General features: G+C 39.6%; 1 protein-coding gene and 1 long non-coding RNA gene across 12 annotated transcripts; both read left to right on the top strand.

The window, feature by feature from the left end:
- The first annotated feature begins 9,938 nt into the window (after positions 1–9,938).
- Positions 9,939–119,096, top strand: KCNC2 (potassium voltage-gated channel subfamily C member 2). 11 transcript variants are annotated; one of them, XM_080606548.1, is made up of 6 exons: positions 9,939–10,303; positions 10,838–11,563; positions 108,531–109,461; positions 109,788–109,919; positions 111,887–112,054; positions 115,987–119,096. In XM_080606548.1, exons 2-6 carry the CDS (start codon positions 10,907–10,909, stop codon positions 116,121–116,123), a joined length of 2,025 nt encoding a protein of 674 aa, XP_080462674.1. In that variant the 5' UTR covers positions 9,939–10,303; positions 10,838–10,906; the 3' UTR covers positions 116,124–119,096. The 11 variants fall into 11 exon arrangements, 10 of the variants coding, with proteins under 10 accessions (XP_080462674.1, XP_080462675.1, XP_080462678.1 ...); XR_013955711.1 differs by lacking the exon at positions 109,788–109,919 and having other exon boundaries at positions 9,944–10,303; positions 115,987–116,931; positions 117,974–118,027; XM_080606551.1 differs by lacking the exon at positions 109,788–109,919 and having other exon boundaries at positions 9,946–10,303; positions 116,837–116,931; positions 117,974–119,096.
- Positions 48,615–50,790, top strand: LOC308200692. Its single transcript, XR_013955747.1, has 3 exons — positions 48,615–49,452; positions 50,019–50,170; positions 50,239–50,790. It is a non-coding gene; the product is annotated as an uncharacterized lncRNA (long non-coding RNA).
- Positions 119,097–124,467: the final 5,371 nt, after the last annotated feature.

Below are 124,467 nucleotides of genomic sequence, written 5' to 3'. Positions count from 1 at the left end.
TTGTTTTGTTGTGTGGCTCTTCTGTTACATACCTTTGTGACTGTGGAGAAGCAGAGGCTTAGAGAGGGATCTTAGAGGAAAAATACCCTTTGGGGGGCGGGAGGTGGGGCAGACAGGACACAAAAAAAGCCATCTTTTTATTACAGATTTCTTATTGTTACACTATCTGTTGTATTGGAATTTGCAGTATCTGGTACATGTTTTATGACCTCTTTTTCTCCTCACTCATGTTATAGTTGGATGGGATTAGCTGGATTCTCATGAAAGAGGTTTAGTATTTTTGAATCTTTTGTCGGCTCATGTCTTTTGACCTCTTGCTGTCATTCCCCTCCACCCCTGGTTTGGGGAGAAGAAAGGAACCTGGAAAAGAGTGTGTTTTATTTATTTATTTATTTATTTATGTCTAGGTTCTCCTCTTGGACAGCTGAGGCCAGCAGGCAGAGCCTCCCTAGGGCTGGGAGAAGGGCTGACCTGGTGGCTGGGAGATGTGCAGTGCAGGGCAGTTGTCTGCCTACCTTTCTGCTCGGTTCCTTTCGTAAGTCTTGTCAGATGGGGATGACTTCCAGACAGTTAAATACCTACCAGTTTGCCTTGGCCAGGCTGGAACAGAAGGAATGACCATCTCAAGGCAAGGCTGCTCTTTGCTGTAATCTTTCAAAATATCAGCCACTTACTATGGTCTGGCTGCAGTCAGGTATAATGGAAAGGGTAGAAACTGGACAGAGATGAACTAAAGAGAAGACAAAAAAAAAAAAAAAAGGTAAAGAACATATAATGGTAGCACTTTTAGGGACAATGGGGTAGATGAAACAGCAGGGAATTGCAAAGAGCTCCTTGCAGGAAGGCAGCAGGGATGTGTAGGGCTTCTTCCCTTCAGTTGTAAGCTGGGAGTGAAACTCAGCAGGAACGGATTAATTTAGGTTCCAAATGTCTCTGTTCCAAGGATACCTCTTGCTGTTCTGGTGTCTTTTTTTTTTTTTTTTAATCAATCCAATTTTGATAATTCTGCTTATGCTCTTATTTTGAGCTTTGGCTAAGGCCCTCACAGGATTTGCTTTGGAAGCAGAATGCTGTGAGTGATACCCGTTTTACCCTGAGTTACACTTCACGTGGGGAAATCCCAGGCCATTATCGGAATGTGCAAGTTAAAATCAGGGGAAGCTAAAATAGCAGGTTTGGTGATCTATCTTAAGCAATACTCCCTTTTCTTACAACCTGTGTTAAGTAAGTGAACGTTTAATGACTCCTATGACTAATTCTGAGATCCTATGATTTGTCTTGGCATGAATTAGATCCTGTACTCACGCTGGTAAAATTACTCCCCCGAAGTCATTTCCTTTGACAATAGTATTTGCCTTGCAGATGTTAGTGATTAACCACGAGTTTCATTTGTGAGTATTGCCGTTGTTTTCGTGTAATAGATGTTCTTGAATTCTTCTCCTTTTTCAGTATTTCAAGACCAAAAGGAACAGTAGCAGAGGTCAAACCAATGCTACAATTTCACTCTTTTTTTTAAATTTTTTTAAATCAGCATTTTGGAAGTGTCTTATACAGCAGCATGGTTCAAACCAAGTTATAATATTCTGCTTTTTGTGGGTGTAATGTGCTTTTAAGAAATATGCTTCTAGATATTGCTGTTGCATAGTTTCAGGTAACCATAGGGAAATTGGCTGTCTTAATTGCTAATTCTTAATATCCTGATACGAAATGTTGAGAAGCATCAAACAAAAATCATTATAAATTAACAAAAATGTAAGGGGAGGCTGGTGACATGCATCTGGAAGTGTGCCCTGTCAGTTCTGTACTGTGAAGCTGAATGTGCTTTTGGTGAATCAGGGCACAATGATGCTCTTCCTTTAAGAAAGCCTATGACTGTAGACTTTTTCGTGCGTCTGAGTTCTTGAACACATTTTGCATAGAGAAGGGGCTGGGTGGCTGTAGGATGGGAGCTGACACAGGAAGCATCCTAAGCAATTTTCAAAATTAACATTAAAATTAATTAACGTTAAAAGTCAAAGTCAAAGAGTATTAAAAAATGTAAATGAGCCTGATAACTGGTGGCATTTTATTTTTTTTTTTCCCCCCAGATCAGCATAATATTCACTTTTTCTGATTCTCCTAGCTTTTAAACTAGAGCTGCCCTTTCTGGAGCAGGGTTAGCAATCTTTCAGTCACAGCATTGGAGGAGCTTAAAGGTACACTCAGGATGTCAGCTCTGCTCTCAGAGCATCTCTTTGTATTTCGGCTTCCACCATACTTCTCCTTTTGATCAAGAAGCTTATTGACCTGGGTTGTATGTCAGTTACTATTTCATTAATTTTTTTTTTTTTGTAGCTTTGAAGCCCCTAAAACCAAACTGAGCCACAAGCTGAGCTGGGCACTATGCAAACAATTACTTTGGGATACAATCCTTGCCTCAGAAAGTGTAACATCTGTATTGGAAAATGGGAGAAGGGGAAAAGAGAGGGAGAAAGATAGGAGACAGGGAATATTATCTTAATGATGTAAGCAGCTGAAGTGTAATGTAAGCACAAACATCTCATCTTGCCTCTTGCTTAACAAATACCAATGATAATTTGTACAATGAAAAGATAATTTAAAAGTCAGAGCAAATCTTCTCTGTGTAGGTTAGCAGGAACTCTAAACTAAATAGCTAGGCAGCTAGGGTTTTAAAATACGATGATGATGATTTTCTTTGTTTAGGCAACTCCCAAAGAGATGATCTTTAGAATTTATATATATATATATATATATATATATTTAGTAGGGTACTTTTAATCTTCTTCCATGTGACATTTCTGACTTTTAAAAGGGGAATTATTACATGATATGGGAGCACTTCTTCCATTTTTGATAGTAAATATTTACTAATAAGTATAGTAGAGAAGATGCTGATTGTGTGTGTGTGTGTGTTTGTTTTTGTCAGCCTCCATCTTGAGGGAGAAGAAAGCAGATGAGAACATGAGCGGAACAAAGTGGCAGTAAGGGACTTCCTCATGCATGCCTTGCCATTAGCTGTCTTGCATACCTAAACAGCTTTCCTCGGTACTGCAATGGCAGACTGACTTCTGTCTCTTTGCCAGTGTTGCTGGCTGTCAAATTGCAAGCTAAGTCAAATGGTGCAGGTCGTAAACCTGACACCTTGGGTCTCAGCCGGAGACTGCCAGGGAGCCAGTGCCGATGCTGCAGTGGGCCTTGTGTCCTTGAAGGGAAATTATACTAACCAAGAGGGGTATAACACTCAGCTCAGTTTTGCTTGTATGTGTTAAAGGTTGGGGGTGGGGTGGGGGTGGGGTGGGGGGGAAGAAGGCACTGCAGCAAAGGTATTCCTACCTTTGAAAGCACTGCTACCTGTACTTTGGCAGGTCACATCAGTCCAGGGCCCAGCAACTGTCCCTGTTCTTGGTTTGTACTGCAAGAGGTACTCGGGGCTTCAGGCAAGGATGCTGATGCCCCTGCTGCTCCCTTTCCTCTGGTTTGGAGATGTCTCATCTGTGCTCCACTCACACCACGTGTGCACAGGACAGGTTCATGGCAAGGGGCTGGTGTCCTGTTGACTTCGTTGTGACAGTTTTGCCCTACTCAGGTGTGGAGAGCCACTTTATGCCAATGTCTGCAGCAGCCCCTGGCCATACAACTTCCTCCTGTGGCTCCAGGTCAATCCCTTTTTTCCTGTAAGGAAGGCATAGAGCAAAGAGAGCACTGCAGGTCAAAACAGATTGGGAAAAGCTGTCAAGGATATCAAATGTTGCTGTAACACTTGCAAGATTAGCACGGATGGGGCATGTTCTTTGGCAACCAGGTATAACAGTCAATGTACCAATCTGCTCTGCACTTAAGTATGTAAGGCAACTTCTTCAAAGACAGGCAGAGACCAAGAAAACCTGCAGCTTCACAACTTCCTCATACTGGGATGGGCTACTAACTGAGAGCTAGCTAGGCTCTTTCTGCCAGGACTTCTCTGCCCGAGCATGACCTCCTGCATGGCTCTTCAGGGCTCACTGGCACCTTGCCTCTGAGGAGGAAGCGCTGCTGATGCTGCCCATGATGGATGTGGCATTTCCCAACTGGTTCTCCCCTGCCAGGTAGGGTAATGGCCGAGCTTACAGGTTGCAGCAGAAATCTCTGTCGGCACCTCTAACTTTTGTGAGCATGGCTGAAGCACTAGAGGAGGAGATGCAGTGTTTATCTCTTGAGAATACTGTTCTGTTTCCATGGCAGTAGACGGCTCAGTCCAGATTTGGGCAATCCTGTCTGCAAAGTGGTATGGAGAAAAAAAATCAGAGACAAAAACTTGACTGCAACTGAATGAAGGCAGTCATAATTAATCAAGCTTGCATACACTGAGGTTGTGTCTGCTCTATGAGACTGCAGACACTATGAAGAAACCTCTTTTCTTCCTGCATAGCTAAGGTTTATTAAATTTATTTATTTATTTAAAATCAGTCCCAGTGAGATTCTGCATGAGACTCCTGCCACTTGCACTCTAGGGGGTTGTCTTCTGACAGATAAACTATAACTACCTGCAATGAGAAGAAAAAAAACACGTTGCAAAACATAATTATTAATTCTTGAATCAACAGTAGAGAATGAGCTAGCTATTGTTACAAAATCTCTACAGTGACAGAATGGTCAATGAAATGGCTATTTCTTCAGGGATGCCTCAAAGATCATCAGTGCACACACCTTTGGAAGATAACTCGTCAAAGTGGCTCACTTGCCTTGTTGGGGCAGATATACTATGATCTCTTACTACAAATTGATGAAAGTAATGGAGTTTGTTAGTCACAGAAAGGAGGAAAATGATATGAGGTAGGTTTCCAGTTGAGCTGTGATGGAACTCAAAAACCAGGTGAAGCAATACTGGCCTCATCTGAAAATGGTGGTAGTCCTTTAGTGTGTTTCCACTGATTTTGATGGCATCTGAAGGAGAGTTGTTTGACTTCCTCAGATAAATCATCATCATATGCAGTTTATATATCAGATTTGAACTAATTTTAGAAGATCCCTCAAAGCTAACTTCCAGTGAAACAAAACTGCTCCTAGAGAATTTTAGTAATTGTTTCTATTCTTTTAAAAATATAGAATAGCTGTTCTGTATTGGTAGATGGTAAGCAAGTGTGAGTGCTGGATGATAGATGTATGTTTATTTTTGTAAATTATGTTAAAGTGTTCAGGGTGTGTGTGTTCGAGTCAAATTATATTCAACTCAGACTTAAAAACGAAAGATTGCTCTAAGTTTCTTTATTAGGTTGCTTGATGGTCCTTCTGGATATCCCTGCAAATAGGCTATTTCTTCATACAGTCTTTGCCAATGAAACAAAAATGACAGATGTTTCACAGCAAACTATGTTATAGATTTTTTTTTCTTTTCCTTCCTGTGGAGGCTGTACTAAAATAGATAATAAGGTATCTCTTCTGTTTAGACAGATTTAGATCTTTCAGGCCATGCTTTTCTGTAGCTGAAGAAAGCTCTCTGGCCTGTATGTTCTAGGGGACTGTGATTTTATTATTTATATCATAGCACTGCTTAAAATGTGCAACAAGAGGAGTCCATCATTATGCTGAATACAAGCGTAATAACAAAGTTTTATTAGTGATCTGTTCTTCAAAAGCTTCAGTCAAGAAGAATGAGATGGGTAAAGAACAGAAAATTGCAGAAATGCTTGCATTTCCCAAAATTTTCATGATGCTTGCATTCATGCCAGAAAACAAAAGTGAGACGCAGTGGAGGTCAGCATATTTCTGTTGGCTCATATAGCAATACTGCAGAAGAAGATGCATGGCTTGGGCATTTCCCTGTCTCTCTGGGCTTTCTGGTTACAGATGGAAAGATCATCAACCCCCTTTGAATGATGGAAGCTTGTATCCAAGAGCTGAAACTAGTTTGGAGATGCTGTATTCATTTCCCTGTCCCTCTGGACTCTACATGTTTGACTAGATCATTCTAAGACCTTTTTTTTTCCTGTCTCTGTGAATACATAGAGCATGTGGCAGAAGCTCAGTATGTGTATTTACATTCTACATGAAGTAAAGAGTAAATGCCTGTTGAGGAGCAACACTTGTGAAAGCACTGCTGTCATTGTTTAACTGGTCTTTAGAAAACCACTATTTTGTTGGCAGGTGACAGTCCCTCAGAAGTAGCACTGTGTTCTGACAGGTTATGGTTGAGAGAAATCACTGACCGTTAGCTAGAACTGAAGCAAAATTTCAGGATAGATCAAAAATTTATTCTTGCTATTTTGGCTTTTGGTCAACGAAAGATGTAAATATGGAGAGAGCCTCAGGCAATGCCTCCTTCATGAGCAGAATGTAATATCCCATGTTGCCAGAGAAAAACGTGCATCCCACAAATATGAATCAGCACTGACAAAGCTACTTGAGTTACAGCAGAAACAGGTGACTAATATTTCTTTTCCACCATCTTGCATTACTAATACCTCTGACATTTGTAATCAAGGGGAGCCAAAGGGCATGAATGAAAAAGCCAGTGGGCTGAAGAGGATTCTGGCACGAGTGACATTTGGGCAAAGGGCATGTGGGATCCACTTCTGCTTTGGAGGAATGGTGCCCACTCTGTCATCAAAAGTGAAGGGTCACGGTTTCTAAGGGTCAAAGAAATGGTGCAGCTTGTGGTATCACTTGCTTACAAAGAGGGATGTTGCTTTGAAATCCTTGGAACACCTGTGGAAGGACTGGAGAAGAGGATGAGGATGTGCAAGTTGGGGTGCTCCAGGGTCTCAATCTGCAGCAGAAGGGAAGAGGAGCACTTTTGAGGGACAGCACGTGAGGCTATGACTAACGTGTGGCTGGAGCTGCACAAGGCAGAATGGGCCACATCGCTTCCCAACACCCCTTTCTTCTGACAGGAGAAATCTGAAGCCTACCTTAACGTATGGAAAACTGCAGACTTTACTCCCCCACCTCCAGGGAGCATAGGCTGTGCATTGCCAATTAGGTGATGCAATTAGTGCCCACCTGTTTTTCCAATGTGTCGTGTGGCTTCTCAGCAGACCCCAATCCGGATCCTCTAGGTTTTTCTTTCCTTAATAAACATAATGTAAAAATGATGACAACTTCCTGTTGGCTTTGTTTCCTTGTGGACTTTAATTACCCCATGGCTTTCTAATTGTCGTTTCACAGACATTTACTTAACCTAAGCTTGTCCCCCTTACTCCCCCCTAAATTCTGAGCAGTGATTCTGACTTATCAGCAGTATATTTGAGTATAACGTGGCTGTCACATTCTGCAAGATCTGGAATGAATTAGTATGTGTAATTGTAAATAATAGGGATGATTATAAATAATAAGAGAAAATAGAAAAATAAGTAAAAGAAGCAAGGAGAAGCTTAATAAAAAGTTAATGATGGTGAATATTTAAAATAATTAGTTCATTTACTTAATCATCAACTAAACTGATATAAATTGATTGTATTTTGGCTGTGTTGCACTGTCTTCATTATAATTCTCAATTATAAAATTGATTTCTTTGTTTCTCAATTACAACATCATATGAAAAATAGGAAGTGGTGGCTTCTGCCTCATGTCCTCCTCCAGCAGGTAGCTGGGCAGGCTGACCTTCCTGGGCACCTCCTAGTCAACAGAGCTCCTCCAGAAGGTGGTTCAGAGCATGGCTGTGACTGAGGTACGCTCCATTTGCCCTCAAATCTATTTTTCTTTTCCATGTGTCTTTTTTTTTTTTTTTTCCCCTGCCTTTGCCTTCCTTCCATTTACTCTTTTATTGTTAGACAGCTGGTAATTCAATGACTTTGCTTTGCAGCACTCAGGCTTGCATGAATGACGATCGCTACTAGTAACTAAAATGCTCATTTGGCTTGGGTTTCTGATAGCAGTCTTCACAGCTAATTTTATTGCTTTGTCAGTTAAAACAATAACATAGGACCTTTCCTTTCATAACACCTATCAAGCAGGGAAAATTGGTTGTATATTGCTCAGTGTCACTCTGTTCTTCAAATAAAGTTCCGAATTTGGAGCTACAGAAACGTTTCCACTAAACTTTTACGTAAAAATGTTTGAGAGTTTGCTAATACATGCGCTTATTGTCCCTCCATTTGTAGATATATTTCATGGTAAGCCTAACTGAGGAGGCACATTTCTTTCTTACATATGTTTCATACATTTCCACTTTTATTGGAAACTGAGGGGTGCCAAAATTCAGGTCAGTGTCTTGTGGGGTGTGAAATTAATTTGTAAATGTTACTGTTATTGCTGATGTAGAATATTATCTTCTTATTCCATTATATCACTCAAGAAAATTTTGGCTCTGAAAAGTCAATGTCTGACATAATTTCATCCTTCATTGAGAAATCTGCCACATGCTGAAAATACAAGGAAGAGCGACAAAGAGAAATTAATAGTGTTATGTTTAGAAACAGACATGTTGTAGAATATGGTGAACATTTTGACTTGACTGAAGGACTATTACATTACCAGAGAGACCACTCTTTTTCTTACCAATCAGAAAAATGATTTTTGTAGCTTTTCCTTCTCCATGGAATAACAATAATATAATAAAAACACTAAAACAAAAAATCAACAAACCCACCCTGTGTTTAAGAAGTCTGAAGCATAAACTACATACAGGGCTTTTCATGACATATGCATTATGGGGTATGACTGTAAAGTTTTGATTATGAGATGCCATCCTTGCTAGTCTTTGGTTTGTGGTGGTTGGTTGTTTTTTTGTGGAGGGGAGTGCGTGTCCTATAACGTGACCGTGGATGTGGGATTTGGGCAGACAGTGGCAGTTCAGGGGGAAGTCCTGGCACTGTGATGATACAGTTTGCCTGGTGTTTTGGCAGCTACTGCCACCCCATGGTTTTCCATAATGGATGAATGCTGCAGAGCTGTAGTTGGTTGCATTTCTCCAGAAACCTCTTGTAGGTCAGAGAGACAACGATGCATATTCATTTTGCTTTGCTCTCTCCTTCTGCACGTCCCCTTTTCTCCAGAATCCTCTCTGCAAAGAAAAGCAAGTATGGCATGAGCAGTGCTACTTTGGCTCAGGGCGGGTGAGTCCTTTCCACTGGATTTACAGCTATGTAATTGAATATTAATTTTGGCTCCCAGGAGTTTTCACTAACTGATTATATTTGCCTTGGCAGGAAATATTCCAGCTTTTTTTTTTTTTTTCCAAGGAACTTCAAAATGTACATCTGGAGCAAGCTTCTGAAACTCATCTCAGAAAGTTGCTGCTGCTTTGGGAGCCTGCATTTACATCATGGATGCCACAGACCGACAGATCTGGGTTAAAGGAAGCTGGTCGAAGCGTGGTGTTGTCCTCTGAGCATTGCTTCCAGCATGGCTCTGACATGGAAGGGGGTGTTTCCATACCATTATTCCCCTCGTTACCCTGCTTCATGCCAGGGAATACCCTTGGTATGGAGGAAAAATGTTGGTTTTGTTGCTGTTTTTTGAGGAAGGAGCAAGAGGAATCATGTCTCCTCTTGCATATCTTCTGGGGCTGGACACTTCTTTCCCCTTCTAACTCAGCTGAACCCAGACATCAATAAAATAGGCTGTAGAAAATAACTAAGATGGCTTAGAGTCAGAGATTTCTGCATGGGTGTTTACAGTACCTTGTACAGTATTGGGATCTCTCACCTTTAATCCAGTCTACGGTGGCCGGAGCCTACTGAGGGTGGAGAGCACCCGCTGTCTGTGCTTTCAGGCTGCCCTGCAAGCTGGATCCCCCCTCCTGGAGCCCCCTGCCCACCATCTGCCCATGGTGCCTGAGGACCCTGGTGGCTGCGAGGTGCCAGGACCCTCTGCGGGCATCTCCTCCCTGCCCTCACCTGTGGCTGGGCGCCGCTTTTCCTCACGAAAATAAAATAAAATCAATAAAACAAAATACCGCTCGCAGCCCCCATCCCTTCCCGGCTGATCCCCTCAAGCGAACCACAGTGTGCGGGAGGAGGGGGGGGGGGGGGGGGGCTGCCTATTTTTTGGGGCGGCCGAGATTTGTTTGCGCTGCCGCCTCCCCCCGCCCCGGGGAGGAGCCTGGGCCCCGCGTGGGGGCTGCGGGAGGGTTGCGGGGGGGGCTCCCGGGGCTCGCAGCTCCCGGGGAGGCGCCGCTCGCTGCCCGTGTCCCCGCCGGCCGCCCGCGATGCTCTGCCGGCCGTGCCGGGGCGGCGGCGCCCCGGGGAAGGGACGGAGGCGGGGGCTCGGGGGGGGCCGCTGGTATTCCTCTCGGAGTTGAGCCCGGAGGGAAGGCAGGAGGAAAACAACAAGTAGTTGGCGCCGCGGGAGGAGGAGGGGAGCCGCTTTCTGCCCCCTGGCTCAGGTACCGGGGGCGGCAGGGGCTGGGGGGGGTGGGGGGTCGGGAAGGATGCCCTGCGTTCCCCGGCTCGTCCCCGAGATGCGTGGTTTCCCTGGGAAAGTGGCAGCCCCGGCTCCACACGAACGGCTTTTCCAAGGGTGTGCCTGCTGCCCGAGCTGCTTCATCCCACAAAGCAATCCCTCATTCCCTCCCAAAATAGATGGGGAGGGGGGAACAAGCCTCCCACCCCTCTTTATCTCCGTAGGAAGCTGCTCGGCTACCGCAAGGCAGGTGCCCGCTCTCTGTTCCCCCAGCCCCGCGTGGAGCCGGGGGTGGTGGTGGTGGTGGTGGTGGTGGGCTGGGCGGCTGATCCTGCTGGGGGGGCGCGCTGCCAGCTCGCAGCCCGCTTTAGGGGGGACCGGGGGGACCGCCCGGAGCCGTGCCTGGGGCGGCGGGAGCCGGGCTGGGCGGGGAGCGGCGCGGTGCTGCCGGGGGGGCTTCTCCCTCATCGTCTCCCTCACCTCTCTCCCTCATCTCTCTCCTCCGTCCGCGTTGAAGGCGCAGAAGCTCGCCCCCCCCCGGACCCGCCCGCTCTGCCCCCTCCCCAGTCATGTCCCACCCGGAGCGATGGGGAAGCTCGAGGACAACGAGAGGGTGATCCTCAACGTGGGGGGCACGCGGCACGAGACCTACCGCAGCACCCTGAAGACCCTGCCGGGGACCCGCCTGGCCCTGCTCGCCTGCGAGTCCCGCGGCGAGTCCCCCGGCGCCGAGGAGCCGTCGCCGCCGCCCCCGCCGCCCCCCAACCCGCCGCCCCTGGCCGGGGGCTGCCCGGAGCCCGGCAGCGGCTGCGGCCCCCGGGTCGGGGGCGGCGGCGGGGCCAGCGAGTTCTTCTTCGACCGCCACCCGGGGGTCTTCGCCTATGTGCTCAACTACTACCGCACCGGCAAGCTGCACTGCCCCGCCGACGTCTGCGGGCCGCTCTTCGAGGAGGAGCTGGCCTTCTGGGGCATCGACGAGACCGACGTGGAGCCCTGCTGCTGGATGACCTACCGCCAGCACCGCGACGCCGAGGAGGCGCTCGACATCTTCGAGGCGCCCGACCTGCTGACGGGCGAGCCGCCCCCCGACGGCGACGACGACGACCTGGCGGCCAAGAGGCTGGGCATCGAGGACGTGGGGGCTGCCGCCGGGGCCGCCGACGGCAAGGGGGGCCGCTGGAAGCGGCTGCAGCCCCGCGTCTGGGCGCTCTTCGAGGACCCCTACTCCTCGCGGGCCGCCAGGGTAAGCGCCCTCGGACGGCGCTGCCGACCCCGAGGGACCCAGGGGAGACTCTGCCCCTGCCTCTGTCCATGCCTCGGGGTGCTGGGGTGGATGGTGGGGGCACAGGGTGTCACGGGGAAACGTGGCCGGCTTGGGGTGGGCGTGTGGAGGTGAGGCTCGGGTGGGCCACCACCATGGGGTGATGCTGGTGGTCCCCAGCCACCACCATGGGGTGATGCTGGTGGCCCCCTTTGCGTCTGCCGACAACAAGGTGCTCCTTTCCGAGGGACCCCAGGGTGGTGTGTGGGGTGTGTGAGAGCCATCAGCCCACCCCAGTGCTCAGGGTGGCCTTGGGTTTGGGGTGAGGTGCTGGCAGCTGTGCAAGGCCACCTTGGCCCTTCAGCATCCCTCTGTCAGCGCTGGGGGAGGGTCCGAGTTACATGGAGCGTGTGTGACGGAGGGTCACCCTGACTGCCTGTGCTGATTTCTCAGGGTCACCCTCACCGATCTGAGGCTGGCGGGTTGGGGAACAGAGGATCTTAGTAAGTTTTCATCATTTAGATAGGGATTTTAGCTTTTGACGCTACTTTCTGCTCTGGAGCACAATCTGGATTTTAGTTCTGCCTGGTAGCTGCTGCTATCAGTGGTGACGCGGGCTTGCTTTCTTAACCGTGGCTTCGGAGCAAACAAATAGTTGTAACTCCTTTGGGAGAAATACACAGCCGTGCCTTGAACGTAGCTGTGACAAAAGCAACCAGCAACAAATCCTCCCTGCGACACGTGAAGAGAACTTGTGATGGGAAACACGCTCAAATTAAGAATAGCAGTAAGTGTTTTGCAGGGTATTCACTGGGATTGCCTGTGAAGCCTTCAGACCTGAGCCTCATCCTGCAAAAAGTGCAGTCACAGCCGGTGCCATCCCCCGGTCATCCATACCGATTTCATGGCAAGCCCACAGATGCGAGCGTAAGCGTGTGGCTCACCGACTTCTTGAGTTGCACCTCATGGCCTGATGAAGGCTCTGTGAAACTTGGCAGCCCCTGTGAACTTAGTGGGATAAGCAAAACAGAAAGCAATGTCCTCGTAGTTATTACCGTCGTTTGCAGAGTGCCAGCACTGTTAATGTTTTCAAAGTGTCCTACAATTTGTTTTCCTTCGGCAGCTGGCTCCAGCTGATAGTTGAAGTACGTTTTTAATACGGGATTAGTTCTGTAGATGCTTCTGGGAGTTTTTTCTGGTTTTGCTCGTTAACACACGCACGCGTTGCTCACATCCTCGCTGCCGGAACTCCACAGCTCCTTTTGCTGTCAGTTACCTGACAAAACAGCAGCGTGCAGCGATCCTGCTGCAGCCTGTCTGTCACCACTGCTTCTGTCAAAGCTGCTGACGGCAGCGAGCCCGCAGCTGTTACGCTATGGAGCCTTCCCCGTGGACTTTGCTGGGGCACTGATGAGCCTGAAGTAAAAGTTATGTGGAAGGTAGCAGGAGAAATATGAGGGTAGGGTGCTGGTTGCCATTACACCCCAAAATCAGAGCTGTCACTTGTGTTTGCAGCACGCTTCGGTCCACTCTGACAGAACCTGTAGGCAAGGTTTGCCCAATTTCCCCATCTGTGCTAGACCGTCAGTGGGTCGGGTAAAGACATCTCAAATTTGGAAAATGAGCACTAATTAAGTTAATGTCATAGTGTAAGACTAGCAATACTGATCTCCTAAAAATTGTTTTTAAACATTGTATTCTGGTTTCTACCATAGGCAGCGTCAGAGCTGTAGCAACAGCGTCTAAATTGGTGTTTTAATTTTCTTCTTCAGTGCTGCTACTCTGTACAGTGATCTTTCCAGTAGGAAGACAACTTGCAGAATCCTGGCAAGTTTTAAAGCATAATGCACCTTTGCACTTAAAGGACTGGCATACACCTGGTGCTCACACCCGAACACGTAGCAGTTGAGGTGATGGGAAGCTCAGCGTGGAACTGAGATGTTATTGTCAGTTCAACATTTTCCCACACCTGAGAGAGAGAGAAAGAGAGAGAGAGAGAGAGACGTTATTTTCTGAGCATTCTGGCAAATGCCAGCATATTGTTGTGTGTCAGCTGAAATGATGACTAACTCTAAAAATATTTGGGTGAAATCCTGGCCTTACTGAAAGCAAGAAAAACTCCGTGCACATCAATCTTGTCTCATAGTGTTAGCTACTGACTCATGCACTGCTGGGATTATGGTGAGACTGCTTAGTGGTAAACTTTCTTAGTAACTGTGGTAATTATTTATTTATTTTTTTAAAAGCGTTGCTGCCTGATTTAACTTCCACGATATCCATTCTGGGAAATATTATGTTGATTAAAAACTGGGTATTTGTTATTAATGAAATGGAACTTAATTCTTCTGATTTTCTTTATCCTAAACTGTGATCTCTAAAAATAGAAATTTATAGAAATTCAAATATAAGTTGCCATGGTAACCTATTGGGGGATAGTGCACACACAAGATTATTCTAGCAAGACCATCCAATGGTGTTATATAAATAGAGAAACTAGTTTGTTGACAAAAAGGTTTGCTTTATTGGAGATTAAAAAAAAAATCAACTTTAATGTGTGCAGTTTGTTAATCAGTTAGTGACATCTACTAGCCATCTTTTTTGTAAATATAAAATGTATTACACATATATACAATTGCTGTGAAACCTGCAACTCTTTACTTTGTATCTCAAGTTCAGGAGTTATTTTTGAATATTATTTCTGTTTTCATTTTAGCGTTTTGGGTTTCATAGTCTGTGAAGTGTAATTAAAGGGTATAGTGGCACTCCTTTCACTCCAGGCTTAATAGAGCTATCATTCACAAACTTTTGTTTGACAGAACGCTGTTATGTAGGTGCAGAGGTGCTGGTGTAAGATACTGTCACGGAAGAAAATGAATTGGGCAAAGAAATCTTCCGGTGTGTTGGTTTAAGCAGATCTGAAGCAGATCCTTATCCGATTCTTACCTCAGTCGTGTGAACTGAGTGTGACTAGTTAACGCCTGTAAACTGTTTTGGTATCCTTTAGCATCTCCTGCTACATAAGTACAAAGTATTCATTATGCTTTAGTGCAAAGGAATGTCTAAATAGTTTGTAAGAAAGTACAAGAGGCATAATTAAGCACCGAGTTTGAAAGAGCGTCTGCAGATGCCCAGAGGGACCTAGAATGTCACTGCCAGTCTCAGATATCATATTTCAAATTAATTAAGCTTTTAAGGCCTTTTACTGTTGAATAATAGTTGAAATATGGCGCTGCTTAAAGAAATAATTATCATTTGTCATTGATTTTTCCTAAAGATTATGGATTATTCATGTACTTAGCGCAGGAACTCTCAGATGCTCGGGGGAATCTCAGTGCTCACAGCTGTCTGTCCGTCCCTCTGAGAAGCCTGTCTGTCTGTGTGTGGAGTTGGGACAGGGAAGCCAGGGTGGGTAGGGTGGTGGTGGCCTCTGGCACACGGGCAGGTGCTTCCTGCTTGTCCTATGTCATGTTTGGTGGCTGAAGGGACCTGACATAACCCCTGCGCTGCACCTTTCTTATCTGTCAGAAAGATCATCATTATTTGTTTTACAAGGGAAGGATAAATGCTAATTAGCATTCATATTTGTAAAGTTATCTTGAGTATTCACAGAAATGCAAATAAAACCACGGAGAGCCTTGCAGTTTGGGAGTTATGCTCACACCTTGCAGGTGTTCTTAAAAACACCGATCCTACAGCACTTCGTCGTGGTACGGGGAGCGGGATGCGAGCAGTAAGCAGCATTGCTGACTGGAAATGCAAAGTTCCTGTACGCTGCTCTACGTGGTGGAGTCACATCAGCAGAGGCTTATTGTAATATCTCTGCTAGCCTCGAGCATTTGGTGATGAGGTTAGCTGTAGGAAGGGCCAGCTGAGATAAGGCAGGTGGGAGAGTGGGGAGAATATGATTTTATGGATCCCCTCAACAGCCTAAAGCCCCAGAAATCATATTGGAGAGCATTCTTAGTAAAGGTAACATATATTTATTTGGTGGCTTGTGCACATTTTTTTCCAGGAAACCAGATACCTGTCACGTACCAGGGTGGCCGAATTGTGTGGGTTATATTTAGGACTTTGGCTATTCATAATGCAAAACAGCTTTTATTTCTGGTGGAAGCAATGCTGCTGGGACAGTCTGATGGAGACACTGTAAATGGAGTGGGGAGAATATGCTTAGCTCAGAATGTACATTTGTAGGTTAATAGTGAAGAGCGGAGTTCATTTGCTTTCTTAAAAATAGAAAAGCCATTTAATTTGTAAGTGCAAGCCTTTACTCTCTATCTTTTATGCAAGAAGGAAAGCAAGTATGCTTTAGATCTTACTCTAGTAATTCTTTAATTATGAAGACTTTTTATATCTGAAAATGATTATAGAAGTGTACAAAGAAAATAGTGAAGAACGGCAAAGAAACTGAAAGAGGGATTTCCTCTTGCCGTCTTGATAATCAAAGTGTTGAATTTATTTCTAAGGGGGAAAGGAGAGTCCATTATCTTAAATTGGCTAAAACCAGTGGTTCTGCTTAAAGCATTCAGCCTATGGGAGCTGTAGTTGCTTTTAAAGCCACAGCGAGATTTGTACCTAGTGACAAACATCGTGAGGCATCACTGTTATGGGTATTTGTATGCTCCACAGTGTGCACAGGATGACTAAATCGCATTATAAGTCATTTTTATTAATTTATTTCTGGAATGCTGGCTGTTGAAAGACTTAATTGTAAATTGTTGCTTAATGAGTTACCTGTTCAACATGGCCAAGTTTGATCTACATTAAATTTAGTTGGTGTCTGATGGCACTGATGTATCGGTGAGGTAAAATCAGAAAGATTTCTGCCTCCCTAACTTCTGCCTTTTTCCTCTACAGCTGTTCTGCCTGCTGCTGCTACTGTTTCCATGGAAACAAGCCAGCTCTTGGCTTCCTTTTTCCATTGAAAACAGCCTTCTCTCTGTCACTTATTAATCTCGGGGAAGCATTTTGTCATGGCTCTGACATGAACGCCACAGAGATGATCTGCCCTATCATTTCAGAAATAGATGCTGTCACAAATGTGCCCATGCACATAGCCAGATTCGTTTTCTGACTGAAATAATTTGGTTAATGGACTTATTCAGAATCTGCTTTGGTGTAACTGGAAGTGGAAATTAGCCTAACACACATAGCCCAAGATAATAACAGTGTGAGAATTATTCTTGGTTGAGAAATCTAGCAGACAGCATTCTTTTATGCAGTTCAGACATAATGCTCTGCTCTCTGTCATGTTTTGTTTACAGCAGTGAAATGCTAAAATGATTTACTTTGGGGGTGAGAATGTGTTTTCAAACCTACTAAGATGGTGGAGGAGGAGTAGCTCAACTTCTGGTGAATATAAAGTATCACACGGAATAATGCCATCATGTGATGCAGTCAGGGTAAGAAAAAAGTGGATTAAAAATGATATCTTCAGGGACCCTATATTCATAAAGTGTCTGGTACTTAGCCCATGATAGATGTATCAATGCTCTTTGAAGAAGCCAGCATTTTTTTCCTGTTTCTGTGAATTTGTGTTAAATAATAGTGAAAGAAATTCAGAACTCGGACTAATCTCAAATCCTTGATTAGTTTCCCCCATTGCAGAAACTTAAAGATGTTTTAAAGAAACCGTGTAGAACTTACTTTCCCTTTTTGTCTTCGTCAGTCATTGGCAGAAAGTGTCTGTTCTCTTCCTATGAAGTTACCTTGCAGTCAGGGAAGAAGCATCAGAGAAGAGGAAAGGCATCTCTATACAATTTTAAAATATTTTTATATTCTAATTGCAAGTGGTGTTTCGGCGTTGTTCAACTCCACAGAGACTCCTGCTCTTGGCTGATCTTGGGGAAACATGGTTTCCTTCAGCCAGAACAGGAAAGAAAGGGTTTATACTCTCCGTATTTAGCACCTGATGGGATGGGATGTTCCCTTTTATTTCTCTTTGCTGAATTCTTCTTCAGAAATTTCTGCTGGCAGTGTGATTTACATAAGCTTACTGATCCCATGTAGGAGCTTGTGGAGATTTCTGCTGTTTACTTTTAACCATGAGTAAAGTATGTAGGCCAATAAAAATACAGATAGGGTAATATATGGAATATCAAGCTGTTGGTTATAATTCTGCTAAGGATATTTCTTATAGTAATACTTTCTTATGTTTGCAGTTGCTTCTAAAGAGCCTTCCTCCTGATGCAAGGGCTGAAGCATGAGGATATTTCTTGCACCAGAAATACTTTGAAGCGGTGAACACAATATACAACTATGGAAATGTGTACAGACATACTAATATAAACTTAGCATTGGCAATTATCAAATTTAGCATTATCAACATGCTAAAAGGGATTTAAGTTGTTAGTGCTGACCTGGTATATTTACGTATACGTGTATATGTTTCTATAACTGAATGGTAATCTTGTCAAAAAGAGATCCAGAAACAGTTGTAGAGAAAGAACATGAAATCACTTTTTTTTTTAGTTCTACAAATGTGTTTAATTAAGATCATTGTTAGTACTTTATGATGACTAAAGCACTTTTGAAAGAAAAACTCCACTGCCATCTGTTAATCAGTAGTGTTAAAAATAGAATGCCATCTAATCACATAAAACACATTTTCTTGTGATTTGTGATTTGCTTTACAGAATTTTTGAAGTAGTGACATGAAGCTTAAAAACTGAATTATCCAATTATATATTAGAACTGCGTTTTTTTTCCCTGTCTGAAGATTTTGAGATGTTTCTTATACCAGTAGGTTAATTATTGCAGGGGTGTAATATTTTGTGTCTTATTACAGACAGCCTTTTACAGTTTCTTAGCATTTCTAGGTGAACCTTAGGTAGCAGGTCTTTGATATGCTCCTGAAAAAGCATTGTTAATAGAGGAGAACAGTCTTTTATCGTGGTGCTGAATAATATGGTAAAGTTTACTAATATGTGTTGAATAAAGAACATGCTATCATTTAGTCTTATTTCTGAGATAAGTATAGTTTCTTAAATATTTACATTGTCATTAGTATATAGCATACAAATCTGTTTTTTCTTTTTTTTTTTTTTCTTTCAGTTTCTCTACACTCTGAACAAGGTGGAATATCTTGAAGGTTGTGTTTTTGGTTTTGATAATTTGTAGAGTATACTGCTGTATAGCAATAATCTTCTTAAATGTTTAATCCATATCCTAAGAGAAATAATTCTTCTTTAGGAATGACTTTCACCACACTAAAATGCTTTCTTTCATAAAAGCTTAGGGCTACTCTAATGCTAGGGGTCTAGCAGTATGTGGGATTTTGAAGTAACAGAAATCATACACTGAGACTCAGTTTTAATGGCTGAGAAAATTCTCTTTCAGGAAATTGCTTTAGAGAACATGAAGTTCAGTATAGTGACACAAATTGTGACACAGAATGGTGCTGTGAAATGCTGCTTACATGTGGTTGCAAAAATAAGGAGCACGAGATGAGATCTTGATGGTTTTGCCTGGGGGGCACCATTGCTGCCTGTCACGGTGCTGGTTTGGAGTGGTCAGCCTCCCAACAGGCACCCTGCTGCTCAGTGGGTCTTAACCAGGGGGAAGAGTAATGTCTCTAATCATATTTCTGTTGGCTTGCTTAATTTCTCAGAACATAAATGCTCACAAAATATATTACGCTTTTATATGCTGTCTACTGTGAGATCAAGGGTAATCAAGTATGTAGTAATTAGTATTTAATATAAAGACTGTGCAACCACAGAAAGATATATTTTTTAAAGTAGTGGTAAAAATTCTTAAGGAATAATGCAAAGGTTGTTTTTAAAGTACACAAACACATGGTTATAAAATTTCTTTAGTTCTTAGGCAATACCATAGGAGACATCTTCGTTAGTCCTTATTCTTGAACATGTATTCAAAAATTCTAGGTAATTTTAAAGTGAGGTGTCTGTTTTTATGTTATTCATTGGCACCTAGTAATCCTTTACCCATGTGAATGGCAATTATTCATAATAATTGGATTCAGGATTATATTAATTTTTACAGCATTACGTTGGTTAAGAGGTGGAAAAAGCTATATTAGATTTCTTTTTTTTTTCAATATCATCCCAAGAATTCTGCATTTTTTTTTTCAACAGGAACTTTGCAGCATTCTAAATTTAATCCAGTTATGGTTTGGAGAAGAACCTCAATTCTCTTTTTGGTTTTTGAGATTCTAGGTCTAGTATCTACCTTCACTTTTCCATTTTAATTTTAGGAAATGATTCATCTCCAAGCACATATGGGTTTCATCTTGAACATCCTTGCATTGGTCTGGGAAAACATTTAAACACATTAGATGCTCATTTGATTTCTTGTGTGCTTAAGTTTAATCTTGTGTCAAAATATTCTGTTGGACTGGAAACTGAGTTTGGGCCTCTTGCAGAGTTAAGTTCCGATATGCCAAGCCTCTTTTCCCTTACACTGAAAAATGAAGTCCATTTATGTAATAATTATTTTGTGATTCATATTTTCATAGTATAAAAAATAAAGTGTATATACAGTGACTGTTATAAATGACATCAAAAGGTTTTTTTTTTTTTTGGTAGAAGTCAAGTGGGGTAGGATTTCAGCCCAAGTATTGAACATAAGCTCTAAAGTATATAACACATTGCCTGCTTGTTATCTGGTAATACCTGATGTTAAATTTATTTTAAAACCTTAGATGTCTCCATCCCTTGGTCAGTAAATCTCATTACTGGATATATGCTAGGCTAGGATAAACTTTTGACGGTAGGCTGGAGTTCTTTTCCAGCTTGCCCAGGATGTATTAATACCTGTGTAGCTTGGAGAAAGAAATGGTCGTGTTTGTCAATTGTCTCCAAAAAAGGCACATAAAGCTGATGTTTCAGTGACCCTTGAATGGTCAACAAAATTGGTTTGATGCATTGCAGCTACAGGGTCTCCTTGGTTAGTCATTGCATGTTCTAAATTGGTGTCTCAATAGCAGGACAAATGAACTGGGGAAATTAAAAAGCAGAGAATATTTGATAAAAAGAAGAAATTACATCTTGGTTGAAAATGAACCATTATAGACTGAAGCAAGGAATGTAGTTTCATTATTTTATTTCATCACAATACAGCCAGCCAAACCTTAAAACTGGGAAAGGCATTTTGTATTATGTCTATTTTTTATGAATGGCGTTCATTGTTTTAAGGATGGAAGATGTCAGTTGCCTTTAAACTGCAGGTTTATCTACCAGATTGATGCTGTTTATTGCAGTTGCCTCTTCCCTAATCTTAAAATGAGAAAGGAGCTTTGATCTTTTCAGAATGACTTCTCTAATGACTAGGTTTATTCAATTTTGGAAACATCCGTTGTAGTAGGTACACTTTTGATGCAGGTCTTCACCTTAATCCAGCTTCTGAGACAACTGCAAGTGTCTCCCCAAACCATCTTTGAAGGCCGTTGGTTCTTACTTATCTGCTTCCTCAATCTTGAGCCTCACCTTGCTGCATTCAATACCTTGCACTACCACCGAGCCAATGACTGACTATTCTAATACTTTTTAATCCGTGCTTTTCCAGTGTTTTTGTAATACAATTAACCATTCTGTTTGAGCTTGAGTTGCAATGATAGTTATATATGCTTCTCTACTCTCAATGCTACCTTTAGTAGCTGTGCTAGCAGCATTTGTTTGAGAGAGTGATGGCATTCATCATGTATTGAAATGAAAAGCCAGCAAGATTTCAGTGATTTTGTATTCTCAACAATTTAAAGACATTTAAATTCAGTATTTGGTAGAAGAAATGTACCCATTAGTCTTTAGAGAAGTGTAGATTTAGTTCATGTTGGGTTTGTATTTCATTACAGGAACCTATCTTGCACTGGAGTTATGACAGATTCATGAGATGAAGGCAATCCTCTTTGAAACAGTGTCTGGTTTTGTTAAAATATCACTACCTAACTTTCTAAAACAGAGTGAGGAAAATTATTGAACTCCTGTCTTTTAGTGCTACTGTTTGTGTACTCCTTGAAATTATAGATCAGGAGGTATGTATTAGTAATTATAATGAACAAACATTGCAAATCTTGTTTGTTTACTGGCAAAGCTTTTTTAAAAATGATGAGGTAATTGTTATGGTTTGTAATTATATGGTGACCATAACCCTTTCTTCATAAACCTAAACCTTGTTTCTGGGTGGGAATGTCTTGGCAATAGCGGGGCCTAAGGGAATATGCTATATGCTGTAAAAATTTGTGCTATAATTTCTTTCTTGCAATTCTGCTGCTCAGACAAGCACCGTGCCAGTGTGACAACCACATGCCCTGCAAGACCAGGTGTGAAGAGTAAGTCTGACACAGAACAATGTTTATGGTTCTCGTGCTTTCAAATTTCAGGTGGAGTTTTTATTCATATATACATAAATAGGGATGCAAATCATAGAATTACAGAAAGATTTGGGTTGGAAGGGACCTTAAAGATCATCTAAGTCCAACCCCCCTGCCATGGGCAAGGACACCTCCCACCAGACCAGGCTGCCGAAAGCCCCATCCAGCCTGGCCTTGAACACCTCCAGGGACGGGGCATCCACAGTTGCTCTGGGCAGCCTGTGCCAGGGCTTCACCACCCTCTAAGTGAAGAATTTCCTCCTAACATCTAATCTAAGTCTACACTCCTTGATTTTAAACCCATTACTCCTTGTCTTATTACTACACCCCCTGACAAAGAGTCCCTCCCCAGCTTTCCTGTAGGACCCCGCTGGGTACTGGAAAGCTGCTACAAGGTCTCCCCAGAGCCTCCTCTTCTCCAGGCTGGACAACCTTAACTCCTTCAGCCAGTCTTTGTAGGAGAGGTGCTCCAGCCCTTTGATAATGTTTGTAGCTCTCCTCTGGACTTGCTACAACAGGTCCACACCCTTCTTAAATAGGGTGCCCTAGAGCTGAAATCAGGGCTCCGGGTGGGGTCTGACAAGCAGAGCAGAGGGGGACAATCCCCTCCCTCGCCCTGCTGGCCACGCTGCTTTTGGTGCAGCCCAGGACACGGTTGGCTTTCTGGGCTGCAAGCTTATCTTGCCAGCTCATGTTGAGCTTCTCATCAACCAACACCCCCAGGTCCTTCTCCTCAGGGCTGCTCTCAATCCATTCTCCATCCAGCCTGTATCTGTGCTTGGGAGTGCCCCAGCCCAAGTGCAGAACCTTGCACTTGGCCTTGTTGAACCCCATGAGGTTTGTACAGCCCCACCTCTCAGCCTGCCCAGGTCCCTCTGGATGCCATCCCTTCCTTCTTGCGTGTCGACTGCACCACACAGCTGGGTGGCATTGGCAGTTTTGGTATATATTTACACACACGTGCATTTCTAAACATGTACATAACAGTGTTCCTAACTTGATTATGATAGACAAGAAGATTTTCTCTGTGAATATATATTTTTCCCCATCTATTTGTCCTTGAGGACTTTAATGAAGAAGGACGTATCCCAGCTCTCACGACTTAATTCTTTTAATTGTTTAATGCAGATTCCACCTATTAGTTCAAATACTAATTGCAGCATGTCTGAACACCTTGCAGAAGACATCTTTTCTTAAGAAAGCATTTACATTTCCACTTGTTGCAGCATCAGGAAGTGTAACTCTGCCGCAGTACCTGGAGTGGGCTTGGCTGATGTAGGAAAACCCTTCTGAATTTGAGAGCTCTGCCTTTTGTTCAATAAATCATAAATCAAGTTGGAAATTGTTTTAGTGTTTCATACAGTCACTCCTGCATTATTGAATGTGTGACATTAAAAAAATCTTAATTATTCTGAAGCAAACCAATATTCTGTGGTGTTCATTGTTATGTAAAACATCTACAAACTATAAACAAGAAGACTATTCTTTCCACAGATTTGTTTCCAACATCCTTCAACAGTTAAGAGAATTATATTACTTTTATAGAGTTAAACTGAGTGGCTCAAAAGCCTATAGCAAGTTCTGGTAAATTATACAGTCTTGCATTAGAAATCTACTGATTTTTATATTGTAAAATTCTGTATATTCTTTATTATTAAAAGACATTTTAGGAAAATAATGTCTCCCAGGGATGTAGCTTTCCCTTTTGCAGCTGTTGGTAAAAGGGAAATGCTAAATAACGTCAGATTTGGCAATCACATTCATGGGATGAGATTGATAAACACATACCATGATATTTCATCTTTGAAATAATCCAACCTGTTTTATTATTCATTTATCTTTACTTTTTTTTTTTTTTAGTTTAGTTATTTTTTGTAGAAAGAAGTTCAGCTCCAATCAGATTCACGCATCTCTGCTTCTTGTAAGGCAGAATGGGAATGCCAAATAAAGAGAAGCACAAAAATGCAAACGTAATATTTATGTGGAAGATGCAAAAAATCTTAGTAGAATGCATACTGTGAGTGTTGCAAGGATTGTGTTATGACAAACTTGTTTGGTCAGACTCGGTGGGAGATGGGGAGTAAAGAGGGCTTGGGGACTAATGCACTGGCAGGGAATTCTGGAGATCCAGTTTATGTCTGCTAGGCTGTAACATCTTCCATGGTTCACCACACCACCGTGATTCACCCAGTCTGCTAATTGGGAAGATGCAGCTGTCCTCATGCCCTAGAAGATCACAAGATAACTTTTAAAAAAATGCAGTACTAAAATAATACAGTAACATAAAGTATTTTAGTTGGTGACTGTCAAATGTAGTTCAAAGGAGAGCTTAGGAACTTTTTAAAGAAAGTTGGGGATAGTTTGCTGTTTTCTGTCCCCAAAGGTTTAAGCATATATAATCATCTCATGATCTTCTTCTATTTTTATTTTTTATTTTTGTGACCTCTGTCTCATTCATTTTACAACATGGGTATATTCTGGGAATAAACTGGGACTGTGTCATTGGGATATATGCAGTAATTAGTAGGAGAGGAAATCCCCTAAATATATTGATAATTTGGTTCGCACAACAGAGACAGAAGAGCATATTCAAATAAGAAGGCACATATCCCACACCTGAACAATCTAGAAAGAAGAAAAATTGGAATTCAGTAATAAACTTTATCCATTTTTTGAGCTGACTGAGGCAGGGTCTACATGGGAAGAAACTCTTCAGTCATGTTAATGAAGATTTCTTTGTAGCATATGAATGCAAGGATATCAAATTAAGGTGGGGTTTGGCTCAGATACACAGATTGTCAAAGTTTTTTCCTGGAACTGATGTTAGAACTTATGAAATAAAAGGTTCCTGGAATTTAATACACCTGAAAACAATGTAATTTTTCAATCTTTCTCACCAATTTCTGAATGTTTACAAAGACATTTGGCATTCAGCCTGTGCAGTTGAATTCAGGCACAACCGAGTTGGGAGTCTTAAAATGAGAAATATTGGCCAATCTATACAGTTGGCTCTGCTACCAATTCGATCTGCAGTATATTAGAACAACTGTTCAATATTTTCAATGATCTCGTGTTGATTCTTGGTTGTGTTCTGCTTTTGAAGCGTAGCTACCAGATATGGGGAGGAATGGTTGAGATTGCAGGCTGTGCTCCTAGGCAATATGTTTTATTAGACTCTTCCTAATTAAAAAAAAAAGAAAGAAAAAAAAAGCCAGATCCCATAAGAGTGCCCAGTGTGAGCAATACTGATGGTACCATTTAATTTTGTACTTCAGGGGTGTTTGCATTGTTTAGTGAAAGCTAGTTCCTATCTTTAATGCTTTTAATATGTTAATTAGTTGTGTTCAACTGTTCGGATGTTCAGTATTGGCTAAGCACACTGTGCTGTTGTGACTGAATTACTATAAATATTGGTAAATGATTTTCCCAAAGGAGTAGGTCATACCTGCTCCTTAATTTAGAAGTAACACCCATCTTTCTGTCCTGTTTCACGTACAAGACTGATTTATACAAGAACTCTAGCTGTGAGTTCTTCTTATGAGGGAATTCTTCCTGTATAGGTAAATGTATTTTCATGAAGAAGATGTCATTTAATAGTTTATTGAGAATCAAATTCAAGCATTTTGTTAACTCGATAGATCTGAATTGTTGTGTAAAAAGTGGAAGCCAAGGACAGCAAAAAAGTTGCCACAGAAAGGGTTGAAGTGTTTTGAAGATCTATCTTTGCCTGTGGTCACTGATGTTGTTGGTTTGATTTCTCCCTTATCCCCAGAAAAAACCTTTTCCATGTCAACAGAGGTATTTATATTACTTTTACATATTATGAAAGCCATACCAAATTACTACAGGAAATTCATTAATAGATTAGCTGCTGTGTTTCTGTGCTGGAAATGACATCTAACTTTATTTGGGCAAGATCTGGGGATATGTTTGAAGCACATGGCATCGTTGGCTGAATTCAGTCCAGAAGACGGCAGCGTGCAAGTATATTAAGTGTGCTCCCACTGCGGAAAGGCAAGCAATTTCTTCACCCTGTTAATAGCTGTGGGACAAGATGCAGGATAAATGAGTGAGCACTGTTCCTTTTTCTACCTGAAATGGTCACTGCCTATAGTCTTGACAGGAGAAAGCGGCATTTTTGGACTTTCTTCTGAGGCCTTTGAAGTTTGAAAAATTCCCCTCTGGAGTGTTGTTAATAGCTGCATAAAACAGGTCTGGATTTCAGCATGGTTCCTTATGCAGAATAGTATCTGATCTTAAAACAATATCCAAGATTTTATATAGAATTGAATGCACATTTCCAAGCAATAAATCAACCGTAAAGTATTTAGCAACAGAAAATATATAGAGTTATAGCTTTATGAGTCTGCCACATATGCTTTCTCCTCTGTGCATGCGTTGTGCTGATTTTGTGCAAGGTTCTGAATTTGCCTAAGTGAATCAGGAGTACAGCACAGATTTGGTTTTGTATTCACAGTATAAGTTTGAAAAACAAATCTTTCATTACAGGAGTTTAACATGAAAACATGGTTCTATGTATTCCTAGTGGCAATGGCAAATTGTTGGCATGGGTCACTAGTTTGGCTCTAAAAAAGCTATGAGCTTGTAGCCATGCTAACAAGCTGCAGTGCTTTTCAAAACAAATTTGGCACTAGACGTTAAGGAGGTCTTCCCTCACTGCCACGATATTAATTAGAGTAAAAACCCGTTTTTTTTTTTTTTTTTTTTTAAGATTGGAGTACACTGGACTGTTCTTTCAATTCCAGGATATTTGTATTTAAAAGAATGACACTGGGCTTCTCACATTAGCCTGGCAATCTCTAAATCAGGAAAGGATCTCCTAGAATATGCAGGGAATCTTGGATAAACTGCGCATTGGCAAACTGATAAGCTAAGTATGCTAGAGGATTTGAGTGCTCCTATAAATACCTATAAATAGGAAACCAATCAAAAAAAAAAAGCACATTAAGATTTTGAGGAGACAGAATCTTAAAGGAAAAATCAAGAGGGAAATCAGGAGGTGCTGAAGAAAAACGATATGTTTGAAATGGCAATTAACAAAAAAAGGCTAGGAGAGAGAAAAAAAAAAAGACCTGATGATGGGGGTGGGGAGATTTTTTTTTTTTTTTTTTTTTTGAGGACCACAAAGTGAGCTAGGCTCAGAAAATTAGGGACTGGCATTGCCTTGAAATGGAGGTTGTGTTGGTTGTAGTTGCTTCCAGATTTGTTTTATTCTGCAGCCTAGGGAAGGAAAAATACATGTTAACAGTTTTGTAGGGTGAAAATATTTGCATTTATTACAGTCCTTGGGAATTCTTCAGCTGATTAGAATAAAGTATTGGTGGAGGGGAAGGGAAAAAAGAAGGCCAGGGAGAAGCCTCTATGCCTATCTATGCTAAGCTGTGCATCACATCTTAGGTGTAATAATACACTTGGTTCTTGAACTTCTGAAAACAATATTTAAAACTTTCAGTTTACTATGAATCTGTTTGAGTTGTATCTGAATGGCAAAAATTCAGTGTACCTCTGTAAGATTTGGAAAATGGTTCTGCCTGTGCACTTATGCTTTTTTTTTCTAGTGAGAATCAGTAGCTCACAGTCTTGACACTGCTCATGCATAAACTCTATCAAAACTGGTGCTCATTCTGTAGTATTCGTAGTGGTTTAGATAAGAGATAATAAATAACTGGAAATATGTAACATATGGCATTGAGATGTAACTGTGTTAAACAAAACGCTTTCAGTTGTTAAACATATTTATGTACTAATATTATAAGTATTACTATGTGTACTAATATTGTAAATATTATTATATGGTGATTTTTCAAGAAAACAGCACTTTTTTAAGTTCATAGAAAAAAGAAAAATACGTCATGATAAAGAGACAGAAGAGGCTAATAAGATAAATTTTTAATATTTGAAATTCACTAAGTAGCAGAAAGGTTTTTTTTTCCTTCATAGAAACTAATGGGCTAGAAATAATAGGCTTGAATAAAATTATCCTAAGTCAGGCTATACTACATCATTCTGAATTGGCCTATTCAAATCAAGGCTTTTTTTACATCTCAAAACCTTTTTTTTCGGGCTGTTGAAAGAACACTAGTACTGCAATTGTAAGAAAGAATACTAGCAAGGCTTTGAGGAACCTCAAATTCCAGGTGATTCTTCTACTTTTTTAAACAAAGAACATTTCTGAAGTTATTGGACAGTAAGAAAGATATGTTATCTGTAGTCCATCATGGGGTACTCTTCTGTAAATGTTGCATTTATATGGTATGAGCTAGCAGCGGCTTTTATTCTTTTGGGAGAGAATCACCAAAGATAGTGTCAAGAATGGGTACTGTCTTGCTCTGAAGAGAAAATGTGAAACCAACTTTAAATGATAGGACAGAACTGTAAATGAGGATGGCAATTTTTTTTTCCTGCATTTTCCAGTACAGGGATCTCCCCCTCTTATTAATAAGGAAAATTATGAGTGAATTAGAAGCTTAATAAGCATGTTTCCTAAACCCCTAATTATTCTTTGATCTTGTCTCATGCTTTTCATTGATCAAAGGTGAAGTTTAGAAGAAACTGTTCAGCAAACATCTCTTTTTATTATTTATTTATTTATTTAATATTTTTACTTTTCTCTATGGAATGAAAAAGTACTGAATTTTCTCTCAGTCATTGTCTTGAACACAGAAATGTGATGGCCCTTGGAGTTCCAGGCTTAAGCTAATACAAAGTTTTTTTTTTTTTTTTTTTTTTTTGTGTGTGTCTGTGTGTGTTTAGTGCCTTAAAAGCTATCTGAAGTTTGATGGAGAGTATTTTTCCTTAGATTTTTTTTTCATGGTAAATTTATATTATGGCAATATATTTTTGTAGGTGGTGGTGATAGGTGGTGTTTTTGATTCGTAATGTACTTTTATGCTCACAGCAATGAAGAATGGGTGATTTGCTTCGTCATTGATCAAAGGTTGGATCTAAGATTGATTGTTGGACCAGATGATCTTGGAGGTCTTTTCCAACCCTAATGATTCAATGATTCTAAGGTGCCTCTCTGTATCTGATACTGGTTAGACAAGTCATGCATGTGTGTAATCCAGAACTGGAAATCTTTTGTTTGGCTGTAGAGTCTTACCTTATTTTCAAGGGGAGTTTCATCATGTGCTGTTTCTTCTATGGGTTAATACCATAAAAAAATAGAATCATTGTCCTTGACTGTGTCATCAATTTTCTGTCTTTAAAGATAACACTGTTAATGCTATTAGCTAATGGTGGATTGATACGAGGAGAGACGACAATGAGCAGAAGACTGAATGACTTGCAATAACATAAAATGCTATGCTGTTTGACCTGTAGGATACATTTTTATTACTGGGTCTAGGAGACTTATTATGCACCTATTCAATTAAGATGAAGGCTCAGAAAAGGATAGAAAGAGCAGTAAAAATTGAAAATGAAGCCTGAATATTTGCAATACTGCTTTTCATGAATTATAAATGATGTAAATTAAAGTGTCAGACAGTATTGAAAAACTGCTTTGTCTGTGACTGTAATCAGACCATTTTATGAAAATTGGAATTATTTTGGAACAAACATGAAGAAATGGACCAAACCAACATATGAAAATCAGTATGCATGAATGATGATTTTGTAACACCTTTTTTATCAGAGGTTTGATTTGGAATGCCTTATTGATAATGGTGTGGAAAGAATAACTCTTCCTAGATATGCACAACCAGAGATAATTCTAGTTCTGCATTAAACTTAGGTTTTTCTTCACCTTCTTTTATTCAAGTATGCAAATGTTACATCATCCTCATTTCACAAATTAGTTAATGTTTGGAACAAATTAATTTTCTTTTGGCCATGCCCTATTTTTTTCTAATTCACTTATTAGATATCTGATCCTGCTAACAAAATATGTGGGGTGAGTCCAAATGTTTATTTTCCCCTCTTAAAGGAGAAAAAATAAAATAAAATGTATAAAAAAAACAAACTCTATAGGCTCACAGTTCAGTGCTGTGAAATATAATGAATAATGTTCTCTTTTCAAAAATAGTTAGACTTGCAATCTTAAAACAACAAGGAAAACTACCTCTTTTTTTTTTTTTTTAATCTTATCTGCAGACCCATTTTATTTCTATTACAGAATCTTGTACATAATTTTTGTCTGAAAAGTTCTCAAATATTGTGGTATGTATTTTTTCAGCTGGGTGTTTAGAAGGTGCAATTCAGAACACCTAAAATTAGGTGTCTAAGTTCTCTGGCTTCTTTATAGTTAGAGATACAGGCCTAGATGATCAAAAATAGCCAAGAGAGATGCATATATTCAGAGAACATAAAAACCCTTTTGAGTGTTTTCAATACAATTCTGCTATATATTTAACCAAACCAGGCATTTATGCTCAGTGTATTTTATTGGGATATGCTCGTTTGCACACAAGTTGTACTGTTGAGAAATAGGCATGTGAAAAGTGGAAAAATAGCAAAATTGTTGTCTTTGTGCTCTAAATATAGAATTGGCACTGGCATAACTAAGTTGCTTGCTAAAGCTGATTTACCTAAATCAATATAGTAAGCTTGTATGGCCATGGTTCAATCAAGTTAAGAGTGTCTTGTACTCATTTAGCTTAGTTTGGGTCCAAACCAATTTTCCCACACTTTCTGTAACGCACCAGAGGGTTGCTCTGATGTAAATAAGACAACTTCCAAAGCAGTTTAACTAAATTAGTGCAATTTCTGTGTATACTACTTCATTTATTACGATATTTATACCCTCATCAGGTATTTTAGGAAATCACTAGATTTCAATATGTCATACCTATCCTGAAATTAAAGTATTTGAGTAAAATCAGATTGAACTGACTCAGCTATTCAAAGACTTACTTCAGAGCCACTCACTGCCTGCCCTTATGTAGTACTTTTCTGTTCCTGTTCTTTGCCTTGGTTTCTCTCAGCTCTAAATTCCATGTAAGCACAGGCTTATTTCTATAAGTGCATACATATTTGATTTGTGCACATTTTGGATTGTGCATCAGGAGCCCTGGTATCATCTAGGAGCTACCCTGGTGAATGGAGAGAGTGTGATGGGTTCTCAATGCAATTTGCTGTGAAGTTTGTGGTCTCAGAGACAAGTGTAGTTTTAGAGAGCTTGGATTTATATATATATATATGTATATATATATATGTTTAGGAAGCCAGTAAAATCATCTTGATTCCATTCTAGCATGTCTTATTGGTGTTAATGGGAAGGGACTGTGACAGCTGCTAACATAGCTTATTGCAATTTATGACACCACATAACCACCAAAATGTGTGGTCTTTACATTTGTGCTGAATTTTCTCCTTGTTTGTAATGCCTCCCAAGTGTACAACAGGGCTGTTGCCTGCTCTTTCGACATGCTGTGACTTCACGAGCCCTGCTGGGGCACGAGGTCCACCTCTAAAACTGTTATTTCTATGGTAGTGATTTCTATTGTGTCTCTCTCCTCTTCCCTCCTGAAAAAAGAATAATAAAAGAAAAATCTGCCCTTCCAAGCAAGGTAGCAGATGCTCAGATGGCTGCACCACACAGGAGGACTGACGTGCATCTGGGCTGTGTTCAGAATCAGCAGAGAAATTCTCGTGGTAAATTGTGCCTTGTGTTTTTGTGGTGGGTCACGTGCAGGAGGATCGATCAAAGGATGAGAACTGTTTGTCCTCTGCCATGCGAGGCAATGAGAACAATACTGAAGTGGAGAGCTGCCTGGATGGACCCTTGGAGGTCCATGCAGGTGCAGCCTTGTTTTTCTTCCAGGCATTTTTGGGGAATAGGATAAGAGATGCATCAGAGCATCATTAACTTTCAAAGCTGTTTTTCTACAGAAAACAATAGAGAGCAATCAAAATCAAAACAGAAGCCAACCCTAACCCAGGCACGTTTTCATTTTAAAAGGTATGTAAATAGTAAATACTCCATGTTCAAAGGGAAAGCAAAGCAAGGGCTCAGCAGGAAACCTCATGCTAGACTGCAGTAGGCACACACCTGCTCAGCAGTGGTGTTCAAGTGGAAGGCACTGTGTGCCTGTGCAGCAGCATGGTAGCACTGTTTGGTTTCTTTTTACCTTATGAAGCAGTGCAAACTCCTATTTTGCTATTTTAATTTCTGATAGAAGAAGATATTTGTATTGAATTCTTGTAACTTCGAAAGTTGTTGGGAAGGGTATTATTTTTCATAGTGTGTGTTTTAGAGAAACAGATTCAGAGGTTAAACAAGGTATAATGTGGCAATGCTGTAAAGACCTTCCTGTTTTCATCACTGCATACTAAGCTACCTTCTCAACACTGCTGTAGGCATCACTGGGATTTGCATCTATCCAAGCTGAATTTTGGTTGTGGATGACATACGTGCACTGGTTTGAATGGAAAGTTTACTGCAGTGTGGTGTTCAGTGATGGCAAAGAGGCCAGAAAACAAATACAGACTTTCTGTCAAAGACCATGAACTCTCCTCCAAATATTACCAGAAATAAAGCATTAGGAAAAGCTGTTCTGAAGGGTGGCTGACCATTGCTATTTTGTTTTTTCCAGAAGATTTTCTTTGGAGCTGGAATCTGACTCCATTTGCTTGTCTGAAATTAATGGCTTTACCCATTTCAGAGGAAACTGTCTAGTCATGATCAGAGGGGGATTGATTGTTTGACTGAGTGTCACTAGAAATGTCATAAACATGAAAACAACTTGCTTTAAATTTCAAGCAACAGGTCTTGCCAGTGGGAATCCAACCCAGTCATGCAGTAGGTGGCTGCTGGATATCACTCCAACGTGTTGTGTTTCGTACTTGTAGTTTCCAGCAAATGGGAAAGGTTGTGAGAAACAAGTTTCTCTGCTGTAGTGGCTGGTGGATACTCGTATAGGGTGTGTTGCCTTGTGCTGATAGATTTCTTTAATTAAGTCTGTTCCGGAATGTAGTAGGATTTATAACATTTTCAAATATTCATAACCACTGTAGGATCTGACTTAGCAGAGAAATTAATGTTTCATGGTTTTGACCTCAGAGGATGTACAGACTTCACAGGTTGGCTATTGCAGAGCTTAAGTTTGATTCTGGATCCAAAATAAAATTTTGGCTAGTCTGCAGCCAAGCACGGAAAACAATTTGAGCTCCATTAACTTGGAAAACCCATGGCTTAAAGAACAAAACTAAAACTAAATCTTCAAAGACACATATTACAGATGCTGTTTTCATTAATTAGAACTGTGAGATGTTTGGCAACGTTATGAATACAACATTTCTGAGCTTACTTGATTTCTTTGTTGTGGTTTTTAGGGTTTTGTGGATTTTCTGTGAAACATGGTTTTATTCTTGGGCACAAAAGCTGTATGCCCAACTGCAGTTGAACAGCTGTGTAAATATTTCTAAATGACTCCCTTTCCACCATATCTGGCACATACACAGGAAACACTACGAATGAAAAATACCTGTTCATAACAGTCTGGGTCCTAAACACATCACAGCATCCCTCCCTCCTCAGCTTGCCCAAGCTTCTGCCCCTTCAGCTTTACCTGTGCAGGCTGCCCTCCTCCTCCTCCTCCTGGTGTATCCCTCTGCAGAGGCTCTTCCTCCGGGGCCATCACCCTCAGGAGGAGCTGGTGGCTGTAATCCAGGAATAGTAATAGGGGATGCTGCTTTTCTTCCCAGCGTGACTGTGGGAAAGGGTGGGCCAGGCTCATTGCATCTTCCATTTGCTGCATAAATTCCTACTGAGTGCTATCTCTTCATTGGCTGTATGTGGGTCAAATCCTCGAGTGCTGCTAAACTGCTCTGAACTGATGACTGATAACTATGTGTCTGGGAGATGAGTAAAAACAGGAGGAAAGGTAGGGCTAGGATTTACCGAGATAGAATCTACTGGCTTCAAAGGTGTACCTTTTTTTGTCATAAACCCTTTTCCTGTAAGTGGAAGTTTCTGTTTTCGTTTATTAAAATGCTTATGGAACAACGATAGAAAGATGTGTACTAATGGGAGACAGCCCAGACCACCAAAGTAATCAAAGATTTAGAAATCGTGGCGCACAGGAAAGGATAAGGGACCTAATGTTTGTGCTACGGATTAGGATGCTGTAGAAAGACACAGGGGAGTTCCAAAAGGCTGCTGCAAAGAAAAAAAGTGAGCTTTTCCAGTGTCTGTACCAAAGAGACCAAAATGTAATAGGATTAAATTGGAGATGGAGAGATTTAGTATAGATTTACACTTCAGTTCAGTGCTTTGGTATGACTAGAATAGATTCTGATGAGGCTGAGTTGAAGCCATAAACAAGAAACATCGAGCCTTAATTTGCTCGTCTCCTTACATTTTTCCAAATTCTGTCATATCGCAAACAGTCTTTAGGATTTAAGTTCAAATTGTACTTGTGTAGCTGAAGAGTTATAAATTAACAAACAATTGCCTTGGATGAAATCATCCATACTTTATTCTCATTCATGCTTATTTTATGTTTTGTTCTTAATTGCGGTGCTACTTTTAAAGTTTTTATAAGTGGAGAAATGGTTAATATTTAGGAGATAATATAGTCACAGAAATTTAGAGAATGTGTATTTACCCATAGATTGTGATCATAGCCTTGTAGAACAAGAGATTGGCCTCAGATTATAGTTTAAAATTTGGTGTACTCCTTATATTTATTATTTATTTATTTTCAGACATTTTTACTTTCTTACTCCACATTGTCATTGTGTGTAGCTGTTAAAAGCACCAAGTAACAAAACGAGTCCCCTATGACAGAAGCGTTGGGAGCTAAGAGAAATGTGCAGTGAGGCAATGTAGATTGAAGCTATTTTGCATTTGTATTACAATTGCTTTGTAGCAATAGTGGGATGGGCACAATTCAGATGATAAAGAGAGCAGTGGTCCACCAAGAAGAGCTGACTGGGTAGCTGGAACATTTTTAGTGTGCAGCCTTGATTTACAGTCATGAATTTCTGCTCCGCAGTCTCTAGTCGGAGTCATGAAGCAAGCTTTACTTTTCTTACAAGTAGACTCTGAAAGGTGATCAAGGGGATGCCAGATCCTACTGTCCAAATTCAGGGTCATCACTTACAATTTCTGTGACACAAATCAAGATTTACAAGCCTCTCCTACATAACAGAAGATGCCAGCCAATTTCTACCTCAATATCTACACTCCAAATAAATTTACACTTGTTTATAAATAATCCAGTGATAACCCAATGACGTATTTAAAGAAGTGCAGGGAAAATTTATAGTGTGTGCTTGAGCCAGAAATACTTCATTGTTATTAAGGGGCCTATCTTTTTCTGACGGGAAATGGTAGCAAAATTTTTACCTGAAACAAGATCTGAAAGCAGGTTTAGAAAGACTTGAAAATAATAACAAAAAACATCTGGAATACCATCCAAAACATTGAATTCGACCAGATTTTATTTTCCATATATTTTTATTCATTCAACAGTTTCTTCTTCCAGCTTTGTCAAGCCTTTGATGTTTTGCCTCTTCATGTTTGTGCTTATGCAGATAAGTGCCTGTTTAATGTGCTTACATGCGTTCCTGAATCAGAGCTGTAATTGTATTTCCTGTCGTGTGTGTTTCATACGTGGAAGTGCATTCAAATCTATGAAAAGTAGCTGAAATGCTTGGCAGTATTTATTTCTGACCAAGTCCTTGGTCAATAACGAATTTGTCCAAACTGAAGCTTAAAGGAGACAAACTATTTTTATTTATTTATTTATTTATTTTGATAACGTAGGTATGGAGAAAGAGTAATAGTAGGAAGGGGCAGTATTTTTAAAATGATGAACTATTTTTATCAGTTTTTAATTCTGGAACATCATTTTCAGTAGCAATCTCATTATAAGTTAGAAGGAAGGATAAAAAGGATTTAAATATTTCAATGTTGAACAGAAAATAATATATATTTTTTTTCCCCTGAAAAACAGAAATATGTCTATTATGGACTCATCCATGTTAACTTCTAGTATTTCTTTGTGTTCCTCAAACTGAGAAGTCCATTATTTTTATTGCTCAAGTGACTGCCCATGGTTAGGCAGCATTAAATGGCAAACGGTGGCAGAGCACCCTGAGCATCAAACACCTGAAGCAAAACTGACAGATAGCTCCAGTCTGAATTGTGTGCCGGTATGTCAAGGCCATGTGCACTTTGCCAGCAGTTTTCTGGTGAAAGTTCACTAATTTTGGAGAAATTGTTGTCCTGTCAGAGGGAAAATGGAGTCTGCAGCTTAGCGTTTCAGCAGAAGTAAGAGGCATGCAAGGGGTTAAAAACAAACACACAAAAAGTTACCTTGGTACATTTGATGGTCACGATAAGTTTACTAAATCTCAGACTCAAGTATAGATAAGTTAAAAAAATGTTTTTAGAGATTTGATATGTAAACTTGAATATCTTTCAGCAAAAGCATGTGTAATTGGAGGTGGTGAGTCTTTATGAACTGTTATTGGCTTTTTAGCAAAGTTCATTATGCAGAAATATGTCTGTTCTGCTCATTTTAAAGTTTGGTCATTAGGCTTACTGATTCATAAGAAGGTGACGTGGGTAATAGGCTGTTATTAATGTGCATAACTACTGAGGTGAGCTTTGTTCTGCTGCATTAAGTGAATTGTAACAGAGATGACCCAATTACCAGCAGAAATGGAATAGAATTTCTTTATAGACAAGGTAAAAATAAATATCATTTTTGATTACTTTTACATTTTATTAAAACAAAAAAAAGCAAGTGGAGAAGAGTAATTGAAGTTTCAATGTGGGAAATCACCATGGTTAACTTCTCCATAACAGCAATAGTGCTGAGCTAATGGAGTATGACTGCATGCTGGCTAGGGAAGGGCTTCTCTCTGAAAGGGTGAAAAAAGTAGCATCCTTTGACACACCCCTGGAAAAAAAAGCAAAAAGCGTTTTAAAAGGTATTTCTGGAAGGGAAATGAGTTGCTTTTACTCACGTATTTAGAATGCCTTCTTAAAATCTCTTCTTATACACTTCTGTAATTTGTGTATGCATGGAAATATTGTTGTCCAGGTGTTTCTGAGCTGTTGTACAAGTGCTTAGGCTTGTCACCGGCACTGTGAATGGAGGCCATGTATCTGCATTGGAACAGGTTGCCCAGGGAGGTGGTGGCGTCACCGTCCCTGGGGGTGTTCAAGGAAAGGTTGGACGTGGTGCTTAGGGACTTGGTTTAATGGGTGACATTGGTGGCAGGGGGATGGTTGGACGAGATGATCTTGAAGGTCTCTTCCAACCTTAATGATTCTACGGTTCTATGATTCTATGTTGAGTCGCACCTTTCTGCAGCATCAGCTTGTGGACTTGCAGGAATATTTCTCCTCTTGTATAGAATATAGCAGAGCTGCTTACCTGCAGAGAGGGGCTTTACTTTCCAGTGCAAGGGAGAGTTGGGCACTGTCTTACATGCTCTCTCTCTGCATGTAATACAAAGCCTTTTACGCAGCACCTGGTTTTGACTTAGTTCAGTTGATGAAGCTAATGAGTTCCATGCCTGTTTTCAAGATTTAAATGACTTTGAAAACTCAAAGCAGTTGAAATGCTATTTCAATGAAATGGAAATTTCTCATCAAGATTGAAAAGTTAGAAACTTGTCAGAAAGTTGGACCGGAACTGTTCTTTGCAAGATTAGTTACTGATCACTGGTTGCAGAAATATACACACACACACATATATATATATATACTTTTTTTTTTTTTGAGTGAGGGGAAAAAGTTTTGTAAATCTTGTTTTCTTGTTGGTTGCCTTATATATAGTATTGGATTGTTACTGCTGCTGTATGAGTTCCCTGCAGACGTATGAGATTTTGTGTAATTAGGACACAAAGGGTGTGTTGTGTGAAGGAATACCCACCAAACAATCCTTAATTGTCTTGAAATTTTATTCTAGTATTAACAGAAAAAGAATTTGCAGTCTTGTGAGCACTATGCTCAGTGCTGTTTCCCATTCAGTCACCATTGCATAAGTTGAAATATGAGTTAACTCGGTTCAGCAATCTGTTTGATGTTGTAATGAAGACGGAAAGAGTCTGAGGTGAAGGCCTTTTAGACAGGAGCGCCAGCAGACACATATGCCCACAGCACAGGCTGGTTTTGTTAATATTTCTGCTCACAGGACTGTCAAGGTTAACCATGTCTAGCAGATGTTTTACCAGGAGTGCTATGTTCCTGATGCTGCTGGAAGATTTTCATCTGAGAGATGCAGCAGTGTGTTTTTCCGGCACTCACAATGTGAGAGAACAATTTCCTTTTACAGCGATGTTGCTGAAGGGAGAAATACGTGCTAAGTTAATGAAAACACGTATCTTGAATATTTGAGGTTAAAAAGTTCTTTGAATGATTGAAGCAGCAACTAAAACAGTCACAACAGAGAAAAAAAACACACAACAAAAACAAAACCAAACCCAACCCACACCTGGGAACTCCAGACACTGCCTAGTAACTGGATGTTCTCATTTCTCAAATTGTTCCAGAGCTTGAATAGTGGTCTGCACAGGGACTTAGGGTGCTCCTGAACTGCATTTCCAGAATATGCAGTGTGAGGGGCTTCTCATGGCAACACAAACCTTATGGTTGTGCTCTCTATGTCAAGAAGACCTTTTTTTCAGTGAAATATGGTGAAGAAAGAGGCATGAAAGGTAATTAGAAAATGCATGTATGTGTCTGGAAGGGCAAGAAGGAGCACCTCTACTGTCTCTTCTGTCCCTTGGGAGAAAGAAGCAGTAGTGAACAGGTTTGTTAGGACTGATATACCAACTCTAATTCACAACACTTCTAGTACAGTGAACTAGCTCTGTTTTTGGAAGAGTCTGATTTTGCATCATTGAATAACTGCTGTGGGTACAACCAGTAGCTTTTAGACAATAGACTTTCTGCAGCAGAGCTGGTGTCTTGCTTTCTGTGTAATTTCAACATTTAGCCAACAAGGCCATTATTGTTTGTAACCTTATGGCATTACAACGTTTTTAAAAATACTAAGTAGTAGTCTAATGGGCAAAGGGGAGAAGTGCCCGGGATAACCATGGGAAATGATGGGAAGTGATTTGGAGAAGCCTGCGAAGGTAAAGGTGCCTCCAGCTTCTCTAACTATTTGTGATAGAAAACAGAACTTTAAACTGTATTTTTATGTCCATCTCTCCTACATATAAAATTTGCTCATCATAAAAAACTGGAGACTGAAACAACCTTTTCGTTTTTCTTAATTTACTATCATATCTGGGACAGGTAGAGCAAGGTGACAAAAAAATGAGAGACTTAAAATGTATTTTTTGAATTCACAATGTGTTTATATATATTTGGCTTTCTATCAATAAAATGTGTCTATTGATAACAGTTTTCTTACCCAGCTTTTCAACGACTTCAAAACAAATTGGCTACTAATAATGGGAACAGAATTTGGCAAATGACTACCCCAGCTAGGCAGTAACATTTGTTAAATCTGTCTTTTTTATTTTTGCTGTAATATAATAAAGCTAGTAATCTGAATATATTTGCTATTCAATGGAGAGTGATAACTACTATAATTATTAATGCAATGCCAGTCATTTAAACATGTGGTATTCAGTATGAATAATAGTCTTTCTTTTAAAACAATTTTCACTCCTACGGTAATAATTTCATTACTTACTTCATGTCTTGTTATTATTACATGGAGTATACCTAAATGCACTTCAAAAAAGATATTGCTGACACTTTCAATTTGGTTTTAGGTCTAATTAAACTTCTACCATAACAGATCAGGCATTCCGGGCTTTCCATTTTTTTATTTTTATTTTTTAATAGCAGGTGAAATGCCACTGGAACAGATAGAAATAGGAAAGCAAGTTGTTGTGGCATGATTTGATCGGTAATGCTGAGCTTTCCCTCCTTGTGGAAATGCTGAAGGCAGAGGTCCAAGGGTCTCAGGGCACAACTGGACGTCAGAGCTGTGACATTGGAACATGTTGCTGCTCAGATGGGATGCCGCAGATCTTCATGAGGTGAAGTAGGAACATCTGGCATGTTGAAGCCTATGGGAATATTGGAATCTGCAAAAGAGTAGGAGAAACTCTAACTTGTAATATTAATCACCGTCTTCAAGCCTGTTAAGTTTCCATTAGCAAGCAAGTAGCGAGATTAGATCCAAACACAGGAGTACCAAATGCATCCTGCTGATGGAAAGGCGGATGGTCTGATCCTCCTGATAAGCATTTTAAAAATAGTCTCAAGCCCAAGAAACATGCCAAAGGGGATACCATCCCAGGGAAATTGCAGGAGGGGTCACTTTGATTTGTGTTTTGTTTGCTTGTGTTCTGAATGCAGCATGACTTCCTGATTTGTGGTAGTCGTATTTTTTAGCTCTGGATCAGAACTATATACTGGAGAGAAATTTGCTTTTTTTAACACTAAAATGTTTGTGGAGAACATTTGAGGAGCGAAATTATGCATCTGGCTGCATCACAGCTTTGGAGTTAACAGAAGTATCAACTGATTTTCTTTATCGTACAAGCAATGAATAAAACTGATATCGCGTGAGACTTCCTTTATTCCAAATGAAGAACTAAATGGTACTTTGGCTCCCTGTTGCTGAAGTTCTCCATGGCTCATAGCTGCCATTTTCAAAGGAGAAAATCTATGTGCCAATTTGAATTGCATACCAATGTTTCAATGCCTAACTCATTAAAACTGCTTTGCAAATCCCTGCTGACAGATGTCAATAGTCAGATATATGACCCATTGTGCAAACTGCTGTAAAACTGGATTTAAAGCATGCTGGTATAGTTCAGGCAAACAACCCTGGTTTATATCACAATAGAAGCTAACTTTTTTTCTTTAATGGATGCACGAGAAAACTATTACTGATATTTCTTGGTTTATTTCAGGATATATATATATATTTTAATCAATAACACTGTCCTTTATTAAGTAGGAAAAAAGTCTCAGTTTTGTATGTAAAATTTCCATGGCTTTGCTTTTGGTAGGTATTCACTTCCTTAGCTTTCTGCTGTCAGATCAGAAGCTACATTAAAAAAGTAGTTGATTCCTTCAGCTATTCAATGAAAAATTAACCTGGGAGAACAGCTTAATTCTGTGAGGGAAAAGGAAAATATGATTTTATACTAAAATAGGGTGCATAAGAGGCAACTTCTTGACAGTTTGGCATGAGGTACTGATGGGCATATCTGCAAAGCTTTGGAAATTAATTTAATATGGGATGGAAGCCAAAATGCAATATTGTTTTTGGGCCTGTGAACAATTCTAGGTTTACTATCAGCTTACTGCTAAAAATCATTGTCACAGCTGATGGAAGTATTTCCTAGACCTTATTAAGATACTGATTTCATGCTCTTTAGCTTGATATTTCATTGTATAATCTGGTGATACAATATAACTTTTGTTGCCGTACTATTAATTTATTTTTCTCCTAATTTTTACTTAGAAGTGCAAGCCACATATCTCCCATGTGACACAGCCCTATTTACAATTCTGGCCCAGTTGAAAACATGAAGGTACTTCTAAGTTAGAGTCAAGCCAAAAGGCTTGCCTCTTTATTAGCTCCATTATTTAGGCTAGAAAAGAACTGAGCTGATGATACACATACAGAAGATAATAACATGGTATATTAGATCATTAGTGCTCCCAAGAAGTTGTGGAAGATTCAGAGAATAACTGAGGTAGGAAAGGGCCCCTGGAGATCATCTAGTCCAACTGCCTGCTCAGAGTAGGTCACCCAGAGCAGGTTGCTCAGGGTTTTGAATATCTCCAAGGATGGAAGGTCATCAGCCTCTCTGGGCAGACTGTGCCAACATTTGACCATCCTCACAGTAAATTATGTTTTTCTTATGTTTAAAGTTCATTTCTTGCGTCTGTTCCTCTTGCTTGTCTCTGGGCTCATCTGAGAAGAGTCTGGCTCTGCCTTCTCTGAGAAGAGTCATGTTAGGAGGTTCTTTCATTTCCACTGATGCACAGCTGAGCTGGGTCAGGCCTAAACTTGAATCACCATGATGTACCCGCACCACGTTTTTTGCATGGAGAGACTCAAAGCCTCTCCATACAGATCTTATAGATTTTTCTAAGGCCATATGAGAAAACAGTATTCTTAGTATTCTATGTCATTTATTAGTGTTACATTTTGATGTGGTTTTGGTGTTTAAAATAAATGATCACTCATTTGATTAAAAGGAAGCTTTGATTTTACTGGAAGAGTAATTCTGCTTAAAATTTTGTTTGTTTCTGAGAAAACAGCACCTTCTTATTGCACATTCTTTTCTGCTGCCTATTAGAAGTCTTCAAAGCAGTGAATAAAATGAATATTAATTTTTAAAACAATGTACTTTTACAGTGTCACTTCTGCTGGCAGAAAAATTGATAAAAGAGAATGACCCCTTAGTAATGAGGGTCTAAATGGTTGTACTGTCATTCATATGAAAATTTACTGGAAATTTAAAATTTTCAAGGCAAGCATCTGTTTTTAATTTTCAGGCAGTGGGGAAGCTTTTGTTTGGGAGAATGGAGTATCTTGCTTTTCAGTAAGGCAGAAATACAGCATGGAAAACATCCAGATACTTGCTTCACAACATGAGGAAGAATCCTATTAACTTAGCCTTCCATGCCAAAGGGCAAGATAGTTTTTCTCAGTTAAAAGTTGTGTAGTCTTCCTGGGTTTATAATTGCGTAGTCTCTGAGAAGCGCATGTGAAATCTCTTGTTTAACAGCAGCAAACATTTCAGTAAACTTCCATGAACAATGGACACAGCACACTAGCAATAGAAACCTGACTTGGATTAACGAGAAGTATCTGTATTTCTTCAGTGTTGAGACATTTCTTTAGTATATAGAAAATTTAAGCAAAGTTCTGGCGGGTAGTATACTCAGAGACTGCACGTGGTTGTTGCCAAAGCTCATGTCAAGGAATCAAAGAATGGTTTGGTTTGGAAGGGACATTAAAGACCATTGTTTGGTCTAACTAAGTCTAATTAAAGACTCTTGTTTGGTGTAGTCTGTCACCTTCAGAAAATAGTGTTGTCTGGCTAGCTCTTTCTGTATATCATTATTAGCTCATAATCACCACTCTTCATGATCATTCCTAAACTACTAAAATGTGCTTGCAAGCATGCTTCTTAAGTATCACAGTATTGTCCCTCAATTTAGAACGCACTTCTGTTCTAAGTCATGTTTTTCAGAATTTAACTACACTATTTTTTTTTTTGCTCTGAAATATGATAGAAAAGGGGTGTTAGCAACAACATTTGACTGTAATTAATTAATTTTAGTGGAAAGCTCTTGAGAGTCAGGGAAATTGTCTTTGGCTTGGGTACCAAACATGCGTGCTTCCCATGGGCTGCTGCGTTGCCTTGCCCCAGCCTTCCCAGCATGGTCTCTTGTGGAAGGCTCTGTATTGTGGTGGAAGGATAAAAGGTTGCCATCAGGCCTTTTCTCCTCTGGATGCTATGGGTAAGAGCAACAGCTTTAGTCTCATCCTTGCTAAATGTCAAATTTGAATCCAGTTTTGTGGAAAATAAACAGATCTGTCATTAAGACAGGTAAACACAAGGTTTGCTGATTTGGCTAATTTATGTTCTCTGTTAAAATAAAAATATTTACTCAGGAAATGGCTCTTCTATACCTCCAACAGCATTATGAATAAAATTCTTGTATTTATGTTTTTATTTTTAAATAAGTAAAAAGCATGGCCTGATTTTTATTTAAAGAGGAAAAAGGAAGACTAGATAGATCAGTTTCCAGTATCATTATTTGCTCATTTGAAGCCTACAGGTTTGTGTAGGGGCATCAGGCTTCGTATAAATAATTTTTTCTGCTGTAATGAGACATACATGCCTTGAAATGATTACTGCTTGAGATGAATACATATACTCAGACTGTCTAAGACTGACTTTGGCAGTTGTTGGCCTACAAGAAGTCTGCAGACTTTGCCTATGGAGGATAATTACAGTTCTCTTGGGAAGTAAAAATCCCCTCTTTTCAGCAGCCACAGAATATGTGCTTAGACATCATGGAGCATTGCCTTGGATTATAAGCAGCCTGATTGCTGAGCCTGAAAATCTGCCTGCCATTTGATTATACATCTCTATCAGGACTTCATATTCCAGCAAATAAAGGCAGAAGGACCAGAAAGAAATTGAAAGGTACCCTGGGACTTCAAAATATACTTGCCTGTGGCTGGTCAGGACTGTATTTGCATGTCGGTATGCGTATGAAGGGAGAACAAAAATCTTCTCTTTACAAAGAAATGTGAAAAAACTACGCACTCCTTGAGCATCTACACATCTGGGAGTAGTTGGGGATATTCCGTGAAGAGGACAACCATGGGCATGAGTGCTCAGGAAGTGTGGGTGCAAGGCAAAAATGTATCTCACAGCCTTCTTTCATTTGACCAGTGTTTTTATGCACTTCAGCTTTTTTTGTGGGCTCTACTGGCAAATCAAAAGTTGATGTAGAACAATTTAGGCTTTCCTGGAACTAGGAAAACTCATGCCATATAACAACAAAGAGGAAAAACTCATTTCATGTAGAGCTTGGTAAATTCATGGATGAAACTGGGTGACAAGGGTTTTAGAAATTGAAACAACAGTCCATGGTGTGTCCAGCTTGCTAGTATCCTCAAGGTATGACTGGTGTTGACAGCATCCATTTGTACCATTTTTTGTATTAATCCCAGCCGTCAGGTCTTCTGCTGTTTGCTTACTGGGATTATTCCTGACCTTCCATTGTACATCCTCTCTTCTCAGGAGTTTCTCATTTTTATTTGTAGCAATACAAGAGAGGCTGCAAGTAGGTAGCCAGGAGAAACCGGTGGGATCTGCTGATGCTATGAGAAGTACCAGAGTGTCTTCAGTCCCTGGGGTGGTTTGTCATGCTGACATGCTTAGATCTGTTACCAGGTTTGTGGCTGCAGCAGGATTTCCCGCCCAGGTTTGAAAAGCAGGGTCTGGTTGGGTCATTGGTTATCATTTTAATTCCATTGCAGAATGGGGTCTGGTCCACTTTCTCCGAGATTTAGGTCTTTTGTATGACAGAAATGTAAGATGTATTGTGGTTTTGTTTGTTTGTTTGTTTAATGGGTTTGTTTAATGGGTGTAGTAAAGTGCTTGTTGCTTGCAATGTGGGGGCACTTCTTTAAAAAAAAAGAAAAAGCTATTCCCTAGTTGCCTTCAGTTACTAGAGATTAGGGTTCATGATGCTGGCAACATGTTCTGTTCCTGTGAATGAGGGCCGAATGAGTGAGCCTGGCATTTCCAGCTTCTGAGTGTTTGAATTTTATGACCTAATTAACATTTTTAATGTAATTCCTTATGAGTGGAGTGTGTAGTACAGAATATTGCTTTACGCAAATTGGTTTCTGAAAAATACTGAAGAGAAAATGAAAATATTCTTTTCAGAACGACAAAAAAACAAAACAAAACAAAAAAAAAAACAAAAAACAAACCAAAAAACACAACAACCTTCTCATGTAGGAAATATCTACAAACATGATATAAAAGGTACTTTTTCCTATCACCGGGAAAGATTTGTATTTTTCCTCTTGCAGTTTTACTTTTTTATTCAACAGGCAGTAATAATTTTGAAAGACAAAGCATTTACAGGTCCTACATTTAAATACAACAAAACAGAAAAGCAACAGGTGCCTGCTTTCGGTAGTTGTTCCATTAGAGTTCCAGTGAGTTGTGAAATTTACCCTTCCCGCAAATATTTTTAGTTTTGAGGTGGATGAATCTCTCTCAAAAAAACTAAATCTCTATAAACTAAATCAATTTAATGTTCAGTCCTTTTTAAACATTTGCAAATTTGCTTTGTGCCAAGATAGTGCACAAATATTTCACCTTATCACGCAATAGGTCTCCTTCAAACAACAGATTTCTGTGTTTATTAAGAAATTTTGAACTTCTGTTTTCACTGAATAGCCTGCAGCTGTTATGAAACATTGACTAATGATTGCGCTTTCATGTACATCAGCGAAAGAATTGCTGACCTGAATGGTATTATCAATTATTTGTGAGCTATGGGAGTGTTTAGCATTAAAAACTGCTTCAAAATCTTCTGAATGGAGCATCGGTCCAGGCTTTGTCATAAGAAATAAAACTGCTGTGTTTGCTTGGACTATTATCTAATTGTTCGGAATGTTATCTAATTATCTAGCACACTCTCTAATTTTTAGCTATAAAACTCCTGGATACCAACATTTTTGAAACTGTCAGATATATAGGAGGCAGCATCGCGTAGCTCTGGGGCTGAAAAAGAAGCGCGCTGTGATCTGACCTGAATTCACATGGGCTGTAGATGTGAATACCTTGAGAATGGTCTAGAGGCTGGTCCTTCCCTGGGGCAGAGATTGGTCTGGACAGTGCTAGGATGACCAGTTTATTAAAAATACGTACCATGGTATTTTTATATGGGTAGATACAGATGGTAAAGTGAGAATTACAGTTTTCTCCTATATATTACTTGTACAATTTAAATTCTCATCAGAGGTGAAATGAAGATATTTAATTCTGCAAGTTTTGCAATCTAAAGAGTTGCTAAACTACTTCTCAGCTAAAATTTCTAAATGACTTTTTTTTTTCTTTAAAATATTTATTCTCTTTTAAAGAGATGCTTTCTTTAGTTGCATTTTTCTCTGCAGTCTGACACAATTTCTACCTTTTTAGTACTGTTCCTGGCTGAATGGAAAAAAAAAATCTCCAACCTTCTTTGCCAGTTTTCCATGTGATATAATGCCTTTTGTGAGAGGCACTAGCAAGGAACTTAGGTGCATAAAGCTGTGAAATACATGAAAATCCTAAAAGCATCATATAAAAAATTGAATGTCTAAATGTATAAAGCTCACACAGCATATCATCCTACTACATATTTAACAGTTTTTCCTGAGCAGTAGGCAGCTAGTGTTGGAAAGTTCATGAATATTTTATTCTGTGAGATGAAAAATAACCATGTAGCAAACGTGCAAGACCTGCATTTTTTATTTTGTTTATTCCTTTTGGGGAGCTTTGTTTTCAAATGTGTGAATCAGCCTTTCATCTCCCACAAACCTAAAATTATTCCCATTGATTTTGTAGTTCTCATTGCTGAGGGCAGACCTCATCTGCTGGAGGTTCCCTTAGTGAAAAACTGAGCTAAGCAGCAGATCATGAGAGTTTCTTTAGTCTTGGGGCAGTTTATGGAAAAAAAAAAAAAAAGGAAAGAAAAAAAAGAAAAAAAAAAGAAAAAAAAGAAGAAAAAAAGGAAGTTCTGAAATGATAATGCTGGATATCAGAATTAAGATACAGTTTGAGCCCTTTTTGGTGCTGTGAACAATAATGTTCTGTAGCCTTCTAAATTGAGGGTACAAGCAGAAACCTGGGATGTTGACAAATGGTTGTGTTTTGTTGTTGTTGTTGTTTATTTTTTATTTTTATTTATTTATTTTTTGACAGAGCAACTAGCTGAAGAGAAACTGGCCATCCTCTGTGGAGATGCTCAGCCTAGTTCTCAAAGTCATGTTGTTGTAGTTCTGCTATACTAAAGATGGAAGGTAAATATGAGTTACAGGTAGAAATAATACCTTTTCTTGGATTAAAAGGCATAAATGGAGGAAATAAACAAGGCTTTGGCTGCGTAAGCCTTTGTTCACCGAAGAAACAAAGAAAGTAGAGCTTATAGATTTAGAAGACAGTCCCTTTGAATTTAAATTAATTATGTAGATCATCTAGGCAATTGAGAGAAAAGGGTTCCTGCCTGTGGAGCAGAGAGAGCTGTTGTGATGGATCATATTTTTTGATCAGGAGGTGGCCAGCCTTAGGCTGGTGAGATTTGCTGGCATCCAGATTTTCCTTCAAGGCTACAGGTATGTTAGGGGAACGCATGATCTTTTTTGTCTGGGCAATTATTTTGTTACCACACTGGAATTTCTTTTACTACCTGTTGACAGGCGTCTGTTCAAATTATCCTAATGCAATTTTAAAATACTGTTTTATGACTTTCATTTTTTTTTTTTCCTGGGGACTCTTGAGAGCTTCTTTTACCCTCTGCCCTAGTTCTTGTTCTTTTTCTAAAGAATGTTTTCTTTCTTTCCTATTATAAATCTGCTTAGTTTACATGTTACTGTTATTTTTTATGTTAATCAGAGAGTTCTCTTTTCTGTGGCAAGATGTCAGGAGAGTTAACTGAACATGCCAGCACAAGTTCCCCAGATGTCATGTCACATGCATGGTATCTAGAACAGAAGTAAAGGAGTGATGTGTATGTATTGTAGTTGGAGGCAGTGGACAGGAAAGCCTTCAGCAGCTGCCAACATTTATTTATTACAGATGCTGAAACCAGGCAATCACTCTGCAGCTGTAGTTCAGAGGTGGCCAGGAGATCTTCTGAAGAAGAGCCAGCAGCTGAATAATTGTCTTTTTTTTTTTTTTTTTAATGGAAATATCAGTAATTGGTAATCAAATTCCAAAATGGACCCTCGAAGCAGAGCATAGATGCACTCAGACAGCAAGAGCACCTGAGCAGCTCATGGGTAGGGGAAGGGGGCAGAAATCCATGGAAAATAGACAGTTCAGATCTTCAGATGAAAATCTGCCATAAATCTTTGTTTTATATCTATAAATCCTAAAATGGACGATAATATTCTAAGTATGTTTACCCTGTAAATCAGAAGAAGGGATAAGCCAAAATCCATACAAAACATGTATGGCATGTTTTTTTTTTGTTTTGTTTTGGTTTTTTTTGCATACCTTTCTTGAAAGGGTGGACAGGTGGATGTGAGGATTAACTGCTGGGGTGTTGGAATTCCCTGAATCCTTCAGGTTTTCAAGTCCTGATCACTTTTCTTTTTGCATGTGAGATTGAAAATACTGCAAGTCTTTGAAGTCTTTAGGCTTTCTCTTTCCATTTATTTATACCAGTAGAGTACCGCTCCTTCAATACATTCATGCCCCCTAATCAGCACTGACTCTGAAGGTAAAACAGATGGAATTTGTTTGCTTATGAATTATGCAAAATTATAGTTTATTAAGTTTCTGCATTTTAATGGGCAAATGAGCTAATGGCTATGTGGGTGGGCTGGGTACTCTACAGTGTGTATTTGCGTAGATGGACTCCAATTGCTTCAATTCACTAACTGTGCTTTCAAGTACACCTGTTCTCCATTGTGATTTTCAGCTGGAAAATCTGCCATCTGGATTCAGATAACTCTTTGAACAAAGAAAGAAAGGCTATAAATTTAGGTCAAAATGTTTGTTTTTTTTTCCAGCTAAAAAGAATGCACTTTTTCATTGAATTTGATAACAGAAACAACTATTTGTTGAGAAATATAAAGATAATTAGTAAAGATTTTCATATTGCATGCTAATGAGTGATGAAAGCTGAAAATGAGGGGAACATGTGAAGTGTATTGGCACCACTTTCAATTTTGCAGATTGCATTTAATCAGAAACTGATTTGGCTTGAAATGAACGTTTGTTGAAATTCCATTTTTTTTCTGTGTTCTGAGAGATGGGATATAAAGCTCCACTGACTCCCTTTTGATTTAAAGGGAATGAACTGGAAAATATAAGCAGCAGTAGATGACGGGTATGTTATTTGGCCATTGCCTAACTTTATTCACGTTATTCACAGACAGGAGATGGGATGCTCATCTTACTTCATTTTATAGCTGGACAAAGTTTGATGGAACATTTAAAAAAAATCAAGTTCCCATTTTGGTTTTGAAAGACACTATGGCAACCCAATTTCATAATAGTAGCCCCAAAACACACAAAAAATATATTACAAGATATCTGGTAGTATAAAAAAATGAAATAATTAAGGTAGGAAAATTAATATTTTATATTACTTTGAGTATTCTTGTAAGCATGGAGAGTTCATGGCTATATAGTTGACATTAAAATGAATCGATATCTAAAGAAAAATAGGAATTGTAAATGTTAGCAAATTAATGTTTAGTGGTTAATTAAGTTTATAACTTCTCTTTTTATTGGCATGGGAGAGTCAGAATCTAAAAAGATGAACTGTAGGATGCCTTTACGTACCCTGGTGCCAGTGCATTGACCTATGCATGGTTGCACAGCTGTAACCAATGCTGAAATGTGGCCATTAAATGGAAGCCTGAATGACAAACAATTTCCTCCTCTGCTAAGGGCAAAGACAGATTCCCCTTTACTGCAGGCGTCAAAGATGTTGCTACAGCTACGTGTGGGTTATCACCAGGATGGAGGTTATGATGACCAAAAGATGAAGAAAGAATTATTTTTCCATTTGTCATTTGGGTCTTTCAAAATGCTTTAGGAAGGTATGTTTTCACTGAGATGAAAAGCTTTACTTTGAAATGAAGTGTGCTTACACATTTATTTTCCTCAGGGACTGGTAAACTGTAGGAGAGGACAACGAACAAGCAGCTTGGGAAAGACTGGTACCACCAAGTCACTCTAGTATCTTCCAAAATAGTCAAGGATATCTTTTTGCTACCTCTCCAGTCAGTACTTTGTGGTGATTATTGCTTCCCCTTGCTATTTTTATGCCACGGAGAGTGATTTTAGGTGTTGATATCGGTGGTTTGAAAACACTCTTTCCCCTCCAGAAGGGAAGCACCAGGCTGCCAATACCGCACGATGCACCCACGACGAGCGCTGCTGACAGCTGCTCACTCACATTTGTCATCGTTATGTAAATCGTCATCTGTCAGAGACGGGCACTGTCTGACCAAGAAGCAAGGGGGTTCGCTGAGCACACGGACCACTGGGACAAACTCTGGGGTTGGGGCTGAAGGGAGGATCTGCTGCTGGACTCAGCGCCTTCCTGCTGAGTTGTTAGGGTGATTGGCTTTGGACTGGTCACTGTGCCTTCACTGGGTGATGTGCAGTCCCTGTTTCTGGTAACTGCAATCCTAAATAAATATTCAGCAGTAAAGAACTAAGCTAATGATGTAAATTTATTTCAGTATTGCCACTGACTGGGGTAGCTTTTGTATCACGCACACAGTGAACTGCAGTGCTGTGTCTGGGAGAAAGGTCAGGCTACCTAGCTATTGCCTTCCTGAGAAAACAGCTCTAAAACTAAAACAGCTGACAGGCTTGGAAAGAAGTAGTGGAAGACTACTGTAGGCAGAATAAAGGGAAAGAATAATTACTAATCTGAAATGGGATAATAGAACAGTTTTCATCTTTACAATATAGAATACTTTGGAAAAGCCTTTCCGAAGACTGTATTTTGGTCCAATTAGTTTGAGATGATGTTTGAGACAGTTCTAGCTGAATATATTTAAAAACTAGTGTTAATAGCAAATTGCCCTACAACCTCCTTGCTGTTCAGGTACTTCTTTTGCAAGTTTATCTCCTTGTTTTTATGTTATAGGTAAGACAGCACTAGTTTTAGTCCAGCAGAGTAATATTCCACGTTGGCCAGTATACACCAGTATTTTAGTGATCTCTAGCTGTGACAGCTCCTACATCACAAGGGACTTCTTGTTCACAGGCCTTATGTTGTTGTAATGCTCAAAATTTTCAGTCAGAGTTCTTGATAGACTGATTAAAAATAATTAAAAATCCTACTTTTTTAATCAAAAGAGATGAGAGCACTTCTGTGATTCTGTTAGAGGTAATATATATACTTGTATAAATATTTACTTTTAGGTGAAGATAATACGACAAGCAACCACAAAACATGCAACAAAAACTGAAAACTTTTTGAAGGTAGTTAAGCTGGCCTTTAAGGTGGACCTTCCTCCTCAGTACTGTGTTTCTCGGCTGCTGTGAGGTTGTGGATCCTATGGCTGGGATCTCCTGCACGGGTGGGCAGGATGGCAAGGGGCAGTGGCACAGAGAAAAAAGAAAAATCAGGAGGCAGGAAGAGGTGGGCGACTGAGCTGCGTGGTGACTTCTGAAACATGACGCAGGGGGTGCTTGTTTGTTGGTCCGTGGAGGCTGCAGCTCCACCAGTCCTTGCGTGCTGCACATCAGAGCCATGCAGCACGATGGTGCCTGCCTGACCCTGCTGCAGTGCCCTGCACGAACAGGGCAGGAGACGAGCGGGGACTGAGCCCCGTGTGCTCCGGAGGTTCACTTCTCCATGATGGCAGCGACGCAATAGGATGCAGACTGCTCTTGGTCACGGGCCATTTACAATGTAATGAGTGCATTTAGCCAAAGTTTAAATAGAAAATAACCATCCATACAAAAGTATTCGTTGTGTATGAATTTTTCCCCTGGAGTAATAAATTAGCTAGTAAGAGATTTCATGTGATTTTCTGATGTTTATTAGCTATTGTGCCACACCATACTTTAGGAAAAAGAATAACTCTGCAATTTTATGTAGCTGTAGAAAAACTTTAAATGAACAGTTCGTAGCCAGATATCCCAAGTGACAGGTCCAGGAAACAGTAATCTTAGTTTTTGAAGTGTTTTTTAGCTTTACTTCATCAACCACTCAACTCACTGGAACAATTTTTTTTTTCTTTTTTTTTAATTGCAGCTTACCTTTGGTCTCAGTTACCATGTTCTGCATTAAGGAGTTTGGAAGTTAGAGGACAGGAGTGCGCTGAGCACGCTTGTCCTTATGGTGCCCCCACTCAAGCCATTCCCTCTTCTGCATATTTCCATTTTGCATATTTCCAGTGGCTGTAGTCCTCTTATATTGGCTGTAGTCCTCTTATATTGGCAGAAAAAGGGGGGGGAGGGGGTAAAAAAAAAAAACTCCTGTTTTTTTTTTTTTTCTTGGCTGGCACTTTGCTTCATGGAAAACCATCTACAAGCACGATGATTCAGACTGTATAAGATCTTCATAAAGTATCCATAGACTTTCTGTCCTATTCTATCCCCTTATCACTTGCTTTTTGCAAGGGATTTAGGACAAAAAGGTGGAAGAAACAGCTGAAATAGACGTGTGAACAACTTGTGAACTGCTCATGCAGTTATCTGTCCTTTTGTGCCAAATATGCAAGTACCTTCACTCCAAGTGATTTTGTCACATTCATAGTTAGAAAGAAATGATATTTCTGGTACTCTTCCAGTATTTAAAATAGGGTAAGAATATATATATATTTACAACACTCACAGCAGAACAGCTTCTTCTTTTCTGACGATTTCACGTGTTCTGTATTTATTCTTTTCCCCCTTAATTTTCACCTGCAAACTGATTCATAGGATTTGTTAAATCTTTCTGTAATGTCACGTTTGGTCTGGTTCTAAGAAATGTTTAATCTTGCACTCATGGCTGAGATAAAATAAGTAAGGGGAAAAATAAAAAACTGCTTTGAGGAAATGAACCTTATTGCAACTTTGAGAAAATGGCAATTTAATAAAAGCTGAGACATTTTATTCAAATCCCTTCTTTTCAGCTCTTCATAGCATATTGAAAATAATGTGATGATTTATCATATTTTACTTAATGGACAGTTTGTGGAGATAATTTGTACTTAATTCTGAGAGAGAAAAGGGAGTATTATTTTTAGATAGGAAAAGTAACAAATACTATTTTGAGTGTCCTTTAAGGTCAGGGTTCCCACCCGTGGAAAGCACATAGCTAGTGGTATGAAAACATTTTTAAATAAGATTGTAAAAGCTACCTGAGCAGCCAAATGATACTTGACATTATGTTTGAAAACCTGTGATAAAAGCCATGTAGGCTGAACTCAAATCCAGTCAAGAGAGAAAGGTCTTTCCACCCTGACTTCTGAATCCATACAGTCTAACTAAGCTTTTGACTGTGAATTTTTCTGGTATTTGTGGCAAATAGTATAGGTAAAATAAGGAAATTATGTTTTCTCTCGTGGCAAACTTTTATTTATTTATTTATTTATTTATTTATTTATTTTGTCGACAGCAGCAGGAAAAAAGGCTAAACAATTACTACAAAATACCATATAACTAAAATATCAACTAGGGGGAACGGTTTCCTAATAAATCTGCCCTCTGCTTCAGCTTTATGCTCCTCTTGCAAAAATATTTTCATAGATGTTTTTCAAAGAGAACTTTCGCAGTCTGGGTGCTAAGCTGGAAAGCATGTCTGACAGCAAACCTGCCTGTCAGCTCTTGATATTCCTTATTATTATCACTCACGTTAGTGAAAGGGTGAACTCCTATTATCGTCTTGATTGGTATAATTAAATTCACTGGAACTCAACAAGTAGTTCTAAAAAAGTCTGTGCGTAGCAGTAGATAACTTATTTTTAATTCTCTGTGCTGGAGATGCGCTGAGATTTCTGAGATTGTTCTGAGATAACTATTAATAGCACCATGCACAAAGAAGGTCTGTAATGCTTCAAAGGGCCACGCAAAGCCTCTGGGGATGCTCAGGCTTACTGCTGTGTGAGACTGCAGAAAAAAGTCATGAGACTTGCACACTTCAGAAGTCAGGACATGGAAAAGTTCAAACACTGCATGCAACTTCACCTCCCCTCTTCTGCTTGTGCAGTACAGTGTATGCAACTGCTCAATCATATTTTCAGAGTATTTTCATTCATCAATTAAGAGATTTGATGATAAAAGTATGAATGAAGTTCTTAAATAGTGTTTATTGCTATTGAGCTTTTGAGCTAAATAGAAATCAAGCATTTTGCTCTATTGCTGCTTCTTTGCCTTAACAATCCATTTCTTTTTTGACCATGACCTTGTCTATTAAATATCTCTTTCCTGTCTAAACAAGACTGTTCTCGAATGCCTATATGGTATATAATTCACCAGTGTTTTGGTCTGTGGTTAGCATCTTTATGTGCTGCTGGAGTTGAAAGAAAGATTACACGTGAACAGTACTGTCTGCCAATATTTGAATATAATATATTAAATGTATTAGATTTCCATACAGAAAAAAAAATACGTAATTCTTTATACATATAGGGCTGTACTGTGTGTGTTGAATCTTAGCTCCATGTGTCATGGAGCTCCAGTGCAACAAAATGACTCTGGGGTGTTGCAGAGACACATGGATTTAAACCCTCCTAGGAGAATAGGAGATGGTAAAAACAAACAAACAAACAAAAAAAACTATTAATGTAAAGGTAAAAAAAAGTATTAATATAAAGGATTTTTATGATCAGATTAAATAGTCTAAACAAATTTATGGTGTCTGAGTAGCTTTTAGGCATAAGTGGTAGGTGATATCTGATAGATTGGATGTGTACTAACTGCCTCCAGCATTAGCATTGCTGACTAGTTAGTAAAGACATACAGTAATGTCAAATCTGTGAATAGAAGCTATACTAAAATACTTGTATTTATGTTTGTGAACTGTTCTTTTCCCCTGCATACTGAGCCAATTTACTTCCAATTCCTTTACTGCTGAATTGTCACGTTTTGAAGAAACTACTGCACTTTAAGGCTGATTTTTTTTGATTGCATAGTTCAGTCTTTTTTCTTCCCTGTCTCCCAAAACAGAGGAGTTCTAAAGCTAGTGGCAAACTGGAATGTTAGCAGGGAATGACAGTTAAGGCAGGACTTCTGTAGATAATATTTATGAAAAAGTATTTTAGAGGAAAAAGGAAATGGCTCATAATTACAGCAAAGAAATACGTCAGACATGGTCTTTATTTCCAGCCCTGGCAGAAACTTTAGGAAGCTGTTTAATCTTTTTGCATATCTTTGTTTTCGTGTCTGTAAAATGACACAGTAAAGGTATATGGGAAGCCTAAGCTAATGCAGCGCTGCAAATTATGTGGAGTCCTGTGGATGTGTTAGACGGGAATAGCTGCAACTTATTTCAGTATGAAAATTTACCTTATTTAAATTAACTTGATTACCACACTAATTATTTTTTAATCTAGAGCATAAAGCACACTATTGAATAGCTCACGTATCAGAGTAATAACTTACGGAAAATTGTGGAAGAGCTAGAAATAAATTTCATTTTTGGGTCACACAAGAAAGTCCAAATTGATAGTTGGTTTATTCCAATTGAGATAATTTTCAATTTCTACTATGTATACGCAGCAAGAAAACCCCTTGAACAAACAAGAAAATGGGAAAAACCCTGAGTTAACTAACTTGCACAGGATTTTGGATGGTCTGCTCTGTTGCTTTATGCCCATCCTGATTATTTGATTTTGGAATTGCTGGTAGAGTTCCCCAGAGGTCCTGTCATCTGGGGGAGCACAGAACAAAAATTCTTTGGAGGCATCCTGATTGAACAAAGTGTTTGTTTTTGACATTTGAATTGGTTTTAATTTCACATCAGTGTGTGAAGTGTTTTTCTACTGCCAAACAGCTTCATGTTTTAAAATATCCCTCCCATTAAGACTGAGCATACTACTGTTTTTGATTTACTCTGAATTAGAGCGTTTATTGTCCTGTGGTGAAATACTTAAGAGCCAGTCTGTGCAAATGAAACAAACAGCTAAAAATAAGTGAATAATAAATTAATGAGATGCATATTACTTGCTAAAGTGTCTCTAAGGGTTTATTGCCTTAGTGAAAAGAAAATGAAATATTCTGTGTATATTCCTGATGATGATGTGGAAAGTCAGCCAGTCGGAAGGTACTGTCTTCGCCATGACTAACCTCACAGGGAGCAAATACAAAAGGAGAAAAATCTGAAGCCAGAACTGTTCATCTAGAAAAAAACACTGAAAGTACTATAATAAACTTTATTCTAAATGATAAGATTTTATTGAGCTAGGCAAGTATTATCTAATATTAGGCAAAAATATTTGAATGTTTTATCCCTAACGTGGTTTATCATAGCAAGTGAAAAATAGGAAGCAGGTAAAAGGAAGAAGTCATTCAGGATCCAGAAGGAAGCTCTTTTAATATATATATATATATATATTTTTCATGTCTGCAAGCATCCAAAGTACAAAGTACTTGATTGCAAGGTAGTAAATAAAAAAGGGAAATTGGCAACCTTTTGAAAATGCAGGCCTTCTGAATGCGAAATCCAGGTGTTGAATTCAAAAAGAGGTAGTAACCTGTATAAGTGGTTATACCTTTTGATAATCTGCCTTTGTATGAAAATGGAAGCCTCCTGGCATGAATTTTAAATGAGTCTTAGGTTATATGATCCTATTCTGTACATTGTGAGGAATCTGTACAGTGAATTATCCCAGCCCCTAATCTGCTGATAAGCGGGACGAAGTGTGCCAACCTTTTTCTTTTTATATTAGATGTGGTTTTGAATGTCACATACAGGATTTTGAGCCAGTAATATCAGTTCTTCACAGGGCATTCCTACACGTGTATGGTTTACTGTGTTGTCAGTACAGTGTAAGTGGTAGACTAAAAATGATGGTTTGTGTACTCTCTAGCTCAAGAAGTGTACAACATTTCATCACCTCTGTTTCTCCAGCTCAGTGTAGACATTTGTTTTGGTTATGTAAAGAAGTTACTACTAACTGGGCTAGATGTTTTACTCTGTTCTTTTTCTTACATCTTTAAAGTAACTGTGCACAAAAGAGAAATGAGTTAAAAAATTGCACTTGAATTTTAACTGTGTAAACCCTAGCTTTAAAAATATTTCTGTCCTGTTTAGCACTGAATTGAAAATCATGGGTATTTAATTTGGAGCAGAATCCAAACAAATGAATTTCAAGTGGGCTTTTCAAAATGAATTTGAAAAGCTGTAGTTCCTTAAAGAAAAATAGTATTATTTGCAGATGAACGTCTTTATCTGACTATGACAGTTTCTATCAGCTAGGAATATATGGTTTCTTATACTGACCTTCTTTTGAAAGCAATGACTTAAGGGGAAAAATATGAAAGTTGAAAGGCTTTGCAAAAGCCCTGTCTTTAAAAATCTGAACTGTAGGTGAAACCACAGTGATTTTATACTGTGCAGCATCAAACTGCAGAAGGCTCTCCAGACAGGAAGATTTTAAACATCACGTGCGCCGTCTGCTATGAATATGCACTGAAAGTTTGCTGAATAGATAATCTGAACTCATAGGCAGTTGCCTATAGCCACATTTTTGGGTGGATCTCTAGAGAAATTCAGAAGAAATCCATCAAGAGAAGATTATCAGCCTTCTTAGAAAGTGTTCCCATCCTCCCCATTTAAACATAAAAGTTAAAAGAGGCAGATATCTGTGTAACAGCTGTTGGACCTGGATTTATTTTATTTTATTTATTTTTTTTCCTAATGAATAGGGGTAGAATTATTCTTAGCAATTTATGTCAGGCTTGTAAAACATCTTTTGGCTACTTATCCAGACTATAATAATAGATTCACACTGAGCCTGAAAGACAGCTGGACTTTAAATTATCTTTCTTCCTTTTTGTTCCTAATGGATTGAACAACACCTTCTCCCTAACTCAATAAACAAGGTAATTGCCTGTGTAGTAGAACCCAGTGATTTGGCCATATTCCTATTAACTTCATGGGAAAAACATGATTTGTTCTAGTTTTTAAAGTTCCAGCAACCTGGCCTCTAGCAGGAATTACAATCTGCCCTGGCTTCTCTGGGGTGAAGAGAGATTCATCTTGGCAAATAAAGTGAAATACATACTCAGTTTTTTATGGTAACAATGCATCTGTCAATGATTGGAGCTTGCAAACAGGACTTCATGAAACCTTTCAGTGTGAACTTGCCTGAGAAAGCCTTCTGCTTACATTGAATAAGGGGGTCCCAGTGAGGTCCCATAAAGGACCTGATTTTGTTCTGCCTAACCAATAGGCCAAGAAAGAACAGGCTTGGTATTAGGGTCTATTTCTGTTATTTTTCACTGCCAGAGCAGGTATGTCTTGATTTGTTGTTGTTGTTTTTTTTGTTTAATTATTATTATTATTCATTTATTTTAGTTTTTTAATTGAAAATAAGCTTTTCACCAGTTCCCCCTGCAAAACAACAACAGAAACCTATTGATTTCAGTTTCAGCTAGCTCTTTATGTATATGCCAACACAGAGTATTAAGCATAGGAAGTCTTTTCAGGAATTCATAATCAGGTAGATGAAAGTCTGAAGTACTTTACTGATTTTAATCTACTTGCCCCAAAACATGTAAGCTGACTTTTGTCCTTAAGACCTGTTAGTAGTTCACATTTACCCTCATCACAGCTTCCAACAACAATCCCTGAAATTTTAAATGTTTATTTGGCAGAGCTAGGTATGTTCATTGGAATATTATATACATAAACCTCTTGTAAATCTCTTTGGGATAGTAGTAGTTTGTTCTAATTGTGATGATTGGATGCCAGAATGTTTTCTGCAAAGCTCTGGTGTTCCTTTGTTACCTGCAATTCATCAATCTAGATATTCACAAAACCTCTGATAGGACTTTCTAGCTCCACTTTATACTTAGTGAAGAAAATGTAAGGGTAACAATCATCTCTTCCCCAGAAGATGATTTAACTGTATTGATAAACAGCTCTCTAAGAAGCCCTGTGACTCAACACAGTATTTCTGGCCGTGAAGCAATTGTTTTTTATCCCTTCTCCTACTGGAGACATACCTTTCCATTGTCCCATTGAGAACAGGCCCAGCCAGAGGATGTGAGTGTAGTCAAATGTTTCTATAGTATAAACAGAAAGACCCACTCCTTGTTTCTTTGAGATGCGTTTTTTTTTTTAGTAAGTTGTGTTTGTCCCAGTCACCCATGTTACAACTTTTCTAGAGGAAAGAACTCAATGTTTTCCTAAAGCCTGTCCCTGAGTGACTGCATGATGCACAAAATATGTATGGACAGTGAGCAGTTTCTAACCCTAGTTAGCCACAGGTTATTATGCTTTTATAATTCCCAAGCAATATATGCATAGATTAGAATCATAATTAAGAAAAGACAAAATTTTTGTGGTAGACTTTCAACTTCTAATTTCTTGCTTTATATGGCTTGTGGTTGGGGACCATGTTTCCTATAGTGCTGTAAATTGTCTGACATTCTGCATTCAGGTCACTGCTATATATAACTGCATGTAACAACATTTGTACTTAGCCTGGCGAAATGCTGATCCCAGCCAACAATGTGTGGGAAAGAGGGGACAGTACAGATTTAGAATAACTAGAGGTAGAAACAGTCAATTAGTATATGATTCTTTTTGTCTAATCTATTTAAATATATGTCTACATCTAGCTAGTGTCTGCACTCTCACTGTAATCAGTGAGGAGTTACCACAGGGTAAGATGGATCGCTCTCCTGAGATATCCATCTCTCTCCATAGAAGAGTAATTCTGTTCTTGGTTCCTCATCTAGCATATTGCTTTCCTGAAGGCACCTGTGGTTAAGAATGATGCTTGGCAAAAGTATTTTTGTTTGTCTCAACTTACAGATTTCTTTTTGCTATACTGTGTGCAACTTTTTGCTGTATTGTGTGCAACCAGATCTATATTCAAACAGCCAAGGGGATATATTATCCCTACCTGGATTTACACCATGAAAAAATATAAAACCTAGTATATTTCCTTTCCTACTTTTGTTGCGAATTGATCTTGGTTGTTACGGCACTTCAGGCTCTTCTGCCTAAATCCATCCCGTCCCCCAGCATGCCCCTACCTGCGGGCACAGGTTAGAAGGTCAGTCACTGGCTTTGCTCAGCTTACTATCTTTGCTTTGATTTCCATCTTCTCCAGACTTCTCAGAAGGATTTTGCAGATCTCCCAGAGTCTCCAGGAGCCTGTAAACCACAAGCTCAAAACTAATACCTCTGGGTTGGTGGGAGATGCAAACGCTTCTGGGGAGGTTCTTCCACCATAGGCAGGCCGGACCAGCGTTACCTCTCCTTTTCCATTGCCTGTACAGAAAATTGAGAAACCTTTGTTCCTTAACTAAGTACTTAAATAAAGATGTTCAGTGGCACTGAAGTGAAGCTAAGCTGCCTGCAGCTACCTGCCTCTGTGGTATACAGACACTTCCATTGTCATCTGCACTATTATTCCCCATTGATATGTTTTTCCAGTTGCTTCTCAGCTGCCTGTTCTCCACACTAGGCAATGCTTAGTTGTCTGCTAGTCAGCTCAGCCTCTGCTAACCTCCTCTTCAGACATTTCTGTTTATGTAACTGTCTCTTCTCCTCTTAGTAACCCCTTTGTTCACATAACATATGATATTACAAACATTTGACGGCTCATGTATACTCCTAAGGTAACTACTGCTATTGCATTTCTGCTGTTTGGTATTGCAAAAATTTACCACAATCCTCAATTTTCTTCCCGTTTGCTTTTAGTGTCCTTTCTTATTGCAAGCCTTTCAGCAGGTTTACTTTTTTTTTTTTCTTGTTAGTTATGAGAGCAAAAAACTCTTTTAAAATATATGTACATTAGGAACGAGGAAGAGCTGAAATTACTGCTCCAGAGGAAAAAGTTTCAGCATGCTGGGAGTGTGATAATTACAGCTATGGGCAATATTTAAATCATTCTTCCTGGGGAGCTGGGTGGCTGCCTCAGGTTGTATGAAGGCTGAACATTTTTATGCCTGAATTGATCTGGGATCTGCCAGATCCTCCCAGGACTCCCAGCTTTGCATGCCTCACTTTTCTTGCTGGGGAAAACTTCTGGAGGAGGGGAGAGAGGGAACTGTTCCAGAGGGACCTGGGTCTTGACCACAGCACAGTGTCAGGGTGAGTCAAAACAAATTTCTGGACCCATGAGCTCAGAAAAACTCCCATGTCCAAGTTCAGCCACAGCTTGGATATACAGAAGACTTGTAATCAGATGGAAAATTCTTCTTTAATACACCATTGTTATCAAACAATTATTTTTTAATTCTGATAAAGTTTTAATTAGGATTTACTTTTATGAAACTTCTCTTACAGCTGATATTTAGCTGAACTGCAGTTGGCTGAGAAAGGGGACAACTGAATGCTCTCTCGAAGTCCATTAAGCAAATGTTAATTGTCTGCTGTTGATAAGGACAATAAGTGCTGGAGGGGAGATGCTGCCTGCAACCCTTGTGGCTACAAACCTAAGACTGACTAGAACATAAGGAAAGTAACCCTTGGCTAAAGTTAGACTCAGTGAGATGTTGCCTGTGAAAATCTGAGCTTAAAGCAAAAACACATGATGGCTGGGGATTTCTGCTAGCTAGAAAATATTCCTAATAAGAAAACAAGGACTGGCAGGATAGTGCTACATTTAGCAGGGATTCTGCTCCAAGGCTCATGCTTGGGCTAAACGTGGAAGCTGTGACTTTCACTGTCTTCTGTAGGTTTTATTTAATTTAACTACAGATGTTATGTGTGAATAACCAGTTTAATGCTTCTGAGGCTGTCTGCCATTCCAGTGTTTAGTTCACCCTCAGATAATCCTACAGAATGTGTAAGTTCCAGGACACAGATCTCTTGCATCTCAATATCTAAACATTGCCACTGAATTGAGAGTACCTGTTAAAAATGTATGAATCCAGGCTTTATAATTTGCAATTCAGCTGCTTTTGTTCCTAAGAAAGCACTTTAAAGTTGGAGATATTTTTTCTAGGAATTATATTGCTGAGGATTTATTAGAATCTGTGCTCTTCTCTTCAGGCTCATCCAGTCTCAGGCCTTTTGACTAATAGGTGTTTTGGAGTGAAGTGCCAATGCAAAACCAAATACTAGTCAGCCTGAAGAAAATGTAGAAGTTGATGCAATAAATATATACAAGCAATTTGGGAAAATACTTTAACGATAGTTTGACTCCCGGGCCATGCTCACCTGCTTAGGTTGTGTTGATGTTCCTAGTCAGAAGAGCATTAAAAAGATGAGATTTCCACAGGTCCAACTATTCTTTGGCCAGGGAGAAAAAGCGTGAAGAAAATGCACAGGATGTGACTGGTTGATTTAGTGAGACTTTTCCCACCCCCTAGACAAAATCCTGCAGGAATTGGCAAAGAATTTCCTCCCTTTGCCCCAGGCTAGAACATACAGTCAGGAAAAGACAGGGCCACGAGCGCTTCCATGTGTTAACAAATATTTTCTGTTTCTTTTGAAACAGACATGCAGTATACCCACTGAGAAAGTAACTGGGTCTTTGAGCTCCCATGTGTACTTCCCTTCTTCAGCAAGACATGAGAAAAAAATAAATAGTCTTCAGTTACTTATTTGTAAACTAAATGAATAAATGCATGTGGAAACCATACCATGATTACTTCCTGATTTTGAGTATTTCACTCTGAATTGTAATGTGCAATATCTGCACATAATCTTCTCTGCATGGGTCACATTAAATGAACAAAGAAGCTTCGGTAAATTAATTCTTAAAACTGCTGTAGTTATGAAATTCATATATGTTATATATATATATATTTTTTTTTTTCTTTTAAGTTGCATGAAACAGAAAAGCTTCCAGACAAAGGCTGGTAACATCATGGGCTTTGGAGAAGTTCAGGGTCAGCACTGAACTTTCTGATATGGGCCCCAAGACAAGTAAGAACTTGAAGAAAATTCATATGATGGAAGAAAAGGTGATAACCTTAGAGTAAAAGTTGCACATAGACATCTCTTAGCAACATGGTCCATGAAAGTAAGGAAGCTGATGTTAATATCAACACCACAAATGCCTATCACTCAGATGTCACGACTATATAGAGTGGTCTCAAGGGTGAACTAAAAGACAAAATAGTTCCTGTCTTTATTACTTGGTGGCAGGAGAGTTGTGGAATTACCTCCTTGTTGTGCTTGTCTGATCCTGTCTGGAACACAGCAAGCCCCAGAAGGTCCATCTGCTAGAAAATGAAAGGAAATGCTAATGTGTTCATTTTCTTTATCATTTGTATAATCCTTGGTTGCTTCTAGCTGTTGTCTGGTGGTTGTGAGTATTTGTATCGCATTTTCCTTTGAGAAGACAGAGAACAGCCTCTGCCACTGATAAAGTCAAACCACCCTGGACCTTGATCGTGCTTTGCCCTTTCCAGCGTTTCTGTGCGTATGAGTCTATCTGTGAGCTTTTACACTGGGGCCACTTTGGTTTCTTCCCTCATGTCTGCTTCTTTTTGTTCTTGTCTTTGTGTACCTTTCACTCCCAGAGGAGGATGTCTCCAGCAAAACTTCCCACTTCTCCCAGCTTTTTCTCCATAGAGCTGATTATGTCAAACTGTTTACTTGTCCCATGACCATTGTCTCATCATCCATCTGGGCTCCAATGGCAGGAGAAAATCTTCATCTTGGGCTATGGCGCAATACCTATTAAAACTGCCTATTTCTCTGCACTGTCTGTGATGGAAACCTGGATTTAGGTATGTATGGCACAGGCATCTACATTTGGTTATTAGTGCCTGCATAATGTTACATGTGATGTCTGTTTTTTTTTGTTTTGTTTTTTGATTTCCATATAAAATAACCCAGAGATCTGGAGAAACTGGGGAATCAGCCACAAGGAGAGCGTAGTTTATCCAGATTCACTATTGTAACACTATGTGGTGAGGTCTAAGGATGAAGAGGAAGTAAGTGGTTGACAGGACCTGTTGCTGAACTGTTGTGCTCGAGCACTGTGCCAAGTCTTGCTTTATCTGACCACAGAGAAAGCTGTCTTTAAGGAGCTGGGAGGAAGGCAGATGTCTGTAGTGCCAGCTACAGTGCAGACAGACTGTAGGCATGTGCTTTCAGAATAAGCATGGAGAACCCAAATTCTTATTTTGAGAATCAGCGTGTTAACTGATTGAAACTGAGGCACATTGTCCTTATGCTTGTGTATGCGTATATGTACGCTCTATATAATTCTTATATTCATATTTAAAACACATGAATTATAATGTATATACACTTATATATATTAAAATTATATATACATATATATGTATCTTAGAGAAAGAGTGAGCTCCTGTGTAAATGTTTTATTTTTACATAATCCATGCACTGTACTTCAATTCCGCATGAGTAATAAATATTATGTACCTTTTAAGCATACAGCTACGGGGCTTAACAGATTAGCTGCTGTAATGTAAAATGACTCCATAGTCCCTGAAGATCATACTCTGTCAAAATTGCAACTAATTAAGGCTCATTGGCTATCCAAGTTGATACAATTGGAAATAACTATACACACTGCTATATTTTATGATGAAGTAATCAAATAGAATTTGCAATAATCTTACTCAAAAGTTTCATTCTTGCTTTCATCAAACAGATAGTTATATTCATCCTCAAAAAAATGTGAAGCAATTAAGCCGTTACTGATTTCATAAATTCAAATTATGCTCAAAACTCTCTGGGGCAGAGGGTTGTCACTTAGTGTTTGCAAAGTTCTGCTCTAATTGCAATTGAAGGTTCTGGTTCTACCACAGTTGAATTAATAGCAGAAGATAGGAATCTTGTAATGTCATATATTTGGGAGGTACGTACATTAAATAATTTATTCAGGGCTCTACTTTGCTTCTTCTGAATCTGACAAACGTTATCAGCACTTTCTTAAAAATTGGACATGTTTTTCTTTTTTATTTCCATATGCGCTTCACTAACTTGCCTTGTTAATGTGCATTTTCCTTTATGATAGAAGGGATTGTAAAAATGTAAAATTCATAAACTGGCTCATTTCTGAATGCATGCCACTTTCACGTAGGCTTACTGCTTTTCCCTATATTATATACTTCATAATTCTCTAGGAAATAAAAAACAACAAAAACAAATGAAAAAACTTTTAAATGCAAGGGCAATGTTAAAAAAAAAAAAAAAAAAGAAAAGTTAAAGACTAGAAATCATTTAGGTTACAATCTAGCTTTACACATCTTTATATTTGAATTAGTCCTGGTAATTATGGAGAGAAAGAACTTGATGTTTAGGTGGTTGAATAGTCAGTTCTGAACTTTTTCAAATTTACTTGATGGCAATTCATAGCTGTATTTAAAGGAACTGACAACTGCAGTATTTACGAGTATCTACAAGCTCTTATTGTCTGCTTAGCAGCAGTCAAATAACAAAATGAACAGATGTCTCTCCTAAGCTTTTTAAAAAGAGCTCAAGAAGAGGGGGAAATGACTTATTAAGCATAACTAATGCTGCAGAAACTACTTTTCTCTTTGACATAGATTCGTATTTGCATGGTGAGGTGATGTGGTTCCTGTTATGAACAAAGCAAACCTGTTCCTGATTACATCCTGACTGCGGTACATTTATAGCGCTAGTCTTTGCTCTAATCTGTGGTGTATGCACTTTGAGAGCTGCATGTATCTCTTTCATTTTCAAGCTTCCAGGTAACCTTTTCAGGTTGTTTGGGGATACAAAGAAGGGTGGTAAACCAGCTCCAGGCCAATTGTTGTGGGGCTGCAGAACATCAGGAAACCTGCAGAAATTAATTGCTGCTGGCCTCAGCAAAAAGCACGTTTTTAAGGGTCTCAGTCTCAGGGAAGTTTTTCCCACTCTCAGCCTCTGCGGTCCAGGAGGCAAGGTGACTTTGGGGGACCAAGTCTCCTGACACATACCCCCGTCATTTTCATCATCTGAGTGACTTTCCTACTTGCTGATGCAGGTCTGTGATTAAAAGGCATTAGCTCAGGACGTATAGTTTGTTCTAGAGGTTTGTCTAATGCAATTTGTGTAATGCATAATCATCCCTGCTTCGCTTATCTAATAGGGGTGGAAAATAACTCAGGTTATGAAATTTGCAAGAGAGACTTGTGGTCACAACATTTTAGAAGTAAAAAAAATCTTGATGATTGTTTATGTTTTTGTTCTCCTTTATGCAAATTGGCTGATGATAAATGAATGCAGTGTTTTTTTTTCTGTAAGCAAACTGAAAACATATAAGACACAAAATCCTCTACCCTGCATAACTCTAGCTGATCAGGAAACCTGACTGAATGTTTGTCTTTGGTTTCTTTTCTGCAGATTAGCATGGAGAATAGCAGTAATTGTTACTGCTGAAATAAATCTGTCACTACTTAATCATACTGTGTCAAATATACTGTTGAAGTGATTTTAGAAGTTCTTTGGATGTGGGTGCTTATGTAGAAATTCCCACCTCTATTTTTCAGCACGTTTCACATCCAAAGGGCTCTGTCTCTGTGCTCCCTCTCTGAATAATGCTGTGACAGTGTCTTCCTTTGTTTGTCGAGTTTCTTCTGCATTTATTTATTTATTTATTTATCTGGTGCATCATACCCTCCTCCCTAGCTGAACAAATCTTTAAATTTTGTACAGGGAATTGGGAAATTCTCTAGCTTACACGTGATCAAGTTCACAGAATCACAGAATCGTCTAGGTTGGAAGAGACCTCCAAGATCACCGAGTCCAACCTCTGACCTAACACTAACAAGTCCTCCACTAAACCATATCACTAAGCTCTACATCTAAACGTCTCTTAAAGACCTCCAGGGATGGTGACTCAACCACTTCCCTGGACAGCCCATTCCAATGCCTAACAACCCTTTTTGTAAATAAGTTTTTCCTAATATCCAACCTAAACCTCCCCTGGCGCAACTTTAGCCCATTCCCCCTCGTCCTGTCAGCAGTCATGTGGGAGAATAGACCAACCCCCACCTCGCTACAGCCTCCTTTAAGGTACCTATAGAGAGCGATGAGGTTGCCCCTCAGCCTCCTCTTCTCCAGGCTGAACAAGCCCAGCTCCCTCAGCCGCTCCTCATAAGACTTGTTCTCCAGACCCCTCACCAGCTTCCTTGCCCTTCTCTGGACTCTCTCGAGCACGTCCATGTCCTTCTTGTAGTGAGGGGCCCAAAACTGAACACAGTACTCGAGGTGCGGCCTCACCAGAGCCAAGTACAGGGGGACAATCACTTCCCTAGACCTGCTGGCCACACTGTTACTTATACAAGCCAGGATGCTGTTGGCCTTCTTGGCTACCTGAGCACACTGCTGGCTCATATTCAGCCGACTATCAACCAATACTCCCAGGTCCTTCTCTGCCAGGCAGCTTTCCAACCACTCATCTCCCAGCCTGTAGCGCTGCTTGGGGTTGTTGCGCCCCAGGTGCGGGACCCGGCACTTGGCCTTGTTGAACTTCATACAGTTGGCCTCAGCCCATCGCTCCAGCCTACCCAGATCCTCCTGCAGAGCCTTCCTACCCTTGAGCAGATCGACACACGCACCTAACTTGGTGTCATCTGCAGACTTACTGAGGGTGCACTGGACGCCCTCATCCAGATCATTGATAAAGATACTAAAGAGAAGTTACACTCTGTGCTGCGGCACTTACCTTCGGCACTCTGTGAGCGGCACCTGGACTATAGCTTCTCATCTGTCTACCTACCTCACTTCATAAAGAGGCACTACTGCTCCTTTCCTTTGATTCAGACACACACTTAACACATGCAGCTTCTTTCACCAGATTTGCTGTTATGTGTTGATTAGGGACTCCTTTTATGACAGTTTTTGATGCTGCCAAGTAAACAACAGCAACAGTTTGCTGGTGTATCTGGCACAATGCAGGGAGATCATCAATAGGAATCCTAAATGCATCCTGTTTAAAAATGCTGTGTGGTATCAAGTATTGAACATTTCTATTCATCTAGATTAATGCCTAGGTCAAAATGTAGTCAATGCCGTGTCATTTTCTGTGTCTGTATATAATCTATCATCCTTTCCCTTGACAGTAATAAGAAGATCAGTAAAAACAAAGCTGTTTAATACATTCATCATCTATGCCATTCAGTGATACTTATAGATGTGTTTCATACAGACCTACCTTATCTGAGTGTGGTAAGATCTAATATATCTTCTGAACTATTCTCTGCATCTGGTTGCCATAATGACATCCCTTCCCTTTTCAACTCATATTCTTTCGGTGGATAGGTAGACTTGCTTCATAGTGTTTTTGTTAATTTTTCTGAAAGCTTACCAGGCCATAGTTGAAGCTTATTGAAGCTCTTCTGTTCGCTCATTGAAGCACTTCCAAAGTCATCTGGGAACCTTGTAAGAAGTTATGCTTTTTCAAATTTTCAGTAAGTACAGAAATATCATGAGAGACGAGATTGTGTCATTACGGGTTCTGGAGGGGAGGTGAAAGAAGATACTAAGTAGTAAGAAGAGAGTAGTCTTGTGAGAAGAAGAGGACAGTATCTTTGTGATTTACATAAATGGGTAGATTACTCATCTAACTATTTTGAAATAATATCTTGGTTATACAGAAGTAAAACAATCACGCTGCAAACTTGGACACTACTGAGACAGAAGGTTGTATCAGAAAACATCTACAGAAAGTGACAAGAAAAGATATCAATTATTTTTTGAGTTTGCAATGTGTTTTTGAAATCAAAATACTGATATTTGCAGTAAATTTTAAACATTTTATCTGCTTGTGTGTGTTAATGTAAATTAGAAGCAAAGTATTTGTAAACAGCTTCCTCCAATTTTTCAACCACTGAGAAAAATCCCGCATTTCTTTTAAGAGGACTACCTAATTTGTTTTCAAATGACATGAGATAAGGTGAGCGAAAGAAGCTATGGATGTTTTTTCCACCAACATTTTGGTGATTCCATTGAAGAAATCAGGCAGTGACACATGGAAAGAGAGCACTGTATACAAATAAATCATTCTTGACATATCCCTTGGGCAGTTGGCTTTCTCATGCTATGCACTGCACTGGGATGTACTATTATTATTTCCCATGTGATTATATGTGTGCATATGCTGTCACTTTCCATTGCTGGAATAAGCTACTTGAGCTGGATTGTTCCTGTGTTTAAATATTGCCTCTTTATTCATCAATGAAAAGTTGTTTTGATGCAAATTAAGGGCTCGCTGAATTTGATCAGCAAGAAAAAATATAGTCCTTTCCTCTGTCCAGCTAAGGGATAACAACAGTGGTTGATACCTTAGATGCTTGAAGTGGCGTGAAGGGAACAAGGTGCAACTTTATCTGTCTACTTCCAATTTGAAAGCCTCCAATTTGAATGTGTTGAGTGTTGGCAGCTAGCACAGAAGCCCAAAGGAGCTATGTGAGTGTTCATTATCTCCCCACATCTAGACCTAAAGAAAGACATATGAAGCAGTGGGAAAGATAATTGTCTTTTATAAATCACCATGTGATGCCCTGTGTGGCTTTCAAAGCAATTTTGTTGTGACTTTCTGTCCCTTCCATCTCTCCTGCTTAGAACCTGACAAGATGATGATGCTTTCACTGTATTAAATCAGGACTAAGACCTCTCTGACTCCTGATCACAATCACATTTGGTTTGTCCTGGAGGGAAGAAGAGTCTTGTTATGTTTGTTTGTTCATGTGCCCTCCTCCCTCCTATTACTTTTGACAGTTATTATTTCTCACTGTCTGTAGCTGCTAGTTGGAGGGGTAAACACTGTGTTTAGCATTTCTGTCAGTATAAGGAATGTAACGTGCTCAGTATTTTGCACAAGAAGTACTAATCATTTTGTGGCAGATTGATTATTCCAGTAAATATCACTGAAATATGACTGTTCAGTTTTTTGTTGTTTGCTGGGTGTGCACGTGTGTCTCTGTGGAAAGTCACAGGGTTTGTATGGGGTAGGTTCCTAATACAGCAATTCCTGTTTGACCTTACACTTTCTGTGTTTGCCACCCTTTAGCACTGAAGGGTGGCGTGAGAGAAGACAGGAGATTTCATTACCCAAATTCAGGCATTTCCTTAGCTAACTGCAGTCAAGGTTCTGTAAGATAAAGACGATATTGTAGGGGCAACATTGGCCTGTGGTATTCCTGCTTTGTCACCAGCGAGTATTTCCCTTCCTGCTTCACCATGCATTGCTCCCTTTGCTGTTTTGCCACAAAGCTTTGTGCAGCTGTGCTGTGAATTGGATTCAGAAGTGGATGACATAAAAAGCATATGAGCTGGGAAAATTTAAGTCAGAACAGTGATGCTTCTTGTGAAACCACAGCCAAATTCAGCGGACAGTCTACTGAGGAGCCTTATGTAGTAAGTGAAGAGAGCGTGATTCCTAGACAGTGCTGCCTTCACTACGGAGGGAACTGGCTGGAAGTTGGCTAGTGTGAATTTTTTTTATTGTACTATTATTACTCTTTGTAAAGCCTTCTTATGCTCACAGAATATGTAGTGTCATGTATTTTGTACAAACCAAGTTGCTATCAGGAGCTTCCCAGGCCTGAAACTTCCGAGAATTTGCTCTTTCCCTGTTTTTTTCCAGCCACGAGTACCAGTCACCGTGCTTTGGCTGCAGCTCCTTCAGCACCCGCTTGCAGCTGGTGGTTTGGGCAGGGGAGCAGTGAGAAGCCACAGCCCGAGGGGGCTGCCTTCAAAGCGCACCTGGCGCTTGGCTCTCGTACTTCAATCATGTTCACTTCAGAGCATCTCTGACTGGTAGGAGCTGCACAGGCAGAGTTAGCTCTCAGGCTGTCAGATGTGCACACTGGATCCATCTCACATAAAGCTCAGGAGGTTATTTCAGCCTTCTATTATTAAAGCATTTAAAAATAAACTGTGGCTTTGAGCTGCTTTCCAAGGTTAGGGGATTGTGAATATGCCCTTCCTGGCTGGGAGCACAGCGGAGAGTCCACAGATTCAGCTCCTCCAAGGTTGTCAGAGGCAGGTGAAGAAAACTGCTGTTTCATATCTTTCTTCCCCATAATCGATTTTCAGACTTCTTTGATGTGTTTTGACATCAGTTGCTAGGAAGGAAAACAGCTTCCAACTCTATGCATTGCAGAGGGTGTGCAGGATCTCTCTCGTTTGTGAAATTATGGGTCCATCCTATTCAGTGTTCTTCAATGACTTCAGATCAGCCAGCAACATTTCTTTTGCTTTGCTTTGCTTTCCCTCCTTTCAAACATGGTATCTGTTCTAATACAGTAGAGTCAGAGAGACAAGATTGTTTCATGTAGGAAGGGAAACTTGTTTAGGATTTCAAATATTGTTATACCAGAAAGCATATAACAACTTTTCTTAGAACTGTGAAATAATGCAAGTATATGTGCCTATATACATATAGTAATATGAAACCATTTATTATATTATGGTATACATGCTGTCACTTAAAATACATGTAGAATTTTCTGCAGAGAGGATATGGGGAAAGAACAGAGACATACCAGTACTTCTAAATGTTTACAGTGGTATGCCTTATTCCCATTTTAACCCTTGTGGTTCTGTGTGTATCAGTGCACTAACAAACAATGCATTCATATTTTTAGAAGAAATTATTCAACTTGAAATATAATTCTGCCAAAATCTTCTAAACAGAAAGATGCTTTTTATTTTATTTTTAGCCCCAAGCATGTGTCTTAAGAAAGGTTGCAGAAATGTATGTTTTGTATAACTCGTTACTTCACAGTTTTATAATTTGATTATTTTATATTTCAGAATGAGTTTCATAATGAGTCAACCAATGCATGAAATTATAAAAAAAAACAACCATTTCAATACCAAACAGAGAATGCTCAGTCAAAGCAAGTATCTAAACTTCTTCCTTTATTCTTTGTATATATGGCAAATGGAGCAATAGATAAGCAATATATCCATAAAAGAGTCAAGTAGGATTGAAATCATGTAAACACCATCTGTTGTCATTTGAAGCTCTCTCTAAATGGTATCTTGTATGTAACCTTCATAGTCAATGGCAGAAACGTTTCCCTGTCTCCTCTTAAAACATGATTTTGTGTAGTCTGCTCCTGGCCAGCTCTGGCAGTGATCAGCTCAAAAGGATTTCATAGAGTCATAGAATGGTTTGGGTTGGAAAGGACCTTAAAGAGCATCTAATTGTCCTTGGATTATGTATGCAAAGCATTTGATTAATACTATTTACTGAAAAAACTTTCTTCAACTGTGAGACACCAAATGGAAATGTATTTGATCATTGCGGTTCTTGAATCATGTGACGATATGTTTTTCACCTATGTCACTTAGGAGATAAAATGGTTATAAAATAGTTCAGCTAATCAGAAACAAAGTACACACACATTTGAAATGGGGGCAGTGCAACAAAACAGCAGGATCTTTTTGCTGTTCATTATAATTTTTCTTTCATTTATGTTGTACTTCCAAATTCTGCAGTTTCAGCCTCTTACTGAAGTTTAAGTTTCCAGAAAGGTGGCCTCCCTGCTTGCACGGTCTCCTCTGCAAGGGATTACAGTTGTTGTCATGATATCACACCTGTGTCATGTCTATTCTGTGAAGCACCTACTGTGGAGTATAAACCTTCCTGCAGAATTATTTTATTTACCTGTAGTAATGTACTTTGAATGCCATACGGTAGCATGTCATGGGCATTCATGCAGGCATTTCACGGGCTGAAGCGTGCCCCATACCCTGCGTACTTGCTTCGTGAGACGTGCTTTTCACTCTCTTTGCCTCCAGACTGCTCATCACTAGCACTTTCTACATAAGAGTCATTCATGAATGGCTTGTACTGTCTTCTAAACCCTGCTGCTCCATGACTGTGCCCCCTTTCGTTACAGTTTTCCTGGCTCCTCTGGCCATTGCAGCACCCTGACTTACCAATCTTGACTGCTTCACTGAGAAGATCTGCAGTAAGAGTGTGGTTCTGGAGAGAATTGCATAGAAAGCATAGAGTTGCTGAATGTCAGGGAAACAGTTGCTTAGCTGCTTTTTCCTTCCCCCACCCCCCATATTTTAAGAAGAAGGTGCCTTAAGGTGAGGAGAAGTAAATGGTCTGACGACAAATGAATTTGCTGTCTGCCTTGTGGAGGACTGAGAATGTTTAGATAAGACTTTCTCTTGATCATCTTCTTAACTTTGAACAATACAGAGACTCTTCAGCCATCTTATTGAGTGGTGGCAGATGAAACAAGGGGAGGAATGCTGTTTTACCATTATGTGATGAGTGGAAGAGCCTTCATGGAATCTTTCCTTTCCATTGGCTATTTACTAGTTTCATTGGTCAGTCAAAAATGCCACCTTCAACCCCACAAGCCCCTGAGAAGGGTGAGAGTACAATAATAAAGTGAGTTGCAAATGCAATAGCTCTTCATGGGGAATTTTAGAGTTGAACGTGCCCGACTTTCTTAGTTCATTTAGCATGATCAAAAAGCCTTCTTGGAGTATAGTGTCTCAAAGGGCAAGAACATGTTTTGCATACTTTCTGTTCTGCAGATAGAAAGGCAGTCAGTTTCTACTGTCTGTTGATTACTGTTACATATTTGTAAGCACATGAGGACACTATGCGAGAGAGGTAAAGAAAAACCTGCCTGGAAAGAGAAAGAAAATTCACAGAATTGTGATGTGATTATTGGAATATTGCTTCACAGGTAAAATGAAAATGAGTACCACTGAATGTAAGATATTTTCAATATTTGAAAGCAAATTAAAAAATTAAACCAAACTGTTGCACCACTGCAAAAATCTGTTCCCAAAATAAAGTCCCTTCTAGGTCACTACAGCAAGCATTTTTATGTGCAAAAGAAAAAACACGGAATAGCAGAATTCTAGCTGTTATCTTCTGTCTGATTTTTTCAGATATCATTTTTAAGAACAACATTAAAGGCATGGAGAATTAATATTAATTTGCCATGAGAAAAGCAATAAATGAAAGTCATAGCAGTTTAACTCACACATAAACCTGCCTGTCAAGACTCAGGTTGTTTTTTAACATTATTATGTGAAGCTCAGGGATGAAGGATAAGGAGAGTAAAGCAACTAAATACTTCAGGAATTTTGAGAGCTCCTGAGGTGGTAGTTTGTAAGTCAGGCATTGTTTTCCCTTGGGAGGCTTACTGACTGAATTAAATCAGAAAACAAAGTGCTTTCTTCATGGTGTACTCTTACTTTTGAAACAATAGAGAGGGGATTTCATCAGGAACTGAATTTTGCTTTGATTTTCCTCTTTCAAGGCAAGCAGTATTTATTGTGTTTTTCATTTTGCTTTGCTTTGCTTTGGCTTGTATTGATAAGTCCATGGGAAGATGCAGTCTGTGCATGTGTAGAGCAAGGATGTAAAACTGAATGGGAAAGTGTCTCATGTCCCTTTAAATTGTATGAATAATACATTTAAATCTTAGAGAAGGAAATTGTATAATGTCTTCAAAGACCGTCAAAAATATATGATTTCTACATGTATTTTATTATTTAAATCATACTGTGTTGATTTCTAATTGCTAATAATTTCTTAGCCTTGAAGATTTAAGAGCTATCTGGAATGCCATCTTTTCTTCTCTTGAACTTTCTTTATTATTATTGTCTTTTATTTATTCCAGGAAAAAAAACAAAACCACAAAACAATAAGAGAATATAGAGTCTGAAGTTGTATGTGAAAGGCAGCAAGTCAAAATACTCTTTGATATGCTGCAAACCTAGAGGTATAAATAGGTGTAGTTACCAACAAATCTGTAGGTCAGCAATTTGAAAAAATTTTTTACTCCATAGGGACAGTATTTCACATAATGCCTACACTCAGTGGTTATAAATCTGTTCATGTTAGTTTATACTGGTCTGCTATTTCTTTCACAGGAAGAGTTTACCAAGCAACACAGTAAGCATCCATCTGTTGTGTGTGTATTAAAAAGGTTACAATCTTCCACCCATGATTTTTTTTTCTGCTATTATTTGATCCATTTAAAGACCTACCTAACTGAAAGAAGAAATGCAAAATACATCACAGTAAAATATATGTAGCTTAAAAAAAAGTAGCAGTGGTAGCACATCAAAGAAATATGATGTTGATTGTGAATATTATTGACTTGTTTATCAAATATTATGAAATGGAGTAGTAATGTACTGCTTTAGTTGCCCTCTGTTTATCACAGTTATATGTATGTAGTTTGTGAAACTCGTTCATAAAAACATTCAAGAGTGTTCTTGTGTTTTTTATATGACTAGAGTATTGTGCTTTAGTTTTGTTTTTTTTTTTTCCTCCTGAATGAGTATTTCTATGAAAACCCAGGTAACACTTTTGTTTAGATACAGTACTTGTAATAGCAACTATTTAGCACTGTATATTTCCAAGGCATTGATATGATAGAGAATGATTGATATGATTTTTTTTTTCTTTCACATAAAATAAATTGCAGGGTCTATAGTTCTTTTCCTTATATTGGAATGCAGTTGTTTTTTACCTGCAAGCACACAGGAAGATTAGACTTTCATGGAATCATAGAATGGCTTGGGTTGGAAGGGACCTTAAAGACCACCCAGTCCCAACACCCTGCCATGGGCAGGAATGCCACCCACTGGATCAGTTTGCACAGGACCTCATCCAGCCTGGCCTTGAACACCTCCAGGGAGGGGGCATCCACAACTTCTCTGGGCAACCTGTTCCAGTGCCTCACCACCCTCTGAGTGAAGAATTTCCTCCTAACCTCTAATCTAAATCTCCCTGCTTTCAGTTTAAAACTATTCCCCCTTGTCCTGTCATTGTCTGCCCGAGCAAAAAGTTGCTCTCCATCTTTTTTATAAGCCCCCTTTAAGTACTGATAAGCTGCAATGACATCACTCTTGAGCCTTCTCTTCTTCAGGTTGAGCATCCACCGCTCTCTCAGCCTTTCTTCATAGGAGAGGTGCTCCAGCCTTTGGATAATCTTCATGGCCCTTCTTGGGACCTGCTCTAACAGGTTTACATTCTTCTTGTGCTGGGGACCCCAGTCCTAGACGCTATTGGTAGCTCAAATAGTCAGCCAAAGTGGAAAGTAGCAAGATTAAACTCGTTTGGGGTAAATTAGAAAATGTGACAGCAATATCAGCAATTTAGTGACATTCTTTGTATAAATGATGTTAACAGCTAGTGAGGATACTACACCTAGTTGTGGAGCTACAGCATAGGAAGGGGCTAAAAATACTACTCTGACTCATTGAGTCTCAGTTTCTTGATTCTTAAAACATGTAAAAATGAAGAGGTGTTAATATTTGTCAAAAATGCATTGCGCTCCAGGAAGAAAGTTTGTTATGGTGCTGTCGTGTTCGCACTCAGCAGCTCTTGTCCCTGTGAAAAACCTAGTCTGAGGCCTGAAGTCTTCTGAAAGGATCCACAAATGAATGTGTACATTAGGACACCTTCCAAGTTGGAGGAAGGGATTATTCCCTGGAAAAACAGTCTTGTTGTAAGTCTTTGGGGAGACCTTCAAAACTCACGTTCTCTGAATCACGATGTCTAGCTTGAACAGCAGCAAGCAAATCCAGTTTTGCTTCCATTAAATAAAAATGTGCCAGTGTAAAAGGAAATATCACTTGTCCCTGTGGTAATAAGTGCTCTTTAAATCAAACTATGGAAAAGATGTTTTTCCTCTCAAACTTTTCTGTGCACTGTTTCTTTAGAACATAATATTTCTTAGTTTGTATTCAAAATAAGAAGCTTTGTTTATTAACAATACTTTGTCACTCACATAGAAGTTCATTTATAGGCTTTTTTTTTTTTTCCCTCTGGTTGTTTTTTTTTTCTACCCCAGGTTGTATATACGTGTTTTAAATAGAAAGGAGTAAATGGCCAGTCATTCAACCAATAGAATGTATTTGAAGGTCAAATTAAGACTGCACATTTGTTTCATGGCCTGATAAAATTGCAGTGTTATTCTTTTGATAGAAATATATTCTGATCTGGCTTTTAAAATACACTGGAAAAAAATCTTTTAAAACCTGCCCTTATATTACAGTTCCTTTTACTGCCTCACTTAGCAGAAATCTGTCTTTGGGCATAATTTTACAGATACAAATAGCCTGTGATGCAACAAGCAGAAATTCTGTTCTATTGTGTTTTGGGGTCTAAGACAGACATTTTGATTTGAAAGTAAAAAAAAACAACAAACCAACAACAACAAAAAAACATTAAAGGATATTCAGGAGTATCTAAAGAATTTAATGCAGTCTAGCCCTAATGAAATGTTTTTCTGGGGGGGAAATAATTCTGTCAATTTGATATTTTAAGGTGAAATTTTTAGAATTCCATAAACATTGAAGAATTTTGAATTTTCTCTGCAAAGTAGAATCTCATATTCAATATATCAGACTTTCCTGATATGGTCTGAGTTTTACATATGCACCTCTTTCTCTCTCCTCAAAGTTAGTGTAACTCAAGTCTAACAGCTCTAATGAGACTTGCTGTCATTATCAAACTCATTGTCATAAGACTCTACTCTCTCTGTGTAGGAAGTTTCTACAAGTCATCCCATGGTATTAGTATTCCAAGTGCATTAGCTATGAAGGTAAGAGTCATCTGCTGAAAGTTGGTCTCCGCATGGTAGTTCAGACACACTGGGCTCCTTTCATGATCAGCGGAGGCAAGTGCACACTTTTGTGTCCTGTGGTTCAGTTCTACAGGAGGTATCTTTACGGTTCAGATAAGTTGTACCTTAAAATTGCCCGATTCTCTCCACTGACTGTAAAAAGAGGCTAGAAGGCCGGAATTTTGTGAGGAGGTGCTATAAATGTGAGAGAACATCTACTGTCTGGAGTCTCAATCAGCTTAAACTTAACAGAGCCCTTGAAATCTACAGTGAAATCCTCCAAATGGTGATGTTGTGGGTAAGGAGGATATGCAGATCTCCTGACGCTCAGAAAATTATAAGGACACAACAGGGAGCTGGTAATTCAGGGCACCTCCATACGAGGAGGCTTCTTTAGACACTAGTGTTGGTGTTTGGGGGGACTGTAAGTCATATGCAGTGTCTAAGACTTCTGGATCTGACCTCATGAACCTGGGGACCCAAGAACATTTTCCTTTATTAGCTAAGGAGAAATAGAAAATGTAGGTATCAATTCAGGAAAAGGAGAGCAAGTGCTAGACTTTCAGCCTAGGCTTATTTTCCGCTAACTTGAATGAGATTTATTAGTCCTACAATAACACGAACTTTCAAGATGTAAGAAAACATCCTTTAGTAAGACCTCTTTGAGATAACTTCCAGCCTGGTCAAGGATTCTCTAACACTTTCCATTCAAATAAATTGTGTGCATGACATTTACATTAAAGGGTACATTTTCATAGTATTATATGTGGTTTCAACTGCCGTATCTCAGCACTTAAGAAACATACATCAAAGAGCTTTAAATCCTACCAATCTTACCAGCTCTGTTTCTCCCTTCCAACATAATTAACTTAATATTTCAAGGCAAGTTGACACAAATATCCAATTGGTTACAGGGATTTTAAAAATCATATTTAAAATTCTTCCAACAGGCTAGTAACTGAGGTGAAATCTAACTTGGGATATTTTCTACCTGTGCTGACAGTTCTTTATTACTAAATTCAACGTGCATATATGCTGGTTGATTTCTGATCAAATCCTTTTCTTCTGGAATGCTCCCACTGAATTATCTAGATAGTTTCTTTTGCAGTGAAGTATTATGAGGGAATAATTCCCTGTGTTATGTGCAATTATTTGCAATAATATTGATTTGATCACTAATATTTCCAGGATTCCAGATACTGGCAACATAAATTGCAATAAAAAGCTATTATAGTTCAGTTTGTTGTAATTTTCCTCACATTTCGCTGCTCTCAGTGCATTATTAGTTGAACTGTGAAATTTAAAGTCAGCTTGAGAAACTAACAGCTACCTAGTATGGAGCGTGAAGCCTGCTCGTAGTGACTGCTGTCATCTTGACCAATATGCTATTATGCTAAAGAAGGGGTATATAAACTGTTTACTGATGAAGAGAGAATCTTTAATTGGGACTTCCATCAAGGCCAACTAGATATTAAGAAGAAGGTCATTGTGCAGAAAATTGGTTCGCTGATAAATGGCATGATCATCTGCAGAATGAAATCATGTCTTTGCATGACTAATTGTCACAAGGGTGACTGCAGTAGGGTCTACAAGATCGTGATTTATACCAGCGCGGTGAGATGGTGGTGTGTCAGGTGCTGCTCTTGACATGCTGCTTTGAATCTGGACAAACTTCTGAAATTGCTGAACCAGCTTGGGTTTCTGTTTCCTCTGTTTTCCCTGTTGCAGAGCTATTTCTGCATGCTGTCTGGAGAGCATAGAGCTATCTGTGTGTTTAATGACACTTGTTCCTGCATCCCTGTAGGAGAAGCATCCAAGGGAAATGTGCCAGAGGAGGTGGGAGGGATTGTGACTAGGATTGTTTGCTGACCCTTGGCTCACAGAACCACCACAAACGAGCCTTTCCAGCTGGCACCAAGGGGACATCTAGGATGAAGGACAGATGTAGAACTGTTATGTTTGGTGGAATTAGTCCAGGCTCAGAGTAACTCAAGTGGCCCACTGTTGACGATGGCACGGCTGTTGTTGCTATGAGAAACCAACCACATATGAGCAAGAGGGAATTAGTGCAGATTAAATATTTATGTCATGTTTGTTTACCTTTTCATTTGGAAAGCAAACAAGTTAATTGCTTATGGCATGGTCAGGTTAAAGATAAGATTTTATTTTTTGATTTTTTTTTTTTGTTTCCTAGTTAAAATATGTCTCTCTTCAGGTGTACTCTAAAACCATCCTAAGCAGAGGAACTAGCACACTGTAGAAGTTGCAGAGGAACCAGCAGCAAGGACTTATTTTCAGCTATGTGCATTTACCAGAGAGGGATCCTACTTGCTAAACAGTAGCATTTTCTCTCCATCCTGTGCTGCTGAGAGTGCAAGAGCAATTCCTAAAGCTGTTGCACTGAGAGAAGGAAACATTTGCTTCATTTCATGTTTTCCAGTTATTGTAATGGTAAGCTGTGGTAATTGTGCTAAGCTCCTTCCTCACAAATTTTCAGTATCGACTCATCACTTGTGGACACACGTGCACTGGAAGAAGCCTCTGATCTGATATATGTATGGTTAGTTGTCTGAGTCAAAGCTACATGTCACCACGTTTTTTTGTTTGTTTGTTTGTTTTTTTCCTGTGGGAAATGGTAGAAATTCATGGAAAACTTTTTTTTGACTTCTTTTTGACTGTGGCACATGTGACTACCAAGAAGCCTGTGAATGGCTGTTATGTTAAATTGGTACTAATGAGCAAAGCAAAATTCAGCCCAACCAGGCTGCCTACTTGAGGAATCAGGATGCTCCTCCCAGGGGAAACACCATAAATAACTCTCTGACTGAAGATCATCTCTAAGAAAATAAATTACATTTACTTGTGTTACATTTCTGCACTGCAGTGCTAAGAGAAGTTCAGTGTGACTTGAGGGCTGGAGCTCATGGACTGCTTGTAACACCTGAGCTAGCCCATTTAACGGTGGACTGCACTTGTATGTGAGCTTTCCTCTTCCTCCTTTCTAACATGGGAATTCCTCCTGTCTCTTCTGTGAGCTCCATCAAATAAGCAGCTCTCAGGTCTAGCCTGAGGTTTAAAGTAAGTTCATGCTAAAGACCAAAATAAAGCTTCTGATCAGATGAATGCAATTAATTCAAACCATTTCTTCTGGCATTTCATCATTGCATCTGAGATAAGAATAGTACCAAGATAGTGAATAAGGCAATGTTTACTTTTTTCTCTTGTACTCAGCTACATTATTTGGCATAATTAGTAGTACTATTCTTAGAAATTAGGAATCTATTTATAAGACTAGTTTGGAAATAGAAACAATGGCTTACTGTTTCCTGTAACTCATTCTAGCTGATAATCTTGAAAATGGCAGTATCATGGCTGTCTTAGGACTGCCTTAAGGAGAACTGGGTAAGTTTATTTTAGTGACCTTCTCCATTACCCCAGCCTATCCACACATGCCTAGTTTGCAGTGACAGCTGAGTACTTTCAGTTTGGCTGGTGTGGCATATGAAGAATTTCCAATAACTCAATGTGTATATACCAGCCAGACTTAGTTTAATGAACATGTTTATCATGCCAATAGCATCAAGAGAAATTTAGCATGGTTGTGGGAAAAGTAGAGCTTTCCGTTGTATATTCTCACTGCTTTGAACTCTAGTTGAAGCTTACTTCTGAGGTAAGCCTGTAAGAGAATTTTAATTGATGATTCAAGACCACCACCTCACTGCACATTTGCATATCTTACAAGCCTGCACTGAATTCTTTTGTTGGGCACTTCCAAATTGCATTCGCTTCTCCAGATTTACTTTAAATAAAAGAGAGATCTTAAGGTCCCTAGCATAAGCTGAATCTTGGACCATGTAACAATGGATTTCAGAGTTTATTTTACTGTCTGTCTATAAATTTGTTACACCTACTAGCTGTTGAGCAGTACGGCAGAAGCTGTGCACATTGAGTGAGCTTACATACACGCACGAGGCACAGAGTCAGCATCACATTACCAAAATCGATGTGTTTATTCCTGGGTCAGCAAAATTCTTAAACATGTGCCCTATTCAAACCTCTGTGTCCTCACATTGACTTCAAGAGAACCGCACAGTCACTGTCTTTGCTAGTCTGACATTGCCAGGCATTGTCTAGGTTACTTTTTTTTGGCTTATTTTCCCATTTCTCCAGTCCTTTGATACTGGGTGTGTTTTTCATCTCAGTTCTAACAGCATGAAACTCCACAGAGTCATACTAAATTATTCTGTTATTATACCACTGCAGCTGCATTCATAATCAGGTCTTGTATGGTGATGATCAGCCACTGGAGGAATTCAAGCCTGAATCAGCTTATATTTTTTGAAGAATGTCATTGACACCAGCTAGCAGTGCAGGCAGTCTAGATCTGAATGAAGTGAGGAAAAGAAGCCTTTGCTTGTGCAGGCCTTTGCTGATCTATCACATAGTTGGGTGTATGTCTACCACTCCAAGTCTTACCTAATGGCCCACTGTCTCCCTAGTATGCTCTATAAATACACATCTGACTGATGGACATTCTTCTTTTGCTCTTGAATGTTGCTTGCCTTATGCCTTCTATTATCTTTCGTGGGCCCAAGTGTTCATTTGGGCTGCCTCTGATCTCCATGTGTATCCATTTATATATGTAAATTTTATATTACCATATCTTGCATGAGACAAATTTATGCATTACCATTTCTGCAGCCAAAAACCACCCAATTTTAATACCGAGCTCCATTTTCACATAATTTTATCTCATTTTGTTTTTATAAGGGAAGTTTTTCACCTAACCTGTATTCTTTCCTTGGAAAGTGCAAGAATCTCATGTTCCAGACCAGTTACGGCAATGTCACATTGTGGCCTTTCAGCCTCTTGCAATGTGGATATCTCAATAACACAGAACTTCAGAAAACAAATGTAGTAACATTTTCACATATTACTATTATGACTAGACGGTCTTTGAGGTCTTTTCCAACATGAATGATTCTGTGATTCTGTGATTATCAGATAAGTAAAACAAAATAAAGAAAGCACTTTAGCTTATGTAGTACAGGTAGTGGCTTTTTAATTTGCTGTTCCGGTTATCTGATATGGTCATGGATTTATGGCAGTAAGCAATGTTGTAATATAACAGCAGTCTGTCCTTGTGGGGTGGGCACAGGTCTATTAATAAACATATCAAAACCTTCTCAGACCAGCTTTCTTCACCCCGTTTCTAACATCAGAGCACTTGGATCATTAGCCATCAGTAGATAAAAAGGGATTTAATAACAGTCTTTTGTGTCATTTTTCTGGTCATAAGCAGCATAATTTTTCATACATTTGAAATAAACTGATAATGAATGTGAAGCTGTGAAACAGATTTTTTACAGTGTTGCTCGTCACTTCATATCTAAAGCATTATATCAGTTGATAGCCTGCTAATGGTCATAATGTTTAATGAAATCCCTACAAGCAACATGCAGAATACAGCTTTTTTATCTTTAAAACATTGGCCTCTACCCGGTAAGCAAAACTCCATCTCAGCTGGCCTGAAAAAATATTTCAGCTGGGGATAAAAACCTGTAACCCATTTTTTTACAGAAGTATTTTCAAAAGCTATAGGATATAAGTAGTGTTTAAGAGAAGCAATAACTGGCTGTACAGAACAACTTCTTGTTGCCCATATTTTCAGAAGCTAGCTTTTAGAATATATTCTCAAACTATAATATGTATCTATAGCCCAGGATGCCTGTTGAGATTCAGCTGAACTGAAAAAAAGTAATACATAAATAATGATTGTTTATTTTAGAAAACCTTTCATCCTGGTACTGCAGTTATCTGTACATAAAGGTTTATCTATTTCGTACTCATTTACCTTATGAATAACCTACTGTGAACTTACAAACAAGAAAGGCCTCAGGGTAAGGATTCTTACATAATGGCAACTGTTCCAATAGCCTGCTTAATCTTCGTACTAATTTAACCCGATATGACATAGAGAATTTTCTGATTCCTGTGTAATTTATAAGGTCGGACCAAGAAAATAAAGTTAGAACTGGTAGTGTAGGTAATTTTAAGAACTGCACTAAGACATTATGTACTTTAAGAGACAGTTGATGAAACATTAAAGTGGAAAAAAAAGTCCAGAAAGCTGACAGCAAGACATAGATTCTGGAAGCACTATCATAAAGTTTACTATAAATGCTATACAGAAATTGAGATAAAAGCTCAAGAGAGTCAGATGAAACAGTGTGTACAAACTGAGAGTTCTACTGTTTTTATTTTCCATAAAGCTAAAATGCTTTGTCAGATTCTCACATTCATATGTTTCCTATAGGGAGCCTGGGCAAACAGCCCTCACCAGACTATTCCTATGTTCTGCTCATCTCTCCCTGTATCAAGTGTCCTCAGATTTCTCTGCAGGAGAGGCTCACTATTTCACAGGTCTGAGCCTTTAAAGCTCTATATATTTGGCTCTGGTTGAGCTCCAACTACTCCTTATATTATTATTTTATTTTATTTTATTTTCTGATAGTATTGGTGCCAGCCTTGCAAAATGGAAATAATCTTTGCTTTGTCTCATTCTGTGTCTGATTTCTTCTGAGGAGAAGCTCTTTTATTCAGTGAGTGCATGGCCAGGCCATTTGTCTGAAGGCCAGGTTTTGTTCTGGGTTGGCAGTGTAGTATTTTTGTAAGCTTCCCCCCTGCTATCACTGCAGCTGCACCTGGCAAGAGGAAGCAACCCACAATCTAAAAAGCTCATCAGAACAATAATGTCTGCTTCTCTCTTGACAGGTTAATTAATTGCATGCCATTATATTTTGTGTGTTTTTTTGGATGGTTTTGATACTTTTCTTTCAAGTGTGTTTCCCAGTAGAGTTTGAAAAGGCATATGCATTGTCTGCCTGTCTGTTACTTCAGATGGTGCTTGATGCAGAAAGAAGAAATGGAGAGGAAAAGCAAGAGGCAGAGTGTGTTTGGGGTGCTGCAGCTGGAAAATCTTGCCCACTAGGAACTGGCATAAAATCATGATTACAGATGACTGGAAAACAAGAATTTTGTTTCATGAAACTGCTGTTTTGAAGTCTGTTGTAATTCTGCATAGAAAAATTGGAAGGCAAAGGAAGGTGGACTCCACATCAGTCCAAGGCTGGAGTTTGGGGTGTGCTTTGATTCAGCAGAGGCTTGGATGGGGTCTTTCACCTCCCACTTAAGCATTGCAACCCCTAGGTACTGACTATTTTGCTGGGAAACAACTTTTGTGGAAGGGAGGAAGGGGAGCTCAGAAATTGAATTCTGCCCTGTAGAAACTGGAATTCCAAATGAAACCCTTGTCAACAATTTTTCTGTGAATAGCTGGAGCTTTTCATATCTTGGATCACATTATTTTAGGAATTAAAGTAGCAGCATGTACATACTAAGAGAGTTGACCAGACATTTTGATTTTTCAAACTGGAACATTTCCAGAAGTTGTATAACACCTCTATGTCTTCCCACCTAAAAATATATTAACACTTACGGGCTGAAGAAGCTTGGCAGTTTTCAGCGTGCTTGGAAGATGCACTGCCACAGGAAGTTTTAAAAGGCAGAAGTGTCATGTTCATGTATTAAGACTATCACTATTAAGACAAACAGAGTGATATATCAGTGCCCACATACAGCATAAAAGAATTATTAGAAATGAGCTATTTGTATGCAAGTGTGCAGGTTTGAAGAGCGTATGTCTATGGCCTGAGAGCTTTGTCTCCACACGACAGTTTGCCATTGAATGACCCTGTATGCCATGCTCTGTGCAGTCCTTCCTAATACGTTCATCATGTGCAGATGTGTAGGAAATGCTGACCGCTGTTACCAGTTGCTGTTTTTGTGTACTGCTGCATGTGGTACCAGTGCAGAAAGCATGCTCTGGCATCCAGGGTTCAACTTCACATGAATGAAACAGAAGCATGTGGGCATATTTTTATCTAGAGAAAACACAAACCAAAGCAGAATCCTACCTTATAACTGGATGTCATTTGCTATATAGGAATTTTTCATTGTACTTAGCTATGACTGATAAATGGGGTTGTTTGCTTCCCAGATCTTCAGGTTCCTGAGAAATATGGGAGCCGGAGATATGTGGGAGAGAGGTTAATTCTATCCAAAGTTCAATGATTGTCATCTCCATTGTATATGAGGAAACTAGAAGCAGCCTTTTATGACACTCAGGCACCCAGAACAACGCTGGGCCTGGGAAATGCCTGCCCTTGCCATAGTAAGAAGGAACTGAGCTCAGGGTCAGGAAGCACTGGAGTCACCTGGGGCCCAGAATCCCAGTCCACACAGAACAGTTGGTATCACAGATCATTCTGAAGGACTTGAACTGAGAATACAAAAAAATATTATGAACAGGTCGGTTTCTTTGTTGTTAATTTTTATTTAGCAAGTAAAGCCTTTTTTCATTGTTTTCCTCTGGAGAATAGGGGAAGTGGGTTTCCAGTCACTAGTTACTACAGCTGCTATGAAATAAGACCACCAGAGTTTCTTGCAATGCTAAAAATCCCTTCTGTAGGAAGATTCTTCCACTTGTTGAGTGGACGTGCTGCTCTGGACTTTGGCTCCTCCTGTGAGTCTTGCAGCACACTCATCTGACACCAGCCACTCCTTGTCTTTCCCTAGGGACCAAACTCCTAGTTGCACTGAGACGTGCACCAAAGGTTCCTGTAACAAATCTGGAAGTCAAACACAATGGAGTATAAGCAGTATGTATTTGAACATGAACTTGCAAAAGTAAATATGACATAACATACATTATTGACATAACGCATATGGTAAACAGGGCATACATGGTAAACCCTGCTCATGAGTGGTATTTCTGAGCTGTTCATGTGTTGAGGCCAGGGGAAGTACCTAACCAGCTGACATAATATTTACATTATACCATATCCTTTAGTAAAGGAAGGAGCAGTCTTTTATTCCTAAAAGGAATCTCCCTGTTGTGTGCTGCAAACCATAAAGAATTCCTAGGTGCATTTAAGTCAGCTTCTGTTTTCCCCTAGTCTTCCAGAGCTGTCGCACAATGTGTCTCTGCTTGGCAAGTTCATCCTGCACACTGCAAGTGGTAATTTTATATTGGACTATTTTAGTGACATCATGTTTTATAGGTGCTTCAGTCACACACACCCCAAAAAACAAGCAAACAAACAAACAACATACAAACAAATAAACCCACCAAAAATATATATATAAATAAAGGGTGATGTTTTAATGCTCTTATCATATTTAACATATTAGGATACAGAAAGTCTTAATATTTAAGAATCCTCTGTGAATAATACTGCTTTTGTTAGAAATTAAGCTGCAAAGAATGAGGTTGCCACTAGCATCCTGCCAATGTTTTGATTTTGTTTTCAGTTTCCCCAAGAGTTACCAGGGCAAATCTCATTAGACACCAGGGAAATAGTCTCTCATTCAAATCCTGAGGAAGCAAATCATCTGGAAAATTCGTAATGAAGTGGCTTATCTTTATTTTCTACATCTTGAACAGCAGAATGGTAAGAGAAGAGTGAGTAGGTGAACTGATGAGAAAGAGCTGAAGAAATAAGATGAACTTGAAGGCTGAACCTGCCAGTAGACTTCTCTGCTTGTATGCTGCTAAATAAAGTTGTTTTTCTTGGCATTGATTCAAAGATCATAAATCCAAATTCTTTAAGTGATTTATTCTTTATTGACGGCGCTTCCTGCCCTACACCTAATGTTCTGTTCTCCTTTAATAGTTTCATTCTTAACCCTTTCTTATCTGGAATCGCCTCAGCTTCCCTAATCAATCCCCCCTTTTCTTTTCCCCATGCAAATTCTTTTGCATTGCATGCCCTTATCATTAGCAGTATCGCAGTGACATACATACAAATATTCCTACTACCAATAACATAACCAGATCAGTAAAAACTTGTTCTAACTATTGAAAGTTGGGTAACCATGAAGTTAACTTATTCCATATTTCCTCAAAGCCCCATGAAATGTTATCCTTACTAATCTTATACAGAACCTTTGTTTGTTTCTATATTTCCTCTATGTCGGTAGAGACCTTTCCGAATACAAAAATTCTTCTTCCCAGCCTCTACGATATGTATCTCTCAATACCTTACCATGTACTTTCGTCAGGGAAGCTAATATTGCCATTCGTTGTAACAATTTCCAATTCCAAACAAGTATTACAAAAGACAATATTAAACTTATACCAACTAACATCAATAGAACAATAATTGGGTGACACAATGTGTTCAAAATCCCAGTTGCAGTTGGCGACCATCCAAAGAGTTTGTCCCACCAGCTATGATCTGTGTCTTGTTTTACTCTTTGCAAAACTCTGTTTATTTCTTTTGTATCATGGTGGACAGTGATTAAAGTCTTCTCTCCATCTTCCTGAATGCCTTTTAAAATTTTGATCAGGTCTTGGTGTTTAAGTAATTGCTTCACTAGCGTGAGGTTCATCCCAATAGGTGTGGGTAATAACTTGTGATACATTGTGTGGTTGGACTTGATCAACTGGTGGGATACCACTGGTGCTGAATATAAAAAATCACACCCGATGATTCTAACAAAGTTACAAATACAAAAGTTAGAGTGATTTTTGCTAGGTAGAGTTATGTTTTCCTTATCTACTTCTACAAAAGCACAAGCAGTTCTTAAACACACACAGCCTTGACCAATATATACAAGCACAGTCTTTTGACTAGTATTTGGATGAATTTCAAAGTGGCAAACACCTTGCTCAGTGTCAAGACAGACATCCTGAGCATCAATTGTGTTGCTCTCACAAATAAATCCTTGTTGTTCCCGGGTAACACATGATTCTAGATTCACAGACTGCCATTTCCCGTTCTTCATCCGGGCCCAGGTTCTATGCTCCGAAGGATAGAGCACTGTTTCCTCATGATTTAACCCTAGTGCAACAATGGGGTGGATAACATAAACTGTAGCATTACGTATAGTAAGCACAAAGGCAGTAGCCATGTTAATAATGGGATCATAGGTAAAATTTACCAGAGTCCACCAAGATTGGAACTTCTTTTCAAAATCATTGGCATTGTCCCAAACAATCTTTCGGACTTCAGCCGGAAAAATGCCTTCACTTCCTTCCCTAATGATCAAGGCAGCCGTTGCCTGCATCCATAACTGTACCTGTATACAACTAAGAGCTAAAGATACATTATCTTGTGCCATACTAAGTGCATCTATTATTAGTCTGTGGTCCTGGTCTTCAGCCTTTTCCCATATTGGTAACACCTTTGAAACTTGCCATTGGCTAGTTCCCAATGCCAGTAAGGATGATTGCAGGGGCTGTTTTAGTTTTGTCAAATCGCTTGTTGCTGTGGCTAGCTTATTCATTAGTATTTCTGAATCAATTCCATTTAAAACTCCTAATCCTGTTCCTAGCATTCCAGTTAAGTCTCTTTGTGTTCTGCCCCTGAGGTGTACTTGCTTTTGTGACCATATTGTCCAGCCTTCTAATGATGTCTTTAGGAAAGGAGAACAGGCTGGTTGAACTGCTGAGATGTTAATTTGTATTAGCAATTCAACATGCTTGAGAGACCATTCTGGATTAAATAACAATTGTTGTTGGCCTGTGTTCCTTACTACATACGGGCCTGTTTCATAAATTTTGGGTTCCAGCTTGACTGGGGCTTGGGCATAGGTTGTAGGGGAAGGAAGTGCAATAGGGGGTCTCACTGTCGTAGGAAGTATAGCATATATTGTAAAATTTATCATGAGGCTCTCGCCTTCCTTGATCTCGAGCTTTTGACCACTATTAGTCCAAAAACAGTTAACTGCTACAGTCTATGTTAATATAAAATTATACCAACAATCTAATTTACCTGGGCGGATACAACCTTCTTGTTGGCCACTTTTGGAAGTCGGTTTTACTAAAATCCCCGTTGCTTTCTCGTGGGCTGTTCCATTAATCATTCGGCACCCTATTTCAATTTCGTCCCCTACAGTTCTTTGGTGTATCCACCCTTCCCCTAAATTTTGCCATTCTGATAATGCATGTAAATGATCACCATTTGTTCGCCAAATAACCACAACAGCTAACTTTCCATTAATGTTCTTATCCTCCGTGGTTACGGCTTCAGACCAAGGCCACCCACCATTCTCTATCATCATAGAAGCACCTTCCAATTCTTGAATCACAATTACAACTATAAGCCACAGAAATAAAACAATTCTGTTAACTAAATTTCTGCTAACTACATTACTAAATACTCCTGACCATAGTGTCTTCATTTCGCTTGACTGAACTTTAGTTTCAGTTCACCGTCACCCAGCGTTACTTTCCAGGGGGCTTTTGGAGCTTTCTTCATTCTCGAATAATGGATCCAGGCCGTTTGCTCCTTAATCTTGATGGCGGTATGTGTTGTCAGCAGCACCTGGTATGGTCCCGTCCACTTTTCTTCCAAAGGGCGACCTGCAAATGCTTTTACATACACATAATCCCCAGGTTTAAAGGGGTGGATTGGTTGGTCCAGCCCTCTAGCCCTGGTTCCTGAGACAACTTTAGATATTTGATCCAACTGTTTTTGGAGTCCTATTAAATAATTACACAAGTATCCCGACCCCAGTTGCGTCAGGTCCTCCCCGCTGAACAAAAACTGATAGGGTCTTCCGTATAATATTTCAAAAGGGCTTAGATTTTCCTTTGTCCGTGGTTTTACTCTAATTCTAAGTAAAGCCAAAGGGAGAGACTGAGGTCATGATAAATTAGTCTTTTGTCCTATTTTGGCTATTTGTTGTTTGATTAGATGATTCATCTTTTCCACTTGTCCGCTTGCCTGTGGTCTGTAAGGGGTATGGAGTTGCCAGTCTACCCCTAAGACCTTACTTACTTCTTGAACTATTTGCGCACAAAAATGAGAGCCTCTATCCGAGGACATTGCTGCCGGAATTCCGAAACGCGGTATTATCTCATTCAGTAAAACCTTAACCACTTCTCTTGCTTTGTTGGTTCGACAGGGAAAAGCCTCCGGCCACCCGGAAAAAGTATCTGTCAAAACCAACAAGTATCGATACCCCCCTTTTCTTGGCAGTTCTGAAAAATCTATCTGCCATTGTTGTCCTGGATAGTTTCCTTTACTGATTATTCCGAACTTTACCCTATTTTCTGTATTAGGGTTATGATGCAAACAAATACTGCATTGCTGGGTTACTTGTTTTACCGTAGTATACAGATTTCTTCCCACCAAGACTCGACTCAGATTTTTATATAAGGTGTCTGCTCCCCAATGAGTCTTATTATGTTCTGCCATGACCATAGGCCATATTAAATTAGAGGGTAGTACAACCCTATTATCTTTCAGGTATACCCATCCATCACTCCTTGCTTTTCCTCCCAGGTCCCCAATTAACTTTTGATCTTCCCGTGTGTACCTAGGTTCCTGTCCTTCACCTAAAGTTTGTATTTTACCGTCTGGTATTAAAGTGAGCGCTTCTGCCTCAGCCAATCCGGCCACCCTTTTTGCTTCTTGGTCAGCCAATCGGTTCCCTACCTCGAAGTCAGCGGTTCCTTTTTGGTGTCCCCGGCAATGTATAACAGCCACCTTCTCTGGGTGCTTTACCGCTTCCAACAACTTCAAAATCTCCTCAGCATATTTTATTTGTTTTCCTTGGGCCGTTAATAATCCTCGTTCCTTCCAGATAGCCCCATGTGCATGCACCACACCAAATGCATACTTAGAGTCTGTCCAGATATTTACTTTCTTTCCTGCTGCTAGTTCCAATGCCCGCGTAAGGGCAATTATTTCTGCTTTCTGAGCAGACGTCCCAGGGGGTAATGGTTTCGACTCAATTACCTGTTGAGTGGTCGTCACCGCATACCCTGCTTTGCGTTGTCCTTGTTTCACAAAGCTGCTTCCATCAGTATACCATGATTCGTCCGCGTCTTCCAAGGGCTCCTCCTTGAGATCTGGTCGGCTAGAATACACAGTTTCCATAGTTTCGATACAATCGTGGACCACTGGCTCGTCAGGAGCGTTACTAAGGAAAGAAGCTGGGTTCACAATGTTAGTAACCACAATTTCTACGTCATCTTGCTCCACCAGTATTGCTTGGTATTTTAAAAATCTTTGAGGGGATAACCAGTGTGCCCCTTTCTGCTCCAAGACTGCCGAGACAGTGTGTGATACCAGCACGGTTATCTTCTGTCCCATAGTGAACTTCCGAGCCTCCTGTATATTCATGATGACAGCGGCCACCGCTCGAAGGCAACCCGGCCAACCTTTACTTACTTCATCCAGTTGTTTAGAGAAGTAGGCCACAGCTCTCCTGTAGGGGCCCAGCTTCTGTGCCAGCACCCCCAGAGCCATCCCTTGTCTCTCATAGGAGTACAACCAAAAGGGTTTAGACAAGTCCGGTAGACCCAAAGCTGGTGCTCGCATTAACTCCAATTTAAGCTTCTTAAAGGCAGCCCGTGCTTCCCCCGTCCAGACCAATCTTGATTGGTTATTCTTGATGAGGTCATATAGGGGTTTTACAATTAGTCCATAATTATTAATCCATAGACGGCACCAACCTGTCATCCCTAGAAAAGTTCGTAATTCCTTAATGGTCTGTGGTTCTGGGGTACGGCAGATAGTTTCTTTCCGTTCTGTTCCTAACTCCCTTTGTCCCCCTGAAATCTCAAACCCCAAGTAAGTTACACGTGACTGAATCAGCTGAGCCTTCTGTTGAGAGACTCGATACCCATTCAAACCCAGAAAATTAAGGAGACTTATCGTCCATTGCATGCAGCTGCTCCTATTCTCAGTGGCTATCAAAAGGTCATCAACGTATTGCAGCAGAACTCCTTCGGTGTTTGGGGCCTCCCAAACCTCAAGCTCTTTTGCTAGTTGATTCCCAAAAATCGTGGGGCTGTTTTTGAATCCCTGCGGCAATACGGTCCAGGTCAATTGAGCCTTTCGTCCTGAGTCTGGATTTTCCCATTCAAAAGCAAAAAGCTTCTGACTTTCTGGGGCTAAAGTCAGGCAGAAGAAGGCATCTTTTAAATCCAGTACGGTAAACCAAACTAAATTATCTTTTAATTTAGTCAGTAATGTGTACGGGTTGGCTACCACAGGGTGTATATCTTCAGTGATCTTATTTATAGCTCTTAAATCCTGCACTAATCTATAGTTCTTCCCATCTGGCTTCTTAATTGGTAGTATAGGAGTATTATATTCAGATTCACACTCAACCAGCAGTCCATGTTTTAAAAACTTATCCACTATCCCCTTAATTCCTTTCCTGTCTTCTAATCTTAGGGGATATTGCTTAATCTTAACTGGCCTTTCCCCTGGCTTTAATCTCACCACTATCGGGGCTGCATTTTTGGCTCGCCCAGGGATGTCAGTAGCCCAGACTCCTGGGTAAACTTGGTCTAAAATCTCCGAAGGTACTTTACCGATGGGGTCTGCTTGTATCAGCGTTAAGCTTAGCGCGGTTATCAGCTTTTCTTCTCTCACCTTTAACCCCACCTTCCCTTTTTCAAAGACAATTTCCGCTTCTAATTGTTCTAGTAAATCTCGCCCCAGCAAAGACTTCGGGGATCCTGGGAAATATAAAAACCTATGTATTCCCATCTGTTTCCCTAACTTATATTTTAAAGGCCTTAGGAAAAAGGCTTTCTCGTGCTGGCCTGTAGCTCCTATCACCGTCACGAAATCCTCATCCTCTGGTATCAATTTCTGGTTTAACACAGAATAAGTCGCTCCTGTGTCAATTAAAAACTCCACTTCCTGTCCTGATTTCCCTAGCTTAATTTTAACCAGCGGATCTGCTAGGGTAGAATCCCCCGGTCCACTTCATTGGTCGGGAGATACACTAGCTACCATCAACCTGTTCTTCTCCCATTGTTTCGGACATTCCCTTTTCCAATGACCCACTTCCCTACAATATGCACACTGATTCGGTCTCAGGGGAGGCTTTACTGACCTTCCCCTTATCCCATTCCCTCTTCCTTTTCCCCGAAAAGGTTCTTCTTGCCTCTGTAAGGCCGCAACAGTTGCCGCAGCAATAGCCCTACCCAGCCTTTGTTTCTCATTCCCTTCTCGATTCCTAAATACCCTCCATGCCTCTTCCACCAGCCTTTCTAAATCTCTCACATCCGGCTCTTTCATTTTCTGAAGCTTCCGCCTTATATCGTCCGCAGACTGACCCAAGAACAATGATACTAGCTGGACTTTACCTTCCTCAGAAGAGGGGTCTATCGTTGTAAATTTTTGCATTGCTGTCCTTAGTCGATCGAGAAATTCTGACGGGGTCTCAGTTTGCCCCTGTTTTATGGTATATAACCTAGACCAATTTACAGACTTTGGTATCGCACTTTCCAAGGCGATCCTAATCCATTCCTGATATCTTTTTAATAACCTATAATCACCCTCATCATTATAGTCCCAGTTTGGGTCCACTCTGGGCACATATACCTCCACAGTTCCAGGTAAAACTCCTGACGTTACCTGGGTCTGTACTTGAGTTTGTGCATTCTTAATTACCAGTTGCTTTTCCGTTTCCTATAATGCTGCCAGCATTATCTCTATATCTTTCCAATCGGGATCTAAATTCTTTACAATCAGCTCAAACCTCCGGGACACTGATTCTGGATCATCCCGGTATCCTTTCACAGCTTCCTTCCATGAATCTAACTCAGCAGTTGTGAAAGGTACTTTTATCCGAGCTGGTCCGTTAGCCCCCATAGCCTGTCGTAACGGGGCTTGAATAATGGGCCCGACCTTACTTCGGGTTCGAGCCGTGATCGGGGTAAAGTCTCCATTCCCCCAACTCTCATTTTTCTTATCTATTCTGCCGTTTCCTGAGCTCGCCCCCACGTCTCGTTCTGTTATCTGGGGCGGGAGGACATAATCCTCCATTCTCTCCTCTGACTCATTCAATTTCAAACATCTCTGCCCGATACTGCACGCCGAACAACATCTTTTCATTTTTCCTGCCCCTTCCTTCTTCATATCCTTTTCTATTGCCAGGATCAAAGGATCCTGTGGGGCTAAGTTAATTCCACACTCCTTCTGCCATTCCGGGTGGTTTCTCAAAGTGAAAAACATATCTGCGTATGACACCTCATCCCACTTTCCTTCTCTCCTTAGAAACAACATTAACTGTAGTAAAGTATTATAATTTAAGGTTCCATTCAGTGGCCATTTTTCCTCACAATCCAACTTATAAAGTGGCCACCATTGATTACAATATTTTATAAACGTTTTCTTATTTTCAGTTCCACCGGGGGATCCCCCTATATCTTTCCAATGACTCAAGATACATCCCAACGGGCTTTTCTTTGGAATCCCACTACTCTGCTGCCCCCCCATGTTACAGTTCAGAATGTTTCTTGTTACACAATACAAGCCGGCAGCTTTCCACAACAACACCAAGATCCTAGTAACGTTATAAAGAGTACAATCAAAATCCCAAAGACAATAGCCAAGGTCAAGTTCCACATTTAAACACAACGCAATACCAACCTCGCATGCAAAGGTTATTTGTTTCCCAACAGCAACTGAGTGCTTTCCAAAAAACCAAATGCCGTCTTGCAGAAAACTTTTACTTTCCGACTTACAGACGACCCCAACTGACCGGTCAACCAAATAAACCAAAATAAAGAATATAATCACTTACAATGATGGGGTCCGTGTCTGCCTCCGCAGTGATCCGTTGAGTCGAGGAGTCCCTCCGGGAAATCCCGGGGGTACCCTAGGGAGTCCTGTTCCCAGCGGGTCCTGCGGTCCGACAGAGAAGAAGTCCCATCTGGGTCGCCAGATTGATTCAAAGATCATAAATCCAAATTCTTTAAGTGATTTATTCTTTATTGACGGCGCTTCCTGCCCTACACCTAATGTTCTGTTCTCCTTTAATAGTTTCATTCTTAACCCTTTCTTATCTGGAATCGCCTCAGCTTCCCTAATCAGCATGTATCATTTTGCCAAGATGTTGCATGACTGCTAGGGATATGTAAACAAAGAGAACTTATTACCCTTCAAATCAGAGCTGCAGAGCCCTACACAGCATTCCCCAAACCCCAGTTTGCTTCTCCATAAACACCACCAGTGACCAGCCTCTGCTGGTGTCTCATATGCATATTTTAACAGCAACAACACTTGTAAATCCATGTACAAGCAACCTGTTCCTTATTTAAGAATATACAGACATATGTAACTGCTCCTGAAAGGAATGTGCCAGCAGTAAGTATCCCACGTAGACCTTAAACTGCAAAGCGTGCCTCTGTGCAGCAGTGTGCCACTCCTTCTGCAGATTACATTTGCAAACAGCTCCTAATGAGCACAGTCTGCCTGGTAGTGGCAGCAGTGGCACTTCTTCTCCCAGAGTTCCCACTATGTACATGATCAGTGAAAGACCTCAAGTCATGTCAAGGAACCTGTTCGCTGAGTGACTGCGTGGCTCTGGTCTTTGCCACAGAAACTCTCTCTAGAGAAATACATTCCCTCAGTGCAGAGTTTACATTACGTGCTGCAAGCATTGCTGTTCATTGCTGTGAGGATCATTTTAAAGATACCAGCGCAAACTGTAAGCAGTGCAGAGGTATTATCCTTCAGGTAGCCTGAAATGCTAGTTACACGGAGCAAGAACTGCCCCGGCTGACTCAATGGCATATTGACTCTGACACATGAATGATAAGTATTCACATTGCTGGCTGCTTTGCTGCAGATGAATTTTAGTCATCTAAGGCATCCAAATGTTTATACTAATTTTATATTTCTCCCCACACTCCTTTGTGTGAAGAATTTAATAAAAAAAAAGATCCTGGAATGGATGCGCTACTACTGTTTTTTCTATAAGTAAGCTATTAATGTAAGTTAGAAAAAAAATAAGCGGGGTTTAGAATCACAAGAAAATCACTCTTGGATAAAGAAATCTTCAGCAGGATGATGGCCTGTGCACATCACTGGTATTTGTCGTTGCGCTAATTAGTCCAACCCTGAGCATAAGGATTAGTGTCAGCCCTAGGGCAAACTGGTGATCAAGCTCTAAGAGAATGTTTAAGCTAAATAATGTTGGCAATGCAAATGCCTTTTAATAACAGGAATACATTTGAAATGGTGCTACATGCAGCTTCAGTGCTAATGCTTGCAAAGGAAATGGCTTAGAAGATAATCTATGTATCAAATAAATGTGTAAATTGGATTTGGACATATTCATGTGGACAGAGCGCTAGAGGAGCCTCTTGGGTCATTCAGTCCAATTCTCCGTTATCACAGACCCAATGTCATGAAATCTGTCTTACAGACTTCTATAATCTTCTTCATACACTTAAGCATGCTTGTCCCAGGATCAAGAGGAAAGACTTGAACTATTGTTCATCTGAGTTCAAGTGTCTCCTTTGAACAGGGCTTTGAATGTCACAGTTGTCTGAGTATCCTAATAACTGTTGTACTGGTGGCTTGGCTCTTTCTTGTTCCCTTCCTCAGTTCAGTTGAACTGTCACTTCTGCATTCTTGGAGATAGGGGTAAATGGAATTTTAATATATTGAAAACTGCAAATAAACCAACTATAGTTTTTAACTTATCTTTAGGAAAACCTTCAACAAGATGCTGGGTGACTTATTGACCAACATATTTTTTTTGCACCATAAAATCAAAAGTTAAATCTGAAAAAGAATGTATATGTATGAACTAACATTGTCTGGGATGATGGGCTGAGTTCTTGAGAGTCTGGATAAGCCTAGCTGACTACTGTTACAGTGAATAATTTACTATCTCTAAATTTAGCTTGGGTCTATGTGATTGTGTTGTGAGCTTGGAACATATTCACATGCATCATGCACAGGAGCTTTAACAGCCTTGCCCTTCCCCCTCTCAGAAAAACGCCCTTCTGACCTCAAACTGTTCTCCAAGTGCATCACTCTTTTTATCTGTACCAGTGTTAGGGCACAGTTCATTAATTTAGGCATCTCAAAGATTTTTTTTCAAAACCTTGAAAGACTTTTTAGAGGGTTCTGTGAGATTGAAGAGGAGGTCCAAAGACACTGGCCTAGTCTGGCCTAGTAAAACGTTAAAGCTGAGATACAGTTTTTAATTTATAGATTATCCAGTAACTTGACTATAGAAAGGCATAAATCTTCATCTGTAAAGGAACTGTTTTAATTTTATTAGATGGTAGATTTGTTTAATTAAGGTCAGCATTTATCCTGTGCTCCCTTCCGTTTTCCTGGCATCTCGCTGATGTGGGGGAGGAAGCCTTCAGGCTCAAAATGAGGCCACGTTTGTAGGAAGAAATGATACCTTTTGTTAGACCAGTAATACTGCTGGAAAAAGCAGTTGAGTTTGCAGGCATGTGTCCCCTGCAGCTTCAAATACAAAAGTCACAGAAACCATATAGGGAGACTACACTGCCACAAAAAAACAACCAGGGACAAAGAGGGCAGCAAGTGGAGTAAGGGCTGAGGCTGGAGGCTGGAGGGAGACCCAGGAAGAGGAGAGACACATCAGCTCTTGAGTGAGGGTGGCATATGAAAATACAGTGGTTAGAGATCCAGGGAATGGATATAGAAATAAAGGTAAGAACAAGTTACTCAGAAAGGAGGAAAGTCTGGGCTATAACTGTAAACCTGAGCAGTAGAGCTGGGGTTGAGACAAGAAGTGAAGGACAGGGTAATGGCACACTGAAATGTAGAAGGCGGAAGGAGGAAGCTATGGACAAGTGGGGGGAAGAACAAAAACAAAAAACAAACAAAAAAACCCAACCAACCAAACAAAAAAACACCACCGTCTGTGCTCCCTGGAGGTTTTTTCATGTCAGAAACAGGGAACTTGATCTTCCCAAGTATCAACACTGTGCACTCTACCATGATTCAGTCCAAACAACTCCTGCTAGTGCAAATGGCAGAGTGGTTTTTTCTACTGGGTTGCAACTGTGACAGTTCCCTTAAGAGGCCATACAGTAAATCATCTGGGCTCATCATTTGCTTTTATCAAACCAAGGTTATACCATGAAATCTGCTACACTGGAAGCTCATTTTTAACACTGCCATACCAATCAGTTAAGATTTAGGCAATGCCATAGTCTAGGCATAAGTAGTTTATTCACTGTGCTTATGTTTTTGTGTAACTAGTTCGACTCATGAAATAAGGATGGTGTCCTAAATCGTACACCCTGGGGAGCTGAGTAAAGGTTGCTCACGTAACCCTGCTTTTAGCATTTCCTCACTTTAAGGTGTTTGACTTTGCAATTTTTGTAACATTCTTCTAATGAAACCTTGCTGTATATATTTAATTAAATATAGATTGCATTAATCTCTATTAAAAGAAAACTCTTTAGTCCCTTGATGTTTTGACATGGGACTCTTAAGGATCTCACTTTTCTGACTCCAGACTGGTCTTTGGCAGAGTAGAGAGTTGGATTTTAACCTCCATGTCCGTTCAGTCTTTTATTCTCTTTTACCTGTAAACAAGGGTACCAGTTAATATCAACTGAATTGCATTTACTGTGGTGGAGGTATGAAGAATTAAACCAATTAGTATAAGGAACAGCTTCCAGTCAAATGAGACCTAATAATCAGGTGTTTGAAGTCTCTGTGTAAACTTTTGAACATCTTGGCAACGATTCCATCCCTTCAATTTTTAGAAGGTTGTTTGGTAATTTCTATTCCAATGCTTGACATAGAAGTCAAAAGACACAGGCCTAGAAAACTTGTAAATAGTCCTAATATATTTTGATTGGAGTGGGGTTGTCAAAAAGGAGCTAAATGGCTTGGTTATATGGCTTCTATGGTAAAAGCTAAGACAGTCTTAGCTAGTAAGTAGCTGTAATAGAAAAATATTAATGGATGTCAAGCCTTAAAATCTTAAAGTTTTCTAAATTTGCTTGAGTGTAATTTTAAACTAGACTGTCAAAATTGTTTTGAGTGAGAGAAGAAGTAGACATAAGTGAGCCTGTATGCTTAAATGAGACAGAGATGATGAGGCTCAAAATGTTTCTGTAATTTTAATGGACATGAGATTTATGTTGTAGGCAAACTACAGCATAATAGAAATTTCATCAATTTGTCTTAAGAATTTCTCTCTTTTCTCCATTTGTCTTCATGGGTGTGAAAGTCTATTAATAATAAATAAGATAATATTGAGGAATTTTTCTAGTTTTGACCCATTGAGCCAAATAAAACCTTTTCATAATAAATCACACGGGAAAGAAAGATACTGTTTGTGTAGTATTTCAAGTTGCCAGGTCCCAGAGCCAAATCTATGCTGTAATGGTGCAGACTGTGGGTAGTCTAGGGAAGGAAAACAAAGCATGCAGAGAGGCTAATTCGACTCAGCACGTAAATTTGGGATTGGCTGAAACAGGTTGTTCAAAATCTGCCTTCGTCAGCCGTCAGCGAATTTTAGATTCTTTTTGTAAGATGCTCTCTTAACTATAAGAAACCTCTGATACCAGATACAGAATATGGACTGAGAATTCTTTTTGTCACTTTTCTCTTGACCCCAGGAAGAACATCCATTGCATTTTTGTAGCTGCTGGAATATTCTTCCTGTTTTAGTGTGCAGATCTACAGCGATGTTTAATGAATGAGTGGCAGTAGTTTGCTTATCAGTCCATGTAACCACGTAGACCGACCTTTTCAATAAAAGCAAGGTCAAAGTGAGCCTTGATGGTGCTTTTTTCTTTTCTTTCTTTCTTTCTTTCTTTCTTTCTTTCTTTCTTTCTTTCTTTCTTTCTTTCTTTCTTTCTTTCTTTCTTTCTTTCTTTCTTTCTTTTTTAAATATGATTGCTAGATTATAAATGCTAAGTGTAGTTTAAAAAGTAAGCACAGCTGCCTGTAAGAACTAGTGTATTGCTCGGGTAGTCACAGCTCAGAAAAAAAAGTAAGTGAAACAAGCCTGATAAATTCAAGTGGATGGGGAAGGGAAGATTCTGGAGGCAGTATAATTGGTTTTTGATGAGTTCTGCTGAATCTTCAGGAGCAAAAAACAGGTGGTGGGTTGTTTGCTGTTTGTTGGTGTGAAATGTTTGACTTAGCTGCTCAACGTAACAACAAAATCAGATAATTTTTGATTTACATAGTGCAAAACTGCTCTAGTCTTTTAAGAAACCGGTAATTCTCTGGATCATAAGCTGACTAGGAATGTCCTGTCCCGGGACTCCCACCACACAAAGCGTGGCCCAACCACTGAAATGTACTGTCATATCTCCTTTCCAGTTGCTCAGCAGAGGCAAAATATTCTGTGCTGAGCGGGAGAACATGTGTATATATCAGGGTAGGTTTGTAAATCAGTTTTGAATCCTTTGGATGATATATGTCACTTAAAATGCAATTAAAATGAAGAATAATTTGTAACTCTGGTTTTCTTTGTGATCTGCTTTAAAATGTAGATGTGTCTAAGGTTTGTTGAGTCAGATATGTATCTGAGTGTCAAACTGCTGATTTACCTGACAGCTGAGTTAGAGTGACTTAATTGTGGAACTGGGTTTCTGAATAGGAAAAGAGGCATTCATAACCTTTCTGTTTGTGCTCCGGCTGGTAATGAAAGACAGCTGCTTTGTAAGACTATAACAAATGGGGAAAGAATGAGCAAGCAAGAGCACGTTTGTGTTTCCACTACTACATACAGATGGTAGCCAGTCTGAACGGTAAATATTCCTGTACTATAAATCTACTCATAGCATATTACTGTCTATCTTACTCTCTGTTCTTAAACAGTATATCAATAAAAGTGCATTGATATATAGAATTTTTCATTTAAATATGTCCGTATGTAGAATTGTAGCAGCAGAGCGTTAACTGTTAAACTGAATGCCAAACAACGTTAGCAGTAGAGTACAAATGAGGAAGAACTGCAGCAGGGATTTGAAAACAGGAGACTCAGCTTTCCCAGAATGAAAACTATAATATTGGCAAGGACTCTAGCAACTGTGGCTTGATGTTGGTTGAGAAATTATTCTCAATGAGGAGTTTCCCAATGAGGTTTGGACTGTTAAATCTTTATGTATATATTCAAAAATATTTTAGTGCTGATATTCCACCCTATCACCCCAAAGGAGGATGAGTTGCAGATTTTTAGAGACATTAAATTAGTCTTTTCTTAGTGCCTGACACTTCATGCATTGAGTTTTTGTTTTTCCTTTGAAGATTTATTTAACATGCTGTGCCTGTATCCATTCTGTAATCTTTGGAGAGTGATAATGTGAGAGATTATGATTTATGAGTGATAATACAAAATGATAGTATATTTGCCTTGAGTTTATATTTTAAATGCCAGTAGCTTGATAAGTAGCTGCAGATGGTATTTGGTTTCTTACTCAGTATACCCAGATGTAATGCACTGAAAATGCATCACACCATAAAAAAATCTGTGACTTTTTTTTTTTTTAATTTTGAATGGAATAGTAATTTTCCAACGGAAGCTTGTAGTAAAGGAAGAATAACAACTTTGAGGAACAGAGTTGTGAAGAGACTGATGAACTCTTTCATGAGATGTTGGAATAGCTGCTATCTTTGATTGGTGTTAGTGTGAACTGAACTTCAATATTTAAATTTCACTCCACAGAACATTAAACCAAACAAGGAGGTAAGGTCATCACAAGAGCTCATTCTGAAATCACATTATGATTTTAGCAGTATCCTGATACCAAAATGAATTTAAACAGAGGAAAAAAATCTATTGTGTTAAAAACAGAAATGAGAACAATCTGTAAAATTTAAATCCAGAGACAACTCTCTTTAAAGCTGGAAGTGATATCTAATTCTGTGATTTCTTTCCAGCATTAATTACTACTCATTAGAGTGAAGCATGTCATATACTTTACAAATACAGTTTCTTTTTCTGCTTCTCTATTATCCATAGTTGAGTCATAGTTTCCTTGAGCATCCAAATTACTCAAAATTACTGGAATTTTTATGGGATTTTTTTTCAAGGCTGGTTTTATATGACTAAGCAGCTATAAAACTGGATTAAAAAGTCAGCAGTGCAAATTAGTTGTAACTGATTGGAAATAATTTGCGGCTTTGTTCACTGTTTGACTGGGTCCTGCTCCTATAGCACTAGGAGGATTCCAAAAAGGAATTGGAGGTCTGAGTTCCTGGAAGAATAAAAGAGGCTGATCGAGAATATTACATGACAAGTATATAGAAGATTTACAGGAACAAAGACTTTTCTGTCCTGGACCTTGAGAGAAAAAAAAGTCAATATCTGATTATAAAGTTTATGATGGGAATAAATAACTTTGATATAACCACTTATAAATGTCTTATTCTAAGTTTCTTTTAATCAAGACATAGCATCGATCAATTAGCGTTGGAGTACATATAAAAAAAATGTAAAATACAGTTTCATATATATATATCTGACCGATATATCTGACCGACTTGTTGCAGTTAGTGATGTTGGATGCATTTAATGTGTAGATTACCTTCTGTGGTCAGACAGTTAGTGGGAGGAAGAAGCTAGACAAGCTATTTTCTCCAAATAACTTGCATTATTTTCTGAAATATAAAAAGATGATGTTTAAAGTAACAGAAGTTATCAGACATCACTGGAAATAATTATTGTATCTCCCAAGTATGGGAATTTATTTGTGATTTTTCAAAATGAATAAGATATTAAGAAAAAAATATATATACTGCTTTCCTTTTAGGTATTTTCTTACCCAATGGAAAAGTTGCTTTGTTTTGAGGGTTCTGTTTAATATGAAAGCTCTGGAAGGAAAGTGAAGAACTCCTAACTGTGGAAACTCCTCCATTCTTGTTTTGCTCAGGAAAAGTTAAGACTCATTTAGTGAACTCTTATCATTTGTAAAGAAAGCATAATTTGGGTTTCAACAACAAGCAAGTATTCAAAGCTGGCTTCTTTAAATAAAATACAAACACTTGTCCTTGCCTGTCTCCCTGTGGTTGTATTTTTAGCTTAATTGTGAAAGGGAGGATTATGGGGTTTTATTTATTTGTTTGTTTGTTTGTTTGTTTTTTAGCAAAATGTATATATCAAGTCTCATAATATGATATTTAGCAAGAAGATACTTAACACAACTTTTTTTTTTTTTACTTATTTATTTTTATTTTCTTTAAGACAGTTCTGTACCTGCATTAGAGAATATTAAATGTTGTATTTCCAAGAGCTTATTAAATATTCAGTATTTTTCTTTTTCTGTAGTCAAGTGTGTCAAGGGCAACCCTTGTAAGTCCTGGAATGAAATTCAAATAAACTAACCAAACCTTAAGAGCTGCTATTGAATACTCGTACTAGAACATACACATTGCACAGTGATGGGAGTTGAAGGAGGAGGTGTTGAGATCCAGCCCCAGTACAGTTTGGATCCAGATAGCATAGACTCTTTCTGGGAAAATACTGAAATGTTGTGAGAGATTTTATTCAAAACTTACAAAACAGGAAGTAAGGGCAACTGTGACTACGAACAATTACCTATGCATTAACCTCATCACTGACTGTGACCCATCCATTGTGGAATACTTAAACAATGTGTAGAAACAGCTTGTTTTATGGGTTGAAGGGGATGGACAAAGTGTATCTTGAATATGGAGTGGTGAATATGTGTCAGATTTTATGAATATGAATAACATACCTGAGTACAAGGACCAATTTCTACATCTGCCGATAGTTTATTTAGGCATTGTCTAAGCTGATAAACCTTAGAATGACTGATACCAGGTGCTGACTCCATCACAGGGTGGTACTGAGGTGTGCAACTGAGGTGGTACTGAGGTGTGCCTACTTCTAGATTCAGTGTACTGCTGAATGCACATTTAATATTTATTATATCTGATTTGTTAATAAATTTGAATTTGGCTAGGCTGAATGCAATTTTCTGTTCTTTCTAGACAAAAAACATAGCTTCCTGAAGTCACCAAAGTGTTGCTGCTACAAGAGGTTGCCCAGTATTTTATCTATTGAAACTCCCCACCCAAACTGCAAACTGCAACACTGACTTAGCTTCAGTGACCCCCAAACTCCACAAGTTCATTTGCTTTGTATCCTGCTGCTGGGTAGAAAGATGCTGGAGGATGCTGAAGTAGCATCCCAAGGGAATAACCCTGTGGATCTTAGCTCTCCACTGGCTTAGAGTCTGATAAATTCTCTGTCCCTGTTATGGAGAGGTTTTGCAAATAACTGCTGAGATTAATTCACTTAAGTTACTTGGTTGTATTAAGTCACTTGGTTGTATTTGCTGACTTTAGCTGTCTCACACAAGACGCTTGCGTGTGTGTGTGTGCGTGTCAAGTGCCAGGAAGAAATGAGCTATGAATGTGCAGAAATTTTGTAGTTCAGGCAAAGGCAGAAATGTCTGCTTGGCAAAAACCAGCCAGACAGTGTAAGATTGTTTGCTTAGTTTGTGACTAGAAGTTGAGACCGGATGATAAGTGTTCAGTTCAGTCCCTGAGTCAGACCTTTTTGAGAGAGAACAGATTTAGAGTGTTTGTAATTGAGGGGCTTGGTATAATAATTTTGTTTCATTGATTGAGGAAGGGAAGCCATAAACAAGCTGCAAATCTCTGATGTAGATGCATTAAGTCTGTGGGGTTGGGGTAGATATATCTTGTCACTCTGAATATAATAAATTTACCAGGCCTGCATTGCAAATTTGAACTTGTTTCTCAGAATCAAAGCAATTCTATCTACCTGTTGTAGAGACATTTTGATGTCTAACTAGTATTCTGTGTTAGAAAAATGTAGCCATTCAGTGTTGTACCAGCCTAAAGGAATTCCTCTAGCACACAGTGAAAAATGTGTGTGCTAAGGCTAAATTCAATAATTGATACCCAAACACACAAAAGCAGTTTTACCACAATGTTGTGGACTGGATTAAAGTGCCAGAATGGAGACACTCTTGCTTGTGGCTGTTGTTCTGACTCCACCATAACAATTTATTTATTTATTAAATGGGATTAATGATATAGGTGTGGTAACATACCAGCATCCTGCTGCCACAGTTTCTTTTGCCACCACAATTGAACTCAGGCTCTAAGCTGCTCTTTCCTGTAGGCTGATAGTAGAGAGCATGATATTTGTTTCTACTTGCTGGACTATTCTTCGGTACTCAGTATCAGGTTGGGGATTAACATTAAAAAAGTGATACCCTGAGTGATTGTAAGTAGTGTTAAAGGAAACATAAAATACATTACATTTAAGCTCATAGGGACTAGATATTTTCAAAAACCTGTTTAGGCATCATTTTGTCTCTGAAAATATTGAAATCTTCAATACTTTTTTCAATACTTTTTTTTTTTTTTTTTTTTTTTTCCTGGCTATAGACTATCTGTTAAGTGGAAAATCCAGAATAGCAAGCATTTTGACAACAGAGAGGAGACATTTAAACACATTGCCTATTCAAGTACCATGCCACTGCTGCTGGAGTACAAACACGGTGGTAAAGTGTTGTTACTTAAAAGAACATAGCTATTGTAGCAGAGGAGCAACCTCTCTAGAAACACATTTTCATTCAGCACATTTTACTGTGTAAAAGAAAGTTTATCTCACCTTCCAGCTGTTTTCCTATGAAATCCTGTCCTGGAAATAGTTTTCTTCAATGCCTGACTGTGATGATTGAGTAGTACCTGTTTTTTTAAGTCCTTAACAATCCTATGTGAGAGCAGTCTTCAGGTTATTTATCTGCATTTTATGTTCATGTGCTGCTACTAAAACTGAATTTCTGTTTCCCTATTTGTTCAGCTTGTCCTGGATTTGTAATTTCGACATCAGGATTTAGGTAGAGGACTGATAATACACTGCCATAGCAATGAGAGATGCTCTGCTTATTTCTGAAACAGCTGTGCATGCTGTGCTCACCAAGCGCCCATTGAGGCAATGCGGCAAGACCCCATCCAGACTGCTTTAGTCTTTGTGTTCCCCAAAGCTTTGCTTCTGATAAACCAGGCAGTGGGTGAAAGTTGGTTGGGGCACTGGACTTGATTTCACAGAATTTGTTAAAAGTAGATATATTGTTGTTTTGCTAAGAAAGTTTTGTTGGAAGTGGAGACAGCTATGTTAGGCTTACTCTTAGTCCTGCCTGAGAGAAGGTGATGGATGACTGTGAACTAAACCGGCTGTGAAACCTGCTCTACCTGTAGTGCAGGAGGCATCTTCTATCAGTATCAGTTATTTTTCAAAGGTCTTGGGAATCTGGAGGTCCCAGTTAAATGGAAGCCGGCAAATGTTGTCCCAGATTTTAAGAAAAGGAAGAAAGAAGATCTTAGTAATTACAGGTCTGTCAGTCTCACTTCATAGCTTGATAAAATTATGGAGAAGATTATTCTGGGAGTTACTGAAAAATACCTGAACGACAACACAGTCATTAGTCACAGCCAACACAGGTTCATGAAGGAAAAGTCCTGTTTAACAAACTTAATTTACTTTTATGACAAGGTCACCCACCTAGTCGACCAAGGGAAACCAGTTGATGTAATCTTTTTGGATATCAGCAAAACTTTTGATATTGTTTCTTACAGTATCCTTCTGGACAAAATGTCCAGCATATAGCTAGATAAATGCATAATACAATGGGTGAACAGTTGGCTGATGGGTAAAGTTCAAAGGTTTAGAGTAAGTGGGGTCACATCAGGAATTAGTGGCAATCCCCAAGGCTCCATTTTGGGGCCAGTTCTCTTCAATGTTTTCATCAATGACTTGGATATAAGACTTGAATACCCTACGTAAGTTTGCAGATGACACTAAACTGGGAGGAGCTGTTGACTCCCTCGAGGGCAGAGGGGCCTTGCAGAGAGATCCTGACAAATTAGATGACTGCGCAATCACCAATGATATGAAGTCTAACAAGAGCAAGTGCTGGATTCTGTACCTGGGATGGCACAACCCTAGCTTGGGGTACAGACTGGGGTGTGAGAGGCTGGAGGGCAGCCCCACAGAAAGGGATCTGGGTGGGTTCTGGTTGACAGCAAGCTGAACACGAGCCAGCAGCATGCCCTGGCAGCCAGGAGGGCCACCCGCACCCTGGGGTGCATCAGGCCCAGCACTGCCAGCCAGGCGAGGGAAGGGATGGTCCCGCTCTGCTCTGCGCTGGGCGGCCTCACCTACAGCACTGTGTGCAGTTTGGGTGCCACAACATGAGAAGGACATAAAACTGTTGGAGAGTGTCCAAAGGAGGGCTACAAAGATGGTGAAGGGTCTAGAGGGGAAGATGTATGAGGAGCAGCTGAGGTCCCTTGGTTTGTTCAGCCCAGAGCAGAGCAGGCCGAGGGGAGGCCTCATGGCGGCCTGCAGCTCCCTCACGAGGGGAGCGGAGGGGCAGGCGCTGAGCTCTGCTCTCTGGGGACAGCGACAGGACCCGAGGGAACGGCATGGAGCTGGGACAGGGGAGGGTCAGGCTGGGTGTTAGGGAAAAGTTCTGCACCCAGAGGGTGGTCGGGCACTGGGACAGGCTCCCCAGGGAAGTGGTCAGAAGAGACGTGAATTCCTGAACCATAATCTCAAGACTATTAGGGTTGGCCCAGTTTTCCCCTCTTATCCTTGTGAGAGGTGGACAACCTTAAATATTGCTGCAGTTGGTCTGTCTGAGGGCTGTTCATAAGGTGCCATGACTACTGGTAGAATTCAGATGATTTAGCATTTTTTGCCACTTTTTGGAAGAGTTTCACCCTGGCATATTGTCCATAACCAAGACTTTCCTTGCTCCCAGACTCCTGAGCTGCATGTGAGAGCTGTCCTGGATGCAAAGTTTTATGCCTATGAATTTGTGAATCATTTGGGGATGAATCAGTAAAAGATTTATAATGACCATTGATCTATTGATATTATTAATGTGAAGCGCTGTGTGGCTCTAACGTCGCTTTTTTTCTTTTTTTCTTTCAGTTCATCGCCTTTGCCTCTTTGTTCTTCATCCTAGTTTCAATCACAACCTTTTGCCTGGAAACACATGAGGCTTTCAATACTATTATAAATAAAACTGAGCAGGTTGTCAATGGAACAGAAACTGTACTACAGTATGAAATTGAGACAGATCCTGCCCTGACATATGTGGAAGGAGTCTGCGTGGTATGGTTTACATTTGAATTTTTAGTGCGTGTTGTTTTTTCCCCCAACAAACTTGAATTCATCAAAAACCTCTTGAATATCATTGACTTTGTGGCCATCCTGCCCTTTTACCTAGAAGTGGGCCTGAGTGGGCTCTCCTCCAAAGCTGCTAAGGATGTACTTGGTTTCCTCAGGGTGGTAAGGTTTGTGAGGATCTTGCGAATCTTCAAGCTCACACGGCACTTTGTGGGCCTCAGGGTACTGGGCCACACTCTGCGAGCCAGCACCAATGAATTTTTGCTGCTGATAATATTCTTGGCACTTGGTGTTTTGATATTTGCCACCATGATCTACTACGCAGAGCGGGTGGGAGCTCAGCCCAATGACCCATCAGCAAGTGAGCACACACAGTTCAAAAATATCCCTATTGGCTTCTGGTGGGCTGTAGTTACCATGACCACCCTGGGGTATGGGGACATGTATCCACGGACTTGGTCAGGCATGCTGGTGGGAGCCCTATGTGCGTTGGCAGGGGTGCTTACCATAGCCATGCCTGTGCCCGTGATTGTTAACAATTTTGGGATGTACTACTCCCTGGCCATGGCAAAGCAGAAACTGCCGAGGAAGAGGAAGAAGCACATCCCTCCAGCTCCTCAAGCTAGCTCTCCTACCTTCTGCAAGACGGACTTGAACATGGCCTGTAATAGCACACAAGGGGACATCTGCCTTGGCAAGGACAACCAGTTGATGGAGCACAACAGATCATCAGGTAGGACCCCACTGGAGATGCATGTTCTCTGAAAACACTTTATAGACCAGTATGTTTGGTAGGGGTCAGAAAGCTGCCAGCCTTTCTGCCAGGAGAAAACGTAGCCCCCACCCTTCTCCCCTCCAGTGTTTGCGTGTGTCAGTCTCATAGTAGACAAAATAGTTAGAGCAACATTCCCAAACCTCTATGTAGCTGGTCTATACAGTTTTGCTTGCTCTGTTGAGAATGCTTTCCTGCTGATGATATCAACCTTTTCTTTTGCCTGTTGTTTGTTGCGTTGTATGGATGTTTCTTGTTTTTCTGCATGACTGTGACTATTTGAGCAGCCACCGTGTCCCACCCTGTTGGACTCCATGGTGTTTTGCCTCAGTGTCTGTCTCTTGTGTCAGCTTTGCCTGTGCCACATCGTGGCCTGTTAAGCAAGATCCTACAAAGAAGCAGTCATTTAAAAGGAGCAGGTGCTTTACATCAAAAGCCCAGCACTCAAAGGAAATAAGGAGAAATTCTCTTTCTAGCTTTCTTTCCATTTGGCATTCTGCTTTCCTGGCTAGAAGAAACTCCTTCATCTGAGTTAGATGAGATATTGCATGATATTTACTATTAATTGGATGATAACTGTAAAGCTGATGTAGAGTTTGTTTGGAAAAATGAAAATGGCAGCCCCTCACAACATCAATATTATTAGTGTTGATTTTTATGATCTATATTACCTTATCTCTCAGAGTTCCAAATGCTGGATGAGGAGTATTTTTTGCTAATTGCTGTGAAAACACATATCAAAAGGCAGCCTCTGCCCCTCTAAGCTACTGCCCCACATTCCATCTTTCTTCAAACTAAAGAGGAAACTTTATCTCTCAGTATAATTAAAAGTCTTTTTTTTTTCTTTTTTCTTTTCAGTAGCAGGGATTTTTGTTTGTTTATTTCTTGAGTGTATTTATTCTTAAGCAAAACATAATCTGATTATAAAACTCACATACCAGTCATTAAGCTCCTGTTGGAAAGTTGCTAAATGTTAATAAGAGAGAAGAAAAGAAAAAACACACAAAACTATGACTGGTGTCATTCAGTAACTGAAATTTATTTTTTAGAAAGAAGAGCCTGGAAAATCGGTCTCTGAACAATATCCTTCTTTGTTCTGTTGCTCTGTTACTGAATAGCATTTATCTTGAAAGAAGCTCGGTTTCAGTCTCCGAGTGAGTGTTCACAAAGTTAACGTGCCTTTTAAATGTCCTAAATATATTTAGGAGGTTGGAAACCCTTGAAAGGTCTCACATCGAGGGTGGAATGTAGTTAGTTTTACAGTGCTTTGACTGATACACACTTTCAGACAACATCTTTAAAGTGATAATGGTAACAGCTTTTTCATGCCATCAGGTCCTGCCAAAGGTATGGAAGGAGAATGGAGAATGGAGGAGGCTCAGTGTGATCAGAGCAAAGAGACACTTTTGTGTGTCTGCAGCTTTATTTACAAGGTGTTATAATCCTTAAAGTTAGACAGAAAGCAGATATGCAAAAAAGGAGCAATTTTAAAGTGTTAACTTTTTCCTTGGTAGTGCCAGCACTCACACTAGATGCTCTAACTTTGTTTCTGGTAGAGAATGCTATTAGAATTATCAGCAATTTTGTACAAAACTTCAAGGCTGAATGGCATCACCCTTGGCATTGCCAGTTCAGAAAAGCACATGCTCAGGTTTAAATGCAAAGGTAAAGCTGAAGTAAAAAACATGCCATTACAAGTTTTTTTTTTTTTCTTGAAGTGTGGCCTGAATCTGAAATAGTAGATAATTTTTGAAAATAGTCCTTTGGGAATCTCAAATCAGAAGAGGTAAGAGTTTCAGTGTTTGACAAAATAAACAGACCAAAACCAGCATTTAATGTTGGGTACAAATGATGACAAGCTGTGCAAGTATGATAGCAAGTGCAGAAATGAAAGCTAAGTGTGTGTGATTAAACAGCTTTTAGTGTAAAATGTGGATAATTTAACCCTTCTGGGGGAGGGGTTGTCTTTAAAATATGCTAAACAACATATTCTAAGCAAAAATGACTAGCATGACCTCTAATTTAATAAAAAGGGTAGCCAAAATAGTAAAACCATTTAAAAATATCCAAGACTGACTGTACTTACAGTCTTTATCAGGCAACTAATTGAGCCTTGTGTTGCTTATTTCTTATTTCATGGTTTAGTAAAATCTTATATGAGACTTAAAAGAACAGGAAAGTCAAAAGATCACTTGCTCTTGAATAAAAAAAAATATTTTTTGCCATTTTGTACTGATGAATGATGAACTGCAATCTCGTTTTCTAATGATTTACCTTATAACTACTTTTTGAGTGATGGGAATATCTGGCATTCAACATAAGCTCTTTGTGATGTCTCATTTCCTCATTCATTATTGTCTGTAAATGGGCATGGTGCTTTAACCAGTGTTATCAGGTGAAGACAGTGCAGGAAGTGAGCAGCCACTCTCACCTGGTGAAAGGCTCCCTCCCATCAGACGCTCTAGTACCAGAGACAAAAACAGAAGAGGGGGAACATGTTTCCTACTGACAACAGGTGATTACACGTGTGCTACTGATGGAGGGATCAGGAAAGGTATGGACTTCTTTCATTAGATCGTAAAGATCACTCAGCAATGTGCTTGTGAAAAGCAAGCTTAGAATAAAATGATGTGCACAATGCTCTTAGAGGAAAGATTGTACCACAATGTATTTTTTTTTCTTTACCCCTAGCCATTCTTTCCTTGCTTTCCTTTTAAAAACACTAATTTCCTTTAGTCTTCACAAAAAGTGCCTGATGTTGGATCCTCATTTCACTTATGTCTTCATTTGTCTGTTACCTTTTATAGAAAAGCCTGCAATTCAGACTTTGCTCATTCAACCATTCATCACTTGATACCATTTCTCATTCTAAAAGACAAAATAATTATTTTAATAACTTTGGTCCACACTTAATAACCTAGTAAAAATTACAGCTGAACAAATTACATTTAAAAGATTAAGATAATAGAAGTAAACAACATTCTTGTTCTGAACACAACAAAGCGTATCAATGAGATGCTATTTAGATTTCTATCAAAGAAGAGTTAGCACCACTAATGCTAAACTAAAGAAGAGTTAGCACCACTAAAGAAGAGTTGGCACCACTAATGCTAAAACGTGACTGTCTACACCAACCAGAATTCAACTACAGTAAACAAGTCTTGACCTTGCAAGGTGATATAAACGTCTTACAAGTTATTCAGCCTCCTCAGCCCTATTCTGGGGTTGGGTTCCCCTGGTGGAGACTGCAAAACCTTCCAGAATTATGTATCGCCATGTGACCAGTGGCATGGCCATCTGATCAGGACATAACTGTCTGTGGCTGGAAAGCTAACCTCAGGGTATAACCCCCAAATCAGCAATGCTAGTGCTGTTTTTGCTTTTCTTTGGTGAAGAATTGCTTTGTTTTCTTGGCAAACTGTAATATTCTAACAGTTCTCTCATTCTCGATCCTTGGTGTGCGATCATTCATGTCAGAGCTCACCATCTGCAGTAGCCATGTGGCACTGAACAAACATCTTTGGCTGAGACTTTTTTTTTTTTAATTAGCTTTGTCTATAGCAATTGTAGTTGTTCCAGCCAGCCGGATCGAAGACCCTAAAGCAATTCCCTTGGTTATTCTGCAAATGCTCTTTTTATGTTTCAAAAGCATGAGCTCAGTAGGTTAAACTTGTGCAGGCAGATATGCAGCTAGAATGTGATATGTGTAGAATTTGTAAAGAGAATGATTGTCTCTATGCTCCTACATTTTACAAATTCCTGTAAATAACATTCAGATTAAATAGGACTTGGTAGCAAAAATTTTTTTGCACACAGATTTAGGACTTTGCAAGGTCTTCTTCACAACTAGGATTATTTACAATATCTCTAACAGTAAGGGTCCTGTCTTTTGGGGAGGTCAGAAAAACCCTTATAATGCAGAATGCCATGGCATCTTGCAAGATAAGGTTCTTGACTTCTTTTAGAAATGTTAGTATAAGCATTGGAGTGCTGTTAACTTGGCTTTAACTGTACTTAGAATGGAACAGAAGTAATGGAAGAAATTGCCTGTTAGTACTAATGACATATCTGTATAACAATAAAACATATTTTATATGGGGAATACGTGAATATTTTCATTGCAAAATCTAGATTCAAGAGAAAATTAATTGTTTCAGAGTTTCTACCAGAAAAACAGGGCTCGAGTTCAGAAATGACATATTCTCAATGAGAAATGTGCTCTTTGACTGGCTCTAATGATAACTACCGAGTAGGGAAGCTAGCTTATAAGTAGCATCTTTGAATTTTTGAATTCTTGAATTTAATCACACATTAAGTCTACTAGTTTTTTAAGTTTGTTTTATTTTTTGCTTTCTTTCTTTTTGTATATCCTTCTTGTTTGGTTTGTTCCTTAGCTGGTTCTTGGTTGTGTTCAATGATCATTTATTCTGAGCTTTTCTGCATTGGCGCTTATCTCCATCTCTAAGATGATACTGGTTCAGAGCTGATCCAAACCCCCCTGATCTACCTGGAAGTCACTGATTTTGGATTATGCCTCTATGTCTATTCATCTTGTATTTCTGGTTTTCATTTTTTAGGAGTTCCTGTTTTCTTTGTCATCTTTACCACCTTCCTCTCTCAGTTCATTTCTATTATCATTAGAGAAGTATCCAGAACAATATATACATATATAAAATTAATCCTAGTTTCTGTGTAAAAAAGCTACCTTATTCTTTTGAATTGTTTTGTAAGCATTAAATTTACATGGGAGGTTACATATATATATTAGCATTGTGTGTTCCTTCTGTTCCGCTTTCAAACATGATTCTTTCTAATCTGTGTAAATACTCAGAAACAGGAGGCTAGATTTGAAATGTATCAGAAGTCTGTCAAGCAGCACAGTTCAGCCTGCCCTTGCAATCTGGAGATAACACTGCATAATGTTTTAGCAGACATGAGGTTATACATATATTTTAAGTTCAGTTTTACAGTATGCAATTTTCAGTAGGTAAGAAATATTTTTATTATTATTATTATTATTGCTACATATTTTTTTTACCATGGCTCTCAATAGCTTGGGACCTGTACAAACAAAAATAGAGGTACAATGCTTCTGTAAAGAGTATCTATTCTGGGGAGAACCTAAGATATGATTTTTCCTGAAGGTATTAATTGCTTGTGGTCTGTTATATGGAGATTTGGAATTTGAACTAGTAACTGTTTAAATTAGAAAAAAAAATCCGTTGACATCCCATGTAATGCTTAGATGCACTGTTACTGACATTGTATAATTTCTGTGGGAAAGGTCTCAATATTTCACAGCAGTTCACAGCAGAAAATTACACTTGAATGTTTTAACCTGGCAAATGCTTAGGTGCATACTAATTTTTAAGGAAATCGGTTGTGCCACTGAAATCAATGGGACTTCTCCTGCTTGCAGTGAAACTGTATGCGTACTTTAGGAGCAACATTCCATCCAGCTTGATCTTCATTTTATTCTTCTTTCTGGTGTCTCTTTCCAGACCAATGGGCTGATCCTTTTCTTCATAAGCAGAATTATTCAGGCACTGTTGAAAATATTTGAGTATGAAGATAGTGAGACAGAGCAAAGCAATGCTTTTACAGTATTTTGCATAGACTCTATAAGGTGAGAACAATATATATGTAGCAAGAACTAGGTAGCTACAGCTCACAGTGTATGTTAACAGAAATGTCTGCAAGTGCAATGTTCTCTCCAAATTGTGAAGCATCATGTTGTTGCCTTATTTAAAGATTAATTCTTCACTAGTTGCTTATGTGGATTAACACCATTTATTTTATATCAGTTGGCTGGAGAAGGAACACAAATATGGTAACTTAAATTTACCAATCAGAAAGCATTTGCAAATATGTCAAACTCTGCTATCTTATAGTTTAATTGTAGACAAAAATTCTTAGGGTTAACATTTATGAATATGGAGCTTCTTTCCCATCATATCATTCAATGCTCTGCAGAAATGACTTACAATTAATTTATGCATTTTTTCTTTTTTAAAATATTTTATTTTTAGAGAAAAATCTTCCTTTATTAGGAATTGGATTTAACAGAGGTTATATCATTCTAACAGTTTTTACAGTCTGTCTTAACGGGTTTTTGATTATGCTTAGTCAGATAGCTCACCCAAAAACTCTGTTGGGATCTTTTATCTTACGCTCTGTGCAACCCTGATGACGCCAGTAGAGTGGCACAAAGTGCACATGGGGATGGGAAAGAAAAGGCCAGACCTCTTATGTGGTGTTCTGTTTAATTTCCTGGGAAAGAATAGCTGCATTAATTCATAAATTATTTTATTTGTTAATATCCTTTGGCAGTACTGTTTCTCTGCATTGAGTTCTTTTGCAGGCAGATTCCCTCTGAGTCCCAGATAGCTCCTTGGATTACACTACATTGTATTGTTTGTCTTTGTCTATTTATTTTTTTTTTTTTTGGCTGAATTCAACTGATGTCTGTGCATTTTCTCATACAAGGCTACGAAAAATCTCGAAGCTTAAACAACATAGCTGGCTTGACAGGCAATGCTCTGCGACTGTCTCCAGTAACATCACCCTACAGCTCACCTTGTCCTCTAAGGCGCTCTCGGTCTCCCATCCCTTCTATCTTGTAAACCAGATGGCATCAATCGGCTATATAGTATTAATTCAAATACTGTTTACCACATATTGGAAATAAATGTAGCATTAACCATAGGCTCCACAAATATGGTATAACTCCTGCATGATATAACTGTCAGTAGTAAGAAATGCCACTTGGGTAGCTGAAGATTTTTATCTTGGCTTTTAAAGATTATCTAAAGTAGCGCTTCTTCTTTCGTCTACTATATTGTCCTACTTTCCTGTGGCAATAAAAGGACAGTTAGTGGATGCCTTTGGCCAGTATATTCAATAAATAAGCAGTTTTTCAGGGAAATTTACTTAAAATAATGTGCTTCCAACTAATTATCTGTCACTCCATTGAACCTCCATTTCTTGTGACTCTAATCCATTCTGAAGATGTCTGGAATCGTGTCTTGGTTGCACACAATGTGACTTGGGTCTGCTCATTTGCATGGACCATCCTGTCTCCATTACCTGACAAGCAGTGTTGCCAATCGCGGAGACCACAGAGGGCTCTGGATGTGTGTACTCTCCATGTACCATCCTGCTGAAATGAAAGCACTGATAAACTGGTCTGCATGTGGGATTGTTTTTCTTTGTTTAACCTTCTCTTTTATTTTTTAATGATCTACTTGTTTATAAATGGTCTTATTTTGTGATTAACTTACTTTGGTACTGGATTACTGTATCAGAGTTCTGAATGTCTCCGGTTGTTTGCACACAGATAACTGCAAAGAGGTTGTCATTACTGGTTACACGCAAGCAGAAGCCAGATCTCTTTCTTAATGGCTTGGGGAAGGCACAAAACATGCAAGAAAGGTAAACGCCATCCAGACTTGCAATTTTAAGCTAGCAAGTGCTGCTTGGTACTATAGTCATTGCTCTACTACAGGGTTCTTCAACATTTTCAGAGGCTGAGTACCAAGTAAAATTGAGAAGATAACTGGGGGCTTTTTTGTTCCACTGTGAGAGTAGCTCTCAAGTGGGGTTTTTGACCAGACTTATACCTCTGGCTCATGAGCATTTAAAAATTCTTCAGTCAATGTTTTTTGAGGTGCTTTGTCCTATGTGTTGTTTGTCTGTCTGTTTTGCAACTTGTCTACTGTATTCTCCATCTGTCTCCATAAAGCACAGATACTGTTAAAATGCCCCCTCTCTTAAGGCTAAGGACACTTTTCTCCTTTTCTCTATTTTATTTTTTATTTATTTATTTTTCATATCAACTATATGTATGTGTATAAAGACATAAATATATTTTTCAAGTGCAAGTTAGTATTATATAGACTAACTAACTCAGAGCGAGCACTCTGAAGATTTTTTGAGTGGGATTTAGTAACGATTTTACAATGCTGACCGGTTGCCTATTGCATCAATCCTCCTCCTAGCAACCAGCATCCGTTACAGTTCTGAAACTGTATCTTCTCTAGTGGCTTTTTCATTCAATATAAACCTGTATTTATGCAATGGAACAAATGCAATAGCAGATTTGATTTTCTGGGCTGGTGAGGAACAATTACCCTAAAATACAGAATTTTAGAATTACATAGGGAAGTCTGTAACTACTGAGATCTTAAGAGATCCTTGAGATTGTTGAATAATCCCTGATTGTCATGTTTTATTTTTTGTTAGGACGAGAATTGTTGACCATGTAACATGTTCTTCTGTATATAGCCTAGCCCAATAGCATGACTTGCATGTCAGAATTCTTGTACAATAATGTATTTATCAAAGTATACATTTCTGATATTTAGAGATGTACATTGATTTAGTTTTGGTAAAATATTGTCAATAGAGAGATAATTGAAAAAAGCGTTTAGCAAAGGAATTAATATATTTGGTGCTGCTGTTATATTAACTACAGTGTTGTACAGAATTTATCATGGATTTTTGACTGCTGAAAAAGGGACAATGGAATTTAGCCATACCAAGGACTGTACTGGAAAGAGACTGCTGCTGCTGAATGGGCCCTGATAAACAGCTCACACCCTGAGGAGGTCACTGAGACTTTACTTTGGAAGTAGAGTTTGTTAAAGAAGATTAACGACTGCTCATAATTACTGCTGCCAGAGGAAGGGGTGACTAGTCACTGTTGATGAGTCAGCTGTAAATAAAACGTGTGCATGGAATATCAGTTTTTATCTATATCAAAGAAAGCTGAATTCAAGTCATCATTGCTAAGACTCCATGCAAAGACCCACACCCTGATGCATATTATTGCTGGTTCCTGCAGTAACTTGTGCTGTGGATCATACAAAGACACACACTTAATAATGATAGTGATGTAAACTACATCTGTCTTGACTTCTGTCATAACAATGGTATATTTTGCAAAGGTCACAAAAATGAACAGAGTAGGTTTGCATAAGTCCTTGCTTTCTCAGTTTGCCATGATCTATATTTGTATGAATTCTAGTGTACATGCCAAATCCTAAGTTTACTTTTCACTTTGATAAGAGAAATGTGACTGCAGACAAACATCACTGACTTTGTTCACAGCACACAGTCTTCTTTCATTGTTACCTCAGACTATAAGTATTATGAGAAATAAAATTCTGGCAGCAAGACTATTTTTTTTTCTTTTTTAATTCAAAGTGTTGCAAACCCAACATCAATAAATATAAAAGATGTATTAAAATTATATCTTAAAAATGTATATTTTACATAAAAGAGATATTCATTGATCAGCTACTTTCTGTGATTTTTGTGGTAAATGGATCTAGTCTATTCTATGTTTATGAGGCATTGTAGTGGTATGATGTGGTAATTATGTTCTCTCCATCTTATTCAGTGAGAAATTCTCCAAAATCTGTTTTGTCACCCTGGTGTCCCAATTGTAGGGACCTGTCCCAGTTGTGAAACTCTGTACTGTGGAACTTCTGTGAACATGTCAAGGTGCATGCACAATCCTGGTGGAAACCAGTGGCAATGTAATACCTGAATTGGAGAATAAAAGGCAAAAGACCTGGGGAGGAACTTGGAACATACCATCTGAAGTGGCTCATGCGCTTTCTTTAGCAGTATCGGTCCCTTGCCTGCCACTGGCCATCCCAATTCTCAAACCAATTTCCGGGGGCACATAAGGAGCTAATTCAATGACTAGCATGAGCTGGCTTCTAAACCAATATAAAATCTTCCTTCTTTTTAATGAGCCCACGCCTTCTGCGGAAGTTGTAATCGGTCTAGATATTATTGGTCTCAAAACAGTTCTATTGCATTCTGGTATGAAGTGAACCTAAAAAAAGTGACAAATGATTGCTTAAAACTTCTAATCAAAGGGCATCAAAGGGTATTTGGGGCAATCAGTGAAATCCATGAATACACAAGCAGAATATCAGAGGGGGTGAGGGTACTCGTACATCTGCATGCATGATCTGGGAGGCTGTTACTACAAAGGTGTTGGAACATAAGGAAGATTCCAGAAAGCAAGCCCCAAAAGCGTTCAAGTTTTGGAAAATGTGTTAAGTGACATGATATCAAAGCTCAATGTTCTGAGTTTGCTTAAAAGGTTAAAAATTGCCTGGACTGTGCCCTGTAAGCATTACATACATGAAGAAGAGGTATAGCAGTCAACCAGGACAGGGCTTACAGCCAACTCCAGTCGTGCATGTCTGATGCCTGCCCCAAGCACAGAGAGAGAGATGTCTGCCTTTCCTCAGTGCTACCCGGGGACAGTGAGAAGCCCTAAAGAGGATGCAGACCAGGTCGTGCATTGTTTTGGGCAAGACAGTAGAAAACACTAATGACTACCAATACAGGACCTTGTGACCAGAACATCCTGATTGCAGCTATTTATCCCCTCCTCTTCCCCCCCAAGAACTAAGCCTATGTGCAGATGTTTTCTTTCAAAACTGACCGGGAGGCCAAGGGAATGGTGAGTCCATTAACAGTTCCTGTGTCTTGGGACTATAACCCAAATCTGATTTTTCTAAGAGGGAGAGTTTGCTTAACCACTACCACTCAAACACCAGCCCCCTTCTGGCTTCAGGGCCCCAGAAGGGGAGGCAGGGCCTTGTTACGGGCAGTCGACCAGCAAGGTTTACCTTGCTCAGACTGAGGAAGGCTATGAACCTAGGTTTTCCACTTCAGGGTAATGCACTTATGTCTCAGATACTACGTAAAGGATGGGCAGCACATTTGCATCCATTTCCTCTCTTGGCCATCCTTTAAAATAAGTAAGTAAAATGATCTTTTGTAAAAGGGGGTTTGCTCACCCAGCCACTGTGATGCGCTTACACAGAGCAGATCTACACGAGTCCCCAGGGACCTTCAGCCCTGCAGCAGAACTGCGCTTGGAGAAAAGAGCTTTGGGTCAAGGAGGAAGAGGCTGTATGAATGCAGGTAACCTGTAGATCAAATAGTCATCAAGCGGTGGTGATGGGAGCTTATGGACCTGCTTGAAGGGCCCAAAGATCATTTAAGCCTTTAATAAGTAAGACTTAAGGATTAGAAGTCAGAAGTGGATAAATTTAAACTGGAAATAAGGTTAAAAACAATGCATCCACTAAAGCAACTTACCAAAGGGTGATGATGGTTGGCTTTTGAAACTGTAACCTAATGTCAAAAATTTGCATCTTTTTGAAAGATAAACTTGTGCAATAGCAGGAGTGATGCAGAGATCAAAATCTGTGACATATTGTGGAGATGAGCAGCTTATGGTACCTTCGGACCTTGAACATAGTTACTGTTCTTATGAGGTTCTATTCAGCACTGAGAAAACTTTGCTGGCCTGCCTAACTTTGAGACACTGTATTAAGTCTTATAGGTATCTACTACAAGCTGCCACAAGAACTGCTAAGAAGCATGCAGCTTACGATAATTAAGATCACACTGTGTGTTGGAGGCTTTTTCAAGTGTGAAAAAAATTATTGTTCCTAAACATTCTCTTACAAAAGGTTTGGATTAAATTAAAACTGATAAAAGAGAAGGAATTGTAAAGAAGCCTCTGTTCAGACTGGTTCCTGAAAACCAGAGGGGGAAGGGACCAATGTGACATGAGCAAACTTGCCAGCATATTTAATATGAATATATGAATTTTAAAAGTCATAAATGAATTAGACTATATGAAAGAGGAGGGCATTTTATCATCAGAATAAATCATGCAGGAGTCGGATTAAGGAAATTGGAATGGAAAACTGCTACTAGAAAGAGAAAATGAATATATTAATATGCTGTATTACAAGCAGTGGCTTGAGCGATTCTATAATAGAGCCTTTGAATACTAACTGAGTGAGAAGAAATTACAAAAAAAGCAAAGGTTTCTATCAAGTTAAAGTTATCAGAAATATTAATATTTTTATGATACATTATTTCTCCTTTTTATTTAATTAATAAAGAGACAAGTTATTTTAAAAATGATGGTTTCTACAGCAGAGAAATGGCTCGAGCAAATACTGAGATCTTGGTATACATGTGTTGGGGACCTAACCGGTGTGCCAACACCAGCATTTCCCTCCTCCTTAACTGGCTATCCCTGGGACACTTTGAAATTGTGGAGGTATCTGATTCCTGGTCCCAGAGATGCAGGTCTGGCACACTCCATCTCTGTGCGAAGGAAATCTGTGCCTGGTGGCTACTTAGCACTGGAGTGTGCTCCAGCCCCCGATGTGGAAGCACCCCCATGCAGGAGCGCCCAAGTCACTCCCTGTGGCTTCTCGTTGCTTGCTAGCAACAAGTGCATACTTCCCCCTGCCCAGCAACCTCCTCCCCAAAAGCCAGCTTTCTGGTGCTTGCATTTTTTTCTCACCAGCATCTTGTTGAACAGCTGACAGATTTCAGATTCCTGTTTTTCCATCTTCACACTCAGAGATGGCAAAAATCTAGCAGATTTAAAACAAAACAAAAAAAGGTACGAGATGGACACTTTTTGAAAATTTGACACCAACACTTAAACATTTCATTTAATATCTCCTGTATTATCTGCAGGTGGAAATATTGAGGTCAGTTTAAAACAAGGACAACAGCCAGGCTATCCTGAAACTTCCAGGCTGAGTTCATTTTATCCTCTGCACCTGGTTAGAGCATTGCTGCATGGTGCTATTATATGAAGCTCTCAGGCTTTCTTCTAAAACAGGATTTGGGGATAAACTGCTAGGGCAAGTCAGATAGTACTGTCTGAAGGTGAGTGTTCTCACTACAGCATGGCTGTGACCTCTATAGGACTAAAAACATAACACCCTTTAAAGCACAGAAAGTAGAGAATCCCCTATCAGCCTCCTCAGAGCAGCATTAGACCTGCATAAGGTAATGAATTACTAAAAGATGAAAGTGGAAGCTATTTTCCTTGACCTTAAGACAGCTTATTTGCAAAAGCAGCAAGATCAGACTTATTTAAGAATCTTAGCCTTTGCAGGGAAACAATGCAAAACTCCATCAATCTGAAGAACAGTAAACCATAGCCACATTATCCTATTAGGCTGATTCTAAATATAGAACAGATTTTCAGTTTCTTACAGGGATTTCCTTGCTTTGTGACTAAATTCAGCACCAGGGTTTTATGAAAATCTAATTTTCTTCATGGCTATAAATATTGTCGGTACAATGCAGTATTTGGCACTCTGAAAGCCTTTGAACTATCCCATTGTTTGCCAGTGCTTTTTCATGTTTTGCCAGCTTGAAAAATCAGGCTTCTTCTGAACTGGAACACTGGAGAGGAGAGGAAAGGGAGCACTGAAGGACATGGTATTCTTGATTTGTTGTGAAACCTGCTGCATGTAACTGAAACTACACGTAAGTAAAAATACACAGCTTTCCTTATGTCAGTGCCTTGACATTGACTGTAACTTTTCCAGTTCTGGAACTCTGTGTTGGTTGGAAATCATGACAACAAGATTTATTTAGCTACTGCTGTTTATAACCTCAATTTAACCCTTGGTAATTTTGCTTTAAATCTGTGAAGAGAACAATAGAGCGCTTAACAACACTAAGTCTGAGCTCAGAAAAGAACTTACACACAAACTTAATAGGTCCATCTGTAATTATTTAAAGGTGTTCTCAGCAAAGGACATTATCTAGGTAAGTTTCCAGGGTGAAACAACCTCACTGAAACGAATGGCAAAACTCTCCTTGGCTTACTTAAGAGAAACTAGGTTTTGGTAAGCAACTTGCCTATATCACGGGCATTTCCAGAATATTTATCACCAACAATTTAGTATTGAAACATATTTCAACTGGAATGATAATGATAAATATTGCCTGTGAATTATCACAGAGGTCACCATTTCTGCTTTGAGTACAATAGCCATGAGGATATGCAGCCCCAGCTTTCGTCTGTGCCCTGTTCCCCTTTCTCCATCCTCCACTGTTTACTGTGGTTAAAGCAGAATGGCTTGGGCAAGTGCTGCATTTGGGGTGCTGAACTTTGCCATAGTGCAGGAGTCGGGAGGAGAAGGGCATTGTCACCTTCGCACCCAAGCTACCTGAAGAGTGTGCTGCAGCACCTCTGTCTTTTGTGTGCCTGGTGCCCACTCCAGTCAAGCCACCTGGCCTTCCCTAGATCTAAGCAAGAAAGAAGAAAGGTCAAGATCGTCCAGGAAGTGATTTTACCCACGGCTTAGATATCTGTTTCAGTATGGGACAAACTGATCTCTGTGAATACCTATTAACAAACAAAAAAACAAACAAACAAACAAACAAACAAACAAACAAAAAAGGAATCAAAGAATCACAGAATATCCTGAGCTGGAAGGGTCCTACAAGGATCATCGAGTCCAACTCCTGGCCCCACACTGGACCACCCAAAAAATCAGACCCTGTGTCTGAGAGCATTGTCCAAATGCTGCTTGGACTCCAGCAGGCTCCGTGCTGTGACCACTGCCCTGGGGAGCCTGTCCCAGTGCCCGACCACCCTCTGGGTGCAGAACCTTTCCCTAACACCCAGCCTGACCCTCCCCTGTCCCAGCTCCATGCCGTTCCCTCGGGTCCTGTCGCTGTGCCCAGAGAGCAGAGCTCAGCGCCTGCCCCTCCGCTCCCCTCGTGAGGGAGCTGCAGGCCGCCATGAGGCCTCCCCTCAGCCTGCTCTGCTCTGGGCTGAACAAACCAAGGGGCCTCAGCTGCTCCTCATACATCTTCCCCTCTAGACCTTTCACCATCTTTGTAGCCCTCCTTTGGACACTCTCCAACAGTTTTATGTCCTTCTCATGTTGTGGCACCCAAACCGCGCACAGTGCTGGAGGTGAGGCCGCCCAGCGCAGAGCAGAGCGGGACAATCCCTTCCCTCGCCCGGCTGGCAGTGCTGGGCCTGATGCACCCCAGGGTGCGGGTGGCCCTCCTGGCTGCCAGGGCATGCTGCTGGCTCATGTTCAGCTTGCTGTCGACCAGAACCCCCAGACCCCTTTCTGTGGGGCTGCCCTTCAGCTT

This window comes from Anser brachyrhynchus, assembly GCF_964034855.1.
Source record: "Anser brachyrhynchus genome assembly, chromosome: 1".
Classification (NCBI taxonomy): Eukaryota; Metazoa; Chordata; class Aves; order Anseriformes; family Anatidae; genus Anser; species Anser brachyrhynchus.
The sequence above is the reverse complement of the archived record's forward strand: the minus strand, read 5'-3'. Positions and strand labels throughout refer to the sequence as shown.

Coding starts and splice junctions, on each gene's coding strand:
- KCNC2 (XM_080606548.1), top strand. CDS start 10,907: ATGGGGAAGCTCGAGGACAACGAGAGGGTGATCCTCAACGTGGGGGGC. Junction 109,920..111,886: donor CAGTCATTTAAAAGGAGCAG/GTGCTTTACATC, acceptor TGCTTTAACCAG/TGTTATCAGGTGAAGACAGT. Junction 112,055..115,986: donor TGATGGAGGGATCAGGAAAG/GTATGGACTTCT, acceptor TTCTCATACAAG/GCTACGAAAAATCTCGAAGC.